We start from the raw sequence: 143527 nt of genomic DNA on the forward strand, positions 1-143527 counted from the left end.
TGACAGTTGAATTAGTTACCTTCAAATACAATTATGTGCCTGGTCACAATTTTCCCCTAAAATTTGAGCTCTCTGAGCATAGAACCCTCAGTAACATAAATATATATGTAGACCACTGTTGCAGAACATAATAGCACTGCTTCATGTGCCCAAACCCTTAAGAACTATGCATGAAAATACGTTTTCTCATCAACAACATGTAATGTTCTAATAGAAGCCTTTGCAAGAGAACTGCACATTAACTCCATGCCTAGGAGTTCTTACTGCTCCTTCAGAGGACCTGCGTTTGGTTCCCAGCTCACAACTGCCTGTAAATCCAACTCCAGGGATCTAATGCCCTCTTTTGGCTTCCTTGGACACCCCATATATATATGTACACACACATATACACACACATGCACACACACACACACACAGAGACAAAAAGAATTTTTTTTTTCAGTAAGAAAGCTGCATGTTAGAAACTATTCCTGGCGATAGGTAGCCACACAGTCTAACTCATGACTATAACTGGCGATAGGTAGGCTACATAGTCTAACTCTCGTCATTTATTTAATCATACGCAGCTACCCATCCAGTAGACTCTTGGATGGCGAAAAGAATGTAATAATAAACCGGGAGGTCTGCCGCTGCGCCCTGATTCGGGCTGTTGTAGCATGGACTAGGCTCAGACTTGCCATCTTCCTGCTTGTTCCCCAGTCAGCATAGGCCACCTCCACAGCCCAAAGAGTAGCTTGCTTTTGATTTTCTTGAGAGTCTTCACTGTAGATAGGGCTAGGCTGCTGGAGTCCAGGCTGGGCTCAAGCTCATGATCTTCCAGCCATGTGGCACCTCACTAAGCCAAGGAGTCCTCTTTGTAAGTACAAACCTACTTTCCAGCATTATTGGAACACCCAGGTTATTTATTCTAAAATAACCCGTTTCCTCCCTTGCGTCTGCAGTTTCTTCATATCCAAAAACTCACCTGCAGTTGCTTTTGAATGCCAGTCTACAATAGCCTTGTTGAAAATATGTAGCTAGGATTTAAAACAAATGTGTTTCTGTTTTGTTTTCAGGCAGAGGAGTATTTTCAATGGAATAAGTTACCCTGTGGGATTACTTCCAAAAACAAAACTGCGCTCCATACCATCAGCATCAAACCATCCACCATGTGGTTTGGAGAGAGAACCAGAAAAACCAACGTGATAGTGAGGTAAGGGATCGATGGCCTGGTCTTCAGAAACCCAGAGGGGAAGTGTTGTGTTTAATGAAGTTTAAACTCAGATCAGCATGAGCCCAGGGAGAGGATGTTACAATTGTAGGAACTATGTTTTTCATTTAAACATTATTTAAAACGAAGGGATGTTTCTTTCAAACTATGGCAGTACATTTGCTGATATATCCAGGGACTTCCTCTGTGAGAGACAAGATGGCTGAACTCTGAAGGCATCTGAGGGCTTTGCAATACAGACAGGTATTGGAAAGAATAGAAGCACCGGTACAGCAGAGGCAGCTCCACAATGATCCCAATTCCTTAGCAACGCCTCCTTGATTTGGGCTATTTAGAATGTCTACAGAAGGTTTCTGTGTCTGAAGAAGTCGCCTCCTGGCCCAAGAAGCAGTTCTTCACATCCACGTGGCTTCACACCCAAACAGCCTAAGTGGGGTTCAACCCTACAGTACCACTTAGTTTTGCTAAGTGTCCTTTTGTGTTCTGCTTTCCCTAGGACAGGAGAGAGCTCATACAGAGCGTGCTTTTCTTTTCACTCCTCCTACAGTGAGGTAAGAGGATCCATCAGCTCCTACTGCTGACTGCAGCCTTTGGGGTTGGTGTGCATGTGTGTGGGAAGGGGTGAGTGTGGATGTGTATCTGGGTGGAGGCCAGAAGGCAGCTTCAGGTGTCGTCCTCAGGAAGGCCGTCACACTCTTCCGCACCAGGTCTCTCATCGGCATGCAGTTCAGCAGTTAGGCTGACTGGCCGTTGGCAGGGGTCCTCCTGTGCTTTCCTGGCACTGGGATTACCAGTGTGCGCCACTATACCGAGCATTGTTACATGGTTCTGGGCATCAAACTCAGATCCTCATACGTGCAAGGTGGGCACTTTAGAGGCAAGTAATGGTTTTTGTGTGCATGCCTCCCTAAAGGTATAAAAAAGTTGTTTGTGCAAAGTTCCTAAAGAATAGGTGTCCTTTAGTTTAGAGTAGCCATTTTCATAGTTACTGGAAATCCCTGGGGCTCTGTGTCCTCATTTGGTCCTTTGAGTTAGAGTTAGATGCTCATTGCTTTGTGCCCTGGCCATCCATTTTGGAAAGAGGGGATCCAAGTCTTTGTATTGTCATTACCAACTCTGGATGTTTCACCGGGTACCTGGTACTGGCCAGCGGGTACTGGCACTAGCATTTCACAGGTGGTATCTTCTTTATACGGTAGAGAAGAATCTGAGCCTTAAACTTACTGAGGTCACAGCTCACCAATATCTAATAAGTGAGGTTTGCCTGGTAGAACTCTCAAGGAGAATTCTTCTGTTTTATATTCTGAAGAGGCAAAAAAAAAAAAAAAAAATCAACATACTTGTGAATGTTTTAAACTGTAATTGCTTCGAATTGGTATGAAAGGACTTTGTATGTGCAGTCTTTTGAGTCATACACACACAAAGGGCCTGGAACACTTCCTCTGAGCTGTGTGTCTCAGAGTACATGCAGCCTGCACTGGCTAGCAGCTTTGCTCAGGACACCTTCTGCTTCGGTCTTGTGTGTGCTCCCTGTCCACATCCACCTGTGTGTGAACAGCGTTCAGACACCTTAACACCCAGTGTTTCAGACTTTGTGGTAAGGCATAACTGGAGGTTTCTGGTCCCGCCTGGTCCCGCAGCTACGTTTACAATAATCACTCAGAGACTTAATATTAGTTACATACTGTTTGGCTTGTTAACTCAGGCTTATTATTAACTAGCTCTTAACACATAAAATAACCCATTTCTATTAGTTTACATTTTACCACAAAGCTTGTGGCTTGTCATCTCATAGCTTGCTTTCCTGGTGGCTGCTGGCGTCTCTCAGACTCTGCCTTCTTCCCCCCCTCTATCTCTGCTTGGATTTCCCGCCTAGCGCTATTCTGCCCTGTCATAGGCCAAAGCAGCTTCTTTATTAACCAATAGTAATAAAACATATTCACAGCATACAGAGGGGCATCCCACATCAGTCAGGGGTCCTCTCTCTGGCACTAGAGAAATGTGCACAGAAGCAAGTTGTCCTAAGTTGTCTGCTAGGAGAGACCTGCAGGCCCTGGGCCACCGGAGATCACTGCTGGACCCAGTCTTACTGGACTCCTTGAGTGCTGTTGCATTCAGGCTTGACTGCATTGCTCACTTTAGTAACTGCAAACTAAGATGTAATGTGCAGAAGAGTTTGGTGTCTTCAAAGGTGGTAGCCACTGCGTGGTATTTGATTCCATAAGAATAGGTATTAGAGCAAATCAAGTGATCTCGAAGATGCAGTTGCCCTGGTAATGACTATTTATACACAGAAAAAGGTACAAGACCTTCTTTTCTTGTATCTATTATGGTCAATATTCAGCTGTATTCTAACTCACATGGAAGAAGGTTTGCCAAATGTGTAGGCATCTGGCCTTGGACAAAAAAATGAATGTTGAATTTTATTTATTTTTTTTAAAGATTTATTTATTTATTATGTATACAACATTCCTTCCATGTGTGCCTGCAGGCCAGAAGAGGACACCTGATCTTATTATAGATGGCTGTGAACCAACATGTGGTTGCTGGGAATTGAACTCAGGATCTCTAGAAGAGCAGCCAGTGCTCTTAACCACTGAGCCATCTCTCCAGCCCCCCGAATGTTGAATTTTAAAAAGACACCATTTTTAGATTCCATTAATTAGGAACTCAAGCTCTTTCTGTGGAGCAGAAACCTGAACAAAGTTCAACTATGCAAGTTCCCAGACTCCCACTTAGCGCAGCACAGGGAGCGTTTAGGGGAATGAGGCCAAGGCATTGCCAGTGCGTGTGTCTTGTTTGGCAGGTCCCTCGGTGGTCCCCACGTGCAGCCAGCACTGAAGCAGGGTCACAAGGAAGCTCTGCTGCCCTTTCCTATACCTCTCTTTTCTGACACCCTCAGTTTTCTTTTTTAAATTAATATTTTAGTTGGCATACAAAATAATGAATTTTATCATAACATTTTCATTCAAATATATCTTCATACTTTGTTCATTTTTGCCCACCATTACCCTCCCTTGTCCCTCCTCTCCCTCTCACTGGTCTCGTTCCTCTCCTGAAACAGTCCCCCATCTGTTTCCATTATGTATTGTTAGACCTAGTTTCCACAAATGAGAGAAAACAGACTAGAGCATCTCTTTCTCTCCTGATAGTCCCTGTCCCATAGTTACTCTCCCGCTTTCCTATCACGTATCTGTACATGTACCATGTATGTGTGTATCCACATGATACAAAATGCGCTATTTGCCTGAGTTGGCTTATTTTGCCTAACACAATGATCTCTGGTTTTTATCCATTTTTCTGCAAATGACATAGTTTGTTCCTTATGGCTGGACACAACTCCATTGTGTCTGTTTGTCCCCTCTTCATTTATTTCCATGGAGAGGCCTCTCAACTGGTCTGTATACTAGGAACTGGGAATAGACTGGCACCTCAATTTCCCATCAGAGATAGCTGATGCATTTTATATTCCTTCTAGATTAAAGATTTTTTGAGCTATATCTGTCCAGTGAATGCATATCCAAACGTCATTCCAGTAGGCCTCACCGTGGATAAGGTCATGGACGTGTGAGTAGCTTCTGTTTGTGGGTCTTGTGTGCTGTTGGTGGCTCTGGCTGGGAAGCATGGGAGTGCTATGCTTGAAAATCTGCCTGAGACTAATGAACACATTCAGCACCGAGCTTCGAGAGACAGGTGGGAAACAGGCTCCAGGCTATGGAGCGGTCTAGGCGGTGAGTCACCACTGCCCAGGGTTTGCAAAGGAACGGGTACCTGGGAGGAGAGGAGTAGAAACTGAGGTGGAGGTCTTTGAAGTGTAGGGATTGAATGTGTCTAGGAGCTTGATATGCCATAGGCACCACGGGTGTATGTTAACGGAAGAGCCAGGGTCCTTATGCCAGAGACAAGGACAATGCTTCCTTTTAGCAGGTACAGGCTACTTTCTTAAGTCCCGGAGAGGATGCTGGGTTTTGTCCAAATGCCAGACTTTGGGAAAAAAAGATTTCTTGGGACTAGACAGGTGGGAGGCTGTCAAGGACAAAAATCACCAAGGAAGCACAAGGAATAAGAGCTAGACTGAGCCAGAGCTCAGTCGTGCAAACGGGAAAGGAAGATACATGTTCTGACGGCAGGAGGAGGGGAAGTGGAAGTTACTGGTGGCCAATTTTGTTTATGCTTTATTAGAAGCCCACATGTAATTAAACATTTTCTTTTGTATTCATTTTCCAACTGTAACATCTTCACTCCAAAGCAATGATTCTTTGATTATTTAATTTCATTTTACATTCCATCCACAGTTCTCCCCCTCCACCCCTCCTCCCAACGAGTATGGGCTCCCATGGGAAGTCAACAAAAAGTCTGGCACTTTAAGTTGGGGCATCCCACCATAGGGAATGGGCTCCAATAGGCTAACTCATACACTAGGGATAGATCCCGATCCTACTGCCAAGTGCCCTACAGATAGTCAAGCTTCACCACTGTCTCCCACATGTGGGGGGCCTAGCTCAGTGCGATGGAGACTCCACAGCTGTCAGTCTACAGTTCCTGAATTTCCACAAACTTGGTTCAGCTGCCTCTATAGATGTCTCCATCATGATCTTGACCTCCCTAGCTCATATATCCTCTTCCCTCTCTCCAATTGGATTCCTGGTGCTTGATTGTGGATCTCTGCATCTGGTTCCATCAGTTGCTGGATGAAGGCTCTATGATGATAGTTGGGGTATTCACCAATCTGATTGCAGGGGAAGGCCAGTTTGGGCTCTGTCTCCACTGTTGCCAGGAGTCTTAGCAGTGGTCATCCTTGTGGATTCTTGGGAATTTCTCTAACCCCATAGTGGTTCCCTCTATCAAGATCTCTCTTTCACTGCTCTCACTACCCACTTTGACCATCATTCCCTCATGTTCTCATTTCCCATCCCCTCCCCTTTACCCTCCTTGTCCCCAGTTTACCCAGGAAATCTCATCTAACTCCCCTTCCCTGGGAGATCCATGTGTTCCTCTTTAGGGTCTTCCTTGTTACCTAGCTTCTGTGGAGCTGTGGATTGTAGTCTGGTTTTCCTTTGCTTTACATATAATATCTACTTATGAGTGGCCAATTCTTTTTTATTGTTTTTATTGAGCTATACATTTTTCTCCACTCCTTTCCCTTCCTCCTCTCTCCCTCTACTCTCCCTGAGTGGCCAATTCTTAAGATGTGAAGTGGTAAGCTGGAGAGATGGCTGAGTGGTTAAGAGCTCTCCAGAGGCCCTGAATGTGGTTCCCAGTGCCCACATCCAAAGCTGCACAACTAGCTCTAATTCCAGCTCCAGCCGACCCAATGCCCTTTCTAACCTCCATGGAACATATTGACCTCAAACGTGATGGACACATGAATACAGAAATAAAAACACAATCTTTTTAGAGTGACCTAGTGCAGGGACTAGATTATCTTGGTATTACGGTTATTTGTGCCAGCTCACACCATTTTTAGTAGACTAAAAATGTTAGTTAGAAGCCAGAAAGCATGGTAGTGTCAAGAAGACAACATGCTGGCTAGTAAGGCAAGAGTTAAGAACTTAATCCGGATCACTGAGATTTAAGATTGTCTTGTAGATTTAAATGGGAATATACTTAGAATCATTTGGAGTGCTTGTTATCCTATCCTGTACTCCTAACTTGCATTTCTATTGGGCAGTCTGTTGTGGGTAGGTGGGTGGAGAGTGACCTTCACTTGGTAAAAGTTACCCAAAGAGAATGCATGAAACGGCTACAGAGAGAAGCAGTAACAGCAGATTCTGGAGGTGCCACATGGGACTGGGCCAGGGAATATCACAGACATGAGAACATAGATGACAAATAGAAGTCTGGCTGTAGTCAGGTTGGGAGCTTCATGGCTGCCACCATCTGCTGTGTTGGCTCTGATCCTCAAGGCTTCCAGCAAGCTGGCAGAAGGAAAGTAGGTAGTGTAGCCCTCAGTGAGGATGGACCCCCTGCAGATCTTATTTCTGTGTCCTGGCTTTCAGCTTGTGGCTCTGGAATCAGATCAACTTTGTGGGATCCTTGCAAGAGGTAAATAAATGCCATTAAACAGAGAAGCACCACCTCTCCTAGACTCTCTGGATGCTGGGTTTCAGTGGGTGACTTCTCCTGTCTTGGGATAGAGCTCATTAAGAGCAAAGATTCAAGTTTGGCTTTACTCTGTTAAGACGGTTCCCGCTGTACATGATTGGTATCTACTAACGTTGTCTATAAGTGCTTCCACAGACCACTTCTTTAAGTTGTAGATCTTTATTAAACATTGCCTTTATCTCCCACAAATGCTCACTGGACCGCCCTATGGCTTTGTTCTAATCTCTCTAAGTGATGTTTATGCTTCAGCAACTTTCCCAAAAGGAAAAGTCAAATATTCTGATTTATATCAGTTTAAAGCCTCTGTGCCGATCTTCCCGAAGTGCTGAACCAAAGTACAAACCACTTGGAAAACTGAAGAGAACCAGAACAATCTATGTAGACTCAGGTAAGAATGGTTCTAGTTTTCCCAAAATGCACCCTGTGACAGGAGGGCTGTGTTGTCACCCCAGAGCATTTTTGCTAGGATGCTGAAGAAACTTAGCTTCCTTTGGTTCTGATCAGACGGAGCAGGGGTGTTACACAAACAGTTCTTCTCCACTCATTCTACCTTCTTATACTGCTATTTCGTTTTGTAAATAAGAACGTAGATAAGTTCTGACTAGAAATGAGAACTTCAGATTCTGAGCAAAGCCTTGTTGGCTTATAGCAGCCACACTTGGTGCTTACGACTTCAGATTTGCATCCTTTGGTGAAGTGCCAGAAGTGAATTCTCACTGGAGGATTCTGTATATTGAACACTTCTACAGGGCAAGTCCTCATCTTCTACACGCTACAGCTGGACATGTAAACAAACTTCCAAGTGGTGTCAGTCTGACTTTGCCAAAGAGAACACTGGGATTTAGACAATTTAGAAAGTCCCCTGAAGTCTAGCAGGAAGTGATAGGGCTAGGATTTGAACTCAGGTCTGTTTTCCATTTTAGCTTCTATATTTCTACTCATTTAGAATCTAATTTTAAATTACTTTTGAGATTTTATGTATATATGAGTTTTGCTCTCAGGTATATCTGTGCACATGTGTAGCTGGTGCCCTCCAAAGTCAGAAGGCATTGGCCTTGGAACTAAAGGATGATTTATTTTATAAGCAATATGCATATTTTAGTCCATGCATGTCACTGGTTTTATTGAGTGGGTTTTAAAATATGATCATCACTTTCCCTCCTTTTTCTTCCTTTTCCCTCCTCCAGCCCTTTCCACATCCCCCTTCAAGTTAACCTTTTTTTTTTTTTTTTTTTTTCAGAATAGGAAAATTTATTACTGTGCTTCCACTGTCAAAATTTAGGATCTTGGTCTTTCCTTCTTGCCTTTGTACAGGGCCAAAAGGGACACGTTGGCTACTTTAACAACCTTAAAGCGGACTTCAAGTTAACCTTTTATTATTATGCATACACACACGTATATGCACAAACAGAGAAACATGTGCTGGTTTTTGTTGTTTGTATATATGGTATCAGGGCTGATAACATTGCTTTGGATGACTCATAAGGGGGCTCATCCCCGGAGAAGCTAATTCTCCCAGCAGTCATTAGTTGCCTGTAGTCACATTGTCTAGGGGTGTAACCCTGGAAAACTGCACCCTTCCACATTAATGTGTCAATTGATATTGTCATTATTCAACTTTCACAGGAGACTTCTTGGTATTTTGACTTATTTCCAGTCTGTCGCCTCTTCCACAATATTCCCTCAGCCATAGAGGCGGGAGCTATGATGTACATTATCCAGATTTCTGCATTGCGTCCAGTTGAGGTTTTCTGTGATGGCCTTCATTTTCTGTAGAGAGGCTTATTTGCTCAGGGGTGGTAGCTACCCTTATCAGGAAAGGTGGCTCACAGACAAAGACAGCTCAAGGGCAGAAGGCATAGAATTAGATTTGGGGGCTTATAGATCATTTTCTGTAAGTTCGCTGACCAAGCCTTCGTATCCCTTAGTTCTTAAAATGTTCCATGGATAGTCCACACACAGAATTAAATTAGCATCCACGTTAGTTGGCTCACAACTGCCTCTAACTCCAGCTTCAGGGATCTAACACTGCTGACGTTTTCAGGCACGTCATTCACATACTCAAACAGATACACATACATATAACTGAAAACAAAATCCTTTAAAAAAAAAGGTCACCCTGTGAGTCAAGTGGTCCCTCAAGTGTAAGAAGTACTGACCTATATTCTCAACAGATGGCAGCCTTTTATTATCTCTTTGCAGACTGGCACCTGTGTTTATACCATTCCAAGATTTGAAACAGGTAAATGGTACAGCTCCAACTCTCACTGAAGAGTCTCATTCCCTTGTTCCCTACATGCCTGTTTTGGTTTTTTCAGAGGAGGAAGATGATCTCTTTGATGACCCTCTACCAATACCGTTAAGGCACAAAGTTCCATACCAGCTAACTCTTCATCCTGAGGTATTTCCAGTGAAGGCATTGCCACAACACCAGCCTGAACTGAAACAAAGCCCTGGGTGCTACAAAGCAGACAGTGTGCAGAAGGTTTCTCTGGCCAACTTCATAGACTGTGAAGAATCTAACAGTGACACTGAAGAAGAGTTAGAAACCCCGCCTTCACTGCAGGGAGGGCTGGGCCCTGCCACAGTCCCCCAGCAAAATGCTGATGCAGACACACCACAGTGGGAAGTGTTCTTCAAAAGAAAAGATGATGTCACAGATGAATGTTTGGAATCTCAGTCACCAAGGCTCCTCACTGACTCTGATGGAGAATCCACTCACATCTCTTCCCAGAATTCATCTCAGTCAACACACATAACAGATCAAGGAAGTCAAGGCTGGGACAGCCAGGGTGATACTGTTCTGTTATCTTCCCAAGAGAGAAGTGCTGGGGATAGCACATCTTTGAACAGAGATGCCTACACACCAAAAAGCAGAGAGAATATTTCCGCGTCTCAAATGGAACAGAATGCACATGGTCCACAGGATTCTTACTGTGATTCGAAAAGCAGAGACGAAGTAAATGGAGGACCTCACATTGGAGAACCCGATACTGTGAGCGGCATGAAATCCCCACCTGAGGAGAAAACATTACCAACCAGCACACATGCGGACTCACAGAGCTCCTCTGATTTTGAAATCCCCTCAACTCCAGAAGCTGAGCTTCCTAAACCAGAGCATTTACAGTATTTATATGGAAAACTGGCAACAGGTGAGAGTATAGTTGTTGAGAAAAGAAAATGCTCACTCTTAGATTTTGATGCTGCAACACAATGTCATACACAAATTTCTGGGCCACACTCATAGCGGTGGATGTATATGGCCCGCAGGTTAGACACACCTGTTAGAGCAACCACTAAAAAACCTACACAAAGCGATACATTGGTATAATAATGGATCAGAATGGAATACTAAAGTATGCTCAAATGACAGGGTCAAAACCAGTGTTGCATGAGATTGTAGAACTAAATCTAAACACATTAATCCTCACAATAAATGCAAATGATGTAAAGAGATTCATAAAAACACAGACTCAGGGAAAAATATAAGTCAACTATGCTGTTTACAGAAAGCGCAATTCAAGTGATGTAAAGTTAAAAGGACAATGTAAGTATGAAGCCAGAGAGACTATAATAAGAGCAGATACTGTCCTAGACAAATGTCTAACTCACCAAGACAGTGGAATAATAGAGCTCTTGCCTAGCATGTATGAAGTCCTAGGTTCAATCACCAGAAAAGAGACCAGATAATACACAAATACAAAAATTTTAACATGCTTCTCTTAGAGAAAATGGTATATATACATTAAATCAGTATACAAAATACAAAAACTGACCACCACCAGATAACTAGATCTGATAAAACTTTTACTTCACAGCAGAATACATCTCTTCAAGTATGTGCAGACCATTCCACCAAGATACACTGTATCCTAAATCATGACAAGCAGTCTAGAAGAAAAGACGGCCCTATTAAAGTAAACTGATAGCACAGAGGCAGGGCTGGAGAGATGGCTCAGCAAAACACTTGCTATTTCCAACACTTACATGGTGGTTCAAAATTGTAACTATCCTGGAGGACCCAGGCACACATGTGGTGTGTGTACATACAGGCAGGCAAAGCACACATAAAATAAAAATCTTACAAATCACCAGTGAGCTAGGCAAGGCTGTATTCTCACTGTTCTGGAGGCTGAGACAGGAGGTCAAGCCTGGGCAACTTATCAAGAACTGTTTTAGTAAATACAAAGGTCACCAATACAATGATGTAACTGAAACTACAACAATTACAATGTAAAGGAAAATGCTTAGAATGGCTAACATATATATGCTCTGTGAATTGTGAAATTTGCCTTAAAGTACAATGCTTTTGTATTGATGTATATGAATTTAATAAATCTTTATAAACATCTTCATAAGCACTTTACTATGCTGACATTTTACAAGTCAAGAAAAAAGAGATATATAGGCATACCACTTAAAATAAGCTTAAATGGAGTCTCACAATGTGCAGATTAAACTGAATGTCACAGATCATCACTGTGCTACATGGCAATTGATCAGGAATTACTAGTCCCAACCTAGTGGGTATATGACTTAGAATATATGTATATATAACTATGCATTTGAATGTATTCACTAATAATTTAACTTTATTTTTGTTTTGTTTAACTGAGCCATAAATCTCAGCCCAAGATTTGGGCTGATCCAAAGTAAGCATTCAAAACATGCCCACATTGTTCTGAATGTATGTCTAATATTTTATAACTGTAATGTTCATGTTTTAGGTCTTAAGCCTGGTACAAACACTGGCTGAAGGAGTTAGAGAGCTAAGAACAAAAGAGTAGATTTAGATCAATCTACATGATCGGTTTTTACAGGTTATGTTTCGAATACAGAATAACAATAGGAAACATTTATATATGGTGTTTATTCTGTGGTAAAACCACTTTATAAAGCTTTAATCTGTGAAGCCACACTTTGAGGTAGACATGAGACTAAGGCACACAGATTAGTTCACAAAGCTAGTAAGCAATAAAGCCAGGACTCAGACACTAGCAACGGGGGCTTCCAGTGTCAGGGCTCTTGAGCACTCTGATGCTGAGACCTCATTACCAACAGCATCAAAACAGAAGTGTGGTGCTGACTTCATTTTCAAAGGTTATATAGTATCGAAGGTTGAAGAGCTTTAAAGTGCCAAGATACATCAAGAAATCTAGTGGCTAGCCACATTGACTTTAGCGAAGAGACAATATCATAGTTTGCTTCAGCTGTCAACTTGAGAAACCTGGGGTCACCTTAGAAGAGGGAACCTCAATTAAGGAACTGTGTCCATCAAATCGGCCTGTGGTATGTGGAGGATTTTCTTAACGGCTGTGGGTAATCGCATCCCTAGGCTGATGTGCGTGGGCTGTGTAAGAAAGCCAGTGAGCAGAGTTCAGTCTCTGCTCCTGCTTAACTTCCTGTCAGGACTATTTCCAAATTCCTGTTGCTGAAGCCACTATACACTCAGGACATGTGATTTGAAGGAACCAAGCTGGAGCTGAACTGATGTCCTTTATCACAGCCACAAGTGTGTCTACATACACACATCTCTTTTTAGATAAACAGCTATCACAAGGTGAAGGTATGAAAGGAAGACAGTGGAGGAATGGTGGGGGCAAGAAGGTAATGGAACAGTGTGAATAGAAGCACAGTACATTACACGTGTGGAACTTAGAATGAAACTTGTGTGTACTTGTTTTGTCTTTTTTTAAAGGTAAAAATCTTAAACTGGGCATGGTGACATATGCCTGTAATCTCAGCAGCAGGAGGTAGAGGAAGGCGAGTAATAGTTCAAGATAATCTCCAGCTACAGAGAAAATTCAGGGCTAGCCTGAGCCACACGCTACCCTACTTCAAGACCTACCCCCAACCCACAAAATCAGGACCCATTAAATTTCTATTAGTAAGGACAAAACAAAGCCACATGTTTATTAAACGTAATCCTTTCCCCTTTGTCCTCTCTTCTTTTAACCTGAATGTAAATAAGACCAAATATCTTGGCAATCAAAACACTGAATTTTTTTTTTAAATCTGGTCTTTAAACCTGAGAATACTTCAAAGTGAGTTTGGTATCCAGGGAGAAGAAAACCACACCTAGAATATGCTTTTAAGATTCTCAAAGAAAAAAAAATAGCAATTTAAAAAATATATATTTTCTTGACACATTCTGAAAATTCTGGGTAGCAAACATAGAATGAGATCTCAAATATGCAAATAGTGTATTCTATGTATTGTGAACAAGTAGCCTTGTGAAGGTAATATTCTGAATAACATTGTAGCTTCTCCCAAAACAGGTTAAGAGGAGATAAAGGAAGTGCTGAGTTCCTGGATTCAGTCCATTCTACTTGAGCTTATCACAGCCTATTAAGGCCCGGAGCAGTGAGCTTAGGTAAATCTTAGTCAGGACACTGAAAGGATTATTTGCTGCCATTTCTTTCTTTTTTTCTTTTTTGGTCTTCACACTGGACACCATGATTAGAATCCCCAGACCCAGAAAGATGAAAGTAAGTTTTTTCTTTATTGTGTTTTATACATGGGAAAATCCCATCTAATCCCCACAGATTAATAAAAGTTCAATAAGACATAACTTTGGCCAAACTCAGTATTATCCATTTAAAAATTCTTGTATAAAACAATATCTGTTCAAATATAGGTTATTTTTCAAGGACATACAGAAAATGCAAAAATAATTAAATTTAGTGGAAAGGAAATATTAAAACTGCCTGGCAGTGGCAGTAATGTGATGTGAATTACACTGCCATTAGGGACAAGTGCTCTCCAAGGCTGTTGCTCTTCTGTTCAGATGAGAGTTACTCAGTGTGACCTCGGTTCACGCTGTGGCTCATTCTGTACTCATTTGCCCTGCCTGGCACTCCCAGCGGATCCTCTTAGCCACACTGCTATGTCCTTGCAAAGAAGCATAATGGCCAGCCACTATGGACTTCTAGAGAAGGTGATTAGAGATTTTTCTTCAGCAGGATTAAAAACCTAAGACTTTCAGGTTCAGACATACAGTCTTTGTAACGGTCTCTATTGCTTTAGAATGAGATCAAGCTAAAAGAGTATCTCTCACATTTCTTTTAATACCTGAAATATATCATTAAGATGTCGATGTTTTAATGTAAAAGTAGAAAATACAGTAAAAAAATTCAGTGCCGCTTACTTGTCTCAAATACAAGATCAGTGAATATTAAGCAGGAACAATATAGTAAAAAAATAAAATAAAATTTGTACATTTGCCTAAACTAATTACCTATTTGAGTCATGATAAAAGGTTTTATATCAATAGCCATTGCCTCATTGCTTTTCAGACACTAAAGGGGATACTTGCCTATTAAGAAGTAGTTCACTTTCCATGTTTAGTATGTAACCACCAAATATATTCTGTTTATGTGGCCAGCCCCTGCAGTCCTCTTCAAAAGCAACAGTAATGTACTTTGCAAATATCTTGAGACACAAGTTGTACATTAACATACATATAATAATAAAAGAAAATACTTTTTCAGTTCTTAGAACAAAACACAATCCTGTGCTCCATTTCCTGAAGTTTCAATTGAGGTAACCTCTGCAAGTCTCAGCCCCACATTTACATTCAGTTCTGACCCTTTTTTTGGCAGGGCTGTGGTCAGAATCTGAAGACAATTCTCCAGAACCTGAAAACACAGAGAGGGAAACATATTTTAGAATAGGGGCTTGAAAATGGCTCAGCAGGTAGAGTAGTCCATGCTCTTCTAGAGGACCAGAGTTTAGTTCCTGGTACCCACATCAGGCAGCTTACTTCTGCCTCAAACTCCAGCTCCAGGGGATCCCATGCCCCCTTCTGGGTACCCATATTCACATGAACACACCACACAAATCTTTATTTTAAAAAAGATATTTTAGGGCTGGAGAGATGGCTCAGTGGTTAAGAGCATTGCCTGCTCTTCCAAAGGTCCTGAGTTCAATTCCCAGCAACCACATGGTGGCTCACAACCATCTGTAATGGGGTCTGGTGCCCTCTTCTGGCCTGTAGGCATACAGACAGAATATTGTATACATAATAAATAAATAAATATTTAAAGAAAAAGATATTTTAGCTGGGCATGGTTGGGTAGGCAGAGGCAGGTGGATCTGAGTTTGAGTCCAGCCTGGTCTACACAGTGAGTTCCAGACTAGCCAGGGCTGTATAGTGAGACCCAGTCCCAACCATAAAAGATACTTTAGAATAGACTTTCAATCTTCTGTTTTGTTTGGTTTTGGTTTTTTGAGACAGGGTTTCTTTGTGTAACCCTGGCTTTCCTGAAGCTAGCAATGGTGATTACTTTCTCAAGGCATTGGTTAACTTTTAAGGAAATAGCTTTGTACTTCTGTGGAATCCTGAGACAATTTGTTCTGAGTTGTCTTGAAACAATGGGATAGGCTAATGTGAATTATCTGCCATGATGACATTCACTGAGAAAGTTCAGTGTAAAAGGTGAAAGATTTATACAATCCGAAGAGAAACCAGAGTGTAAGAGAAAGTCCAATGTACAATTATTCTTTCTTTTTTTTAAAGGTTAACCTGCAGTATCATTTTTTTTTCTTTTTTTTTTAAGTATTTATTTATTTATTATGTATACAATATTCTGTCTATGTGTATGCCTACAGGCCAGAAGAGGGCACCAGACCCCATTACAGATGGCTGTGAGCCACTATGGTTGCTGGGAATTGAACTCAGGACCTTTGGAAGAGCAGGCAATGCTCTTAACCTCTGAGCCATCTCTCCAGCCCCATACAATTATTCTTTTTATACACCATGAAAAGCACAGGCAGTGAGGCCAAGTAGGAATAGCATGTAAAGCACACTGTTCATAGAAGATATTCATAATCACAATATAGGCAATATAATGAAATACTTTAAAAAGCTATACTCAAGAAGGAAGTAATTCATATGTAATTGAAATCATACTTTCAATCTTGTTAATATTTATCTATTAGTAAAAATTCAAAACCTTTTTATTTTTAGTAATATTAATAGTATTGAGAAAAGATGTTGTAAATCAGCTTCCAAAATGGAAGTCCTAAGAAAAATCAGTCTGCAGTGACGTAGAGGACAGACTGAGAGCCAGCTCTAGTTGTCAGATGGGCTTTGGACCTTAAGATGACAGACACACACCAATGACTTTCATTTTTAAAGATTTTTAAATTAGTACAGTGTGATGTGTTCCATCTTCTCCACATATATTTATTTAGTGTGTCCTCCCCCTGCCCGATTTCTTTTACCTTCGACATTAGTTTGGCTTGCCTTCATGGTCATACTGAAACCAATACCAATGAAATTATTCTTGAAAACCATACCTTTCATTTGATAATCAAAAGTCAGCTCCTCTCCAGCTTTTATGGTTCTCGTGGAAAACAGTGCTATCCTGGGAAGCCGAGTATCAAGGTTATCGATGAAGACACTGAACACCTGAAGGTTTGGGTCACACTGAAGAGAAGAAAAGCTGCTGAGGTGAGACTGGCAAAGGTGCCGTCTGCGCTCCACAGCACAGGGTGAGTTAGCCTCCCACATGCCCACTCAACTGCCAACCAAGCGCTCCCAATGGCATGCACATTCAAAACACACTTTTCATATATTAGAAGCTCTCAATCATAGAAAAAGATAAATCAAGTATTCAATATGTCACTTTTGTCATAGCTTTTTTTTTCTGGAGAACTTTAATCCATCTATAACATGAACATTTTACTTGTAACTATATCAATAATATGTGTGTATAGATACTTTAAATAACTATTTTAAAATAAAATCAGCACCATGGAACTCAAATTTTATATTACATAGTTTCATTGCTTAAACTTTTATTTGGACTTGTTCAGTATTTTGGGAACACTAAACTAGAGAATATGTAAGAAGAAAGATCTAGGGAGTCAAACCAAGAAATTTAAATTGGTGTTTAATCTTTCCCAAGTAGGAAGTATATGTTGGTGGTAGAGCTGGCCTTCTGTACTCATAGGTTCCACATCTGTACTCAACCAACTGCAGAGTCAACTAACTATAGATTGTAAAAGAATTTATAGAGAAGAAAAATCATACCATAGTCTTGTATATGTACAGGCTGAGTGATCTTGTCCTCAGCTGTGAATACAACTATTTATATTCTAATAGGCATTAGAAGTAATCTATGGATGATTTAATGGATAAAAGAGGATTATGAGTTATTATATATGTCTCAAATTTAACATAAGGAACTAATAAGGATTTTTGGCACCTGCAGGGTGTCTCATGACTAATCCCCTAAGATATTGAGGATGGCTAAATCTCAAATTTATCATTAAGAAATTATTTTACAAACATTTAAACAAATCAGGCAACCAAAAAGGAAGTCTAGACAGTCTCTTACATTTCACTGAGATTCACATACAATTCTTGGTAAGCAATCCACCACATATTTTAACTTGGCTACATGTCATACTATCTAAGACATACTTCTTTTATTATCTGCCACGTATATATAAAATGCCAAAAATACTAACCTCACTGGGCTTATTGTCTGGCACTTAGAAGGTGCCCAATGATTATTATTGTCCTTAGTTTTGGAAACAAGTTTTATAAGGTAGAAGATTCTGGAATTGTGGTTCTAGGGGTCTGGCCAGATGGCTCAGCAATTAAGAGCACTCACTTGTTGCTCTTGCAGAGGACCTGAGTTCAGTTTTGAGCACCCCCATTAGGCTTACAAACACCTGTAACTCCAGCCCCAGGGGGTCTGATTTCTGCCCCTCTGACCTCCACAGGCACCTATGCACATATACACACACATACGCAAATAAAATCTTAAAAAGAAAAGACTGCAGATCTAACTTTTTAAAACATGAACTAAAAATTAAAGAATACTAATTTATAATTTAGGGAAATAATCCTAAATGCTTTAATGCAGTGTTAACACACTGGCATTCAAAACAAAACAAACAACTGTTACCTTAAACTGTATAGTAGTCCTTCCTTATCCTCAGATGACTGAAACTGGTGATAGTACCAAACCCTGTATTGTAGGGTTTTGTCCTATACATATATACTTATAACTTTCAGACACAGTAAGAGATTAACACATAACAAAAATGGAACAATTTTAAGTTATATGACTGTTGTGTCTCTATGAAAATATCTTATTGTACTTTAGCCTTGTGGCTTAAAGGAAACACTTGGGCAAATCCAAATTGCTAGCATTACTAATCTTGTGCTTCTGGGCAATTTCTGAGTAAAATAAGGTCACCTGAACACAAATAATACTGTAATGGTTGACCTGATAACCTAGAGAGGTACCAGTGACTGGGAGGTAGCATCTACAGTGTATATACCCTCAACAAAAGGATGGGTCAAGTCTCCAGCAGACGACTTCACCTACTTATAAGAATAGCAAACAACTTAAAACTAAGACTGGATTACCTCTAGAATTCCCACTGGGTATTTCTGGACTACAGTTAAGTAGGAAACTGAAAATATGGAGAATAAAATGTGGCTAAGGTAAAGGGTTATTGCACACAGTACAATTTAGTAGTATTAACTTCTATAAGATAATTTTGTTCAGTCTTCAAAACTTTTGCTTAACTCCCTTGCTTATTAATTGCCCTCTTCTGCTATGAAGTTATCTATCTACCCTATAAAGTTATTGGAAAGTTTAAATGAAGTGAGATATAAAGACTAGTAGAACATAGTAATTGGTAAACACCTCAATATGTATGTTCTATTATAGCAATAATGTCCTGACTTATAGAAGCCCTCATATTAAAATACTGTGAATGGCTCTATAAAAAGTTATCTTCCGGTTAAGGAGAAATCACCCAAACAGCACTAAACTGAACTTTCGTCTTACTGCTCCTTACACTATGATTCACAAAATGGGACACATTTCCATATCGCGCTGCATCCACTGTGAATTCATCAGATTCATAGTCCAGATCAAAAAGATAGGTGATTCCTTGGTTGTCATACAACTGTCCACGCTTCTCAGCCTCTTCACTTGTGATCACCTAAGGTGGGGAGAAACAACAGAACTGTAGTTTTATGTTTTTCTTTTTGTGACAGGCTCTCTCAAACTTCTGAACTCCAAAGGTCTTTCTACCTCCATTTCTTGCATAGCTGGGACTACAGGTGACACAGTACTCTGTGAAACCACAGAATATTATACAGCCACTGTGGAGCCAAAGAAGCATTATTAAGCTACTAACATTGATACAAATATTTAAAAAGAAATTCAAGTGTCATCAAAACATTCATATGAACTAAAAACTAGATAGAAAAAGAGTATAGAAATGAGGGAAAGTGATGGTATAAAGGACTACTGAAAATGAAATCCGAGATAAGCTGAGATATGGTTCTCTGTACTACCTGCATTCCTGTGTGCAAAGAGCTGCCCACCTATGCTCGACAGGACAGAGGAACAAGGTTACCTTCACAAGAGTATGCACTCTCAAAAGGCTCTCCAGTGTGGCTCTCAACCTTCCTGGTGCTGCGACCCTTTAATACAGTTCCTCATGCTGAGGTCACCCCAACCATAAAATTATTTTCATTGCTACTTCATAATTGTAATTTTGTTACAGCTAGGAACTATAATGTAAATATCTGCTTTGCGATCCCCAAAGTGTTGTGACCCACAGGTTGAAAACCAATGTCCTATGAGGAATAACACATGGAAACTTGTTATACAACAGGCTTTATGTTACACATGCAATGAGCCATTTGGAAAGCTTTGTTTTTCAGAACAGAAGCTTCAGCTCAAAATCATGGCCTAAGGCTGGGGATGTAATTCAGCTTCGAGCATCAGGCACTGGCTAGGTTCCAAACATCCCTATTACCATGGAATCTGTCACAGCTTGGTCAGTGTTCAGCTGAAGACACCAACACTAGCCAAAGTGATGTATATTCTTAGCTAAAATTCTCTGTGCCTGCTTCTTCATTTGTAATAGTGGAGATAAGTCCTCTTTCAGAAATTTGAAGATTAGGGGGCTAATATACTAAGGTGCTTAGCTGTGGCCCATGATGAGTACTATGTTAACACTTATGTATATGATAGTTATCAAAGGAAATATGCTAGGATTTGGTAATCAGAGAATGCTCTGCAGTTCAGGGTAGTGTTTATTTAGTTATTATTATAATAAATGCTTTTTTTAAAAAAGTTTTTGGAGACAGGGTTTCTCTGTAGCTTTTGAGCCTATCTTGGAACTAGCTCTTGTAGACCAAGCTGGCCTCAAACTCACAGAAATCCACCTGTCTCTGCCTCCCGAGTGCTGGGATTAAAGGCATGCACCACCACTGCCTGGCAATAAATGCTTTTATACATATTTGATAATACTAAAAATATTTTCTGCTCAGTAATGTCCTTCATACTGATATAAAACAGAAAAGAAATTTAATCATACTGGACCAAATAATGATAAATGTAACTTCAAAGTTTCAATGTCAGCATTTATGTAGGTAGGCCTGACTTTCTTCTTAAGACTTCTGTGTAAATATAGTTAATTTTAAAAAATATGGGCGCCATGTGGTGGTGGTGGTGCACATCTTTAATCCCAGCACGCTGCACTCTGGAGGCAGAGGCAGGCGGATCTCTGAGTTCAAGGTAGCCTGGTCTACAGAGTGAGTTCCAGACAGACAGGGCTACACAGAGAAACCCTGTCTTGAAAAACTAAACACACACATATATATATTAAAAAAAATTAAAAAATATGCTTCAGTCAGTGGTTATGAATGAATGCCAACTATTAACTTATTTTATTATCTATTTGCTCATATAAAAAGTTTTACATTTTTAACTATACCAGTGAACCTTTCTCCTAAACCTGAAAATGAATTTCTACATATCTGCAAATGATAACATCAAAACGTATCACATATTTACATTAATAAGGTAGGAAGGTAACTTTTTAAAAGTATAAAGCTCATATCCATAGGAGAAATTTAATGTACCTCTCCAACATATTCCATGACAAAACTCATTCTTTTAATCTTCACAAGGGTTTTTACACCCCAGCCGCAACCATTGCTAGTTCTAAAGATGCACAGTGAATACTGTGTGCCTTTTTGTACAATCCTATTGGGACAGTCAGGTCCACATTGACACCTTGAATTACATTCGTAGATGGGAGTGCCAGGTTTAATTTTAATTTGTTGGTTCTTATTATAAGCCAAAACAACTCCGGCCTCAACAGGACAACACTTTCCCATGAAGCAGTCTGTACATGAACATCCGAAGGTAGCTTCATTGTTTATGGTGATTCCTGGAGCTGGCCTGTATTCGTTAATGTAGTAAAAGTCTAAGGGTGGGCCCTCCAAGTCAACAGTATTTTCAACAAATATCATCCCTTTGTGGTTCTTTCTTCTGTTGAGGTAATCTTGCCATCTCTGCAGAGCTATTCTTTGCTTGGCTTTCTTTACAATGTACTCAGCGACAGCAGGTGGCAAGGATTTCCTCCTACTGTTTTTTGGAGTGATTGCCTTCCCTTTCTTTACCCGAGATAAGAAACTATTCTTGTCACTGGAGAACTGCTGCAGCAGTTGTGGACACCTGAGGTTGCTCAAGGGCTCCCAAGTATTCGTAGACTCTGGCCATCCTTTCCATTTTACAAGGTAATATTCTACATCCTTAAAATAGAAAAGAAAATACAATTCAGATTATGAAAGTCTCTATAGTGGCATTTCTCTTAATAATTTAAAATACATGAAGAGCCAAGTAAAGTGTAAGTCAGATAAACAGAACTTTTGTATGCTATCTGAAACACACTATTTAATGGGAACATCTGACAAGAGACCAAAGCATCCTATCTAGAGAAAGATAAAGGCACTGAAACCTATGACTTTTACTAAATAGTATTAGGTCAAACAAAAAATTATTTACCTTGATCATGGAAACAGATGGTCCCAAAGCAAACATTAGGCTAGTGTCTCACATGGCCAGCATCATACCATGTATTTTCTAAGGGCTATAATATGGGACATGTGGGAATTTATATCCTCAATGTCATGGCCACACATCCCTTAGATGTTCTAAAGATAAGCTGGATAATCACTGTTAGCCACATGTAGCTACTGAGAACCTGAAATGTGGCTATACTCAAATGATGTTCTTTGTGCATAAATACTGCACTGAATTTCAAGAATGGGAGGTGCAAAATGTCTTTACCTTTAAATGCCTGTAACGTTGAAACATTTTACAGATATTGAATTAAATATATTATTCAAACCAATTACTACTTTGTATGTGGTTACCAAGAAATTAAAGTAACACTGCAGTTCACATCGTTGTTTCTACCAGATATTAACATTTTAATAAATGCAGACCTCATTTAGAGAAACCTGTGTAGCTTAAGTAGGAGGCATGAAGGACAGCAAAGATCCACTTCTTATCACCTAGAATGTTATTGGCCACCATGGTTTCTGAAGTCTCTTTTACACACAGTGACTGTTTCTTTCCTTAAGGTCAGCTGACACTGCTAAGGGCCTAATTTAAAGGCAGTTCATGTACAATAATAGTAAATTCTAAAGTGATGTCTTTCAGTAGTTTCTTCGTCTTAGAACAGCTAGCACATATCCACGGACCCTAAGGTAAAGTAAGCTCAGAAATGCTCCTAAAATATCAAAGTGGGTGGAAGGCTGGAGAGATGGCTCACTGGTTAAGAGCACTGGCTCTTCCAGAAGACCTGGGTTCAATTTTCAGCACCCACATGGCAATTCACAATTGCCTATAACTCCAGTTATTTGACATCCTCACACAGACATAGATATAGGCAAAATACCAACACACATAAAATTAAAAAAATAAATAACTATGGTGATTAAACATTTGTTATTTTTAACTTTTTTACATGACATCTTATATGGGATTTCTCTCTGTATGCTGTGAATAAGTTTTATTACACTAGTTAATAAAGAAGCTGCTTTGGCCAATGGCAGGGCAGAATATGGCCAGGTGGGAAATCAGAACAGAGATACAGAGAGTAGGCGGAGTCAAGGAGATGCCATGTAGCTGCAAAAGGAGGACAATGAAACCTTATGGTAAACCATAGCCTAATGGTGATACACAGATTAATATAAGTGGGTTAAATTAAGATATGAGCTAGGTAGGAGTACTCCTAAGATGCTGGGCAAGCAGGGTTGTAATAAATATAGTTTATGTATGATTATTCGGGTCTTGGCAGTCAGGAAACAAAAGTAGTCTTCATTTTGAAAATGGCGCCCAATGTGGGACCTGAATTGTAGTTGTACCAAAGAGTTCCACAATAGCCTGGAATGGAGTATAACAAAGGCTTATTTGGGGATAAACTAACAGTAAGGGTAGCAATCCATAGTCCCCTGTGTGTGCTGGGAACTGGAACTGAATGTAGCAGAAAAAGGGCCGCACATAGACCATGCCCAAAGTGGGCCAGTATCTTAAATGTTATTGGTTAAAGGAGTTCCCACGACAGACATCTATTTGTGTATATGTATATATTTGTATGGTACATACAAATGATGTGTGTGCGGAATGATGACAACATGCAAGAGTAGGTTCTCTACTTCCACCAGGTGGGTCCCAAGGATTAAATTCAGCTTGTCCAGCTTGATTGCAAGTGCCTTTACGCACTAAGCCATCTTGCTGTCCAGTGTTTTCTTAATTTGTGGATATTAAAAAAAATTATTTATTGCAATAAATTTGCCTATGAAAATTTCAGTTAACTTTTACTATTAAGTAGGAATGAATATAATAGTTGTTTTAGTACCTACTAATCATCCCCCTGCCCAAAACACACACTGTACTAGAGCTCAAACTCTGCACTGACACATGCCAGACAAGCATTACACCATGTTATAACCCCATCCCTAGCCCATGACTTCAACACAAATGACTCAGGGTCTTTGGTATACTGCTAAAGTACAAAAACTCAGTTCAAGAACAGCTGCACTCCCACAAGTGAGCTTATCTTATCCTCATTATCAGTACCTTAATTTTTTTATGTCCTATTCATCTATCATAGTTCATATGAATTAAAAGAACTGTTTCATTTTGAAAACTGTTCAAAATATGTTTGGGCTTTTTCTATTAAAATGTATTTAATTATGATCTGATGATATATAGTACACAAATTATATGATCATAATACATGTATGCATGTATGTATGTATGTTATGTATGTATGGTCATTACAGAAAGCCTGGATATACACCAAAGTGTGTCTAATTGGGCCTAAGGCCTAAAGATTTTTTCCTTCAGTCAAGTAATGATAATTTAGTACTGTTGATACCAGATCTACCTACATAAAACTAGTTATGAGATCCAACTAGCATTGTCTGAACTCATCTATTCCCTATAACTCTTAAGTTTTGACTTTGATACCAGAAGAAAGCAACACAACACTTTTACTGCAGAAAATAATAAAAGACAAGTACTGGCTCTAGGCTGCATGATTAAATTACCACTCGAATGAAAAGAAACATCATTGAAGTTCACTTCCCAAATAACTGTAATGGTTAATCTTAGATAAGTCACTTGTATTTAAAATGACTGAAGTTTTTATATACATATATCAACCACATTGGTAACTAATCAATTCCTGTACAGGAAATATACTTTAAAAACAAGATTGATTTTGGCAAAACAGTATGAAAATATTAATATTTTATTTCTGGTTTGTAGTCTTTTATAAGCATATTTCATTTTTAAAATCTAAAAAAAGACTTCATTTTTGAAAAATAAGATTACTTTATAAAAACCACTGACTTATAAGGCAAATTTAATTAATTCAATAACCTATAATTCAAAATTAAAGCCAAAAACCTTTTTGGCTTTTAGCATACCACAGATGTATATGTGAAATAAACAAACAAACAAACAAAAAGACAATATGTGAAATAAATATCAGTGGACGTCAATTCAATTTTAAATGCCAAAATAACATAACCAATACTATTAAAACAGAAAGATGGTAATCAGTAGGGGTCAGACAATTAGAAAAGAGAACAAAGAAAGCAGAAAAGACTACTATCAAAGGCTGACTTTTTGTGTGTATGTATGGAACACAGTAGGCAAGATGAAAGCAAAAGTTGTGGCTTTTAATAATAAAGCATCAAAAAACAAAACCAGTTATAAGATGGATCTGTTCAGTTTGCAGTCGAGAATGTTGAAGGGAGAGGAAAACTGCGATGCTAATGCCAACAAGTAACTGTGGGCAACCCTAAACCCTATTTACTGAACAGTAAACCCTATTTACTGTTGGGCACTCCAGTACTTCTTACAATTCTTAGAAGCCATGGTCTGTGTGAAGCTTAAGTACATATGCATTTAACTCCACTTTACAACCTAACTACCAAGCCAGCTGAGTCTTCTGTTCTCAGCTAATCTGACCTCTCTTCTATAGCAGTAGTCACGACCTTACATTCCTTAGCGCTCAAAGCATGACTTTCTCTATCTTTTCTACTTTCTTTATTGGCATGGCTTCTTGGCCCCTTTTTATATAAATGGGTGTTTATCCTTTTGAGAATCTGAAAAAAGCTATGAATCTATATGTCATATAGGCAACTTTTTGGGTCACTGGAACTTGAGCTCTAATGCTTTCTTAGAGCTTGATCTCCAGGACTCAGATGGTACAAGGAGAGAACCAACTCAAAGTTATTCTCTGACCCCTACATACATGCCAGGGTACATTCCACACTCACAGCATGCTAAATAAATACATGTAAAAAACAATAACACAACCTTCTTAAGATTGGTTCCTGATAGCTCTCACTGTAACATCCCACTATAATCCCATTCATTCACTACTCTCTAACCGCACTGAACTCACCTGAAAGCCAGTTTTCTGCTGCTTGCTCACGAAGTTCTCCATGATTAGAATGCTATAAGACAATTGCCTAGAGAATTTATTTTAATCTCATCTTATGTGTAGAGAAACCTTTTCACTTAAAAGAAAATGAGCATGTGTTTAGTAAGCCTATGTTCATGTATATACACAACGTGTGTAGAGTGCCCTTCCAGGCCAGAAGAAGGCAAGAGATCCCCTGAAACTGGTAATACAGACAGTTTTGAGTCATCATTCGAGTGCAGCAAACCCAATCCACATGCTCTGCAAGAGCAGCTAGTGCTCTAAACCACTGAGCCATCTCTCCAAACCCCCATTCATCTTTTAAAATAGCTCAAAGAACAACTCTTTCGTGACATCCTTCCTGCCTCTCTTGCCCAAGAACTGAGCACTAACTTGCCTATGCTTCCATTTCTAAGTTAAACTATGAGTATTCATGAGAAGGGATGGAATTTTTTTTCCATAGCCTCAAAACATGCACAATACTTCTATCAAAATTTGAATACTTCTATATGTGCAACAAAAATGATTTCTAGAATTAATGCAATATAAAAATAAAAACAATATTATGAACTTTCAAAAAATGAGAACCAGTCATGGTTTTTTGTTTTGTTCATTTGTTTTGGGTTTTTTTTTTTTTCTTTTTTTTGAGACAAGGTTTCTCTGTGTAACAGGCCCTGTTCTGGAACTAGCTCTTGTACACCAGGCTGGCCTTGAACTCACAGAGATCTACCAGCCTCTGCCTCCCAAGTGCTGAGATTAATGGCGTGGGCCACCACCACCCAGCATGTTTATCAATTTTAACTGACTATAGCTAACATATGATAATGAATATCTAAGCTTTTACGTATACATGAAAATAATATTTTCTTTCTTTCTTTCTTTCTTTCTTTCTTTCTTTCTTTCTTTCTTTCTTTCTTTCTTTCTTTTTGGCTTTTCGAGACAGTATTTCTCTGTAGCCTTGGCTCTGTAGAAAAGGCTGACTTTGAACTCATAGAGATCTTTCTGCCTCCTGAGTGCTGAGATTAAAGGTATGTGCCCAGCAGAAAAACATTTTCTACATTTCTATTCCTTATTTCTGCCATTTTTTGTGATAACCATCATAGTCCATATCATACCACAACACCAATGTTATTATATAAATAGTTGAGAACCAGCATTATCAACAGAAGGTCTATAGAAGGGTTTCATGCCAGCAACTAACAGAAAAGGAACTCCAGTGTTGGCTCAGCAATTAACAGCATTGGCTGCTCATCTAGAGTACTCAGGTTCAGTTCCCAGAACCCACACAGCATCTCACAACTGCCTATAACTCCAACTTCAGGGGATACAACATCCTCTTCTGACCTCTGTAGGCACTGTACACACATGGCACACTTACATACATGGGGGCAAAACACTTAACATAAATCAGATGATTGATGGATGGATGGACGGATGGATGGGTGGTTGGTTAAAATGAATCTGACACCTGGGTTAGATCCGAAACTTTAAAAAAAAAAAAATTTATGCAACCATAGGAAAGTTCTTTCTGAAAGCTCTACTTTTATAGTCCTTAAAATTTGGATTATACGGTTGGAGAGTTGGCTCAGTGGTTAAGAGCACTTATTGCTATTGCAAAGGACCTGGATTCAATTCCCAACACCCATATATAGTGGCTCACCACTTCCTCGGGCACCAGGCACATGTGTGGTACAGATATATATGCAGGCAGAACACTCACATATACAAAATAATAATAAAAAAAAAAACTGAGGTTGCTGGGCAGTGCTGGTGCATGCCTTTAGTTTCAGCTCTCAGGAGGCAGAGATCTCTGTGAGTTCAAGGCCAGCCTGGTACACAGTGAGTTCCAGGATGGCCAGAGCTATTACAGAGAAACCCTGTCGTGGGGAGGAAAAATAGTAGTTGCAGTTTAATGATTTCTGCTGTTCTAATTTCTAAAAAATTACTTCAGATGTGCTGTCTTTCAAAAATATTAATCTACTCTTAGATACAGACTATTCTGTTTGAGCCAGGTAGTAAATACACTAGTACTTCTAGATATTCAGAGATACTGATATACCTTAAGAAGTTTTCCAAGGGACAAAGCCTATCATTGGAAGTGGGGCTATTGTTATGATTTTTTTAAAAATGCTGCAAGATTCCCAGTGGTAGTAGGCAGCAGAAATGCTGTAGGTCCCAAATGGTGGTAGCAGGCCATGTGGCGGCACACAGCGGGCACTGGGAGCAGCCAGCACCAGGCAGCAATGGCTGCCGGTCCCCGAGGGTGGCTGGTCCCAGGCAGGGAGACACATGGTGGGCAGGAGACAGAAACATGGATAGACAGGACATGTAGAATGAGGTTAAATATTTATTCAGGGAGCTATGGAGGGGAAGGCAAATGGGGAGGGGGGGGGGGGGGGAGAGAGAGAGAGAGAGAGAGAGACAGAGAGAGAGAGAGAGAGAGAGAGAGAGAGAGAGAGAAAGGAGGGAAATGGAGAAGTGGGGAGAGAGGCAGAAGCGAAGCTGCCTCTCCCAGAGGAAGATGTAAAGAGAGAGTGAGCTCAGGCCGGAAGCTGAAGATCAGCCTGCCTCAGTGGATGGGGGAAGGAGTAGGCATGGCTTGTACAAACAATCATAACAACTACAATCTACATTGAGTTCATCTATACCACTGAGTGACATCAGATAGCATTTTCCCATTTCTCAAGCTGGTTACTTCATATTGCTCTAGGTTCAAGGTCTTCTATCCCACTTCATTTTTAGTAGCATATGGCCCTTGTTCCTAACTGCCAGTATCCTACAGATATTAAACTGTAAGTCAATGTAGCTATAATAGAAGAGATGTACTTTATCAATTATTCTTTAATGTCCAACTCTTTGGTTTCTGCCTCACTACTAGTTCTAAGTAACATTTAAACACCTCTCATTTTTCAAAAGCAACATAAAACCAAGCTTCCTTGGACATATAAATGTTTGCATAGTTAAGGAATCTTTGAGGTCATAGAGTATATTTTAGCATATAGCTCTTTAGAACATTAAAAAGGTTTTAAAGCATACAACTATGACTCAATTTTTAACACAACTTCAAAACTATAAACGCCATTATACCATTTTTTCTCTCCAGGAGTAGGCTACTTTGAGAGTCCATACTACTTGACTGTTTTTATCCCTCCTACTTATTCTTCACATTGTTCTTTTGGCTCTTCTGTTCATGGCAATACAGAAACCACTTGCAGGGCATGAATAGCCCTTTGACTGCTAACTTCAGTATATTCTTCACAGATTTTTCTTTTATCAACTGCTCAGTGCTCTTTAACTAACTATCTCTTCTTTCAGCTCCCTTTAGTCACACCTCCAGATTTCCTATTATCTTTCCTGCCAGTTAATGGCACAAGCCTTTCTCCTCGGGATTCTTCATCCAGTCCTTGTGCTCTTTTTCATCTGTTTTGCTTTGACTGCTCTACCCACTGAAGACTTGACAGTAGAGTAACGTTCTCGTCATGCCATTTCTGTACTCAGTGGTTCTGTGCTTCCCTCAAGATGAATCCTAAAGTCCTTTTGCCTGTAAAGAGTTGCAGTCCTTCTAGCTCATCTTAACTATGTTCTATCCAGATTTTCTATTCCTTGAAGGAGTTGGGCTGTCTTCTGTATCAGGATCCCACCCCCTTATCTTTTCATTTCAAAACATGTTTCCCATAGATAACTGCCCAGTCTCTGCACAATAGGTCCTTCTATTATGCCAACACTCACCTTCACTGTAATTAAGTACTTTGTACAGGAACTTAGTACTCTGCTCTGAGTAGTCATCTCACTAATTATGAGTTAGCATATTCCCAATAAAAAACGCTAAAGAAGGTTACCTAGAGAGCAGCTTCTAAGTGAGAAGAGGACCAAGAAGTAATCTACATTAGAGAAAAAAAGATGAGAAGCAAAGAGAGTATGAAGAACATTGAAAAATAGATTGGGGGGTTGGTGAAAAGAATAACAATGAGGAGCTACAGAGATGGCTCACATATCAAGAGCACTTGCTGCCCTTGCAGATCTGGGTTCAGTTCCCAGAACCCAGATCAAGTGGTTCACAACTACATGGAACTCCACTTCCGAGAGAGCTGGCATCCTCTGCCTCCCATAGGCAACTGCATGATCATGCACATACATACACTTGGGCACACGTACATAGCATAAAAACAAATAGCTCTAACCGTAAACAATGATGTCATTGAATTGTTAAAGGTCAGTATCTATTGTAAAAAAAAATCAATATTAATTATGCACTATAATTAATTGTTGGTGTTGTTGTCACTACCCTTATTTCATAAAGAAACTGGAGGACAGAGATGCTAAGTTGCTAAAGATTACATCTAGGCAGTCTTCCATAGATAAGAGAGTCTCAAAGAAGAAAACCAACCACAGTAAATGTAACAAACTAGTCCAGAAAACTTTAAGGTCTTCAAACTTGACAATAGGTGGTCAGTGATAGGGACACACAAATTGGAATAAAATGGGCTAAAAGTTAAAAAAAAATTAACAGGATAAAATAAATACAAATCATATATCTGACAAGGGATTTGTAGGTATAATATATAACTAAATAACTTAATAGAATATAACTTTAAAAACTGAGTAAGGGATGGGAGACCTGCAGAGACAGCTCAGTAAGTAAGAGCACTTGGTATGCAAAGTATAAGGACTTGAGTTCAAATCCCCAGTACGTCCCCCACCTCCCCAAAAACAAAACCTGAGCACTGCTGCATGGACCTGCAGTTCTAGTGTTGGAAGAACAGAGAGGCAGACTCTGAGAGTTCAATGAGCATTCACCTTAGCCTAAATAAAATGTATCTGGTTCAATAAGAGATTCTGTCTTAAAAAAAATAAGGCTAAGATGGACAGACCTTTTCTGGCTTCCACATGTGCCCACAGAAGCATTCACACCCATGTGCAGACACGACACACCAATGCACATGCGCACACACACACACATAAATAAGTAAATAAATAAGAGTATTTTTAGAATGAGCAAAGGATCTGAATAATTAGTTCACCACAACAGTTACAAATGTCCAGTAAGAGCATGATAAAAAGATGTTGGACATCATTAATCTCTAGAGAAATATAAATATAACCCACAATGAGATGCACTTCTCACAAGGATAGCTACATAGAAACTAAAACTTTTTGTTTTATGTATGTAAAGTACTGATATGTAAGTAAAATGGTGCTGGGTTCTGGAAAAGCTTGGCAGTTCCCAAAAGAGTTAAACAATATCTTATGACCTAGGAATTCCACTGCAAGAGAAAAGAAAACGATGTCCATACAAAAACTAGCATACGAACATACATAACCGTATTGATTATAATAGCCCCAGACAGAAACAACTGGGATGAGATGGATCACAGGTAAGAGCACTTGTTCCACAAGGAGGAGGACGTGAGTTCAAGTACCAGCAGTCATAAAATATCCGCCAAAACCACATGCACCTGTAACCCCAGTGCTACTGAGGTCAGAACAAGATCATCACTGCGGCTTGCTGCCTACCAGCCTAGCCCAAAGTTTAGCTAGCGACCCAGTCTAAAGCAATCCGACAGTGGCAGAGCAGGACATCTGAGGTCCTTCTCTGGTGCACAGACCTTGAGGAGGGAGGAAGAAGGAGGGGGCACACAACTCAACAAAAAAAGAAAATAGATTTGGCAGTTGCTTAGGGCTGGTAGTTGAAATTTAAACAGTAATAAAAAATAAAAATGAAAAAATTTAATGAAAAAGGTTCTAAAACTGACTCAGAGTATACTAAGATTTGAACTGAACACTTTAAATAAGCAAATTTTATCGCAATAAAAGTTTTTTAATGAAATAAGAAAGAATATACAAGAAAATACCTGTTTGAGTAAAGAGGGGAAGCCAAAGGTTAGAGAAGATGTGAATATTACTGACACAAATGAGTGAAAAGAAGAGCTTACTATTTAAAAGACACAAAACTGGGATATGTATTTTATACAGCACTGAAGAGGCCAGAGCATGATGACTGTAGTTCAAGGCCAGCCTGGGACTAAATAGAAAACCTGTCTAAATTAATTAAAAAGAAACCACAAGTTCAGATAAAGTCCTGGGGGAGTCACCAGGAAAACATGGTGACACCTTTGAAAGACCAAAGATAGAGATGACTCATGGTGAACGAAGATTGAATGCTAAAGGCTTAAATTCATAGAGGCAGAAGGCGAGGAGTCTTCAGTTGAATAGGAGAAGCAAGGGGAGGGGAAAAGGTCCAAAACAGTACTAAATATTGGGAAAACCGCTGATACAAGAAAACAAAGCAGCATGTAAAAATCTTGTCAAGTAGAACTAAACAATGAGAATCGCAGGAGTTTGGTTTGTTTGGTATTTCTTCCCAGGGTGGGGGGCTGCTGGAGCTTTAGGAAGGCCAGGCACGTGCTCTGCACTGAGCTTTAGTTCCCTTAACAACTTTTCAGAAATGGACTGTAAGGAGTCTAAGTTGCACAGGATGGGCTTGAATTCGCTGTGAGCCTTCTGTTTCAGCCTCGCTAGCAGCTGGGATTACAGGTCTATGCCACCAGGGACGGCTTAAAAGTATGTTCTAATGGAGCTACTGCATATGATCAGATGATATGCCCAGCTAGGCTGATCAGGCTAGGGCTTCTAAACCAAACTAGGCTAGGCTCTTTCAGTGGTAGGGTGCTGAGGGTGCTGGTAGAGATGGAAGCTTGAGTAAGATCCCTACATGGGGAAGGCAATGCTACCACAGGAAGACAGGCATTCAAAGGAAGAAATGGACTTACCAAGGGGCCCAGCAGAGATGGAAAAATCACATTAAATACATTCTTGATTGTTTATCTGCAAGAACTGAGATTAATGGCCAGCAGAAAGCTACAAGCAAATGAATTCCCAAAAATATAATTACAAAGTTTAGATCAAAGAGCTTCTTGGAATAACACATTTTAAGATGAATAAAGGGAAGCACAAAGCAACTATATTAGTTGCTGAAGTTGAAGATATGAAATAAAGGCCCATGAAAGCCTGCCCATTCTATCACGCCTTAACTTGTAACCCAGTTTGACAGGATGGCAGGAAATGTAAACGGGGATGCTTCTGGAGGACATTCAGTAAATTCTACAGCTGGCTTGAAACCTCAGGTTGCTTCCAGGTGATTATGGGAAATGTGATCCAGGAACAGCATGAATTACAGGAAAAGTCAATCTGACATAAAACATTTGCTCTGGTAATCCATAAGGAGATAATCAAGAGTTGGATGTAAAATGATATAAATACCCTAAATACTCTAATGTAAGAGCACTTATATTTCAAAATCCCTTCAGAGTTACTTGACAAAAATCTATGACTTACAACCTTAAACAGTATGAAGAGCTTTGCTTATTTTTCAGGCTATTTTTATGTCAGAGAAACATGAAATAGTTGAGTATGAACAGGTCTCTGTCAAGGGGCTAGATATTGCCTTACCTTTACTACCTTGTAGTCACACAAGTACTCCACCTCATAATTGTTTAGATTCCTTTTGGTGATTCCAATCGATTTACATGTGAGCTTTTCTTTTCTACATAATTCCTGAAGAGTATCAAGTGAAACTAGGCAAGGCACACACCAGGCTACAATAAGAAAATAGAATTCTTTACTAATAAAATAGCTACTAGGAGGAAACAAAAACATCAAAACCTCTCAACTGACAATTTTAATAGTCTAGAAACGCACACAACAAGAAGCCAATTATGTGTATTTAAGAAAAAGTTACATGACAAGGAGCTATTTTTGGTGAATTGGACTTCTATCCTACTGTTTTACTGACAATGGCTAATTCTTGCTTGACCACTTAAAATATTTCATGTCTAGGCTTTCTTAGGACTACATATAAAGGCAAAAGTAAAATGCAGTAATTTTTTTACTATTATATTATATTCTACACAGAATATAATTGTTCTCTTAATAATAAACAGCCCTCTATGACATATTTTTAGAAAAACATCTAATATATATTCTAAAACAGTTACAATTTAAAAGTAACCTTTTCTTCTTTCAATCTCTTTTAATAGCAAAGTAAGCTTTTAAATTGAAATATAGTTCTGCAATTAAATCCATACCCTACCTTTTCCATTTTGGAATACTGCAAGAGGAATCTGAGCTTCATTTATTTTGCCCATGGTAAAATGTATCATCAATATGCATAGACCAGAAAAATCTACTTGAAAAGGAGAGCACCGTAAGTAATGCTCATTTCCTGCCCTGTTTTCAAACCAGCACACAAAGCAATACTCATAATAATCCATAAACAAGACTTAAAAGTCAGACATACTAATAATAACTTTACAGAGGCCGGCAATGAACTGGGCTCCTTCCGGAAATTAACGTTAGCAAGGGCCCAATCTTTTTGGGTACAGAGCCATTAAAAGTGGTGAAAACAGAGGTGACCAAACAAAATGTATCACTAAGGCATCAATCAAGCCGTCCGCAGTTCTGTACTGAGGTGAAGGTCAAGGAAGGGAGAACACAGCTGCTCTAACTTCCCCACATCCCTTACTCATCCCCTCCTCGCCCCCCCCCTCCCACACATAAGAACTTCATTGCAGAAAACTGTTAAGCATCATTTCCTGGCTCCAGTCACTGCAAAAGACTATTTCTGGCACAAGCAAAAGGCAAAGTCTTTTCCCCAAATTTGCAAGAATACATTGATTGCTTAGGTGTGGTGGTTTGGAGGTAAGACAGCTATAAAAAGTCTTATAAGTCGCCTCCATCTAAAAATCCTAAAGGTGTTTTGTGTAAGGCTAATCCCCTTATGCTAATCATCTGCAAAGGAGCATCCTCTTGGTTACCTGCCCAAGGTGTTTGTTTTCAAATTTTTTATCCCTAGCTGAGAATCCAAAAACACAACCCTAGAATGAATGGAAGGTGGTTTTGAATACGAAAACGTCATAACGAAGACCATTATGTGTAAATATCACAAGGCACCTCTCAATAGAAATGCTACACTTTGAGCATTTTGGAGTATTTTTTTTTAACCTGCAATCAGTTGGTTTACAATATTCCACAGCCTACAACGATGGAGGAAACAAAGTTTCATTGTCCGGATTATTTTATGACATCCCGCTTATAAAATCCTTCCACCACCCCACCCCCGCCACGCTTCAAGGAAGCAGAGTTGCGGGGGATAATAAAGTGTCACCATTTGAGTGAGGCGGAGAAAAGAAAGCTGGAGAACCACCTTTTCATTCCAGGCTGCTTCACAAACCCGGGACTTTCAAAGGGCGCGCGACTCGGGCGCACGCACGCGCACTGAGTGTCCCCGGCTTCAGCATCCACATAAATAACCCGCAAGTTCCAGCCGGGCCCCCCAAAGTTTCCAGGAGCTCAGGGCAGTGTCTGCACACACCCACTTTCTCACGGAGACACTTCACCGCGATGCCAGGCCGGCCGGCCCGGACGCGGGCACCGCACCTCAGCCCCGCTCCCACCGCTGCGGCAGCGCGCGCGCGTCCTTTTCCTGCTCACCCTTGAAAGAGGCGGCGCGTGCACACATGCCACCCAGGACCCGGGCCCGCGGGACTCGGACCCACGCACGCACGGAGCCGCCGTGTCCCGGGTCCGTAGCCGGCCGCGAGGGTACCGCGCTCGGGGTGTCCGCGCGGAGGCGTCCCGCCCACATCACCGTCCGGCTGGGCTTGGGCCTCGGGAGCGGACCTGGCGGCCGGTGACACTGCGCTCCAGCCTCACCTCTCGGGGCCTCGGCTCCGGCCGCCGCCATCTTGCGGAGCTTTCATTCAAACTGGCGCGGTCAGCCTGAGCAGCTCAGCTGGCCGGACGCCCCGCCCCGGCCCGCGAAGGACTCCGGAGCTGGGAGGCTGGAAGAAGCGAGGCGTCCTGACGTCACTGGAGGCCGACCCCAGCCGGCGGAGACACCACGCCTGCGCGGCCCACAGGGGGCGGGGTCTGTTGGCGGGAGCTAGGCGAGGCCCCGCCCCTCGCTGGTTCCACACCTGCTTTGGTGCCAAAGGCTGCAAACCAGGGTACCCTCCCTGGTCGGTGCTTTGAGTCTCTTCACCGAGGCATGGCATGCGCTTTATGAAATGCAAAACGTGCTGTGTGGCTTAGTGTGCACCGATAGCTTCTTTATTACCCCTGTTCCTCAGCACTTCAACCCAAGCAAGCCCTATTTTTTTCTTTCTCTCCGAGTCACTACAGCTCAGGATCTCAAAATTGAATGCACATGGGCTCGCTCGGAGAGACGTGGTCTGTTTGAATCACTCAAAGAGATTCTGGTGAGTTGATATGGCCGTGTAAGCAAGCAATTGAACTCAAAGGCAGGGTCTGACAATTGTCAAAATCCAGCCAACCCTGCCAACAGCTCACTTAGTGAAAGCAAACTTACAAGGTACGCTTACAACAAGGACTTACTTTATTTAACATTTTTGCCAGCCTTAAACTGGGTTCAGTTTTTAGCCATGTACACTGAGGGAAAATTGGATGACTGTCATTTTCACATCACTGTAAATCTGGAAGCTTGTAAGGAGAGCCATTGAGCCCAAAAGTCTTTCTGTAATTCCATTAGCAAGTCATGTCGGTGCTAATAGCAGACGCACACTGCCTGTCCCCTCTCCGTTTCCACCGCCGTGGCCTTTCTCCACATCTTCATTTCTCAGCCAAAGAAGCCTAACTGCTTTGACCTCTTCTTTTGTTACGCTTCCAGCCACTCCCATGGAACTAAAGTGAAACTTGCCCTTCTGCTTTAAATACTTCCCCACACAGCACACCTTCCCGTGCCTGAGATCTCCTGAAAAGTCTGTTTTCCTCGCTTACTTTGGACCATTCTCCCCTTTACCCACTATGTTCTATGGTTTTTCAAATTTTTATGTACGTAGTCAACCACAATACATATACAATTCAAATACAATAGACATACAATTCAAATGTCATAGGCATATTCAAAAATATTTTCATGTGTATCTCCTATGTGCCAGGCATCTGCTAGACAAGAAAGGAAAACAGTGTCTGTCCTCTTGGAGTCTCTTTCCTGGTGGGAAGAACGAACAATAAGCTGGCAACCCTATTGTTGTTTGGGGGACAGGGTCTCCCATAGCTGAGGCTGGACTCAAACTTGCTTTGTATGGGAGAATCGCCTTGACTTCCTGATCCTCTTGCTTCCTCCTTAATGTGCTGGGACCACAGTGAGCCAACACTCACTGCTCTAATAAACCCTCTAAACTGCTCTAATAGGTCACTTTCAGGTTTAAAGGCCCTACTCTACCCCCTTGCATTTGGCTATCTTCTTATTAGTTAGGTTTGGACTCAAATGATACTTCTTCAGAGAGGCATCTTAGGCACTCTGTCTCTATCTTTTCTTTAAAGCATTTATTAAAATTTGTGTCTGTAGAATTTAAAGAATAGTTTTGGTCTTGCTAAGTTTCGATGAAAATTTAGGAAAGGAGGCTGAGGGCAGGACAATAGCTGGGTAGCATAGTTCTTGTCTGATATATCCAAGGCTCTGGGTTTGATCACAGCACTGAGATTGCTTGTTTGTTTGTTGTTTCTTGAGACAGGGTTCTGGCTGTCCTGGAACGCATTCTGTAGACCAGGCTGGCCTCAAACCCACAGAGATCTGCCTGCCTCTGCCTTCTGAGTGCTGGGATTAAAGGCAGGCACCACCACCACCTGGCCTGAGAAAAAAAAATCTTTTTTATAAATTACTATTTTATAAATGAAGTGTTTCCTTTGTTTATCTATCAGGAATCCCATCAGTTCTGAGGCATAGAATAGATCTAGAGTAGGCCCAGCCATTTCAACATTCATCAGTGTCTGTTATCTATTCGAGAATGTCAACTCTCAGAGTGTGGAAGAGTGGACCTGAGACCCTTCAGGAAACCCATGAGCACAAAACTGCAGTCTTAAACTGTGAAGCAAGGCTGTATCCCTGGTGAGATGGTAACCAGCTCCGCAAGTGTTCTGTGATGCATGCACAGTAACCAGCCACAAAATACAATTCTCAGACATGTCTGTCTCACAAATTGGCACTGAGCATCATCGTGAAGATACCAGGAAGGCCTTGTCATTTGCCTTCTTTGTTTTTTTCTCATTGGTGTACTGGAGTTTCCCAGAATTCATAGAACTTATATAGTATACTGACAGAGGAAAGCATATATCAAAATATAGCTGTCTCCTGGTTAAGCCAGATGTTAAGAGACTCGAAAACATATACAATACTACACTTACTAAAAGCTAAAGCTTTTGTTTCAAAAGTTATTTTTCATAAATTGTTATTCCCATGAATAACATGTTCAGTTACTTTTTAACATTTTAAAATTACTTTAAAAATCTATTGAGTAACTTTAAAAAATCTTTCTCAACTGTATACATAGTTATATATTATAAACAAACGCTCTTTGGGTTATCAACTTTATGTACATTTTTCTGAGAGACAGGATCTCACTATATTTCTTAGGCTGTCTCCAAACTCCTAGGTTCAAGTGATCCTCTTCCCTCATTTTCTTTCTTTTTTTTATTTATTTATTAAATATTTCTGTCTCTTCCCCACCTCCGCCTTCCCTTTCCCTCCCCTCCCCCAATCAAGTCCCCCTCCCTCGTCAGCCCAAAGAGCAATCAGGGTTCTCCGTCCCGTGGGAAGTCCAAGGAAAACCCTCCTCCGTCCAGATCTCGTAAGGTGAGCATCCAAACAGCCTAGGCTCCCACAAAGCCACTACATGCAGTAGGATCAAAAACCCATTGCCATTGTTCTTGATGTCTCAGTAGTCCTCATTGTCCGCTATGTTCAGTGAGACCTGTTTTAACCCAGGCTTTTTCAGACCCAGGCCAGCTGGCCTTGGTGAGTTCCCGATAGAACATCCCCATTGTCTCAGTGTATGGGTGCACCCCTCGCAGTCCTGAGTTCCTTGTTCGTGCTCTCTCTCTTCTGCTCCTGATTTGGAGCTTGAGGTTTCAGTCCGGTGCTCCTATGTGGGTCTCTGTCTCTGTCTCCTTTCATCGCCTGATGAAGGTTAATATTCAGGAGGATGCCTATATGTTTTTCTTTGGGTTCTCCTTCTTATTTAGCTTCTCTAAGCACCCGAATTATAGGCTCCATGACCTTTATTTATGGCTAGAAACCAAATATGAGTGAGTACATCCCATGTTCCCTCATTTTCTTAAATACCTGGGACTGCAGGAGAATGCCATACTGCTTGGTGACAAGTTTTTTTTAAGTGGGGAAAGGGTCCTGACATTAAACTGAAGATCTTCATAAACACTGACTAGCGACGGTTTTGGAAGAAGAAAATCAAAACTTGCTAAGGGATAGACACCACATTCTTTGAGGTAGAAAGATCCATCTCTGTAAACACAATCTCCAAGGAACTGTGGAGTTTATCTTTTCCCACTTGAATGTTCTCTAAGGCCAAATCAGCTTCCTTATTAGCCAATGGTAATAAAACATATTCACAGCATACAGAGGGGCATCCCACACCAGACTTCCTTTGGTGATGAACAGTGCTGTGGAAATGAAGCCAAGTAAACCCTTTCCTCCCAAGCTCTTTGATCCTGGCGTTTGGTCACAGCAGTATAAACCCTGACTAAGGCAGGATAAATGTTATCCTGGTTACACTCTGTCAGTTTAGATAACCTGACATTTTTTCAAATGACCTGTTTTGTGAGCATATTTTCTTCCTAACATTTAGAAATTTTCATACATATCAAATCTATCAAAATGTAATGAAATATGGATTAAATGTTTGGATACCCTCATCTCTTAAATCGTATGCTGAAATCCCACTTAGGAGGCAGACCCTTTGGGATATAACTGTATCACAAAAGTAGAGGCCTCAATGGAGTTAGCACCCCTATAAAAAGGACCCTTGATTATAATACTAGGAGTTGTATTTCTCCTATTTCTGTATTTGGTTATATTCTTTTGACAGTGTTATATGCACTGGCAAAATTATAATTTGACAGGCTAGAGACATGGCTTTAGCAAGTAAAGTTCTTGCTATGCAATTATAAGGATCTGAGATCAGATCTTCAGCACCCACTTTTTAAAAAAAGAGTCGTTTGGTGGCTCATACCTGTGTGGTGGGCTCCTTTAGACCCATATATTTGCGTGCTTAGTCACTGAGGAGAAGTGACATTATTTGAAAGGATTAGAAGAATAAGGACGTGTGATTTTGTTGGAGAAAGTATCACTAGGGGTGGGTTTTAATGTTTCAAAAACCTATGTCTCTCTCTCCTTCCCTTCCTCCCTCTCTCTCAACCTTTGCCTATGGGTCAGGATATAGAACTCCCAGTTACTTCTCTAGCACCATGTCTGCCTGCAAAGTTACCATGATCCCCTCAACAATGATAATGGACTAACTTCTGAAATTGTAAGCAAGCCCCCAATTAAATGCTTCCTTTTATAAGAGTTGCCTTAGTCAGGGTGTTGCTTCACAGCAATAGAACAGTGTCTAAGACACACCCAGAATCTCAGCACTGAGAGTCAGTAACAGGAGGACCCTGGGAGCTCACTGGCCAGCCAGTCTAGTCATTCAGTGAGCTCCAGATTCATTGACAGCTTTCACTTCAAAAAATAACAAAAAGAGCAATGCAGGAAGATACCCAATGCCAGCTCAGCCTCTGGTGTCTCACAGAGGGGGTGCACACTCACACAAATCGAATTATAGTTTGACTTAAAAATAAATAAATACGGAAGCAAGGAAATTTCAAATAAGTTCTTGTGATACTTTATTCTAGAAATAATAATTGACTTCAAGCATTTAGAGACTTTTATGGTCTTTATTAATATTTTATATGTGGGTGTGGATGTGCCTGCCATGCTGCAGAGTCAGAAGAAAACTTGAAAGGTTTGGTTCTTTCCTTCCACCATGGGTTCCAGGGATCTAAATCAGATGGCCAATCTTGGCAGCAATCGCTATTCCTCACTAACCCTTCTCATAGGCCTCCAGACATGTTATGTGGAGTGCCAGACAGTAAATATTCTTACTTTGTGGGTCTCACACCCTGTTACGTAGCCACAGACAATACATGACTATGCCTAGGTTCTAATAAAGCTTTACTTATCAAAGCAGGTGTAGGATATATCTGACCTATAGGCTCAAGTTTATCGGCCTCTAATTTGTTTTAAAACACTAAAAGCAATAAACATAAAATCCTAAATCATTTTCCAAACCACAAATTAAATATTTTATATTAGTAATTGAACCAATTCAGCTGCTAGTTCCCTAGTCCTGAGATCAGATAATGTCATATATACATATGTATATACAAATACATACACTCTCATATTCATATATATATATATCATGTAGCTTTACACAAGAAACAACAAAGTACTGAAGAATGTATGTTTGAAGCTGTTTCCTTACTTAAAGATATGCTTTCTATTCAGTTTACCACTAATTTGATAGAAAATTATCATGAAAACATTTACCTTTGCCTCCTGAGTGTTTAGTGTGCCATCTCCACACCAAACATGTTTAATAATAAACCACATCCATAGAGTTTGAATAAGTTGTAGACAATATAGCTTAGAAAATTACCATGGAGTTATGGTATTTGTTAGCATGTTTGAAACAGGGCTTCTCATTATGTTGTCCAGGCAAGTCTCTGGCTCATGGACTAATTTAATCCTGCCCATTTAACATCCCAACAACTGCAGGCAGCTACAGATGTGTGCTTCTGTGTCCTATGGGAAAGGTTGGGAACCAAGGAGACAAATCAATGTAAACTGTTCTTTGAGGGCGGGGGAAAACTCTAGATATACTGCCCATGGCCATGAGGTCAGTAGCCTTTTCTCTATGCTCCTTTCTCTGTTTGGTCTCACCATGAGCCCAGAATCAACATGTAAGTAATCCCTCCCGTAGGCACGGAAACGTTTTGGTTGTAACAATGTGTAGCCAATGCAGGACCTTGTGGTACATCCTTAGAGGACATATCTTACTCTGGCCCCTTGCAGTATTTGCTTTGTTTTCTGCCTGCCATGATGTGAGCTGCCCTTCAGGGTTCCCAACCATGATGAGCTGAAATTTAGAATCATGGGCTAAATAGACCCTCCCTCATTATTCATTTATTCATTGGTTGTTTTCAAGACAGGTTCCTTTGTGTAGCCGCTCTGGCTGTCCTGGAACTGGGAGCCTCCCTCACTTTAAGGTGTTACATTAGGTATTCTGTTACACCAATAAGAAAGCTAACAAAATTGGTACTAAGGTCACTGCTCAATCTTTGCCAAATGATGTTATCAGGAGCCTTTGGAGCTGGTGTATAGAAGGAATTTGGAAACACCAGAAATGCAGGCTAGAGTAGCCCTAGAATGCCGCAAGCAGTTAAATGGGCAAGTCCTATGGGAGTTTGGAAGATCAGAAAAGACTTGAGCGTGGACGGTAAAGTCAGCTCGGAAGATTGCAGACAGTAGTGAAACTTGTTGGGAAGTGGGTAGACTCCACCTTCCGACACAACTTGTCCACGTTCTTACCCATGCCCTATGATTTTGTATGAGGCTGAATTAAAAAGTAATTTGCTAATTTGGTAGAACAAAATTAATGTAGTCAAATATTGTTTGTATAATTAGGTCTCATCACTTTTAGTTAGAATGAGAAGCGAAGTACAGAGTAGAAATGCTTAGAAATAAGATTTTGATTAAAGCAGGAGCTGCATCAAAGAAAGTGGATTTGTTTAAAAGATTAGATTATTAGAAAGAAGCAAAGTACTTTATATCAGTAGGGAAAATGACTCGAGGCCATCTCAGGAATCATTGAGACCCCATTTATTGCAGCCTCATGGGTAAAAATGTGTAAATTTGCAGAAACCCTAAAGCCATCTGAGGCACTCTGCTCACAGAGGGCTCCTACTAAGCTGCTTGCCCACAGTTTATTTCTCTATTGTCAGCTAGTCAGGCACTCAGTGGGCAAAGAGTTCAAGATAGGGGTAGGTACTACTTGAGCTGGTTGCAGACCTTGGGGTCATCCATGTGAAAGTGGTTTTGTAGGTATGCAGGGTCCAGGAGAGTCACAGAGGCTTAAATTTAGACTTCAAAGGAAGAGTTGAGATGCCAGGCAATGTGTGGCAACATAGAGAGGGGATGCATGAAATTGAAGATAAAGCCATAGAATGGAGACCTCACGATGCTGGAGATGACAGGAGTGTAGAACATCTGCCAAGGAAAGCTGCAGGCAGTGGGCAGAGCCAGATCCAGAGATGTAGGTTACAGCCGACAAGACCATAGACAGGACCCAGTCTGTTGGAGCTGGCAGTATGACAGTGTGTCCTTGATGCCAGGCATGGAGCTACAAGATTTAGTATTTGCCTTAGGAGGTTTTGATCTTGTTTTGGTCTGAATGCATGCTTTAGGGATAAAAATATTTATTCAGTACCATCATATGCTAGAATTATGTAGTTTGCTTTTCAAACGTTGGAAGGGCGAACAGCTAAGAGTTTGTCTTGAGTAGTTTTTTGTTTGTTTTTTTGAGGCAGGGTTTCCTCTGTGCAATAGTCCTGGCTATGCTGGAACTTGCTTTGTAGACCAGACTGGCCTTGAACTCACTGAGATCTGCCTGCCTCTGCCTCCCAAGTGCTAGGATTAAAGGCTTGTGCCACCACTACCTGGTTGAGAATCAGTAATTTTTAATTTAGACTTTTGAGGAATATTAAACAATGGGGACTTTTGGAGACGGACTCAATACATTTTTCATTGTGCGAAAGAATAAACATTTGAGATCAGGGGTAGAATGTTACAGATTAAATATAAAGTATTCCTCAAAGGTTCGTGTGTTAAGAGTTAGGTGCTGGGTGGGAAGGGACTGGATCTTGGCAGTTCTGTTCAACTCAATGGATTGGATTCCTGATTTGGTGGATGGAAAGTAAGGGGGGGGGTGAGGACAGGTGAAGGGAGTTTCTTGCTCTGGTTCCTCCCTACACTCCTTCGTCTGCTTCCAGTCTACAGTGCTGTGTGCTGCAGTGCCACGCCCTCCCCATCATAAAGGATGGAAATCTCTGAAACCATGAACAAGATAAGCCTTTTCCCTGTGTAAGCTTTTATCCTGGGTATTCTGTCACAATAATACGGAAGCTAATACACTACATTCTGCAACGGTTCTCAATTATTATGAAAGGCATTTAAATGCTTGCTCTTATCAAGAAATCAACAGAAGTCTTTTAAAATTAGAACATTTAATACATCTAAAATTTCCAGTAAATTTTCTTTCAGTCTTAACAACTTACGTCTTAAATATCTTAATTAACAAGTCCCTATTTTCCATTAATAATGGCTAATCTTTTATAAAAAAAGACTCCAATACTTACTAATGAATTGTATTTTAATAGAAACATAGCTTATACTATTCATTGAAAAAGCATTTTATTATAAACATCACTTATACACAAAACCAAATAATGTTGACACATTGGTTCTAAAAAAATTCTTGGTTTATCTGAAACAGTTATGATGCAACTTCAACAGTGATGGCTTCACATTTTCCAGTCTCTTGGTCTGTGCATGTCACCTGTAAAGATCCATCCCTAAAGAAACAAGAAATAAATTACATTCCATAAGCTCATTTATACAAACACAAAGTCACTGAGAAGACTGAAATTTTCAAAAGAAGTTTATTAAGGTAAAGATTAAACACAGTTTGGTATCCTTAAATTCAGCATGTGTTATTTCAAGGAGGCTCTGAGATTTCCTGCTATATCTCTGAGACCAGCTATAAACTCTGGAAATCCAAGATGATAAAAGCTTAAAACTTTATACAAGCTCAAGTCAGGTCATGGCAAGGTCATCCCAGTGAGTTCAATATCCTTTCTAAGTATGATTTACAGAATATATTGTTTCTAAAGTCAAATGGGAAAGATTTACTTGAAATAAACAGTGGTAAGATGGCCTGGTCATAAGAAAAGGCAACAGCTGAATTTAATTAGTAAATTCCTAGACCAGCTTTTCCATAGCAATAAGGGTCCATAGAAGACCCACAACACTAATTAGCTGGTGTACACGTCTTTCTAAAATAAAAGCTCTCATAGTAGAAATGTCATAGGGAAATTGCTGTAGTGTTGTAACAAATGATTTGCCTACCATGGTTAAGTTAGTCAAACTCTAATGGAACCAAGTTTCAGAAAGTCTTCATAATATTGTAAGGATTTAATGATGTACCTTTTCATAGTAAGAACAGCTAATATATCACGTAATCCGTTTTCTTTTTTATCTAAATCCTGAAGCACAACCTGTTTGTGCAAAAACAAAACAAAAAACAAAGATGATTCAGTACTGCAAAGGATCAAAATTTAGTTTTTAATCATAACAAACCTTTTAAAACGGGGCAGTTTTCAACTATCCCACCATTTAAAGAGCATTCAGAGATAAGGGTATTAAGCCTTGTTAAGTATAGATATATCCTTCAGAGGAAGGAGATATAAGACAATTAATGATTTTGTCCCTCTTTTATGTCATATCCCATTAACATGACTGCTGCTAAGAAGTACTGTCCTCAAAAACAAAGAACACTTGGGGGTGGGGAGAAATTAAGCCACTATCAACAGTAACATAGATTTTGCTCCAAAATACTTTCTGTGTGTACTTGGAATGCTACCCATTTAAAAGAAATATAGAGAATTTGGGGATTATATTCGTCAGAAGAGGTGTTATGAAGTCTATAAAATTTTAGTTTCTGAAAGACTGGTATTCCAAAAAAGCAAACTAGGAGTTTGGCACTGCCTTCACATATGTTGCCAAGATCAAGTTGAATAACCTCACAAGCAAGTCACCATCCTGTGACTCATCTGGAAAAGGAGGCGAGAACAGATGGAAGCACAGAAACATTCTCTTCCCAACTTGGTGCCACATAACTCCTGAAATTTCCTTTTTAAAAAAAAAAAATTATCTTATTTATTTTGCAAGTGCATGTGCGTCCTTGAGACTTGATATGAGTGTGGAGATCAGAGGATCACCTGAGTCGGGGGTTCTGTCTATTTGAACATTACCTCACACAGCACCTGGCCTTTAGCAAACAGAAAGTTTGATCTTCTCTTTCCAGTTATGTAATTACCAAGATTGACCAAGAGCACAGAGAAGTGGCAGAATCACAAAATGATTTCATTCTTATTTTTTTTAACACTTTCAAATGAAGGATCACTCATTTCTTTTCATTTTTTTTTAAAGATTCATTTATTATGTATACAACTTTCTGCCTCCATTTATACCCATATGCCAGAGGAGGGCGCCAGATCTCTTCACAGATGGTTTGGAGCCACCATGTGGTTGCTGGGAATTGAACTCAGAACCTCTGGAAGAGCAGACAGTGCTCTTAACCACTGAGCTATCTCTCCAGCCCCATTTCTTTTCATTTTAAAAAAACGAGTAAGAAGAATATTAGCAGACTATGTACACTTTGTATTAATGGCGATATCACTGAACTGACGTTAAAAGGAAAAGCTAAACATTTGCCTGGGACAAAGTTAGAATGTCCAATTTTGTGTATTTACCTGTGCAAACTTAGTCTCCTCTTTAGCAGAGTTCTTCCCCTCAGACTCATAGAGTTCAAGGCAAACGGAAGATATACTGCCAGGGGCTTGTAGGGTGTGCTGTCTTCGGGCTGGCAGAGGCGTCCCGGATGGAAAGAGTACTGTGAATCTGTTAGCACCGGATTCATCAACCCCCTAGGAAGCAGGAAAGCAAGGTGAACACTGTTTTTTCATCTTTACAACGGAAAATAGCCCGTTATTCCTGCTGTAAAGAAAATATATAGTCCTGTTGACGATCTGGAAAGTAGACAGAAAACACAGGTACAAGACCCAATTCCACCTCCCTTTGTTTAATTACATATGGACACATAGCTCTCTCTACATATGTTAGAAGCTGGTCTTTAAGAACTGTACTTACTTACTGCAGGGCTTATTCCACATTACAATGAAATGTAATAAATGAAAACTTACAGCAGTCAATCTGTAGTAACTTATGGAGATGAATAGAAAACTACGCACACCTTAACTAAGAAGGCCTTGGCTGAACACTGTATCATAAGAGAGTCATCCCCTAGTTACCTTAACTAAAATATCCTTGGCGGAACACTCTATCATGACAGAGTCATCCACTAAAGTGCTCTCTTTCCCAACAAGAATCCCAGCTTCAAGGGCTGCACCAATAGGGATGACCTCATCTGGAGGGATGGAGTTGAGAAGCTCCACAGCTGGGAAGAGATCTTTAATCAGCTGCTGCAGCCTTGGAATTCTTGAAGAGCCGCCACACAGCACAACCTATAACATGAAGAATACGATGAGCCACTGTAACACATGAGACCGTGTTTGACATACTATGTTATCTAACACACAAACGTACTTAACATATCCTTTCCTCTCAACTAATTTAAATTTAGAATCACAGCATATAAAATATGAACAGAAATATACTGAGCTTATACTTAATATGAAATCAACTAAACAGAAAGTAGTTAAAATTCTGTCCTATCGGGGGCTGGAGATATGGCTCAACGGTTAAGAGTATTGCCTGCTCTTCCAAAGGTCCCGAGTTCAGTTCCCAGCAACCACATGGTGGCCTGCAAGCAGACACAATACTGCATACATAATNTGCATACATAATAAATAAATAAATAAATAAATAAATAAATAAATAAATAAATAAATAAATAAATAAATATTTAAAAAAATTCTGTCCTATCCCAATACTTTATAAGAAATGTTTATGTACAGGTATATATTGCTAATCTCTCCATTACTTTATTACAAATTTTTTTTTGCCTCTACCATGAAAAAATAGCAAGGGCCTTCAGAAAAAAGATATTTTATATTTGTACAAAAACTATATTTTAAGCATCCAGAATGCTATCTGACTAAATCTCATCTCTGGAGAGCTTAATATAAAACTACTCTGTAAATCCCTAAGGATTCTCCTTGATTTATCCAATCAGCATCCGAGGCGCTGGTCATGCAGAATGCTGACTAAACACACAGTTGGGGAAAGTTACTCATCCACAACTTTTTATTTAATAATCTTTTTTTTTTTTTAGGGGGGGGATATATTCAAAACAATGTTTCTCTGTGTAACACTCCTGACTCTCCTGGGACTCGCTTTGTAAACCAGGCTGGCCTCGAACTCAAGAGATCACCTACCTCTGCCTCCCAAGTACTGGGATTAAAGGTGTGAGCCACGATCGCCTGGCTATTGAATAATCTTTTAATGGATGCTCTCGAACATGTGGTGTGAGACAAGAGGTGCCAGGCTAACCTTCAGGTGAGCGTATGAGAAATACCAGGGTTTTAAAAAGTGGGTTTACTTTTAAGAAGGAAATACTTTCCTAAAGTTTTATGACCCTCGTGAATACCCACAGAACAAAAATGCAGAATGTTTTAAAAATTCTCATATTCAACAAAAAGCTGTATTAGTAAACTATAAGTTAGCACCACCCTCCTCCTCCCAAAAATCCTGCAAAATTTTGGCTTTTTCATTTTAGGATGAAAAGTACATAGTGTTACTACTAACATGACAGTAAAGAGTAGGTTTTAGACTAAATAAATTATTCAAGTACCAAATCTCAGAAATGATATTTCTTCTGCCAACTTAAATTTGAATAGAAAAGTTTTCATTTATATTGTAATTTGTAATATACCTTCTGTACAGTAACATAGTTAATTGTCTCTTTCAGGGGATGAGGGGAAGGCTGGACTGGGGGGGGGGCAGCTAAGGGGGTAGAGATGGTTTCATATAGCCCGGGCTCACTTTGAGGTCTCTATATGCACTCAAGAATGACCTTGAACTCCTAATTCTCCTGCTTCCACCCTCCTAAGTACTAGAATTAGTGTTCGCCCTACCTTACACACGGTGCTAATTATCTGTTCTTACTACTAGTTTTCGTTGTTTTGTAAAATACCTGAAAATGTAGCTAGTGCCTATCTGTTAGTGCTTCTGTGGATTAACCGCCCATTCTCCTTTGCTATGGGAGAACAGGCCATTGTACTGTCAGGCTTGTCTAGAAGCCTGACAGAGCACAGTCATACCATATCTAAAGAGAAGCATTAGAGGTAGCAGATGTTCTCAGATGTTCCTCCTAATTTACACTCCATGGAGTGGGAACTGCACATGGCTGCTCCTTTAACCCTCGTCCTGTGTGAAGCCAGGGCAACAGCCACGAAAGCAGAGCTCCAGCCACTGCCTGCTACTCACATGCAACCTGGGCAAGACACAGATGTCTGCTCCGGAAAGGCACTGAGTGGAGCAGGACAACAGATGAAAGATAGAGGGTTTTCAGTTCTTAAAAGCTTGTACACCTAAAGCAAGAGTCCAAGGCTTAAGACTATTTTACCTCAATTCAAGCAATTCAGAGTTGAACTGTAGTGGCAATTAAATGACAGAGCCCCATGACAAACGAAGAAGGGAACTGATACTAACTGACCATTAGCAGCTGCTTCGGACCGTTCCCCAGGGGGCAGCCCAGTATCTGTTCCCAAGAACCCTCAGAATTAGCGGTACTACTTACTTCTACGGTAAAATACCGCCACTCTCTCTTACATTGTCTGTAAGGTGCAGATAATGACATTGCTCTTCCCACTAAACTTAAACAGCGCTCCAGAGGGAAGCCGTAAACTTCCCAAGGTCAGAAGGATCCAGACCCACAAGGCCCACCCCTAAATTATAGAGCAACAGTTGCTGGGGACAGCAGGCAGTAGGGTGGGGCTGCCTGCAAGGAGAGGGCCCTTTAGAGAGGCAGAGCTGTCATCCATGCTGGTGGGGGCTTTCCCATGATGCAGCTGTCCAGGAGTTGCTTGTGTTCTGCAAGTCATCCCCCAATTCGAGAACGATACTGGGTTAAATCTGGCTTCTACTCCAACCAACCCCAAGATCTTCAGGAAATCACTTCATTTCCAAACTTGAGTGTCTCAACAAATTGGGGCAGATGACAGTGCCTGCTTCACAGGACACAACACTTGGCCATCTGTCTGTCTCACGTATAGCTAAGCATATACTGACATATGCAGTAAGGGTGTTATCTTTTGTTTTTTGGTGAGGAAACAGAATATACACACCTATGTGAGTTTAGCAGATCATAATTAACAAAAGCTCTGAAACAAATCTTTCTACACCATTATTCCCTGTGCTTTAAATCTGAAATTGCCCCTAACACAGGTTAGGAAAGGAGAGCATTACCTTGTTAATGTCATCTGCTGTGAATCCACTCTGACGTAGGAGTTCTCGGACGGCTTCTATACATTTGTTGAAAAGTGGAGAACAAAGCAGCTCAAACCTTGCTCTGCGTGCACAGATGTGAACATGGGAACAGAGAGAGGGCAGAGCAAAGGCTTAGTACAGCGTGACTTCTCAGCAGGGAACGCCAACTTCTAAGAACGGGTTTGCAGGTCACTAAGTGTGTGTGTGTGTGTGTGTATGTGTGTGTGTGTGTGTGTATCCATCTGTCCATGAGTTATTCACCTACACACATCGGACGGTATTTAATATCCAATTCAAAGGGAGAGCTGTCTTGCTCACAGCTGACCCATAAGTGTCAAAAAAAAAAAAAAAAGGGTAAGAAGATGCACAGACACACGGTATGCCCAACAATAAATCTGCCGACTCCAGGAGAACCTCCATTTGGACCATTTTGCTATGTTTCCTATGTTCAAGCTTTAACAATTATTCCTAGTTACTTCCCTTTACAGCCTGAGATCACTGTACTAAGAAAGCTGTACACTACGTGTAACACCAAAATGGACTCCCTCCATGAAAGCTATACTACCCCATTTCATACTGTCCTTTAAGTGACCACACTTTATTAATGAATGACAACAAGAACTCAGAAATCTCAAATGCATGGCAAGTTCTACAAGTTGCCAAGAGTGGTGGCTCACTTCTTTGATTTCCCTGTAATCAAATTTAATTTCTCTTAGATTTATTTATATGTGTGTGCATGTGCGTATGTAAACATGGAGGAGAACGTAGAGAGTAGATTCTCTTCTTCCATCATGTGGGTTTCAGGGATCAAACTCAGGTCATCAAGCACCTTTATCTGCTGAACCATCTTGCTGACCCACATTCAATTTCTCAAATGCAGATAATTTTAAATTTTGTTACCTATAAAAAATGCCGGGCGATGGTGGCGCATGCCTTTAATCCCAGCACTCGGGAGGCAGAGGCAGGCGGATCTCTGTGAGTTCGAGACCAGCCTGGTTTACAGAGCTAGTGCCAGGACAGGATCCAAAGCCACAGAGAAACCCTGTCTCGAAAAACAAAAAACAAACAAACAAAAAAAAAAAAACCTAAATATTCTTTATGGTTGAAATCTTTTAGATAAATCCTTAATGAAAAACAACAAATTTTATTTCCTTTTCCCGTGGATATGAATAAGCAAGCACACACTGAGTATCTGAGCGAACGGCCTACAGCATTCTGAAAATAGAAACCATGTGAAGCTTCTCCACCTCTCGAGAGACTTCAGTGCACTCGGACACATTTTCTGTCCTTTGGGCTGCGCTAAAGAGCCAGCCACTAACCACAAAGGCTCCCAAACCAGTGTTTTTAATATTTCCCTCTGTCCAACATGACTTTAATTTAAACATCATGGGTAGGATTTTCAGAAAAGCCAACAGAAGGGAAGAGCCTCAATTATGAGACAATTATGAGATGGAGAAGCTACCCAAAACCAATCAAGGGAATCCTAAAAACACAGCTTGGGAAGCTGGGTAATTCTAACTGTGCTTCAAAGTAGTCTGTTGTCAGATTGCTGTTGTGGTAATTGCGACAGGCTAACTAGAGTTATCGCTAGTAAGGGTGCAATATGAGAGGCAGGGTGGCATCCACTCACCTGGGTGAAGATGCAATGTCTTAGATCATATAAAAGACAAGCTATGTTAAAAGCTGTCTTATGCACATTAAATCTTGCTTATGAAATATCATAGAAATGATTAAAGTATAAAATATTGCTTAGGGATGTGGCTCAGTTGGCAGAGGGCTTGCTTAGTATGTATGAGGTCCAGGGCTCTACTACTGCACAAACTGGTATTGTAGCTCATGTCTGCAGTCCCAGGACTGGGGAAGTAGATGCAAGAGGACCAAGAGATCTAGGTCATCCTAAGGTACTGAGGTTGAGGCTAGCCTGTGCTATATAAGACCTTGTCTCAAAAAACAAAGGGTTGGGGAGATGGCTTGGTGAGTAAGAACACTTACTCTACAAGGGTAAAAACCTAGGTTCAAATCCCTAGCACCCATGTAACAAACGCGGCACAGCGACATGTTCCTGTGACCCCAGCATCAGGGACAGTGAGGGGATATCATGGGCAACTTTCTCGAGAGCTCACTGGCCAGCTAGCCTAGCCAAAACAGCAGGCACAAGACGGATGCCAATCTTCAACAAAGAGCAATAATTACAGAGCAAGAACTTTGTAATCCAACTGTAACACCTAGTTAGAGTGATAAAAATAAGCCTCAAATTTATCTCTACAGATAATCAAAGAAAGAAAAGCTGCACATTGGAAAATTATATGCACAACACACTCCCAGAATGTCTGAACTTTCTTTTGTGTATCAGTTTTACCTGGACACATTGCAATCAAAATCTTGACCTTCATACAATGAATCTACGAAACAATTGGCACTTCCCAAGGTTGACAAAGAATGTTTGGCCACTTCAGCACTGTTCATCAGTTTCATCATGGCTCGGGCATTTCCTCTCACGTCATGTTTGAACACCCTAGAAATGTAACAGTGGAAGTTTAAAGGTCCTGGGCTATTTATAATTTAATAATATCATTACAGCAATAATGAACTAATCAAATACTAGTAATGTGGTTTTTAATGCTGCTAAACTTTTCTAAGCATATTGTCTGGGTCCTTTATTTCAGGAAAAATAACCAATTTTTATATTATTTTGAATGGCTGTATTAAATAACCATCAGAGTCTATGGCAGGTACAACAATCATACTAGAGACTACGTGCCTCACCTTTAAATCAGCACATAATCACTGTGTATGGTGTCTGGGACACTGACAGTTCAAGGTGCTGGGACTGAAGAGATGGCTCAGCCATTAACAGTGTGTTATACCTGAGTTCAGATTCTCTACAAGAGGCTGAGTCACCTCTCCAGCCACATAAATAAATCTAAAAAAAAAAAAAAGTAAAACAAAAAAGAAAAGTTTAAATTGGGGAAAACCAAGCCAATCTCTTGAAGAGAAATCTCAATCAGGAACTGGGTACTCACCTCTGAAACTCTGAAGCCAGATACTGCGCCAAGGTTTCTGTGAAATGCGCACCCCCTACGTTATCATTGCTGTTCGTTGAAAGAACGCGATACATCCCGCTGTTAACTTCCATGACGCTGAGGGATAGGGATGTTCCTCCAAGCTTAAATACCAGAACATGGCTTCAAGAAAGGAGAAAAAGAAGGGTGACACACCCAAGACTAAACATTTCAAAGCCAGACTGCACCTCTGGACCTGACAGCAGCTGTCGCTGGCCCTCGCCTGTCTCTAGTCAGTGCTGAAGTCAGCCTTGAACACATTCTTGTGAAACCAAATCACTGCCCCTTCCCATCAGCCACGCTGAAGAAACCTTTTTATGAGGACTAGACTTCAAACACTAACTATGAATCTGAACAGATTCAAGTACAGAAATCCTGTTAATTTTACAGAAGTTACCACAACAGCTTCTGGGTCTAAAGTACAAGGACACTAGAAGCCAACTCCCTTAATTTGTAACATTTTTATATTAATCTAGCTTATCTCAAAATAATTTCCTAGTGATTTATACACTTTAGTTTCTCTAACCATGAGAAATTTGGACAGGGTAAAACAATTTGGAAAAGTCAACACTGTATCTAAATTAATTTCTCTAAGCGTGTGGCCATCAACTCTGCTAAGGTAATGCCGACTGTTTCTAAGCATGTTTAAACACTGGAGTGCGGTAAGATCGGTAGCGCTCGAGTGTCAGCTGCCAACTGGATCAGTCTGTAATTACCCAATTTCTACAACAAAATGAGGGTGACAGGAGGACTCTCAGCTTCCGCTTGCCTGCTTTCCCTACCTCCTTCTCAGCTGTTCCGGACTAGTGAGATGAGTTTCACGCGCCTTTCCTATGCCAAGGTCGGCACCATGCTGATGGGCATAACTGCTGTAATCGCATTGAAAACGACAGATGCGGTATTTACCTCTTCCCAGTGGGGCAGTCTTGTCCAATCCCATAAGCAAGAAGAGCTGCAGATGGCTCATGTATTAGTCGCAACACGTTAAATCCAGCGGCTCCAGCTGCTTCTCTGTAAACAATTTGCTCTCAATGAATCTTAGATCACAACATGCTCAGTCCTATACTTGTAGGGGTGCTCTGCTGAAAGGTTCGTGCACTAGCAAATGATACTCAAAGACAGTGCAAGAAATAGAACATGTGGAAAGGAAAGGACAGGAATCCACTGTTTAAAAATACACTGTTCAGAGCCTGTTTTCTTGACAAAATAGTTTGTGTTTACATTGAACAAGAAAAAAATAAACTGTCAGGGCTAGGGGGTGGCTCAGCTGGTAAACAGGCCTGCTACACAGGCATGAGGGTCTGGGCTTGAATCTCCAGCACCCACATAAAACACAAGTATGATGGTGTGTGTGTGTGTGTGTGTGTGTGTGTGTGTGTGTGTGTGTCTGCACACGTGAGCACGGCAGGGGACAGGACAGGATCAAGGAGCTTGATAACCAGGCCGCCCAGGCATACGGTTGAGGGCCAGGTTCAATGAGAGACCCTGTCTCAAGAGACGGGGTGGAAAGTGACTGAAGAAGACAGCTGATGGGGACCTCTGGCCTCCAAAGGTACCGCAAATACACATGCACACTACACACGTGTGGATACACACAAAAAAGAAATAGGAAAAGATAGCTCTCAAATACATCTACATTTAAAAGAAAAGAAGTTCACTTCTTTTGGGGGAGCCTTTGGGCTCTGAAAGTCTAGAACGGGTACCTTGCCTCCATATAGCTCAGAATATCCCCCTTTGGAGCAACAACCACAGTCATAATTAGAGTTAATTCTGAGGTCAGAGCCACATCTCACTCCTCTCTATGTACTCTACTGGAATATACTGTACCTTAGGAGGTAAAAGAAATCAGTAATTTTTGACTGAATGAAGAAAGCAAATAAATCTCCATGATTGCAAATTTTAGGAAGTGATAAAAATATCTAAAATATTGTGAAATCCCCCAATTTCTTCGCTTTGGACCCACAATTAATTCTCTGCTTGCTACAACACAGGTAAGGAAACTCACTCACACTCTTGACACCTGTGAGAGTCAAACCTAACTTTTTCTGCTTAGATGTTAAGAACTAAGATAAACAATAATTAACTGGTTCCAAGAAATCCCCTTTCTCAAAGTCTGGTATTTGACAAATCAGCATCCCTACCTAAAAGGAAGCATTCTCCTCATCTCTAGAAGGGACTCTGGCTCTCCATTAACACACACCTGTGGTGCCCATTAGCTTATCAAGGTCTATGCGAGCTTCTAAACTTCTTCAGCCCCCACCAGATGTGTACCTGTTACATACTTCAAAGTCCTTGACCCCACCTTACAGATTCCCCACCTCCCAGGGACCCAGTTCCATTAAAACCCTGGAACCCCGCCCCTTCCTCACAACCCCAGCCTCCCTGAGACAGCCTTGGTGGTTTGGAATAAACATATCTCTTTTACCCTTTAGTTTCTTTACTGTGCCCATTTTATTCAATAATCACCCTTTTTATTTTTATTTTTTTACAGCATCCTTATGTATTTCCCACATAAGCTTCAATTACATGAAACAGGCAAAGTGCAGTTCCCAATAAAACAGCTGAGAAGGCACACAGCATTTAATACTAAATTCTCCTGGTGCTTCATAAAAAGAAGTATTAATGACATTACCATGAAATACAAATGCCACTGTACTGCCTAGGCTAGTTCCAAATGTAACTTCACGCTTCATTACCGAGTGCGATTTGTATTTCTTCTAACTAACCAAGTTAAGGCAGTACACTTACCCCAGAGCAGATTTTTGCTTTTCTCCAAAATCAAATGGGACGGTAATAACTACATCATTTGCATCTGAGCCCAAGACAGAATGTGCTGTTTCTGTACATTTACAAGGAGACACAAATACATTATGATAAGACGCGTCAGGTGATGAAACAAACACTCTGTAGTTTCCTAACCGAGGCCAAAGATCTTCTCACGAAACAAAACTCCCAATTTTGCCCACCCTGTCCACTCCCCTCCTATGGCTCTTAAGTCATGAGTGCTTCTTGTGGTTTTCATGATGGCACGTGGGCACAGAACTGGTACTTCCCAAAGAGCCTGGCTCTTCATCCTGGACTGAAATCTAAATTAGATTGGGTCCAGGAACTAGTTCCAAAGACATTAATGTGAAGATTAATGTTCTCAAGCTCAGGACATTAAAAGACTGCCTTGCCTCTCACAAGATTTTCTGTTTGTTTCTCAAGACAGGGTTTCTCTGTGTAGACCAGGCTGCCCTCAAACTCAGGTCCACCTGTCTCTGCCACCTGAGTGCTAGGATGAAAGGTGTGTGTCACCACAGCCAGGCTCTCACCAGATCTTAACAACCGCAAAGCTGAGCCTGGTAAGGAATATACACTAGAATTCCCCACACTGTTCTACAAAGTGCACTGACTCTCCCGGCCTTCTGGAGCGGTGATAAACCAAGGAGCAATCAATCTGTCCACATCACCATGGGGAGGGCACTCCCGACCTTGAAGTTCTCAAACTGTCTAAACAGCTGGAATCTGCACTGCGCCAAAGCAGTGCTCAACACGTCTGTGATTTTGGAAAGTTTGAAGTTAAGAATTTTGGATTAGGGATTCTTAACTGGCAGATTCTAGGGAGATATCCCCAAATTTGAAAATCTCTAAAATTTTAAATACTTCTGGTCCCAAGAGCTACTCAGCCTGTCCTTACAGGGAAGGTTAAGGTCAGAGCCAATTGGTAGCCAAGCAAAATCTAGTTTAGATCTAACTGCGAATTTGTGGACTCACTCACTGTTTGTCCCTTCAAATCTTTTTGTTTGCTTGCGTGTGTGAGCGCATGCACACATGCATGTGCATGTTAGGATGTCTTTAACTTGCCAAGAACTCTTCAAGTAGGCCACGATGGCCAGCCAGCAAGCCCCAGGTGCACATCTATCTCCAGCTTCTCACACTGCAAACCACCGTCCCAAGTCTTTTAAAGTTAAGAGTTAGGGGCTGCAGAGGTGGCTCAGTGGTTAAGAACATGTATTGTTCTTACAGAGATCCAAAGTTCAATTCCCAGCACCCACATGAAGCAGCTTACAAGTGCTTCTAATTCTAGCTCCAGAGGATACCACTACCCTTATGCACATATACTGACATATACACTTGTATGTGTAAATAAATATCACATATATTTACATACACACACACACATATATACATACATGAAGTTGTAAAGTAATTTAACCATCAGTTTTTGTGCAGTACCTTTCATTTTACTGAATATCAGTCTGGCAACATCTTCTGGATTAACAAATTTTGTTTCCTCCCCAGTATCTATTTCGTATCGCAATTTTCCATTTTTCTCAGTGACCTAAAAAAAAAAATTACAATTATGCCAAATGTAGAAAAATTTAAATAAGAACTTTAAATGAATTTCAGTTTAACACTGTATGTCATGAACTTTGGCAATTAATTGCTTTGAGTAAAGAGGAGAGAGTAAAAGAACCATACTCACTGAACATTTACTTTCCGAGATGTATTTCTGAGCTTGTGGATCGGCAGGGCTGTTCATAAAGAGATAGATACCTTAGCATTAAAAAATTAATATTGTAGATACATAAGGCTTAAAGAAGTCTGTACTCTTCACACCACTGAATAGATACAAAAATATATCAACAATTTAACTGATCAATAATAAAAGAGGCTTGAATTTAATGGAGGATTTTATAATAGCTATAATTGTTCTTTGCATTTGAAAGTAATTATTGTTCTGACCTTGCCACACATTTTTGAATGAACTGAACAATGATCTTACACCCTACACTTTAACACCTATGACCTTGCAGACCAAACCAGAGATACAAAGGAGGCTAAGACTGCAAATCCAGGGTAAAGACTTCACCACACATTTGTTGCTGGGTTTCTATACATAAAAAATTAATACCAAAAACCAAAATTTTGAGCAAAAGTATGGATGTTGCATATGGAAAATTGTACTAAAAGACATTATGTTAATACCCATATAAAATACCAAATAATGGCATCTATGAAATGTAAAAATGGGTTATGTCACTAAGATGTTAATGTTTGCAGCTGACACTATTTTCACTCATAATACCGAGGGGGGCAGGCTAGGTATGCATTATTTTAGAGACATGCTCAGAGAGGGGTGGTGGCTTACAGGACAGAGCCAGGACTTGACCCCAGCTACACTTCAGCAGCCTTCCCTAACACTGTGAGCACTCTGTGAATTCTGTTTATCAAAGACAGTAAGAACTCCGATCCTTCACTTAGTTTCATGTAGAAATTGAGACAGACTAAGCTGCCCCTTCCTAGCAGTCTTCCAAAGAGCCGTGGCTATTCTCTGTACGAAGTATTCAGAGCTTAATAGGAGCTGGAAATTAGTAGTGGCCACATGAGAACCTTATCCTCAGCTGTCTGAGGGGACAGAAGGGTTTACAATGGGCTAAACTGGTCTAGAATCCTGGAATCACATGCAAGTTCACCTTCCCTTTCTCCGATCTCCTAAAAATTGAGAATTAATTAGTAGAGGCCAGATGTAAGCTTGCCCCATATGTCACAGCCACATTAATGATATAATTGGCCAGCAACCAGATCTACAGTGTAGAATTTAGGTTTCTTTCTTTCTTTCTTTCTTTCTTTCTTTCTTTCTTTCTTTCTTTCTTTCTTTCTTTCTTTCTTTTTGGTTTTTCGAGACAGGGCTTCTCTGTGGCTTTGGAGCCTGTCCTGGAACTAGCTCTGTAGACCAGGCTGGTCTCGAACTCACAGAGATCCGCTTGCCTCTACCTCCCGAGTGCTGGGATTAAAGGCGTGCGTCACCATCGCCCGGCTTTTCTTTCTTTTTTTAAAGAAACTGCCTGGCCCTCCTGTTTTTCTGAACCATGTGACCCTCATTCCAGATATTTCAAGGGAAGTAGAAGAGAGTGAGATTTTGTACCAGTGTTCTAAGCTCTGCATAATTCTCACATATTCAGAACAGAATTCATGCTGGCCAGAAGCATCTACTATATGGAGTTGAAGTTATTAGCTAATAGCATAGGGTCATTTTCAAGGAAGAGTGTTTACAGAATTGATAGAACTAGAAATTTATTTCTTGACTGTCATGCAGAGAGGGTCCGAGGACAGCGTGCAATACACACAAAATGACACTGGAGACTCACAGTAGACACAGAGAAAGCAGGATAGAGGTGACAAAGGATCAGCTGTCATCAGAAAGCAGTGGACAGACGCACAGTTCCACACAAGTCAAAACTTTATTTGTCCACACCAGGATTAAGGTATGTAACAGAGAAACAGGCGGTGGGTGGCTGGCATAGAGGGCACCCGCGGATCCAGGAGGTTGGTCCTACCATGGCATCACAGCTTCTCACCAGCGACGCCATGTCCACCCTCTCAAGTCTCTCTGACAGTTATCAGGGCCCCGGGGTTTGCTGACACCAGCACTCACGTGCTATGGCCTCCTTCGCACTCCCACTACACTCCATGCCCACATCTACACGGACATTCACCTGTGCACTGGGTCCTCACAACACCCCTGTGAGGGAGGTAGGACAGATGAAGACCCTGAGTTACACAACAGTGAGAGGCTTGTTGGAGGAGGTAAAGGGAAGGTGAAGGTCAGGCCTTCCTTGCATGTGGCCTCTACCACCGAACTGTCTCCTTTAGTATTTTGCAAGTTTTCTTGTTAACTCCTCAGGACCTAGTATTTGATTCCCTTATTTTGGTTACTCTGCCCATTAGGGTTTTCAAAATACCTCAATTTAACTCCACTTCCGTTCCTTAGCATTTCTCCCATATCGAATAGATGCCCACCTACATGTCACCATTTGCTCTCTATGGCCAGGTCTAAGTCTCCTCAAAGTACTTCCCTGTCTCCACCCCCCAGAATACTTATCAGTATTAGCTTTATTTGGTTATGTCCTGGCCTAACCTGGTTAACGTCATGGCCTAAAACATGAAACAGCATACCCTTATATATCCACTTCAATGAAAGAAAGACATCTATCTACGGATGTTCAGTATGATGCTCAGAAATCTCACCAGAGTATCAATAGACATCAATACTATCGAGGTGTCCTTAAATCCAACTGTAAACAGTATTTCAAGCATACATGAGTACTACTGAGCTCCCGTAGCAGACTGAAAATATTATAAAGAGTTCACCTCTACTTTTACCATTCTAGAACTGAAAGGTATTATAAAAATTATCTAGTAGAAATCCCTCAACCTAGAGATTAAAAAAAATGGTGGCACAACTAGGGTAAGTGGTTCAGCCAATGAAAACAACTGTGACAGGATTGGAGTCCAGGAGTCCTAGGCAGACCCCAGTGTATTGCACACACACACACACACACACACACACACACACACACAGAGCTCATGAGTCCTAGGCAGACCCCAGTGTATTGCACACACACACACACACAGCTCATGAGCCCTAGGCAGACCCCAGTGTATTGCACACGCACACTGCTCGTGTGAGTTCTAGGCAGACCCTAGTGTATTGCACACGCACACTGCTCATGTGAGTTCTAGGCAGACCCCAGTGTATTGCACACGCACACACACACAGCTCATGAGTCCTAGGCAGACCCCAGTGTATTGCACACTCACACTGCTCGTGTGAGTTCTAGGCAGACCCCAGTGTATTGCACACACACTGCTCATGTGAGTTCTAGGCAGACCGCAGTGTGTTCCACGCACACTGCTCATGTGAGTTCTAGGCAGACCCCAGTGCGTTCCGCACACACACTGCTCGTGTAGCCTCATCTTCCAGCAGTGCGCTCTTACACCTGTTCATGGCTCCAGGGATCCCACCACTGTTTTGTCCTTTTCTTTACTAATTTACATGTCTAGCTTTCCTGTAAGCACCTGACCGCAATGTACCCCACTCACCCCCTAAAAAACTCTTAAGACATTTTCTCCCAAGCTTCCTAATTGCAGGAGGACTTTTAAACCCCTAAGAGTCTTACCTGTGTTTCTACAGCACTACAAGACCTAATAAGAACCAGTTCAGTGACGGCCAATAGCATGGCAGTGTAGTTTATCACCACTATCTCCTCACAGGGATGTGTGTCTGGGTGAGGGCTTGGGGCTTAGAGAGCTGTCTCTGGGATTGGCCTCCATCACCTCCCAATATTCTCAAAACTAAAGGGCAAACAGAGCTGCTCTCTGACACCACGCCCATTAGTCCTATGATCTCTTGTTTACAACTTAGGGAAAAAAGTTACTCTGGATCTGCAATCAGCCACAAGCAGATTGGAAATGGATATAATCCAGGTTGTTTCCATGTTCAAATGGCAACCACAATGTAAACATATAACAAATGTGTCTAAACGGGCTCAAATAATACGAAAGGCAAAGAATTTACTTACACTCTCCACCTTATAAAACAGTCACTGTTTTACCCTCTCGAAGTCTACCGACACTAACCGCTTACCTCCACAGTACACAGTACCGGGTCCTCATCTCTACAAAGACCAGGAACGAGTGAAATGACGGCGGGAAGCTGGTCTGAGAGAAGTGCTAGCAAGTAGGTATGTCAGAGACACAGCGGTGAAAATGTAAGCGACAAAGACACAAACACAGCTGTGTCCAGACTAGTGACCACAGAGAGGGTTAAGAACGTACGATCACGCCTTTAATCCCAGCACTCGGGAGGCAGAGGCAGGCGGATCTCTGTGAGTTCGAGGCCAGCCTGGTCTACAAGAGCTAGTGCCAGGACAGGAACCAAAAGCTACGGAGAAACCCTGTTTCAAAAAAAAGAAAAAAAAAAAAAAAAAAAGAACGTACGATCTCAATCTAAGAGGCAGACAAATTAAACTGATAAAGATTCAAGCAATGAGGTCAAGGGACACCACCACATCTCTGTATGTTGTAAACGACTGTGCTTACCCCAGCTTCGCCTCAGTCAAGGGCAAGTGCATTCATAACTGACATGTATATAGTGCTTTGAAACCCTTTGACATCTATAAGCCACTCGGCCCTCACAACAACCCTGTGAGGTAGGCAGGGCAGGAATGACTGCTCCCCTCAACAGACGAGGAGACCGCTGGCGAGGGAAAGATAGCCTCATGGGGTGAGCAGCCAGGATAAGCTAGCTATAGATTTGTTCCTTCCGGTTTCTACTAGGCCGCGCTTCCATTCCTAAAAGGCCTTTCCGTCAGGGAGAATCTCAGGAAAAAGGGATCTGGAAGGTAGCTAACAGAAATGGAGTTGTACCAGTCTGGGAAATACATCCATCTGACCAGTTCCTAGCTTTTGGTATTTGAAATCAATCTCTGAAGCAACTTCTCAAGCCCCAGCTGGAAAGCACCAGTTGCTTCTTCTACGGCCGTCGCCAAGCGTCTGACGGCGATGACGGCCTCCCTGCGCAGCTCATTAGCGGTGTCTTGCTGGGCACTGGCCTCCTCCCCAATAGCGATCAGCCTATCCAGCTTCTCTTCCTCTCTCTTGGAGAGTTCTCGTGCCAGCCTCCTGTTTTCTGCCAACTCAGCTGCAATGGTCCTGGCCACTGAGCGCCTTCTTCGCCTCGCCCACCGTGGAGGGGGCTCACTGGTCAGAGGTCTGTTTCCACTAGAGATAAAAGCAACTCTGGAAGAGGCACCTGGAGGCTGTGCTGTGGAGGCTGCTCCAACAGGGTTTCGGCTGGTGCTGGCACAGGGACTGGATTCCCTCGACACACTCAGTCTGGTCATGGGGTTGCTCTGACAGGGAGCAACTGCACCTCTGAAAAGGTGGTGGGAGCTGCTGTAGCTGGGGGTCCCTTGAGAGCACCCTGAAAAACAAAGCCACAGTGTTGCAGAGAGGACATTCCTGCTAAGGGAATGCTTGCAGGCAGCAACAGAGTTGTGACGATTACAAAAGTAGGGTAGTTCTTGGGAAGGTCTCTTTCCACGAGGGAATAAAAGGAAATGATTCTGTAATAAAACTGGCCCCATAAGTTACCCAAGACCCTTTCCATGTGGCTATGCAACCCATTCTTTCCCCTATGTATTCCTAAGCACCCATCACAAATAATGCCAGAGCTGGATATAGCATTCAGTGTTGGACACGTGCCAGGCATGCACAAATCATGACCAAACTAGCATGCTTTCAAAGAGCATGTCTTCACGTGTGAAGAGTTTGACCATATATGTAAGCTCAGAGTTAAAAACTTGGAGTACTTGAAAAAGGGGGTCCAATGAGACAGAAATCAAGAGTTATGCTCAAGACGGTGCTACCCAAACTTTTAACACTACTTGGGACCAAGCGACTCTGAGCCCCAGTCCGGTTCATGCTTGGGAGTTACCTGCACTCGAGGAATCATCCCAGGAGTCCTCAAGGTCACTGGCTTCTGGTATCCGGTCACAGATTCTCAGCTGACAATCCTCATCTGATTCCTTAACTGTTCGCAAAATACGCTGATGACCAGCTTCCTGTGTCCTTTTCGCTTTCCGCAAGCTGGTTCCCTCTTCCCCTGTAGTGACAGAGGTCCCTAAATCCTGATCACAGTGCTTGGCCCAAGCAGCAGCCTCCATGAAGTTGTCTGGGTCTGTCACTCTCTGATTTCGAAGAAGCTGGTCCAACGTATCATAAAACGGACAGTGTGGGGGATCCCCCATACTTGTGGCATGGGCAACATAGGCCTTTAAATATAATGCCTTCAGAACTTTAAACTTGGAGCGGCACTGCCGTTCGGTGCGGCGGAAGCCTTCCTGCTGCATCCGCTTAGACACGGCCTGATAGACATCTGCATTATGATGCATAGTCTGGAGGCGCTGGATGTACTCTGCCTCGCCTAGTATGGAGAGAAGCGTTCGTGTCTCCTGTCTGGACCAACGGATGCCCGCACTGCTATTGGTGGTGGCCATAGTGGACTGGGAAGGAAGGCTACTGCAGCAAGCTCCTGGGCAGCAGGGTACAATTTTGAAGGCGTGGGGAAGTTCTGTGTGCTCTCAGCATTTTTCCAGGAGCCAGCCGGTTCTTTCCTCTCAGGGCTAATGGCTGAGAAGTCAGGTCTGGGGGCCACACTTCTGGCTGGAAGGCCACAGGGGAATGAGAGTTACAGGGAAGGTGTAAGGATCATTCTGGCAGCAAGCTAAGTAGTGCTTCCTGTGTGTAGGTCAGAGGCATATGGCCAAGACTCTGGGAGTTCACCTACTCACAGGAAGTTCCACGGGCTTGGGAACAAAAGGACTGGCTCTTCTACCGAGGGCTAAATACACCCAAGGCTGAGACCTGATATAACCACGTTTTACAAAAATGACTATGGTGTGGTTAAGTGGCTAGGCAAGGAGAAAAATAACCTGAGCACGAAAAAGTACTAGCAGGGCTGTGGTCTAGTGGTATGTCTGAATGGTACTCGACTTTTACTAACTTTGGTTTATTTATTGTGGTGTGTCTATGTGTTACCCATCTGACGCTCCACGGCATTCTTGCTAAGTGGACTTAGCTTTCAAGGCCAGACAAGTGAGCCTGAGCTGGTCTGCTAATACAAAGTACATAATGTGATAAATGACAGTCACGGCAGCCTAAAGGAAACAAATCAAAACATCACCGGCTTCCAGGGGATAGATCTGGAAATGTTCTCTGTCTTGAATGGATCAACATTACTGTCCTGGTGATATTCAACTATACAGACTTGCTGGACGGTGCCACTGGGGAAACGGGTAAATCTAATAATATACTGGTTGCTTTTATTTTCTTTCGCGTGAAACTAGGATTATCTCCAAAGGGTAGGGGTTACTAAAAAAACTGCTAGCTCCTCAATGACTCTGGCTTCAAGATCTATCACAACTCCCCATTTATAATTAAAAAACATTTGATACCAACTTTTTAATATGCTTAACAATACATTTTAATAACACTACTAAAGCTAAAGGCTATGGGCGCATACGCATCACACACACACACACACAAATCTGAATTTGTTCCTAAATATTGTGATATCGAGTTCAGTGTACTAAACAGGCAAGAGCTAGTAAAATAAGTATGTTATGTAAATAAAGTATTACATCTAACAATTTCTAAGTTTTAAAGTCATCACAAGGAAATGTCTAATCTTTACATTGTCATTAAATGAAGTAGACCAGGGTGGAGCTGAGGACTACGATGAGTCCTGACCCGCAGGCTTTCCTAATCCACCTCTTTAATCTGTAGAAGTCACAAATTCCAAGTGCCTTGACTTCCTCGTCTGCCAACAGCAAAGGGCAGTACCCGTCCGACCAACTTTTATGGGGATGCTGAGAGGATTCAATAGAATCACAGATGTGAAAGCACTTAAAATACCACCCAGTACTACCACACCAGAGAAAATGACAAGGCCCTAATTATTATGATAATCTATAATTTGAGGAGACGGAAGTCTGGGGAAGGAAGCTTCTACAATCTTCTAATTAAAGTCACAACAGATGATTGACCTGCTTCTTAAGACGTTAATTAAGCTGTTTCCCCAATGATTACAGATGTGAGTCAATTGGAAAAGCAGTTCCCAGAAAGAGGCAGAAGGCCCCCCTAGGAGGAAAATCAATAGCAGCTACATAAATTATGACCAATTTGAAGAGATTTCACAAAACTCAATCACCATGCAGAGAAATCTTCACATTCCCACAAAATTATTCAAGTTCACTCAGTTAAAAAAACATGTAAAAATGCAAACTGCCCAAAGTACCGCTTGTGACTGACACAAATGGCCAAGAGTAAAGGAACGCCAGCATTCATTAATACCATCAGACCTGTCAACAAGAATCCAATTTCTGAGCAAACGCACTGGGGAACCACCCCAAACGACTATCATCAAATAAACTGGAGTATCTCTAGGTTTGTATTTTGCCTAGACCCTACAAGCGTATGTTTTCGGTTAGCACATCTTAAAAAGGACGTTCCATCATACCTTCTGCCAAGGAGCTGCTTCACTTTCACTACTGTGCTCGAGATATTTCTTACTCTACTTTGCTTTGCTGCCAGACCAACAACCTGAAAGAGAACAGTACATTAACGACAATGCACGCGAGCCTTCATTATTTTCAAGTACAAAGACGGGGGTAAGAGAGAAACCTGTTCATTTTCCGAGTAGGCAACGATGGCTGGCGTGACTCTATCCCCCGCATCGTTCGCAACCACATCGGCCCGGCCATCCTAAAAAGACACAGACAAGGGTTACTTCTTTCGCATTGGACTACACAAGCTCACCGAACATACCTGCAGGGCGTAGGCTTTTAGAAGAGTCTTTAGCCAGTGATGGCCATTTAGGCCTTGAAGTAACCGTTTGTAAACAATCCATGATGGTGACCTGAGATTCAAGTGGTTGTACTTCCTTTGGGATTTCGGAGCCTTTGCACCACCCCAAGTCACAAGACCTTCCTGGCAAACCAGGAATTCTGGCAATGGCTGAGAATTGCTTAGGTTCCTCAGACAACTAACTCCGAGATCAGTAAGAGGTTCTGGCATTTGGAAATTGACTTGCTAAAAGGTCTCTGGTGTAACAATCAATATAAGATCTTCTGCAAGGCTACTCAGGGGTTCAGTCCTCAGAGACTGGTCCAGCCTGCAGCTTGCAAAGCCTTATTACACCCTGCAGTGTCTCTCTCTGTATCATCCTGCTTTACCTTGGCGTTTATGCCAGTGTTACTCTGCCGTCTATTTGCAAAGAAAAAATGGTTTACCAATCTTTTAACTGCCACTATTAGTTTCACAGCTTATACTCCATGATTCCCCCTCCCCCGTTAGCTCTGTACAATAAACCGACTCAAACATTCTATACACAATAACTAGCAAACATTGCTACTAAGACTCTCCCACAAATACACCTTTCCTCCCTCCTTTCCTACAAATGCAGTAGCTAATCCCTTGGGACTTTCCTTCTAAATCACGTAACGCTTAAACTCGGAGTGGGTAAATTCCTTGTCGTTGTTCCTTCTGCCTCGATATTGAGGAGAAAAATGTCACAGCTCCTTGTCAAGTTCTCAGTTCAAGAATCACCAAGTGTGTACAGCAGGTGTCAATTCTTAATCGGCTACTCCTCTCTAGGCTGCAGTTCTACAGCGCTTCTGGTTGTCCAGAAATTCCAAAATCCTCCCTACTCCGGGAATCCCGAGCCCGTGACCTGGGTCAGCTGTCACGGTCACTAAGATCTCTCCGGCATCCAGGGAATTCTGACATTCAGGATTGTTCTAGGTATCTTTACAAGAATGATGACCCCCTTCTGACGTCTTCTGAACCCTCTGGTCATCCTATGACCACGGCCTCCTAAGTGAACCCTGCAGGTTTGAGGTTCCCTGCAGGTTTGAGGTTCCAGAGACTCCTCTGGGTATCCCATGGCCTTCTTGTTCCTGGAAAGCCTCAAAGGAGACATCAGCCCCGACGTCCCAGGAGGGAATCCCGGAGTGCCCGATATCCCTTCCGCATCCACCCTCCACGCAGCGGGCTTGGCTGTGGAGGACGAGCGGAGAACCCGCAATATCGCCACTCGCTCGCACGTAAGGTTCCTGGGTCGGGAACAGGGTAGACATCACAAACCCCAGAACCAGCTATCCAATCTTACCTTGTAGACAGCCACACAGGCCGATGTGCAGCCCAAGTGCACGCCGATCGCCGCCATGAGGCGGCGGAGACCACAGCAGCTCAACGAGGGATCCTTCCTTCAGCAGTCACCGATAGCCTCCTCGGAGCAAGCCCAGCAGGCACTGCGGAGACTTCACGTTCCCGCCCGCCTACTGCATCCGGCCTGCTGCGCCGGCCTCCCGAGCTGTAGCCAATCAGCATAAGGATCCCGCCTTCCTTCACAGCGGTTAGCCAATAATTTTAGCGCATCACTCCGCGCTCCCTTGGAGCCCTCCTGCATGCCGTAATGCGCACGCGCAAACCGGAAAGGACAGGAAGAGGCTCATAAGCTTCTTCGCCCGAGCCCGGTTCACGAGAGCCAATGGGAACTCTTGGCGTAATTGCGTCACTTGTTTCCTGCCTCCTCCCCGCTTCCAGAGCTTGCAACAGTAGTGCAGAGGCATAAGCAGAGACCGGTCCTAGGCTCAGGCTCAGGCTCAGGCTCAGGCTCAGCATGTGGTGCACGCGGTGCACCATTCCGGCTGCCCTAGTGACTTTTTGCGCCGGGCTTTGGATCTTGAATCCGGTGCTGGTGCAGGGCCTGGAGGCCGGTGTGCGGCCGGGGCCTGATTGTGAAGGTGAGCGGTGTGTGACCTGCTTGCATGGCGGCGACACCACGCTCAGCCCAGCAGCTTCTCCCGGGCCAGGCTGTAAATAACATCTCACCCGAGAAATGCAGTTCAGTCAATAATTTACCTCCCCACCCCCGCCTTTCGTAGCCTGAGCAAAAGCTTGACTCGGTGACACTTGAGAACACGTGCTGCTTTTGCTGTCATTAAGTTGGCGTAGGAAAAGGAGTGATTTAGGATTCCTGTTGAGTTTTGTGCAAATGATCTTGCTTCTAACTCAATTCTGTTGCTCCTAACCAGGGAGACTTGTCTCTCTGTGCCTAAGACATGTTTTGAGGTTCAAACTAATTTGTCCCTTTCAGAAGGAAAATAAAACATGACAATATTGTCAGGGTTGTTGAAATCAAAGACACAGTTATCTTTGGTGAGAACTTTCTAGACAGAAGTTGTTTTACAAAGGAGCGCAATAATTCCTTGAGAAGGATAAAATAGACAACCTTTTCCTTCTATGGACTTGGCGATCACAACACCTTTATCTAATCCACCAACCCCCTGACTTTGAGGGTGTTGTACTGCTTAAGTTTTACAAAAACAACATCCTTTTTAAAAGAACTGTTAACAGTAGCCAAGATGAAAGTTTCGATAGTCCCTTCCTTTGGGACCACATTCTTCTTTTATTAAAATAATTCAAATGTGTGTCTTCTGATCTTGAGAGTGGATGCACTAAACAGGAAATGTAGACTCACAAGCTTCACACTGAATAAGTTGAGTGTGTAGTCTTACAATAAATACTCTTAACTGAAGTCCAGCTTTCTATCAGCAGGTCAACAGAATTGGCTGGCTTGTTCTATATTTCTTTTTTTCTTTTTTCTGTCAAACAATGGCTTGTCTGTCAACTCTACCTTCTGCTGGGTTCTCTGCCTTTCTACAGACTTCCACTCTTTTCCTTTTTTTTAAATATATTTTTATTGATATTTATTGAGCTCTACATTTTTCTCTACTCCCCTCCATGCCTCTCCCCTTCCCCCTTCAACCCTCCCCCAAGGTCCCTATGCTCCCAATTTACTCAGGAGATCTTGTCTTTTTCTACTTTCTACTTTCCATGTAGATTAGATCTATGTAAGTCTCTCTTAGTGTCCACATTGTTGTTTAAGTTCTCTGGGATTGTGGTTTGTAGGCTGGCTTTCTTTGCTTTATGTTTAAAAACCACCTACGAGTAAGTACATGTGATAATTGTCTTTCTGTGTCTGGGTTACCTAACTCAAAATAATGTTTTCTAGCTCCATCCATTTTCCTGCAAAATTCAAGCTGTCTACTAACTCGGAGGTCCCAGGCTCGGGTGTGCCCGAACCCGCAGAGGACCTGCTTACTTCCCCAGAGGCCCCAGACTCGCTCTTGGACCCGCACATTGTTCGGGTCACATTGTTTCTTGGTTTAAAAAAGTCTTTCAGTGGTTTCCCAGTTTCCTCCAGGTAGTGGCTCCTGCTTTCTTTTCCCACATATCTAGTATGTTCCTCAGAAGATTCAAAAATTTCATTCTCTGCCATGCGACTGTGTACTTTTTCTGGGTGTCTCTAGATGATGTCTCTCACCCCCTGGTTCTCAGGATCCATTATGCCACACAATAGTCAGATTATTGAACAAAAGGATAGAAATGTGCGGTGATTTCATGCATGTTTTGGTGAGCCAAATGTCCGTCTTTCCCTCATTGGATAAATGATGCTGGTCAGAATGACAGCTGAGGTTGAGAAATCCTATGAGGATAGGCTGGGGTAAAGATAGGAGACTTTGCAAGACTGGATCTCTCTTGTAGGAAGACAAGATGAGAAGTTGCTTAGAGACTTTGATGAATTCCTGCTCACTGACAGCAAGATCACGGCAGCAGCTGTCCTCTTCTTCGCAGACTTAACATGCTTGATAATTAGGTTGATATGTCAGGAGACACTTTTTACTCTGTCAGTGACTCATAATGTCGTTAATCATTTAGATGTGTTTTTATCATTTGCCTCTAGGGAGACCACTGCTCCTTTCTCTTGTGCTGCCTTCCTGGATGTTCCAAAGAGTGCTTTTCTGATTCTGTCTTATATTCTCAACTCCAAAATGTTGGTGTTTCATGAAGATGATACCCAGGCCTATATTTCTCCATCTCCTTTTCCCTGTGATCGCATCTTCTGAATATTGCTTGAATACAAGGGATTACACATTTATGTACCATCCTAGATCACATCCCAGTTCTCAGATTTATAGTGATGTTCTGCACTTCAACATTTTAGCCAACAATGGGTCATGTATGCTAAGGTGGTTCTATGAAATTATGAAAATGTTCTATCACTCAATGATGTTGAATCACCTGTTTTTAATCATTTGTTTGTGTTGATTCGGGGCTTAGTCTAATGCATGTTTTTGCTTCTTAGTTTTTAGTAGACAAGTTTAAAAAGTAAGAAATAAATTAAGAACTTAAAGAATAAAGATTTAAAGAAAGAAGATATAGTGCAATGTTTGTATTTCAAGCTAAGTGTCGTAACAAAACAGTCAAATAGTTTTTTTTTTTAATTAAAGAATTTATATGGTGGAAAACATTGTAAGCTCTGGTTCATCTATCATGAAAGAAAGAAAAGTATTTTTTCCCCAAAAATTTCATGTAGCCTAAGTGTTCAGTGACTGTCGTGTCTAACTCAGTGTGAACTAATACATGTTTAGTGACTAGTTGTGTCGACCTCAGTGTGAACTAATACATGTTCAGTGCCTACAGTGTCGGCCTCAGTGTGAACTAATATACTCTTGACCTTCATAGTCAGTCTCCCCTTTCTGGCTCCTCCAGCACAGGCTTCATTCATAGTAGGAGTCACGTGTAGGCATACCATTTTATTTTAAGGCTGTCTTTTCTGAAGTTTTGTTTTTCCTAATGTATGTGTCTCTGATACATATGATACATGTGTTCATAAGCTTCCAGAGGCCAGAAGAGGGAGTGTGATCTCCTGAAACTAGAGTTTCAGGCTGATGTGAACTACCTGACGTGGGTGCTGGGAATGAACCTGGGTCCTCTGGAGGAGCAACAAGTATTCTCTTAACCACTGAGCCGTTGTTCCAGCTCTGATAATTAATATTCCATCTTCACTGTACCTTTCTTATGTTTATGTATCTAAAATGGAGTGAAACTTGCTTACAGCACTGGGTATGATAGCATGTTCTACACACAGGCTTGATCCTCTTGTGGCTGCTGGCTGCATAGGGTCCAGGATAGCTATGAATATAGCTCAACATAAAATTGTTGAACTGTATAAAATTCAACAAAACATTGTAAGATTTTGTGTGTGTATTTTTTTCTTGTAATTCAACTGCATGGTTCTTAAGCATAAACGTTGTAGATGACAATGTAGTGTGTTGTAATGCTAAAAGACTGGCCATACCTGCCAATCATGTGGCCTGGGAACAATGAGCTGTAGTACACCGTGACCTAGATGTGTAGCAGTCTATAGCATATAGGTTTCTGTAAGTACTCTCTTTGATGTTCCCACAGTAAAGTCACCTAGTCACACATCTCCATCATTGAGAGATTCATCACTGTACCAAAAGGCTTCCCTGCTGTATCTACTTGAATTATGCGTTAGTCAGAATTCTTCAGAGCAACAGAATCAATACAAAATGTGTTTATGCGTGTGTATATGCGTGTATGTACGTGTGTGTTTGCGTGTATGTATGTGTGTGTTCGTGTAAGTCTCTAACTTACAATGAAGTTACATCCCCATCATATATTGGAAATATAAGCCAAGCTGCATTCAGTACACCTAATCTGCCAGGCATCGCAGTTTTGCAGTATGGTACACTGTAGAATGTGGGGTTTAGCCTGATGATTGTGAAGCTGACTGGGTGCTGTGAGTGACTTCCCAATCACATTCTCATTTAGGATGGGGAAGGAAGGTATCATAGGGATCAGAGGTTATGGCCAGTTGAGATCAGAGACAGAAGCAGTCTACTTGAAAAGATTTCAGGTTTGGTTATTATAAATTACTAAATTGATTTATATATTTATTTTATAATATAAATATAGAACAGGACGCTTTTGGAAAAGAGTCAGTTAAACTTCTGCAAATAAAATTGATGAGACCAGGGCTGGAGAGATGGCTCAGAGGTTAAGAGCACTAGCTGTTCTTTTAGAGGTCCTGAGTTCAATTCCCAGCAACCAAATGGTGGCTCACAACCCTCTTGTAATGAGACCTGGTACCCTCTTCTGGCCTACAGGCATACATGCAGACAGAATACTATATACATAATAAATAAACAAATCTTTAAAAAATTGATGAGACCAATGATCAGCAGATTAGATACCAGTGAAAAACAAAGAAATAGTGTATAACAAGATCCAAGAGATGGACTGTGGATATTGCTCAGTTGGTAGAACACTGCCTAGCATGCATGAAATTCTGGGTTTGACCCTCAGGATGGCATAATATGGTAGTATTCACCAATAATCCTAGCTCGTAGGGCATGGAGCAGGAGGATCAAAAGTTTAGTGAAATAGGGAATTTGAGGCCAACCTGGGATACACGAGACATTTAGTAGTAGGGGGAAAACTGGCCAAGAATGTATCACAGAGCAATGAAAGGATAAGATGGGAAAGAGATAATAAAGATAAAGACAACTCCTATAAACATTCATTGGATTTTCAGAAGATCAGCAGAGAGGACATGGGCGTTAGTGACATCAGTCCTTGCTATGAGAAAAGTCCTGAAAAAAAAAAAACAATGCAAAGAAGAAGATTTCTGTTTCCTCCCACAGTTGGGGAGAACACTGGCCAGGGGCCACTGAGGATCAAATAACCCTCTCTACCACTTGCCCAGCAAGTTAGATGATGTCTTTTTGGCCCAGTCTCTCTAATTGTAAAGAGGGTAGTGGAATGTCTATGCCATAGCTTTGTTGTGAAACTTGAAGAGTTAAAATACTTGCAATGCTTGCATCAGAGACAGCAGCTACCAGCCCTGACAAACGTTAACATGGTGGTTACTCATGGCTGCGCCTCTCTGAGTCCCATCTCTCACAACTCAAGATAATTGGGACTGAATAAGGTTCTTCGAGTTAGGACTTAACTACTGTAGTGATATTTCAGTTGTATTTAAATAAATAAAGATTGCCTGAAGATCAGAGAGTGAAACAGCCACACTGGTCAGTCATATAGACCAGGCAGTGGTGCAATATACCTACCTTTAATCCCAGTAGTCACACTAGTTAGCCGTAGAAGCTAGGTGGTCATGGTGCATGCCTTTAATCCTAGCACTAGAGAGGAATATAATAGGGAGTAGACAGCTCTCGGGCTCAGTCTCTCATTCTGAGATTCCTGGAGGCAGGATCGCCATTTCAGTCTGAGATAGAGGTAAAAGCCAGTGGCTGACTGCTTTGCTTTTCTGATCTTCAAGTTGAACCCCAATATCTGTCTCTGAATTTTTTGTTTTGTTTTGGTTTTTCAAGACAGGGTTTCTCTGTAGCTTTGGAGCTTGTCCTGGAACTAGCTCTTGTAGACCAGGCTGGCCTGGAACTCACAGAGATCCACCTTCCTCTGCCTCCCGAGGGCTGGGAATAAAGGCGTGTGCCACCGCTGCCCGGCTTGTCTGGGTTTTTATTATTCGTGCTACAAACTCTTGCTCTACTGAAAGTATGGTTTTCAAACATCAGTTTAGGATTGCACCAATCCCAGATTCATGGTGGTGGGACATAAATACATGTCATGCTAAGTAGCTTCCTTTGAGGTATTATAGTATAGTTATTCAGATTTTTCTCTATGCCTGAAGCAAAGTTATTCCAAGACCACATCTTATACAAAAGTTATCTTTTAGCGTCTTATCTCTCTCATCTTTTAGTGTTTGTAGTGGATTCTGTCTACTGCATTCATGGCTTTAGTAACAGACCCCCAAATAATGTTTAGGGTTTGAATCCATGGTCAAAATACACTGAACCATACCTATATATTTTACAGTTTATCTTATTTTATGCTTATTAATGTTTGCCTAAATGTATGCATTTGTACCAGATGTGTGCCTGGCACCCATGGAGGCCAAAAGAGGGCATCAGATCCTTAGAACTGAAGTTACACATGATTTTACTGTAGGTGCCAGGTCCTGAACCTGGGTCCTCTGTAAGAGCCGCAAGCGCTCTCAATTGCTCAGCCACCTCTCCAGTCCTGGATCATAACTGTATTTTTCTCACTTGGTGGGTGGGTCACGGTCATAGATGTGGTAGAGGTAGAATTGTGTAACAGACCCAAGTCTCTCTTCCTTCTAGTATGTAAAGAATTCTTAAACCGATTCTACAACTCCTTGCTAACCAGAGGAATAGACTTTTCTGTGGACACCATAGAGAAAGAGTTGATCACCTTTTGCTTGGATGCCAAAGGAAAAGAAAACCGCCTGGTATGGTAAATTTCATTTTTCCGGTGTGCTTCAAAAACAAACAAACAAATAAGTAAATAAATAAATAAAAGCCGAACTACCAGTAGTTTCCTTTTGCACTTGGAGTTGGTGTCTTCCTACTTCGGTGCCAGCTTCAAACATACTCATTGTAGACGGCAAGCAGAAAACAGGCGTATGGGAAACACGGTCCTGGGTGTTAGGTCTCAAGCCCTGGGACAAATAGCTGAGGTACCTATTTAACAAGTCAAAGTGGACTTGACCACCAGGTACTCCCAGCATCCCTTAGTCCCTAGCCATTACAGGGTCCTCCTGGCTGGCATACTCCACCCTCTAGCCTAAACTTTCCCAGCCCAGGGGCTGGGCTGCCCTACCCCAGAGGCTCTTCCCTAGATATTCCTGCCATTTTGCTTACCCATTCTCTTTGGGGCCTCCTAGCTGTTCTTTCTCTCTCCCCTCTCTCTTGCCCTCCCCCCTCTCCTCACATGGCTCAGGGTCATGTCCACTTTGAACTCTCCCAGATGTCTCCGTCTCTGACTATGCTCTCTCTTTTACCTACAGTAAACCTTCTTTCTCCTCCAAATACCTAGGAACAGTCATGTCCTTTTCCTTTTATTTCTTTTCTTTTGCATTCCCAATGGATTCTTGTTGAGAGCAATCCAGTTTTCCTTTCTAAGTAAATCACAGGCAGGCAAGCAATTTTACATTTTCTTAAACCAAATTGTAAAATAGTTTCTGATGAGAATTTACTATTATAAGGCTTTTGCATTTGTTACCAAGACACATAGTCAAACCCATAAATCATCTCAGTATTATTCACATGTAATGAATAAGGCTTTTATATTTTCTTTTTTAGACTGTATTTCCTGAATTTAATGTATGGATTATTTCAATATTTCTGTAAAAATAAAGGCAATTTTAGATGAAATCATTTTACCCATCTTGTATGTTTTACCATTGAGCTATACCTCAGCTACCAGACCAGTTCTTTTTTGCCTAAAGTAGCCATGTTAATGTGTACCACTGACAGACACATTGCCAAATTCTTGTCACTTATTCGTGTCACCGGCCTTTACATATGTATAAACACAAGTAAAGATTTTTTATTTTTAATTATGCATATGTGTGTGATTCTGTGTAGGGTTTTGTGCACATGTGAATGCAGGTGCCTGCAGAGGCCAAAAGAGGGTGCTGGATCCCCTTCAGCCAAAGATACAGGATATTGTGAACTGCTGGATGTGGGTAGATGTTGGGAGCCCAACTTAGGTCTTAAGGAAGAGCAGTATGAACTCTTAAATATTGAGCCATGCCTCCAGTCATACATACATACATACATACAATACATACATATGCCTTTTTTTGAGACATGGTTTCTCTATGTAACCCTGGCTGTCCTGGAATTTGCTCTGTAGACCAGGTTGGCCTCGAGCTCAGAGATTCACCTGCTTCTGCCTTTGCCTCCCGCATGCTCGGGTTAAAGTATGCACCACCACTGCCTGAATTTATATTCTTCTATGTAAAATTTTATGTCAGGTAACTGGAAAGGCAGTGCAATGAAAGTTAAGATGTGGTGATGTATGTGACAGCTAAAATGCTGGACTGGCTAATTCTGTCTTTTCTACTTTTGGGCTGGGCGATCTTTGCTGTCTTGGATACAATATGGGGATAATAATAGCACTCACTTCTCAGGATCACTGTGAGAAGTAACAAGTTAGTCTCTCTGGAGGGGTGAGAGCAGCACCTGGCAGAGCAAACCCCAGTCTCTCGCCATCACAGAAATTATCAGGTGAATCTAATTAGCCTGATGACAAGGCTGGAGTCACTGTCTTTGGGTGCCTCAGTTAGCCAGGGTTAAAATTTAGTAGCTGGACTATGAAAACAAGTCTAACCCCTCATTTTCTCTCTCCCCCCCCCCCTTGTTCTACTTTTCTTTCTTTTTTTTTTTTATTTTTTATTTTGCTGTTGCTGTTTTTTGAGACAGAGTAACAACCCTAGCTGTTCTGGAACTCACTTTGTCGACCAGGCTGGCCTCGAACTCACAGAGATCTGCTTGCCTCTGCCTCCTGAGTGCTGAAATAAAAGGTGTGAGCCACCACGGCCCCACCTCGTTCTTCCTTCTTTGTACTGCTTTTCTTGCTTGTGTTCATCACTGGGAACACTAAGTCTTTCAAGTCACATTTCATTTATTTATTTTGTATGCATGTGTGTGGCACGCATACAGAGGTCGGAGGATAACTTGAAGGGGGCAGTTCTCTCTTTTTACCAGGAGGGTTTCAGGGATCAAACTAAGGTTGTCAGTCTTGGCGGCAGGCGCCTTTACCATTCAAATCTTCTCATCAGCCCTGGATGGCCTCTCATTCTCTTTTCAGTGCTATTATCTAGGAGCCACCAAAGACGCAGCCACCAAGATCCTAGGTGAAGTCACACGTCCCATGAGTGTGCACGTGCCCGTAGTGAAGATCTGTGAGAGGCTGAAGAAGATGGACAGCCAGATTTGTGAGCTGAAGTACGGTACGAGAGACGCAACCGTCTTTCCCAATACGTTCCATGTGTCGTCAAGCTTTGAAACACTGGGCCATGCTATGTCAAAGCCAGCATTAGAGGGAAGGGATTCTCCACTCACGGGCAGGTTGATGAGCTGGTGAATGGTGTTTTTGTGTCAGCTGAGCTCCTATTAAAAAAAGGGAAATTAATGAACTAACAATAACCTTATAGCAAATACTGGATACAAAAGGATAATCGGCATTAAGTTGGAACTGCCAGCCCAAAGTTCAAGTTCCTAGTTTACTAAGGTGATGTCAGTCATGTGTGTATGGAAAGTTTCTGAAAATGAAACGAGGAGCCATATATGGTGGACCAGGAAGACATGAGTCCTCCGTTCAGTGGCGGTAGGGCCTTGAAGTTGCAATGGGACGATATTTTCATCCTAGACGTGTTCCTCCTTCCGTCAGCTTTCACTTTTAGGAACTGGGCTACTCCCATCCAATCAGGTTTTGCATGATGACATAGCTCACCAGAGGTGCCTAAAATACACAGCCTGGGAAGGAAGGTGCTGTCCTATTTAAAACTCTATCCTTGGCCTTATAAATTTCACATGGTTAAATCTATTCTTATACTGAAGGATTGTATCTGGGCCAGCCTGTTGCGTAGAGGGAGTCAATGTGATTAAAGCTTTAAAATTTTTTCCCTCAGCTATCCTTAACACCTGAAATCCCACTGAGAGATACACTTTCGTTTTGCATAAGCTGTTGTTTTCTGTCACACACACACTGTATTACTATAAGTGACCTAACTAATTAGCATCCAGATCTCATTTAGTCTCATTTCCCAACACAGCTGGGAATTGTACACACGTCCCATAGCTACACAACAAACATGAAACAGGTTTAAGGTTGAAAGATACCAAAGACAACCTCGTTCTTAGTTTGCCAAGCATAGGCCCCGACTTCCAGGGCAGGTATTATGGGTAAGCATCCCTTCTAATTGACTTTAAAGAAGTAGGGTAGAGGCAGGAAGCCCTAAGTCCATACAAAGCATGTTCATAGAAGGGACAACCTCAGGAGTTCAAGTTCTTAATATAAAATGGCATAGCATTTGCACGGAATTCTGCCACATCATACAATGCAAATGTTATGTAAGTAGTTTTCCTTTTCATATTTTGTGTGTTTGTGTGTGTGTGCAATCCTGTCTGTCTATCTATCTATCTATCTATCTATCTATCTATCTATCTATCTATCTAGAGAGATAAATGCATGTGTGAAATAACATACATGTGAAGGTCAATCTGTGAAGGAACAATCTGTGGAGTCAGTTCCCTCTTTCCACTGTGTAGATACCTGGGGATTGAACTTAGGTCTTTGGGCTTGGTAGCAAGTGCCTTCACCCACTAAGCTATCTTGCCAGCCAGCAAATAGTTGTTATACTGTAATGTTTAGGGGATTATGATGAGAAAAATCTCTGTATATGCTCAACATAGATTCAGTATTTCCATTCCTGAATATCATTGGTCTATGATTGGGAACAGTAGCACCCAAGAGGATTGACTGGTGATTTGCATGTTCACTGGGTCTATCTTGATTCCCACAGAAAGGGAAATTGCCTCTCACTGAAGGAGAATGAAGTCAGCACCATATACCCTTCTAAGAGCTTCATGAGATTTTTGTTTTGTTGTTCAATCGTGCGTCCTTTCTTACATTTAGAGAAGAAACTGGACTTGGCATCGGTGGACCTATGGAAGATGAGAGTTGCGGAACTGAAGCAGATCCTGCACAGCTGGGGGGAGGAGTGCAAGGCCTGCGCAGAAAAAAATGACTACGTGACCCTCATCAAAGAGCTGGCCCCCAAATATGTAAAGCCACAGCCCCAAACAGAGCTCTGACCTCAGTTATCAGTGCTCATGGACAGTAGAGTAAGTCTAAGACATGGATGTGTTGGTTAAGCTAACCAGGGACCACCCTGGTGGCTGCCCGTCTTGCTGTTGTACTGCTTGGGCTTGTGATTAACCTGTGCTTCCTGCTGGCACCCACATTTGCAGAGTACGGAGACCTCCGCATGCATTTCTCAGCCTCCTTTGGAAGGTGCAGTGCTCTCTTTGCATCACTGTGACAATAATGCCTGTCAGGATCCTTAGGGGAGGGGAAGATTTACCTTGGCTCATGGTCTCAGTCCATCATGTCGGAGTAGTTAATGGAGGAGCAGCTCAGAGCATGGGGACAAGGCTGTTGTCGTTGTGGTGGACCGAGAAGCTGAAACTGATGTTCAAATCATGATAAGGCTGTACTCTTCCAAGGTCTAGCCCTACTGATCTACTTCTGCCAGCTAGACTTCACCTCACAGCATCCCCCACACCTCTAACTGGGGGGGGGCACACATTAAAAATGAACTGATGTGTGTGTGGGGGCTGTACTGGCTGGTTTTGTGTGTCAACTTGACACAGGCTGGAGTCATCTGAGAGGAAGGAGCCTCAGTTGAAGAAATGTCCCCATGAGAACCAGTTGTAAGGCATTTTCTCAATTAGTGATCAGTGGGGGAGAGCCTATCCCTGGGCAGGTGGTTCTGCTTTCTACAAGAAAGCAGGCTGAGCAAGCCAGGGGAAGCAAGCCAGTAAGCAGCATCTGCTATGGCCTCTGCCTCTCCCGACTCCAGGGTCCTGCCTGTTTGAGTCTATGTTCGGGCTAATTATAACCACCCTCGAATTGCCAAGGGTTCAAGACTCAAGAAAGACTCTTCTTTCATTGTCCCACACCAGGCAGGACTAGAGCTCACTCAGCCTGTGCAGGTAGCAGAGATACCTATGGTTTCTAGTGCTATTCTATCAGCTTCAAGCAGCAAACAAGAGTTTCAGCTCCGTTTTCCAGCCACAGAAGAATAAGAACCCCATGGTAGAAGTGGTTGCCTTTGTGTCATAGGTCAGGGTGTGGATACCCAAGAAAGCATCCCCTTGAAACTTTCTGGGGCGATGGGAATGTCCCTTATCAGGGCAGGTGATAAGAGAGAGGATCATCATATTGATACAGAAGTATAATTAAGACGTGGGTTTTTATTGTACATCAGTTCTATCTAATAAACAGTTGCAAAAGTTATTTGATAATTACTCAACTTAGTTGATTAAAAACAACCATTCATTTAAATAACCAGATGAAGTTACTGGCAATCTGTTTGTGGAGCAGAGAACTCATTCAGACAATAAATATACATTGACAGAATAATGTCCACTTTTAAGTGATGCAAATGAATGCATTTTCAGCTGAGCAATGGGGTGTGAGTGAACGCATTAGAGAATTGCTGGTTCCCAAGGAGATGTGTAGATTGCCTAACTGGAAAAGGAGAATAAATAAAAGTTTTATTGTAATGGCCCAAGGTGGTTCTTTTTTTTTTAGAGGGGTGTAATGAACTTTATTGATGGCATTCAAGAGAGAGTAGGGCTCCCTAAGCCCTTCCTGCTATCTGGGAGTCCGGGATGGAAACTGTGAGGGAGACGCTTAGTGTCAAGGGTTGAGTTAGGACAGGGACAGCTCAGCAGCCGAGGGCCTCTTTCTTGCTGTGTCCTTGCTGGGATGGGCGGTCCAGGGTGGACTTCTTACTCCTTGGAGGCCATGTAGGCCATGAGGTCCACCACTCTGTTGCTGTAGCCAAATTCATTGTCGTACCAGGAAATGAGCTTTACAAAGTTGTCATTGAGAGCAATGCCAGCCCCAGCATCGAAGGTGGAAGAGTGGGAGTCACTGTGAAAGTCACAGGAGACAACCTGGTCCTCAGTGTAGCCCAGGATGCTCTTTAGTGGGCCCTCGGATGCCTGCTTCACCACCTTCTTGATGTCGTCATATTTGGCAGCTTTCTCCATGGCGGCATGTCAGATCCATGACAGACACATTGAGGGTAGGAACACAGAAGGCCATGCCCACGAGCTTCCCGTTCAGCTCTGGGATGACTTTGCCAACAGCCATCTTGCCACAGCTTCCCAGAGGGGCCACCCACAGTCTTCTGGGTAGTTGTGATGACATGGACTATGGTCACGAGTCCTTCCACAATGCCAAAGTTGTCATGGATGACCTTGGCCGAGGGGGCTAAGCAGTTGGTGGTGCAGGAAGCGTTGCTGACAATCTTGAGGGAATTGTCATACTTGTCATGGTTCACACCCATCACAAACATGGGGGCATCGGCAGAAGGGGCAGAGATGATGACCCTTTTGGCCCCATCCTCCTTCTCCATGGTGATGAAGATACCAGTAGACTCCACAACATACTTGGCGCCGGCATCCTCCCATTTGATGTTGGTGGGATCTCGCTCCTGGAAGATGGTGATGGCCTTCCTGTTGATGACAAGCTTCCCACTCTCAGCCTTAACTGTGCCTTTGAACTTGCTATGGGTGGAATAATACTGGAACATGTAGACCATGTAGTTGAGGTCGATGAAAGGGTCACTGATGGCAACAACATCCACTTTGCCAGAAGTGAAGGCAGCCCTGGTAACCGGGCATCCAATACGGCCAAATCCGCTCTCTCTGACTTTCACCATCGTGTCTCTGGAACGAGGCTGGCACAGCACCAAATGAAGCAGCTGTCTCTAGAACAGGGAGGAGCAGAGAGTTCCTCCCTTGTTTCTGGAGTTTAGCAATTTTTTCACCATGTGGGAATAACCTCCTTCATGTTGAACTGTATTTAAGAAATAACCAAAGTTGAACTGGGGAAATGGTCCAGGGGTTAAGAGCATTAGCTGCTCTCCCAGATGAGCCAGGTTCATGCCCAGAACCCACAAGGCAGCTCACAATCATCTGTGACACCAGTTCCAGAGGCTCCAACACCTTCTGATATCCACAGTCACCAGGAACCCAAGTAGGAGAAAGATGTACTTGTAGGCAAAATGCATATACAGATAAAATAAAAACAAAAATAAAAAAATTAAATATATCTATATATTAGTCAGTGTTCTGTTGTGAAGAGACACCATGACCACAGCAACGCTTAGAAAAGAAAGCATTTAATTGGGGGCTTACCTAACAGTTTCAGAGGTTCAGTTAATTATCATCATATGGTGGGGAGCATGTAGACATGTAAACATGCTGGAGAAATAGCTGAGAATTCTACCGCCAGATCTACAGTCAGAAGAAGATGAGACTCTGGACCTGGCATGGGATTTTGAAACCTCAAAGCCTACCCCTAGTGACACATGTCCTCTAAGAGTCCACACTTCTTAATCCTTCTCGAATAGTGCTACTTTCTGGTGACTAAACAGTCAAATGTGTGAGCCTGGGGGGCATTCTTATCCAGACCACTGCAGTTGGTTTCTATTTTGCACTCAAACTACGAAACTTGTCATTTGGAAATGACCTTAGCTATTTGATTTCAAAATTAGGTCATATTTCTGTGTCATTGTTTTTTTCTTTTTTAGGAATCTGGGTAATAGGAACACTATTTAGTAAGTCATTCAAATGGCTGACGTTGTTTTCTCCTTTTCCCCAGTGCTGGCCACAGTCTGTTTTAACAGGAATCCTTCTCAGACTTCTGAAGTTGCTCCTACAGAGCAGTAGGGTGTTGAGAACCAGCCTCGGCAAAAATACTTCTTACCAGGGTAGGGGTGTGGAAATTGAAGAAATATAAGTAAAGAATATGAAGATGCATAAAAAATAATAAGACCAGAAAATATAGAAAGTATTGGGAAAGCAGTCGAGTGACTGAAATCCTTTATTTTTCCACACTTTTAAACCCAACGTAAATGGGGGGGGGGAGGACAAAAGACTTTATTAACTTGATACAAAGGATAACTCACACAGTCTTTATCATCCTGAAACATCAAATCATTAGCATTCTGTTGTCTAGGTAGCCAAGATGCTCTAGATCACAGTATCTGAAGACTGCCCCTCCCCAGGTGACCTCATAGTTACAAAAGAAGGAGCAGAAGTACATTTGCATACCCTGACCACCTGTCAGGATGGCTTGGACTTACTAGAATGAGCTATCTTAATTTCAAAAGAACCAAGCAATCACCTCCTGAGTTGGGGCTGGCAAAGTATGCTTGTCAATCTCCAAACTCTCTGACCGTCAGACAAGGTAGAAATGGGCCTGCATTTTTCAGCCTTCACCGTAGGGAAGCTTACTAAACTGCAGGTTTATTTCCCTTGAGGCTGGGGCAGGACCTCAGAATCTGCGTGTGTGTGTGTGTGTGTGTGTGTGTGTGTGTGTGTGTGTGTGTTGCAGATGTACACACGCATGCCAGTGCTCATGCATGCAGTGGCGGCTGGAGGAGGCTGTCACATGTCCTGCTCTCTCACTCTCAACCTTACCCCCCTTGAGACAGAATCTCTCACTGAACTTCAAGCTCCTACTTTATAGCGAGGCTGGCTGGCTAGCAAGCCCTGGCGTGTGCTTGCCTCTACTTTCCCGTGCAGGAACTGTAGGCATGCTAGCCATACCTGGCTGTTGTGTGAGTCCTGGGGATTCGAACTCAGGCCCTTAAGACCTTCACGGACTGAGCTATCTACCAATCCCCAATCAGTTAGGTTTCAACTAGAATTTAAATATAACAGTGCCATTAGACATGAAGAAAGTTTATTCTTTTGTGTAAAAGAAGTCCAGTAGAAGGAAATTCCGAGTAAATTTGGTGGCCACAATGATCCCAGAGAGTCAGGTCAAAACTTTTTGCATCGTATTCCAGTGATGGGGGTTAGGTTGGGAGCCTAGACCCCAGTCCTTAGCATCTATTCCAGCTCCCAGGCTTGGTCTGGACTTCAAATCCCAGCAGGTCAGGACCACTCCCCAGGGTACTTAAGTGATCCCCCAAAAGAAAAACACGTGGTCCCCCTTTCTTCTTCCCGGGGGTCACGCAATGGGTTCATTGCTAACCCTGGGTCTAAGTTGGCAGCCAGACTTCCTACCTACAGAAAGTAAGGACCTGCCTCTAACCTGAGCCCAGCCCATCTCCCATCCATGTACTGCTTCTATACCACTGACCAGAATTGAATTGAGCCACTCAGCTGCAAAGGGGCTAGGGCTGTAATATCTTTTTGTTGGGATCCTGGCTATCTGAATCAAATCAGAGTTTTACTAGGAAAGGGAGAAATAGCTTGTGAGCAGAAAGCGCCTCTGAAGAGCAGTATAAAATCCTTCTTGTCACGCCTCTCGGGCTGTCGCTCCTGGTTATTTACTCTAGATAGCCCTTCCTCTGGCTTTTTGAATCATTCAGACACTTAAGAGGTAAGAGTTTCCATTCTTTTATTGGTTTTGTTTGAGAAGAAGTATTCTTTTCTTCTTTATTTTTGTTTTAACTTGCTGCTTCTCTCATCCTATGTGTTTCCCAAGAAAAATCTATAAGCACAGAAGATGTAGAAGTCACACAATCTGAAAAAAAAGTGATAAAACTCTAAACTAAAAAAATGGGTGGAGGTCAGGGATTTGGCTCAGTGGGGTAAGCACTTCCTGTACAAGTGTGAGGTTTTATGTTTGGATCCCCAGAAGCCACATTAAATTCAGACTTGGTGGGGTGCATATCTGTAATCCCAGCTCTTCTATGATGAGATGAATGCTGAAGACAGGAGGATTCTGGGAAACTCCTGGCATAGATAACCTGGAGTACAGAGTGGTGAACAGCAAAGGGAACTTGCCTCAAAATCAAGACAAGACAAGGACAGACACCCAAGTGACTTTTCAAGATGCCCTTCAGAAAGAAAGGACGGTTTGTGGCTGTTATCTCAAAATATATTTGGAAAAAATTTCCACCTAAGAAAAATCTTCTTGGGCATGTGTTCATTCTGAATGTAAAAACTATATTTTGTCTTACTACTTATCATTTTTCCTTTTTGTTACAGTGTGGGCATCTTAAATTTGTAGTATCAACAAGTACTAAAGTTAGGAAATTAGTTGCATTAAGTTATTATCTAATATATGTTTGTGTGTATATATATATTTGAATATAAATTGAATATAAAGGTAAGTAGAAAGGGGAATGCGTAGATATGCTGGTATGTATTTTGTATTTTGTTTGTCAATTTGACATAAGCTAGGGTCATCTGAGAAGAGGGAACCTCAACTGAGAAAATGCCTACGTACATTGTAGACAAGACTATGGAGCATTTTCTTGGTTAATAAGAGAGCGTCCAGTCCAATGTAGCTGGTGCCACCCTTGAGCAGGTGTTCCTGGAGTGTATAAGAAAGCAGGCTGAGCAAGCCAGAGGGACTAAGCCAGTAAGTGGCACTCCTCCGTGTCTCTGTTTCAGTTCCTACTTTGAGTTCCTGCCTTGACTTCTCTCAACGATAATGTAATCTGCAAGTCAAAATAAACCCTTTCCAGCTGGGTGGTGGTGACTACGCCTTTAATCCCAGCACTTGGGAGGCAGAGGCAGGAGGATCTCTGTGAGTTCGAGGGCAGCCTGGTCTACAAGAACTAGTTCCAGGACAGGCCCCAAAGCTACAGAGAAACCCTGTCTCAAAAAAAAAAAAAACAAACAAACAAAAAAAACCCAAAACAAAACAGCAAACAAACAAAAAAACAAAAACAAAAAAATAGACCCTTTCCTCCCCACATTTTTCCTGGTCAGCACTTTTTTTCCACAGCAATAGAAACCCAATTAAGACAGTAGATGTTGTTAAAAGGTGTTTGCTGTTCTTTCCGGCGATAAAAATATGGGGAATTGTGATTGGGCAGGCCTGAATTTGTCACTCTCTCCATGGATTGCGGGACTAATAAAATAGCAGCCTAAATATGGTAGCTGGGTCAGAGGAGATGGCTGCCTGGCTAAAGTGTTTATAGTGCAAGCAGTGGAGTTCAGATCTCCAGAACTGAGACCTGAAATGTGGGGTGTGAGTGTAGGCCCTCCTGTACGTCCATCCATAGAAAGCAGATACAGCAATCTCTAGAGCAAACTGGGCAGCCAGACTAGACTCTAGCTCAATTCATAAGGCAGAAGAAAGATGAAATGGCTCTTGACGCTAACCTAGATCTCCATATGTGTGCTCACACACATGCACATGTGCACACACGTGTGCACACCACACAGATATGAAAATGGAAACAAATAAACATAGTAGTTGACAATGGCAGATCATTAATTGTTAGTTAAGGTATCTACTTAAGGTACATGCCCTAAATGTGGATTTTTAAAAATCGTCTGCTATATATTAGAGACGCCTGGAGATAATTTAATAATCCCCGAGGCCAGAATGCACCCTAGAGAAGTTCCTTTCAGTCTTTGGATGAATAGAGAAAGAATCTTTTTTTCTTTTTCTTTTTAAAGATTTGATTATTTATTACGTGTGTATACAGTGTTCTGCCTGTATGTGCCCCTGCAGGCCAGAAGGTGGCAGCAGATCTCATTACAGGTGACTGTGAGCGATTATGTGGTTGCTGAACTCAGGACCTCTAGGAAGAGCAGTCAGTGCTCTCAAGGGCTGAGCCATCTCTCCAGCCCCAAGAAAAAGAACCTTAAGTGTCAAGATTTGGTAAAGCCTCCCAGATGCTTCCAATGTGAAGCTAAGCTTGGGGAATTGTTGCCCTACGTGCTCTGCCTAGAACTGTGGCAGCTGCTTCCTAGGGAGGAGGAGACCTGGTGTGTGAAACTCCTACGGGTGACTTGGCTCTCCCAAAGTTGATGGTTGACCTTGAAGGCTGACAAACACAGGATACTGTGTGGTGCGTGTTCTATGGGGCAGATACCCACTCATTCAGATGCTTGGTTTAGTTGTCTACACTGAGTGCATCAGTTTCTCGTCTCATAGCTGTGACAAGATACCTGGCAAAAGGCACCTGAAGGGAAGATTTGTTTGGGCTGCAGTTTAACCATCATGGTGGGGAGACATGGCAGGAGTGTGAAGTGACTGGTCCCATTGCATCCGCTGTCTGGAAGCAGAGAGAGAGGGAAGCTGATGCTCTGCTCACCTGTCCTTCTTCCATCTGAGACTCCAGTCCGTAGGAAGGTTCTACTCAATTCAAGGGGTGTCTTCTCTGTTCTGTAAGCCTCTCTGGAAACTCCCTCATAGACACGGCCAGAGGTTAAGGTGACAATGAAAGATTAACAATTGGAAAATAGATTAACCCCCACTGAGACCCAAGAGGAAAAAGCACAAATAGACAACACACAGTCCCACAGTATGTTACCAAAATCTTTGCAGAAACATATTTTAGGAACTCAAAAATATTTTTTTGAGTTTAGAAAGGATATGTTTCTCAATAAGAGTTGATAATATTTCCCATTTCTAGAGATGGAACTCAGAGGCTAGGTAAACACTGTAACCTTGGCACATATACTAATATTGATGATTTCCTCACCCTTAGGGGCTTGAAGCAGCACCCTGTGACACCTTCCTTAAATCTAGGCCAGATGGCGTCACTAGAAGAATTCGGATCATCTCAGGCTTACTGTCACATGAGATCCACAAAGAACCTTAAAATTATCAGAACTTTTTGGAATAGGGGACTTGGATAAAAGATAGTAGGTGACAGTAATTTTATCTGGCCTGTGTGGGTCTCAATCATTAAGTATCATCTCGGGCACTCTTCTCTAAAACCTCCACTTCCCATTTCCCCAAGGCTTCTAGAAGTTGAAAAGTACTTGGGATCACAGACAATCAGGGATCGGGGCAGCTGGCCTGCTCTCTTGTCTACTGATTTTCATGGCACTCTGAGAAGTTTAAGCATCAGATGGCTGTACAGGAAGCATACTTCACGGGGTCACTTTCTCTCCCTCAACGTCTCTATCAGCTATGGGGTGCGTGCGTGCGTGCATGAGTGCGTGTGTGTGTGTGTGTCTCTGTGTGTGTGTAGCTCATGAGAGCCAAAAAGCACGAGGGAGCAACCACTCCCGCTCCTTGCAGCCCCCACCCTTAGAACAGCACTCTCGTTACAAGCAGGTGTCGCTGGTCCGGCAGATATTCTTTCAGGCTGAGCTGTGTACAACCAGCTGCAGGAGATGTTGTTCACTGGGCTCCTGCTCTTTTTCCTTTTGAATTTTTAAAAGCCCATTTTGGAAAGAACAGATCAAATGTTGGCTTCTTAGTCATGCGGCGGCTATAAATACATCGCAAAGGATCGCGGGCTGTGCAATTTCTACTAGGGAAGAATCTTCCCCGCTGCTGGATAATATCTCAGAATTGTGTGTACATCGTGTTCCCCTCACTTCTTAAAGTCTTCCCCTATTCAGTCGTGTGTGTGTGTACGTGTATGACGTATGTGCATGTGTGTGTGTTTGGATATGTGATCTCTTCACTCTCACTGAACCTGGAGCTAGGCTGGCAGCCAGCAAGCCCAAGGCACCCTCCTGTTTCCTCCACCACAGTCATGTTTGGCTTTTATGTGGTTGTTCAGGATTTGAATTCAGGTCCTCATGCTTGCTCAGCAAATGCTCCTATCCAGGGAGCCATCTCCCCAGCCTGGAGCCATCTCCCCAGCCCTAAAACCATCTCCCCAGTCCTGGGGCCCACTCCCCAGCCCTGGAGCCATCTCCCCAGCCTGGAGCCAACTCTCCAACCATGGAAAACATCTCCTCAGTTCTTCTAGTCTTCTTTGATCTTGAGTTAATAGGAGGTTCTTTGCTTCTTTCACAAAGAAATCCAGGTTATATCTGCCTCCCCAGAAAGTTGGCCTTGGGCAGGAAGCACTCCACGCCTAGCTCAGACACAGACAGCTGGTTTTCTGATTGTTAGTGATCCCTAGACTTTGCATTATGTGGTGGAAATCTTACAATGATGACAGCCTTCTGAATATAAAGATGTAAATAAAAGCACGAAGTTGAAAAGAAAGGTGAATTAAAATTTAAGTTCTAGATTTGCCTGTGTGTGGTTGCACCGGCTGAAGAGAAAAGTTCACCAACTTTTCTGGTCCTTGGTGTTGCATCTTAAGAATGCATCTAGTAATTATGCATAATATGGGGTTATTATGAAGATGAAATGAAAGATCTACGCAAAATACAAAAGTGAGTACACAGCATCAAGCAGATATCTCAGTAGACACCATCTGATGTCTTCTCTCCCTCCCACCTTTTCTCCCTTCTTTCCTTCCTTGTGGTTTCACTATGCAGTTCAGGCTGGGCTCCGACTCCTGACCCTCCCATCCCAGCCTCCCAGATGCCGAGATTACAAGTGTGCACCTCCACACCTGAGTCTGCAAGTATTTTTTTAGAAGATTTTACTTATCCTTAGAGGACTCTATTGGGAAGTATGGTGAGTTCTGGCCTGTTTATTTTATAGATGAGGAAGATGGGCAGAGAGACATTCAGAGATTTGCCATTTGACGTCCAACAATAAATTCAGTTCATCTGATGTCTGTACTGGACCTAATCTTTAGACTGAAAAATTTAAGGTTGATAGTTTGGTGGCTTTGAAATTAACTTTAAAAAGTGGTCCTTGAGAAGCAAGTATGCTCATAGCTCATGCCTTTGGATTTTTAATCACACTGCAATGGCCAAAAAATCAAATAAGTATGACCTAATGAGGCTGAAATTCAAAAAATAGTCAGGACAATGTGTTCAGGATGGCAGCTATGAACTGTGATGGAAGCTCTCTCTCTCTCTTTTTGAAGGGGTGACTCAATGTTTCTGGAACATTCTTTAGTTTTACTCAACACAGCTCTGTGATACTATTGCATCAGGTTAGCTGCGAAATAATTTAGGTCAACTGTTGGCTCAACAACAGTTGAGATGATGGTGATATGTATTTATGGACATCTTTATTGCAGCCACACAGACCAGTTCTCTGGCAACACCTGAGAACTGGGCTCATTGGCACATGTCTCCTTTAACACTCTGGGGAGCAAGGGATAATTTCAGATTTTACTGTGACTATCATGAATGGCTTAAGTGGAACCAGGGCTGTGGCTGTGACATTTATAAAGGTCTATCAATGATCCTGACTCTTTGATGATGGCGTCACTTTCTTGGAAATGGAATGTATGGGAACGACCCTAGGGCACCACTTCATGTAGAAGACTCATAAAAACACACACGCTTATTTTCTGTTTGCATCTGTAAATTGTACCTTGTATTCTGGTGATTCTCAGATGAGGTCAGTTTTGCAGGAGAGGTGACCAGGCTTTCTTTGGGTGCTTGCTTCCGCATTGCTGTGGTTCAGGTTTACTTGGGCTGTGAGCAGGGTGGCAGAGCCCCTTCCAACACCGTCTTAGTCCCTCTTTGTTTGGAATGTTTAGATTCTTCGATGGATGACCTCTGCAGTCCCAGAAGAATTGGTAAATAATGTGGAACATTGCTATTCCCAATAAGTCAACCATGCTGTATTACATACTTGAATATCCTGTCCTGTGGAGATGCCAAAGGACAACTGATCTTTAGCAACAAACACAGCAATCTTGTTTCTCCAGATTCTAGTTCTGCTGATTATGAATATGGTTGAATAATTTTGCACATGTTTGCCTTCTGTAAAAGATGTACAAACTGACCCAGGTTTATAAAGGGTCATACGTACCAATGCCCGTTCCAAACAAAAGCTTCCCAGTCTGAGTAAGAGTCTTGATAGGGCTGAAGAGACAGCTAATGAGTTAAGAACACATACTGATTGCTCTTATGCACCCAAAGTCAGTTTCCTTTAGCAACACCAGGCAGCTCACAACACCCTAGAATTCCAGCTCCTCGGGATCCTGTGCCTCTGGACTACACAGGCACTTGAACTTACATGCAAATATCCACTCAGCCCCTTAATTCAAAAGCAAAAGCAGAACTTTTAAAAAGTAGAATCTTGAACTTGAGTAGATTTCTAGGGGGAAAAAGGTGAAATTTGAAACACTTGGAAATTGCCAGTTTCAGGGGGTTGGGAGAGGATGCATGGGACTGTGCGCTCTCCTGAAAGGTCCTTACGATCTAGTCCATTGGCGCAGGCTTCCCTTGGGTTTCTCATTACTTTTGAATACACCAGTAATTCATGTGGAGAACTTTCCTTCTCTGACATGTGGTAGTTTCCATCCTGATTTTGAGTCCATCTTTATAATATAACAGCACAGATTGTAAAAGATAACAAGTGTTCTAGAGAGTATTGGATAGCAGGGAGGGGCATGGGGACCTGAGTTTGGGTCCCTGATGCCCATGTCAGAGCCAGGCACAGAGACACATGGTAACTTCAACTCTGGGGATCTGATGGAATTGGGAAGTAGAGACTGGAGGATTCCTGGGGTTCATTGCCCAATCAAATTGATGATCTTCAGGTTCACACACACACACACACACACACACACACACAGAATATTAAATAGTAACTTAAGTACCTTCTTATGGGCAGTTGGTTTAAGCATGATAGAATGTCCGTTGATGACAATTCTATGCAGCAATTACATTGATGTACATTTATCTATACCACGGTGGGAAAAGATCCTTATAATATATTTATAATTAAAAAAGAAAGCCACATTGACTGAGTGTGGTGGTAAATGTCTTATGCCCCACACTGGCTGAGTAGAAGCAGGAGAAGGTGCATCTCTGTGGAGTCTGAGGACAGCCTGGTTTATACAGTGAGTTCCATGCCAGCCAGGGCTACATCGTGAGACTCGTCTTTAAAACAAAATGAAGAAAAACAAAAACAAACAAAGAGAAAAGCCAGAAAGAAAAGAAAAAATAAGACATACAGAAAAGTTTGGTTAATTTTTCACTTTTATTTAAGTTTTCTTTGTGTGTATCTGTGTGTGTCTGTTATATGTGTGTCATGTATATGTAGGTGCCCATAGAGGCCAGAAGAGGGTGTTGGAAACTCTGGGCTTGGAGTTATCTATGTAAGTTAATTATTTCAGCTGTCTTGTTATAGGAGTGAAAAGCTGACTAATGGCATTGCTTTTTGCAGTATCAAGGTCCAATTTAGGAGCACACACTGCACTTCATTAGAAAATCTCTTTAGTCATTTTGATTTGGAACAGGGATTTAGTCTTTGTTATCTTCCATGGTTTTGCTGTTCTTGAAGTTCAGGCTAGTTAGCTGGAAGAATATGCCTCAGTTCGAGGTAGTCTGATGTTTTGTCATGAGTTCGTGTGTGTTCCATGTATGTTAAAGGATGGTGTGTTCGTCTCAGTGCATAGTATCAAAGGCACATGATGTTGATTTAACCCATTTCTGGTCATATAAACTTTTCTCAAGTGGTTAAGATGACCATACAGAAGCTTATTAAATACTCTGACAGCATTTTAATAAGCATTTAATAAGCATTGATAAACGCTGATAACTGCCCACTAGGATGTTATTAGTGTTTCGTGGGAAGAATGGGAGGAAGTATAGACATCTGCTCTATCAGTGAATCATCACCCATTCATTTTGCATTTCCTTAAGCCAATTATTAATATTATTGGCAAATAATTATATAATGCAACCCATTCCTTCTAAAATTATGACTGAGCAATCTACTCTAAGGTGTAGTCTTTCTTTATTTAAGCCAGTGTTGATTGATAGGTTCTTATTTTGTTGAATGGACTATATCTGTTTTGAACATTATTTCCTTTACTTCTGAAACTGGCTCAGATTTGGCCAACAAAAGCCCCTTGAAGGACCCCATCAGAAAAAAAAAAAAAACAGGAGAAAGTGCTAGCTTCCTGTTACCAGAAATTCTAGACTCACCCGTTACGTTTCCTGCCTTGGCCACTAGAATCAGTTGTTTCTCCACAAAGTTATAGTAATTTTTTTCTTTTAGAGAGAGAGTTTCATGTAGCCCAGGCTGACCTCAAATTTACTACAGAGCCGAGACTAGTCTTGAACTCCTTGATTCTCCCGCCTCCATCTTTCAAATGCTGGGATCAGAGAAATATGCCATTGTGTCTGACTTTGGGTGGTACTGGAGGTTGAACGCAGGACTCCTTGAATGACAGGCTACTGAGCTACATCTTCAGGTGTGCTTAGTAAGTTTTTGCTGAACATCATATCGGGAGACCAAGATTTAGAGATTAACAATGCTGTGTCTAGGGTGTCATTGATCCTGGCCCCTCTCAGGAGATAGTACATCTCCTGATAGATGATTTATCTACGTATACGAGCGTACTTCACCAGTTTCTGTATCCAAATCGTTTGATATCACTGCACCCATGCTAATGCCCGTAACTGCATAAATGATTAAAGACCATTGTGCTTTTCTTCATCAGCAGAGAAAGCTGGCTCCCATTGTCAATGCTTTTGATTAATTCTTTTGCACATAGTCAATTTTAGATTCATTGCAGCTCCTTCTCAATGCCAGTGTCTCTAACGCACATTAGCCAGTGTAGCCCAGTACAAAGAGACTCAGCCTCGTTCTGAGGGCGCTGAGCTGAGAGTTCCACATTCAAACCATCTCCAGTGAATCCGGACTATTTAGACAAGGTGGCTTTTAGTTGTGGTTAAGTGTGAGGATTCTACAATCACAAGGTCTGGCTTATCTAAACAGCTCGGTCACTTACTGGTTATGTAGTTTCAAGCAAATCATTTAATGTCTTTCAGTATCTAATTTTTTTCTGTTCCAAGCACAGGTTATCTGCCATGTTTTCCTGATTTGAATATGGCTCTTGGTCTCAGAAGGAAAGATTCTGCCTTCTCCGGTGAAATAGCTATTGATTGAGCCCTGAGTGGAGGCTGAGAGAACTTCAGGGCAGACGAATCCTCAAGTTGGAGAGAAACACCCAGCAGAAGAATACAACCCTCCAGAGTCATGTGAATCTGGGGCCCCTCTCTCTTTACTTTCAACCCGATGGTCACATGGGCTTGCCTATTGCAGAGAACCAAAGTGAGGACCAGATGAGCTAATGGTCCCCAGTGCGTGGAGCAGGAGCTAATTTAATGAACATTTCCACTCTGCTTTCACACGCCTCTTCAAATGGCAGCACTTACTCACTGAAGAAAGTGTATGAAACCCAGTTAAGCAAAACTAACACCCATTACTGGCAGCCCAATTAGGCGAAAAACACTGCTGTTTACATTTTGAAACAGCTCTTTCCAGACTGATCTCTGCACATCAAGCATAAACATTACGTGATGTAGGTTTCCACTCCTTCCTCTCCCTTCTCTTTGAGGAGAGAGCCAGATTCCCTGTGGGGCATCTTCCCAGCCTCTCCCGGGCCTTTGTCTGGCTGCCTCACTACTGCAATAGCCCCTGAAAACATTTGGGGACAGCCGGGCTCGTGTGGGCACTCTGCGGTGGCTTCCTCTGTCTGTGGCACCTTCTTCCCCTAAGACCTGTCATCCAGGTGGAGAAAGCCAGGGAGCTTGGCTTCCTCACTCAGTGGGGTTTCCTGAGGAAGTTGGCTGGAGTCCAGATCCCGGAGGAAATGTAACACAAACTTTTTCTGTTCAAGGGCGTCATTCACTGAAGTTTATTTCGTCAAACATGGCTCCTAAATAAACTGAGAGAGTGTGTACATGTTCGTGCATCTCTCTGTCTTTCTGTCTGTCTGTCTCTCTCTCTCTCTCTCTGTCTCTCTCTCTGTGTCTCTCTCTCTGTGTGTCTCTCTCTGTCTCTGTCTCTGTCTCTCTCTCTGTATGTGTGCGTGCTCTAGGCAGGAAACCACTGCACTAGGAGCCATAGACATACCAATGCATGGACTTCCCAAGTCTCCTGTCTTTCCTTTGTTTCCCTTGACACTGGACCATGGGCCGGTTGGTGATTAGGGGAAGAATATGTAAAGTAGCTGCCTTGTCTCAGAATTTTCACTACAGCATCTATGAATAAATACTAGTTTAAGGTCAAGTTTACTTAGAATCTCCTCGAAGATTTACTCTAAAGCTCTGTATATGTTCCCATTATGTGTATCTATCAAAACTCATTGGATCACATGATTACAGTGGCAGCACTTGGGAGCAGGAGGTAGGGCAATCATGAATTTGAGATCATTTCGGGCTGTATAGTAAGACACAGTCTCAAAGAGGGACATAAATATCACTTCACCAGGAGCAGGACTCTGTTTGGGCACTGTCTAAATTTTCAACTATTCAGAAATCATATTAATGTGTGGTAAATATGCTGCTCACAAATTTTGTTATTTGCTGTTTGCTAATGGTGCAAAATTTCACCTTGAAACATTCGAGACCCCTGTTCAGAGAGTTTGACTCACCAAAATGCAAGCCTCTAATCACCCCCCCCCCCAACTCTTGGGAAACATCTTAGAGAAAGGGGCAGAGAGGAAACAGGGACTGGAGTGAGTTGGGGTGTGGTTTGAATTGCCAACATCCAGGACCAAGAGGCCACTTCACACTTCAATAAGGTGTCCAGTATAAACACAGCCCCTGGGACTGTCCTGGGACTGTGTTGCTGTGGCTCAGGGGAGATGGTGAAAATGACCCAGGAAACAACACCAAGCCTTAACTCAGCAGCTCTGTGGAGCGTGTTGACCTCATAATTTAGCATTTGGAGATGGGTAACGAGTATTTTTTTTTGTCCTTTGAATTTTTTTCTTTTTTATTTTATTTTTTTTAATTAATTAATTTATTTATTAAAAATTTCTGTCTCTTCCCCACCGCCGCCTCCCCTTTCCCTCCCCCTCCCCCAATCAATTCTCCCTCCCTCGTCAGCCCAAAAAGCAATCAGGGTTCTCTGCCCTGTGGGAAGTTCAAGGACCACCCACCTCCATCCAGGTCTAGTAAGGTGAGCATCCACGAAACTGCCTAGGCTCCCACGAAACCAATAGGTCCAGTAGAATCAAAAACCCATTGCCATTGTTCTTGAGGTCTCAGTAGTCCTCCTTGTCCGCTATGTTCAGTGAGACCAGTTTTGACCCAGGCTTTTTCAGACCCAGGCCAGCTGGCCTTGGTGAGTTCCTGATAGAACATCCCCATTGTCTCAGTGTATGGGTGCACCCCTCGCGGTCCTGAGTTCCTTGCTTGTGCTCTCTCTCCTTCTGCTCCTGATTTGGACCTTGAGATTTCAGTCCGGTGCTCCAATGTGGGTCTCTGTCTCTGTCTCCTTTCATCGCCTGATGAAGGAAGGTTAATATTCAAGAGGTTGCCTATATGATTTTCTTTGGGTTCTCCTTCTTATTTAGCTTCTCTAAGAACCCGAATTATAGGTTCAATGTCCTTTATTTATGGCTAGAAACCAAATATGAGTGAGAACATCCCATGTTCCTCTTTTTGGGTCTGGCTTACCTCACTCAGGATGGTGTTTTCTATTTCCATCCATTTGCCTGCAAACTTCAAGAAGTCCTTGTTTTTTACTGCTGAGTAGTACTCTAATATGTATATATTCCATACTTTCTTCATCCATTCTTCAATTGAAGGGCATCTAGGTTGTTTCCAGGTTCTGGCTATTACAAACAATGCTGCTATAAACATAGTAGAGCATATACTTTTGTTGTGTGATAAGGCCTCTCTTGGGTATATTCCCAAGAGTGGTATTGCTGGGTCCATGGGTAGGTTGATCCCGAATTTCCTGAGAAACCTCCACACTGCTTTCCAGAGTGGTTGCACAGGGTAACGAGTATTTTAATAACCCAACCAACCCATCCATTCCAGGTCCTTACATCCATCCTCACAACTGTTAGCAATATTAAAGTCAATGCAACCCCCTCCCCAGGCTTTGGCCTTGTACTCCCTTACCATGTTATTGTAGAATCTACCTTTGCTCTACACTTCACTGATGTCTGAGCAGCTGACGTGACTAGAGAAAAGCTCACAACCATGAGAACTGCCCCATACTATCCTGTGCCTGGCAACTCAGGGAGCCTTCAGTGTGTCTGGTAGTCCTTCTGTGTTTTCTGAGTAAATTAGCTCTTTTTTTTTTCTTCTGGTTTTTAGAGACAGGGTTTCTCTGTAGCTTTGGAGCCTGTCCTAGAACTAGTTTTTGTAGACCAGGCTGGCCTCGAACTCACAGAGATCTGCCTACCTCTGCCTCCTGAGTGCTGGGATTAAAGGCGTGCGCCACCACTGCCCGGCTTAAATTAGCTCTTCTATACTCAGAGAAAACTATACCCCATCTTCTGCTCTTTCCTCAATAGCTTCTAATATGTCCTTCTCATTGATGAGGGCTATCTAATTATATTGACTCCAATTAAAAATAAAAAACCAGAAGTCATCACAAGAAGACACCCTTGACTCCCCACTCCTAAACCTGCCAATGTTGGACAAGTGTGCTCTCCTTCCCTCCTAGTACAAAAGATGATCAGGCTGTGATCTTTGCTTTTCATTTTCTCTAAAAACCAGTGTCAATCCTTCCCTCGCCTGCTACCTGGGTTTCCTTCATTCTTTTGAATTCTTCTTCTTCTTTTTTTTAAAATATTTATTTATTTATTTATTTATTATGTATACAATATTCTGTCTGTATGCCTGCAGGCCAGAAGAGGGCGCCAGACCTCTCTACAGATGGTTGTGAGCCACCATGTGGTCGCTGGGAACTGAACTCAGGACCCTTGGAAGAGCAGGCAATGCTCTTAACCACTGAGCCATCTCTCCAGCCCCCTTGAATTCTTCTTATAAACATTTGAATATACCGTATTTCTCCTTACAATATATATATACACATACATACATANTAAAACTTCAGGTTGATTCCCACTTGTTGGTTGACAATTCTTACTTGACACAGACAGAGGTTTTTTAGATTACTATCATGCTAATTATAGAAATTTTAGAGTGTTCTACTTGTTGAAGTCTGAGATTTGGTGAATCCTATATAAAGACTGGAGAGTATCTGGAGAACCCAGTACCTCAGAGAGAAGCACTCGGGCATTTGCCCAATTCTAAGCTGCCGTGTCCACTGGACCCAGATATTTGAACTGGCCACTCTTTATTCACAGTGTTAGGCGTGGCCTTCACTATAACTCTAGTCTTTAGGTTCCTTTATTCCATCAGCGCTTCCCAAGAGCCTTCAGGATGAAGCTCACCTTTTTAGCATGCCAGAGAAGGGCCGCTTTCACCCTCCCCATGGCTTACTTCCAGGAGAGTTACCTTTTACCTCTCTACTTTTTGACCATATGAAGGAACTGGTCTCTCCCAAGGGGACTTTGCCTTCTTTGTCTTCTAGATCTCACCGTGTACTTCCACTTCTACCCAGAATATTCCTTTCCCCATCCTCTTGTGTCCCTCTGTTTCTGTATAATTCATTCCTACTTACATTTTAGGACTCAGTATAGATGTCACCTACTTCAGGGGCCATAAAACAGGTTTCTCCCGTGCGCTCAGTGACACTGTTCACGCTCCTAAAATATACAGACATCCTGTCCCCATGAATTACCTAGCCTAAAGCATGGCCGCATTCCCTTAGGTCATCTAAAAGATTCCTTATTTGGCTGAAACAATTTTTCTTGCATTGACTCCTGTGCTACCATAACCTACATAAATGATGTTATTAGGTTGGTACAATAAACTTTCCAATGCACAGAGGGAATACCTACTTTTAGGAAGAGGGTGGAGAATGGGTTTAGAAGACAGTGAACCAAGAGGAACATAGTAGGTACACACAGCATCCTCTCATGGCCTATTAACTTCTGGCTACGTAAGTCCTGAAGATCCCAGAGTATGCTCTAGTTATAACTAATTTCGATAAAAGAAGGGAAACACACACAGAAAACAGACAGAGGGAAAGAGACAGACAGAGGCAAAGAGATCAACACACTCACACACACACAAATAGAGGTCTCTGTCACTGTTCTTCGCTCAATTATTGAAGGTGATAAGAATGTTGTTTTAGTGAAACTGATTGGTTGCAATGTCTTCCAAGGGGTATTGGGAATTCCCCAAAGTCTTCACAGAGAGCAAGCTCACAGGACCACTAAGAACTGTCCCTTCTGAGTCATTCTTCATTGATCTGGCACACAGAGCATGACTGTTGGCCATTCTGAATCATTTGTTAAACAACTGATAATTGATATATATATATATATATATATATATATATACACATATACATTGACATTCCACAACTTACACCAACCCCATGCACCAACAATTGAGGAATGTGATCAAAATGAAATCATTTCATTAAGGGTTAATAAAAGATTATAACTCTCTGATACAAGAGAAGCTTTTAGACCTGTCTGACAGTAGATACAGCTGTATATTTTTGCTTTCCTTCTGAAGAAATAGAAGCCAAGAGAGCAACACGGTTCACTCAAGGACATTTTGCCTTTTGGTGAGAGAACTGTCACTAGAACAGGAGATCTCTGACTTTCTCCCACTGCATGTTTGAGCACATCGCCATAGTGCCGAACACAAGAAACAGCGCCCATGTGCATTTCCAGCCAGCAGATGGCGATCTGCCGAGCAGTCTGTCTGCTCGCCTAGTTTCTTACTCTAAGTAGCAGGTGAAGTCTCCAGTTGGGTTGGCTGTTTCTACAAGTTGTCTCATCTCACCAGATAAAGGGTAGGCAGAGCTGATGTAATAAAGAAATATTTTAATATTTACATTTTATGATTTACTGTGAATAAACATAAAACATTTTCTATCTTAGTTGTGGAAAATTTTTTTGCTTAGTTTTTTTCCCCTAGTGTCACAGCTGGGAACTACCCCAAGGACTTCCTGCATTCTGGACAGGCATTCTATCACTGAGCCACATGCCAAGGTGTCGTTGCTGAATATCTTTAATACCTCACCAGCCAGTGTCTTGAATAAGTGAGTGAAATGCATGAAGTCTCACTTGCTCTTAGAAGTAAGGGTCACGTCAATACCCATTCTCTCTGTACATGTGGCACATGCAAAAACCAAACCTGAGAGATGATGTGGTTTCAAATTCTTAAAATTGCATAGTTTTAAAATGCTGCTGTCTAAAGTGAAGTATAATGACCTTCAAAACTATTATTAGTTTCATGATTTCATTTTTTTTCTATGTGACAGAAATGAAAATTTGTCATTTTTGCCATAATTCCGATAGTCATATCTGCTGTTTGCCCCTCTGGAGCAGTTCTCTATGCTTCTCAGGAAGCTGACCTCTGTGGGCTGGACCTTCTGGACGCCCTCTATCTGGTTTCTGTTTGACTTGAGCAGTGAGGGGCAGCAGCACAGCAGTCAGCAGCCTGTTCCTAGAGTTCTAGATTCCTCTGTCTGTCTGTCTGTCTGTCTGTCTCCCTCTCACCCTCCGCCCTTCCATCTCTCTATGTGTATCTGTGTGTGTGTGTGTGTGTGTGTGTGTGTGTGTATAGGTATGTGCCACGACATATGCCTGGAGGTCAGGAGACCACTTCCAGTGTCAACTTCACCTTGTTTGAGACAGGGTATCTTCTTTGCTTCTGGCACACCAGGTTAGGTGGCCCTAGAGCTTCTGGGGCATCTGTTTCTACCTCTCATCTTGCCGTAGGAACTTTAGGCTTACAGATGCACACCCCTGCATCTAGACCTTCCTGGGTTCTGGAGGTCTAAGCTCAGGTCTTCACACTTGTACAGTGAGTGCTTTACATACTGAGCCATCTCCCTCACCCTGGTTGGGTTCAAGTTGCCTTCCCTGCCCTCTTTCAGACCCATGGATAGGAAGGCTTTGCCTACTGGTTTTGGTTCCCTTATTTTGTCTATATTTCTGTAGTTAATCCTTCACTGTGCTTTACTTTAAATTATATACATGCATATGTGTCTTATATGGGTATATGTGTGTGTATGTATGTATGTATGTATGTATGTATGTATGTATGTACAGGCACGTGCAGAGGTCAGAAGTGCATATTAGATCCCTGAAGCTGAATTTAGAACCTAGCATGAGATGTGGGCATGGGGATCCGAGTGCAGTTTGAATGCAAAAGCAATAATACTTGTAACCACCAAGTTATATCTCCAGTCCTATTATGTTATCTTTAATACAAACTTGTAGTGTGTCATCTATTGCCTGATGCCAAAATACATGGCTTTGGAAAATATCAGTGCTATAGTGGATGATCTATCCCTCAGGAGAATTAAAACCCATTATTTTGAAGCAATTCCTTTTGACAGAAGTTTCTATCCCACCAGGTCCTGCAGCCATTCGGCCCCAAAGAAACACACAGAGGTCTACATTAATTATAAACAGGTTCACCTATTATCTCTTATAACTTGTATTAGCCCACAATTCTTGTCTGTTTTCTGGGGGACAATGGTCTCTATTCTGTCAATTATATTTTAAATAAGCGTTGATTGACCAGTGGCCAGGCAGGAAGTATAGGTGGGACAACCAGACAGGAAGTAGAGGTGGGGCGACAAGAATAGTAGAATTCTGGGAAGAGGAAAGCTTATTCAGTAGTTCTGACCCTACCACAGAAGAAGCAAGATGTGACTGCTTTGCTGAATAAGGTACCGAGCCACATGGCTAACACAGATAAGAATAATGGGCTAATATAAGTTGTAAAAGTTAATAATTGGCCTGAGATACTGGGCCAATCAGTTTATAACTAATGTAGACCTCTGGGTGATTTCTTTGGGACTTAATGACTGCGGGAACTAAGCAGGTCAAAAAACCTCAGACAACATATGTTAGCCTTGTGGCTTGGTACCTTTTATCAAGGAGTTATTCTCATCTTGCTTTCTTTGTGTCTGGGTAATGATTACAGACTGAATCTTTCTTCTTCTCAGAATTCTCCTGTTCTCAACACCCACCTCTACTTCCTGCCTGGCTACTGGCCAATCAGCATTTTATTAAAATAATAAAGTGACAGGATAAAAGGCCAGTGCCCCACAGCAAATTCTCAGATCACATGAGCATCTATTACTGATAATTTTCATATAAACCTCAATTTTTCCACAAAGAATATTTGTTTCTCTCCCCTGTGTATATATTTATATTATATGTATGGTCTATTACTATTGTCTGGATGGCAAATCAATTTTATTCTTACCATTATTATTCTATTTTCTTATTTTTTTCTGGAATGGCCACGGTAGCCCTTTCACACTGGCTCTTAGCCACGACTCCTGTGTTCACACTCTCCTGTGCTTCTTCATTTTCTGTCATTCTAAAATCATTCTATGTTCACCTTGAAACTTTTTTGTCCTGAAGAAATTGTTTTCATGTTATTAGAGGAAAGGGTTTAGAAGCCACAATATGAAAGCTACGTGTGCTTATTGTTGCCAGACGTTACTGCTTCTAGGTTCTCACAGTGGTGCAATTAAGAAGTACATGGATGGGGCTGGAAAGATGGCTCAGTGGTTAAGAGCACTGGCTGTTCTTCCAGAGCCAGATTCAACTCCCAGCACCCACAAGGTAGCTCACAAGTGTCTGTAATCCAACTCAAAATGATTTGACATCTTCATACAGACATAAGGGCAGGCAAAACACCAATGCACACAAAATAAAAATAAATACTTTTTATGGATATATATGGACTTATGCATACATCCATACTCATATACACATATGTTTATGTATATGTGTATATATGTATACACGTAAATTAAATATGTGTGTGCTTGTGCATATTTGAAAGTATCCAAAGACATCAAACTTTTGGAAACAATGTTAATATCCATTAAAATATTAAAGGTAAAAGTATCAAGGAACAAATAAGATTGTTATATACAGATAAATGGAGCAAATGCAGAAAGAAAATATAATCAAGAACATAAATGTACAAACAACATACACTACAAGTATACAAAGAGAGTATAAATAGATAAGTATATGTCAAAAGTAAAATTGGAGGGTTAAATATGATTATTTTAGCAATAGATACACAGATTAAAAGTAAACAAAAGTATAAACCAGGATTGTGTTTTAAATTTGAGTTTTAGGAAACTCAAACTTTTCGATGCTACAGTAATTTTTTTCTTCTTCCTATAACAACTTGCTACGAATCTGGTGATTGAAATCAATATAGCTTTATTTCCTCACAGTTCAAAGGAATTTTATGAAAGTATAGCCAGGCATTAAGAAAATGATTTATTTAAAAAAAATTATGAGGGTTTTTCTACTTGGGTATATATTCACCATGTCCATGCCTGATGTCTCTCCAGAGGCCAGGAGAGCATCAGATCCCTTAGAGCTGGAGGTACAGATGGCTGTAAGCTGCCATGTAGATGCTGGGTACTGAACCCAAGTCCTCTACAAGAGTAACAAATCTCTTAACTGCTGAGTCATCTTCCCAGCCCCTGGAGCCAAGCTCTTGATTTTGACTTTGTTCCTTTTGGGAGCTTGAGGGGAGGATTGTCTTCTTCACTGGCAAGAGGTTGTGAATCTCCCCAGCTTGCTGCAGTCCTGCTCAACCTTCCCATTGCCAGCAACGTTCCTGTGCTTGCTTTTTCTTGCTTGCTTCCCCTGAGAAAGGATGCTGATGGTTTCCTCTAGGATGACCCCTCCCCTTTAAGATTCTTGATAATGTCTATGAGAGCTTTTTGTCGTGTATATAAAGCATTCATAGATTGTAGTATTAGAGCAAGGACATCTTTGGGGAGGACCATTTAAGCTATTGAGATACTTATTTGTTTGATTGTTTGTTTGTTTGTTTGGTTTTTCAAGGCAGGGTTTCTTTAGTAACAGCTCTGTCTGTCCTGAAACTCGCTCTGTAGACCTGGCCTTGAACTCACAGAGATCTTCCTGTCTCTGCCTCTTGAGTGTTGGGATTGAAGGCATTTGCAATGACTGTCCATCAATTTTTTTTGGGGGGGTGCCAAAGATATTACTTTTAAGCCACAACCTTACACCTCTTGACCCATAGGTTCATGGCATCTTATAATGCAGAACGCATTCATTTATTTTCAAAAGTTCTCAAATTGTAAATCTTTTATATCAAAGAAACAAAAATCAGACTCAATTAACTAAAGAAAAATGATAAAAAAGATGAATATAATCATAAGTGAGTGATTTGACTAGAGTAATAAACTGGAAAAAAAGATTGATGAAACCAAGAGCAAACAGGATGAGGGACAAGGAAGAACTCTGGGTTTGACTGAGAGAGCCTGCCTCAATGAAGAAGGTAGAGAAATTAAGGAGGATTTGGAACACTACATGCATGCTGTGGACAAATGCATGCTCACCCCCCATCCCATGTATGTACCCACACATATAAAAAATGCACATACATATGCACTAAAAATAAACAGCATACAGAACTATGGCGATAATGGGCCATGGGAAGCTGTGGTCAGGAGAGGCTGGATGCTTGTTAATGCTGTGAGATAATGGCTTGTTCCTCAGGATGGCAATGGTAGAGTCTCCATGGTGAGCTGATGACATTCTAAAGTTATTTCTAACAGCACAATCTGGAAATCTGATTTTCTGGCTTTGTTAGAGACTCCAAGAGCTATGAACATCTTTTTTTATTTTAAGTCAGGTTTATGAAAGTAGAACTTATATACATGAAACGTAACATATATTTATTTAAATATATGTATTTCTATGTTTTTTTTTGCAAATGAATATATAGCATTTGCATCAGTCCTAAAATTTCCTTGTGCCTTTCTGTAAACTTCTTGAGTCTTCTACATCCCTTCCTTAGTTCTGGGCAACAACATATATTAAATTTGGTTCTTAAGGACCCAGCACTAAAAGTTTTACAATTTTTAGCAAACTCACTTTGTTTCTTATGGTATAGTCAATGTTATATGTCCCAGTCCATTTTATTTTCTGGGGTGCACAGGCAGGCATTTCCCCAGACTCCTCTGGAGTGATTTTGGAATATGTGTGTGCCTGAAGGCCAGAAGAGGGCACTAGACCTTATTACAGATGGTTGTGAGCCACCATGTGGTTGCTGGGAATTGAACTTAGGACCTTTGGAAGAGCAACCAATGCTCTTAACCACTGAGCCATCTCTCCAGCCCTCTACCTTATTTTTTTGATACAGTTTCTCACTGCTTGGAGCTTGTTCACTAACTGGATTGGATGTCCAGTAAGCCCCAGGGAACCTTCTGGCTCTGCCTGCCTGTGCTCTGGGATTATAGGCTATTCCACTGTCTCCAGCCTTTTACGTGGGTCCTGGGAATCCAAACTCAAATCCTTATGTTTGCAAGGCTTTATGGATTAAGCCCTGGAAAAGAGAATTTTAGCATGTAAAGGCAGAGCTGTTTTATTTGAGAAAAAAAAATGTGAGCTCCTTAAATCCAATTTTAAAACAAATGAAAATGTTCTCAAATCTTCTCACAAATGTTTGAGACATTATTGTGAAATCATTTTTAATAAAAAATATAATCCCATTTTTAATTCCCTTTGATTTATAATCATATACAAGAAAAAGAGAGGAGATATAAAATCAAACAGTGACACAGCTTTACTTATGTTTGTGATTCTGGTTCTTGAGTCCCCAGTTCCTTGAGGCCATGCTCCTGTCCTGGGTGATCTTACTTCCACATTTAGAAGGAAATGGGCTATCCTGCCACTCTCAGTGGCCTATGTTGGGCTCCAAAATACAACTGTGCATGTTGTCTTATGGAACGAGGTCTAAGACCTATGGTGAAGAGGAGTCCTCGTTACGGCAGAGGCTATCCCTGCATTCTTCACCCTGGAGCAGGAAATAACAAGAAATGGGAAAGAGGGAGAGTAAGAGTCTCGTCTCTGGGCTCTCCATGACCAGGAGTCCAAACGGGCCCGAGAAGGCAGATGGTCAGTTCTTCTTGTGGATGGCACAGGAAGTAGGCAGGGAAGAGGAGGAAGCACCATTCCCCTTTCTAGTCAATGATGTCTGCTCAAACACCATAGATTATTCACCATCAGCTGAAGTGTGGAGGAGAAGGAAGAGTTACACAAGTATTTGGGCAGGGCTCATGAAGTATAGGGTAGTGCAGCCAAAGGCCGTTGTGGCTAGACATTGATTAGCAGGGTACCCAAGGAGAGAGTGAGCCTAGGTGTGCCGGATGTGAAGCCAGCCAGCTTTCACTTCCGGAATTCACCGGGGGTTTCCCTTGCGCCACTGGCTGAGGCATTGCGGGAGCCTGCTTGACCTATCGCGGATTCTCAGTAAGTTGTTTGCAGGAATGAGTCGAATGTTAGGTGCTCCAATTCTCAGTGCTCTATAGAATATGATTAATTTTAAGACATTCTGATGACGGCGTGGAGTGACGTCCCTCATCTTAGGTTGCTGTGGCCATCCCTAGTAAGTGTTTTAGTGGGCTTGGGTTGATTAGGACTCTTAGTAAGAAGTCTCAAAAACCGCTCCTGTAAGCTCATGGAGAAGTAGAGGAAAAGGGCTTGCTTTCCTGGAAAATAGGGAAGGGCAACTGTGGATGCAGTTGCAGGCAATGCTTGATCCGGAAGTGTCAGGGCCCTTCTCTATAGCTCTTAAGTTCTGCTCTGTGTTACCCCAGCTGGGTGAGCTCTCCCCTCGAGGCAAGATGCGAGCAGCTATTCCACCCTTAAAAATTTAAACCTGAGATTTTAAATGTACTGGTTTAAGCCAGTAAAATCCAGTTTATTTATTCATTACAACTGGAGGTGTATGTTGTCTTTAGGTAGACTAATCTAGGCAACTTTTGACTTTCATACCAGAACTTCCGTAAGTCTTTTCTTAGCCCTGCTCCTAAGTTCTGCTACTTAGGTACAAGAGCTCCCAAGGGGTCCTGAAAGGCTTCTTTTTCATTCATTAGTAATGTTACGTATGGTTTTGTTTTGTGGGAAGTGTTGAGCTTTCTGGTATTAATGATCATCTTCTCATGCTTTTTAGTGTTGCACATTGAAGCCTGTGAGAGAATTCCATTACCGTTGTTGTACTGATTTCATGCAGAGTTTGTGTATACACAATTAGCGCACTACATTATACTTGAAATTTCTCCAGCCTCCTTTTTGGTGACTGTGTGATTTTTTTTTTTGTACAGATGTCTTCTTATATATTAACTTGTCTTCTGCTGATTAATGGATTCTATGATTTTTAAACTGTTAGCAGCACTTCCCTTTGCACACAGATATCTGTGAAATAAAGTCTTAGAGGTAGGTTGAAGAGCATCAGAAAGTGCCCCTTTGACGTGTGTGTGTGTGTGTTTCTGTAGGTAGCATTGCACACTGGTTAGAAGTGTGAACTCTGGCAGTAGGCTCCCTGGGTTAATGATTTGGCTTTCTTCCTTATCAGTTTGGTGGTCTTGGGCTAGTTACTTAAATTTCTATTTCTTGTTTTGCTAATGGGTAAGATGGGAATAATATCATCTTTCTGCTAGGGTTGTAAGGATTAAATGAACCAATTTGCTGAGATTCCTCAATATCCGTTATCTGTTCTAGTTCAGACCTGGCAGCTACCCTAGAGAAATGTTCATATGTTGCATGGGCCAAGAACTGGGATGCTGGTTTATTTGGATACGCTGCTGATCAGACACTCAGCATTCTGGAGGTGGCAGCAGAACGATCAGGAGTTTGATATCAGACTGGCATACCTGAAAGACCCTTTCCCAGAATGAAAGAGAGAAAATAGCATTGTTAGCCCCGAATCTGCTACTTTAGACAATGTTTCTGCTTGTACGTGAATGAGCAGATGAATAAAGCTACATTTAAGAACTGCCTCTCATTTCTTCCTGCTGTTTCCAAGCATCCAAAAAGCCTTGTTAAGCACCATAGCCACCCTTACCTGTAAGGACTTTTGAAGGGAGTATGTAATGATCGTGCCTAAACCTACTATAACAGAGAGATGGGTAAGAGATGAAACCGTTCCCATGCCCTCAGAAATGAGGGGGCCTGCTGAGAGCATGAACTTCCTGCCCCCTCCTGGGAGGAAGGGTTAGATTGTGTACTTCTATTTTAAAAGGAGAATGACCTTTTGACCCTGGTAAGTCTGATACAGGGCTTGTCCTGTGATGACCTTTAACCAAATGATATCTTTCCATGTTCTGATATAGATATGAATAATTTGCATTGGTATGGATTTTACGGTCAATTTTGTTATGTGTATATGTATTTCTGATCTTGATTAAGGTATTGTGATTGTGTAGTTCATTTAAAAATGTACTGTATAATTAGGAAATATAGGTTAATGGATAATAGTCAAGCTTGTAGTCAAGTTAGTTAGATTTTCTTTTTTTTTTTTTTTATTTTTCTTTAACGTTTATTCCAAACAACAGTCTTCAAGCTCACTGTGGTGGCTGACCACGTCCACGACCAAAGCCTCCTCTAAACTGGAACTCGGTGGCTGAGCCAGCCCCGGCCTCGGTAGGTGTCTCTGTCCGCCTCCCCTCTTGTGAATCTTGCGGGGCGCTCACCCTCTGGCCCTTTGGGCCGAGGCCTGCCAGTTTCGGGACGGCTGCAGCGCAGGGTGGCAGGCACGATCTCCGGAGGTAGGTGGAGATAATCGCGGAGATACTGGATGCCCTCATTCGTAAGGTACCAATAGAAGTGTCTCCAGGAAAACTGCTCCTTCACATAGCCTCGAGACTTCAGAGACTGCATGGCCTTCATGACATGAAGGTTGGGCACGTTCTTGTCTGCCAGCTCGGGGTGTTTGGGCATATGGACATCCTTCTTGGCAACCATCACCCCTTCCTTAAAAAGGAGCTCATAGATGGCAATCCGGTTCTTCTTGGGCATCAACATCGCGGTGGCTGCAGGGTCCGGGACGGAGGCTGGAAAAAGCTAGATTTTCTAGATATATAGAAATATACTTCAGTTAGATAGGCATTCTTCATATTTTTCAAAGACTGCAGAATATGGCATTTAAAATATTTTAATAACTTAGGACTTTTCATGACAAGGAGACACGTCTGCTCCTGGCAGCACCAGCTACTTCAAGAGGAAGATGGGCATCGAAGAGGATCCTTATGGAATTTGATAGCCATTTGGGCAAGAAACTGTTCTTGCCTGGACTGTTGCATAAACTGGACACAGAGAACCCGCAGAGAGAGGACTGCTGAACTTGCCTAAAGGTGGTCTTTCAGGGTTCCTGATTCATGAAAGAGTCTGCGAGACATTCTGCAGGACACAGCAGAAAATGACTGAACTCTCTTTGGAATTTCCTGCTTCTTGGAAATGTCTGATGGATATTATGGGCCTGTAGGCCGAAGATGGATGCCCCAACAGTACAGAGGAACTTTGGGTGACTGTCCAGGCAGCGAGATGTCTCTGTCATTTCTAGAGTTTTCTTATTTCTTGTTTACTTAGGTAGTATTATATCCTTCTGGAGTCTTTGATAGAGTTGAAGAATGAATAGATAATTATAGTTTTCCTTAGTTATGATAAAAGATAGTATATATATATATATATTGTAACTGTGATTCTTACTTGATAACTGTTTTGTTATATGTAATTTTGCTATGTTAAAGTTAAAGCCTTTCTTTTTTGTTTAAACAGAAAAAGGGGAAATGATATGGGAGTGATTTCTTATTAATAAAGAAACTGCCTAGGCCCCTTGATAGGCCAACCCTTAGGTGGGTGGAGTAAACAGAAGAGAATGCTGGGAGAAAGAAGCTTAGTCAAGGAGTCGCCATGATTCTCCCACTCCAGACAGACGCAGGTTAAGATCCTCCCTGGTAAGCCACCTCGTGGGCTACACAGAATATTAGAAATGGGTTAGAACAATATGTAAGAGCTAGCCAATAAGAGGCTGGAACTAGCCGGGCCAGGCAGTGTTTAAAAAAATACAGTTTCCGTGTAATTATTTCGGGACATAAGCTAGCCATGTGGGCGGCTGGGTGCCGGGGACGCAGCCTCGCCGCTCCTAATGCAACAATGTTCCATTTCAATTTTTTGGGGTGGGGGGTCTTTTCAAGATAGGGGTTCTCTGTGTAGCCCTGTAAACCAGGCTGGCCTTGAACTCAGAAATTTACCTGCCTCTGCCTCCTGAGTACTGGGATTAAAGGTGTGCACCACTGCTGTATTCAAACTTTTGTTAGACACCAAAATAAAGTCTGTATTTGATGCTGTGTCCAGTAGGTACTTTGAGCTTTTATCCTGACCTTCCTGGTGGCATGATTTTCCTGTTTTCAGTTGAAGTTTCAAAGACCTAGCTGCTGAGTCTGTAAATTGGGCATTGTTATTATTATTAATGTAATGACTTCCTGTCTCAGATGAGGAATATAGCTGGACATTAAAAAAAAAGAGCAAACAAATAAATTAGAGTAGGTAATATGTCCCGAAACCTTGATCTGAAAGTCACTCTTCATGGCAAAATCATGACGGTACTACTTTTCTAGGACATCCCTAGCAGGTGTTCGGTGAGGGGAAAATCCTGGTTTTTGAATTGTCTTACAATGTGGTTAGAATTGACTATTATTATTACCATCTATTTATTTTTGAGATAGGCTCTCATTGTGTGTCCCCAGTTGGCCTAAGACTTGCTGTGTTGTGCAGTTTGACCTTGAACTTGGGGTAATCCTCCTGCCTTTGTCTGCTGGGGTTAGAGGTATGTGCCATCAGACTCAGCTCCACTAACATTTAATGGTTTGGAAAGTGGAAGGGTCTACATGAACTGAAATTTATTTACTTTTTAAATTAGGCAACACATATACCCAATTGACTGTCACTCAAAACATGCACAGTGCCTTCAGAAGTGTGGCATACTACATAATTCTAATTCTTAGCCTGGTCTTTTTTTATATTGTTTAAAAAACAACCAGGAACCAGATGCTCAGAAAACAGATTCATGAGCACTGATAGTTACCAGATCCAGAATGGACTCTGAAGCCAGGACGCTGTTATCAGGGGGAAGATTCAGGAAAGATCCAGAAAAGTCTTCATGACATTAGGTACAAACATGGATCTCTCTGGATGAACGATCCAATGCACCTTCTATTTTAATAATGAAGCAGGTGCCAGGGTTGTGGCCTCTCACGGGGGTCTTCATTTGCCATAGACAACTGGGTGGTTTCTGTTTTGTTTGGGTGAATAAATATTTGAAGGCAGAAACTGTAGAAGGTTTTGCGGCTGTTATGATGTTATTGATACACGGCTGACACTCTTATGGTGGATGCTAATAGGCTACATTATCTTTATGCCTCCCAGGTAACCCGAAGCAGCTGTCTATTGCCTTGGCACTACCTTACCCTGGAGCGTCTGCCCTGCCGGGGACTGTAACCCGAGCCAACTGCCTGCCTCACAGAGGCTTCTTTAGCTACTGACAGCAGGAAAGGAAGAGCGTGAAATCCCCCAGGATGAATGCTTCCTTGCAGGGATACATAGAGAGACCATCTTGGTGAGGATGGGCCGGCCATCTCCTCTTCAGGCACGGAAATGGTGACTCGAAGGCAACCCGGAAGAAGACTTCCTTTTCTCCTTTGAACTCTGCCATGTATTGCTACAGGTCATGTCGGTGTGGAAAGCGAGGCTCACCAAAAGCCTGACGTTCTCACCTGGAAGGATGCACCCCTTTCCATGCTCGGCTCTGCTGGCTTGTTTTGGTAACACCAGGGAGAATGCTGCCTTTGATCAGTCCAGCTCAGCTGATACTCACTCCACCATCAATGTCCAGCCCATGGCCAAAGCAGGCAAGCATCCAAGTCACCCCAAGGTAGAAGAAGAAAGCACTCCGGAGAAAAGGCGAGATTCTGATATGCACTCAGAACGAAATGGTGGTGCCAATGGCAACAACAGCAAACACAACGTTGTCCAGCCCGCAGAGACCCTTGAGAATGTGCCCCGGTGCCTCAGTGATGAACCAGACCGTGAGGCAGTTACTTTCCAGACATCCATCCCTAGACCATCAATTATTGACACGCCGAAGGTGAGTGAGTTTTCCCAGTGCCGTTACAGATGGGGAGGTATGGGGAGCATTCTGTCATTTTGGGAACTCTCTGGCAAACATCCTTGTTTAAATTCATTACTGTGTAAGACACAGGGAATTCTCACTCGTGAGAGGAAGTGTGTGGAAAGGCTTTTAAATTCTCAGCCTGTTTTCTGAAGACTTAGGGAGAGAAATGATAATGAGTTCAGAAGCTGCGGCAGTGGCGAACTCAACTTTAATGAAGTGGTGTCTAAAGATGTCTCAGAACAAACAGTGTCTCCAGAGGGTATATGATGTATGCATATATATATATATCCACACACATGTAACACACACATACATATGCTTTTTAAAAAACTGATCTATGCTGGGCAGTGGTGGTGCACGCCTTTAGTATCAGCACTAGGGAGGCAGAGGCAGGCAGATCTCTGTCTATTTGAGACCATTCTGGTCTACAGAGCGAGTTCCAAGACAGCCAGGACTACATACAGAAAAACCCTGTCTTCGGAAAGCAAAAACCAAATCAAATCAAACCAAATAAACAAAAAACTGATCTATAACTTTATAGGTATCAAAACCCACAGTACAACTCTGGGATTTCAGAAATTGTCTTTAGTGCTTCAAATGTATTGTGTATAGAAAATTGGGAATGATGGGGAAAGTTGGAAATGTAAGCAGCCCTGTGTACACAGTAGACAGGAAGTGATAAAAATGATATTCATAAATTGCCAGGTAGTAGTTGGCACACACCTTTAATCCTAGTACTCAGGAGGCTGAGACAGGGAGATCTCTGTGAATTTGAGGCCAGCTGGTCTACAGAGTGAGTTCCAGGACAGCCAAGGCTACACAGAGAAATTCTGTCTCAAAAATAAAAACAAAACAACGAAAAAAATCATAAATGGATGTGTCTGTACTTTGAAGATTTAAGAACAGGAAGCGGAAAGGGCTTTGGGTTCTGGCCACACTACTCCCTAAGGCCCAGTCTTGAGTCGCTGTCTTTCCTTTTTTTGTCGTCCTTGAATTTTGATTTTTGCATGTTCTGATTTGGTTGTACACATGATATCACATTTCTTGGCAATCCCAGTTAAGAGGGGTAACTGAGAAAGAGTTTCCTAAAGAGTGTATTCCCAAAGATGTTATTTAAGTATATTGTTGTTATTGCCCTATTAATCTCTTGCCCTATTAATTTAGGACCCAGGCTTTTAAGAGCTGCAAAAGTTTCGAGTATTCATTAGTTAGATGTTCTGATTTAAAACTGTTTTTTTTTTCTCAGCCAGTTTAACAAATAATAGTTTTTTTTTTTTTTTTTTGGTCTGATTTTCTGACTTGTTCTAGAGTCTTTTTAGAAATAAACTGTAACTTGTCTAACAGCAAAGATAAAGTTAAAACATAAAATATGGTTCTAATTGACAATCTATAGCAGTGTTTCTCAACCTTCCTAACGCTGAGACCCTTTAATCCAGTTCCTCATGTTGTGGTGACCCCAACCACAAAATTATTTTTATTGCCCCTTCATAAATCTAATTTTGCTACTTTATGAATTGTGAATGTAAGTATCTGTTTTCTGGTGGTCTTAGGTGACCCCTGTGAAACAGTCAGTGGACTCCGCAAAGGGGTCACTATCCCAGAGGTTAGGGCCACTGTCTATAGCTTTGTATTAAGGGAGTGAACAGAGATCTGAGGGTGTGGCTTGGTAGTAGAGCCTTATTTAATGTGCTCCAGGTCATGAGCTCCATCTCCAGAACTGCTAGGGAACAAAACAAATGATTAAGTTGAACTTCATTGTTTGGATTCTTCTGTTCTGAAATTGGGCAAAAGGTTTCACCAAACTCTGCCTAACAGCACTGATTTTCTTTTTGTTAACATCACTAAGTCAACCCCCTAAAAAAATCAACATACTTGTTTAGCTTTCTGTGCATACCCAATGTATAGATTAAGATATCTGTAGTGGATCTGGGTACACATCAGGGCCAAGTTCACATCAGCTACCTGTTCCAGGGATGAATGCAGCTCTGCCTGGCCGAGCTAGAAGCCTACATTCTGTTTGGGAAGGGGGTGCAGCGACCCAGCATCCACCCTCTGTTGCTGAGCTAGTAGCAAAGACAAAGGGTTGACCTGATTGGTTTCTGTGACCCAGGGGGCTGACCTGCATTTCACAAGAGGCAATGGAGCACAGTGGGAGTCAGTTCTCTACTTCTTCACGTGGGTCCCAGAGATCAAACTCAGGTCATCAGGCTTGATGGCAAGTGTCTTTACTCACTGAACCATGTTGCCTGCATGCGCCTTAGAATTTTCAAAGGCACAATAAGGGAAGGGACGTTGTGATAAAGGAGTCAGGTGAGCAAGACTACTTATTTATAGGAATTGAATGCAGCATGGGAGTAGGTCTATCAGAGTGAACAAAAATGAGGCTGCACGTCGTAGAAATGCCTGGAAAGGTACACGAGGCCCAAAGCGGGGTACCTGGGATGCTAAGGTGAGAGAAGTAAGTGGCAGTGGGAGCTTTGGGAATCTTGTGAAGAGCTAAGTCATGTCCGGGATTTCATCAGCTGTGAGACAGAAAAGTGATGGAAGGAAAACGCCATAAAATTGAGGGCCAAAGCATGTGATAAGAGGGCATTCCATGGGCAAGGTGATTGGACATCTGTGGTGGAATATTAGTTAAAGATGTGTTACATTCACAGCTATGCTGTGGAACATTTGTTTAATGGTGCAGATGTGGTGCATTCTTTTATGTTGCATTTGCTGAACTCTGTGAAGCTGTGTTATTTTGTCTAAAACATCTGATTGGTCTAATAAAGTGCTGAATGGCCAATAGCTAGGCAGGAGAGAGAGATAGGTGGGGCTGGCAGGTCGAGAGAATAAATAGGAGAAAAGGAGGAGAGCTAGGAGCGAGCAAAGGGGAAAGAGAGGAGGACACCACGGGCCAGCTACCCAGCCATACAACCAGCCACAGAGTAAGAAGGGAAGAAAGGCAGATAAAGAAAGGTAACAAGCCCACATGTAGAAGAGGAGCAATGGGTTAATTTAAGGTAGAAAAGCTGGCTAGGAACAAGGCAAGCTAAGGCTGGACATGTATAAGTAAGACTAAGTCTCCATGCATTTATTTGGGAGCTGGGTGGTGGGCCCTCAGAGGGGTAAAAACAAACAAACAAATAAAAATCAGCTGCCAAGGACAGGTATCTATTGTAGTTCCAAATTCGAGAGCTCACTGATACAGAGCACCTGCAGCCTGCCTGCCTTTCTTCTCCGCACATTACACGGAGGCCCTCAACTAACCCTAGTGAGGTGTTACAGTCTCATCTGGCTCAGTTTTCAGAGGAAGACATTGGCGTTTGCCCAAGGCCACAGAGGGAGGAAGTGGCAGGCTCAGGATTAGAGTCGAGTTCTCTCTCACTCCGAAGTCCTCCCTTTGAAATAGCACGTGCCTCTATTACTAATTACACAGTGCTTGAAGACTTAGAACCAAACAGTCCCATATAAGCCCACTTCCTTTTCAATTAAATTTAAAGTCCACCTACATGCATATGGTGTGTATTTATGGAAACATACAGTATATAAACATCTATCAGCTGGGCTATGGCCTTGGGTTCAATCCCTAGCACTGTAATATGTATCTATAAATGCATGCATGTGTATGATTATAATTATTAGATTTAAAAATTTATTTGCATAGCATTTTCTGCCATGGTCGCAGGTGTGTAACACTATGGAAAGGGATATTTTTCATTTTCTGTCAGTGACACAGCTTTGCTGGTGGCTATGGGGAGCTTCTGATTAAAAGTGCCAGGGGCTTCTTTGTTGTTATCTGAAGAGTCTTCAGTGACTTGATTCCCCTAGGTGGATGATGAATGGGCTAGCTTTATTACAATCTTGCCTGGTGGCAGATGTCTTTCCCCTTCAGGTGAACTGATCCTCCTCATGGAAGTTGCTTTGGTAGCTTCAGAATATAACAATATCAAATAAGGACCCTGCCCTCAGCCATTTTGTGATCAGAGGTGAAAGAGGGTCATTTAAATCCGAAGCAGTATCTATTCTAAGAGGAAAAGCTAGGAGTAATGAAATAACAAACTAAGAAGAAATGCAAGGGTTTTCTTTGGGGTAAAGAAAGACATATGTATCTATCCTGAAAAAGTGATGTCGGGCCAGAGAGGCAGCTGAGCGGTAAAGACACTTGTTGCACAGGGCTGACAACCCGAGTTTGTCCCCTGCATCACGTGCATAAACAGACAAAAATCTAGGTTTTTTAATTTAAAAAGGTATCTTCAACTTTTTTCCTTCTTTCTTACTTTTATTTTTGATAGAGTCTTACTATTTAGCTCTGATTGGCCCAGAACTCGATATGTAGACCAGAATGACTCTGAACTCATAGACATCTACCTGCCTCTGCCTCTCGAGTGCCGGAGTTAAAGGCATGCAGCCACATGCTTGATTTCAGCATTTGTGTGTGTGTGTGTGTGTGTGTGTGTGTTTGTGTGCATGTGTCCTTTCCTGTTTCATGCTTTAAATCAAGGTAAAAAGCTTAGACTTGGAATGTGTCTTACAGTGTTGGGTACCTTTGAATTGCCATTTTTCCCTTGGTAGTGGTCTGACTTCCAGGAGAAGGATCTCGTAACTGGTAGAACCATGCAGATCACAGAGTACAGAAAGGCTTCTGTTTATTGCTTTAGCTGGGAGTTGCTGCAGTATTCCTCTGTGTGAAGACAGCACTGGCCTGGGAGCTGTGTGTGAATGGATAGCCCCGTAATTCGTTTGCATTCCAGGGGGAGAGACCGACATAGAGGCAGGCAGTATCAGTAGAGTGTGAGAAAGCCTAAGCTGTAGATGTCTTACAAGCTCAGGAGGGGGCTCCTTGAAGACAGGCCTTGGGAAAACGGGGACAGTTGGTAGATGATTGAGAGAAGGGCTTCCATTGTGTACCGTGCCCTTCCTGGGTGGCTGGAGCCGCTTCATTCTGCTGTAGCTCCGTACTATAGTTAGAAATAAAGAGTAAGCAAAGCAACACACCAGTGATAGCTTATGCTGGAGAGGTACACTCCTCCGTTGCTGGTGGGAGTGCAAACTCGTACAGCCACTTTGGAAATCAGTGTGGCGGTTTCCCAGATATCTTTATCTAATTCTTGCTCCATGTGGGGGTAACCAGTCTGACATAGGAAGAGAGAATAATTGTGCCTAGGGAAATCATGCTTGGGTGTATTATAACTAAAAACATCTATTATGTGAAAATGAAGGGAAACACTTTAGAAGGACAGTTGCATTTTGGAACAAGCTGGCTTTGCAGTCAGATGCAGCACAGCTGCAAGCCATCCCTGCGGCCTCAGTGGCCTGGCTAAAGATGCAGACTCAGGCAGGAACCGTTTTTTCAGGGTATAGACCTTGGCTTTGCTGTCTCTGAGACCGCTATCTTCTTTCTTTATCATCTTTTTCTAAAACACAGTCTTACAGTCTTGATGCAATTTTTTAAAAAAAATATTTATTTATTTATTATGTATACAATATTCTGTCTGTGTGTATCCTGCAGGCCAGAAGAGGGCACCAGACCCCATTACAGTTGTGAGTCACCATGTGGTTGCTGGGAATTGAACTCAGGACCTTTGGAAGAGCAGACAATGCTCTTAACCTCTGAGCCATCTCTCCAGCCCCTTGATACAAAATTTTAAGAACCAAACATATAAATTAGAATGCCTGTTTAGTCATGGATTTTGAGAATTAACTCTCAGGGTAGGAGAGACCATACCATATGTTCTCTCCATTAAAAAATTCCAAGCAGGAACTGGGAAGATCCCTTAGTTGGTAAAGTTGCGTAAGCATGAGCAACTGAGTTTATTCCCCAGGACCTACATAAAGAAGCCAGGCATGATGATGCACACTTATAAACCGGGTGATGGGGAGGGAGAGACAGGTGGGTTCCTGGGACTCATTGGTCAGCCAGCTGATGGAATACTCAAGCTCCAGGATAGTGAGAGACCCTGTCATAAAAAGAACTGTAGATGTCTCGGAATGATGCCTGGTTGGAATGACCTCTGTCTCCCACATACATTCTCACATACACATACACCTCTGCATGCACACATGCAACCACACGTGCAGAAACACACAAACTTATAAGTAAAGATCAAATTGGCATGTAGGCATGCCTATAGACTATTTTCTTTTTGTTAATTGAAGTAGGAGGGTTCAGCCCGCTATGGGCAGTGCAGTCCCTGATCAGGTAACTGGGGCTGGAGAGATGGCTCAGCAGTTAAGTGCACTGACTGTTCTTCCAGCGTACCCAGAGTCAATTCCCAGCACCCACATGGCAGCTCACAGCCGTCTCTAACCCAAGTTCCAGGGGATCTGACACCCTCACACCATGCACATAAAATAAATAAATAGTTTTAAAAAAGAGGAGAGAGGTAGAAAGGTAGCTGAGTGTGAGCCAGGAAGAAAAACAGGAAGTGGTGTTTTTCATGGTCTCCATTTCAGTTCTGCCTTGAGTTCTTGCCCTGACTTTCCTCACTGGTGGACTGTTACAGGAAGCACAAGTTGAAATACATCCTTTTCTCCCCAGGTTGCTTGGGTTAGAGTCTTTTATCCCAGCAATAAAACGTAACAAAAGCAACATCACTGGCAGAAATTCTGTAAGCTACATACTCATCTTTTTGGTACAAATTAAATTTCACGAATTTTTTTCAGAATGAGAGCACTGTCGTCCCCCCCCCCCCCCCCCCCCCCCCGCCCCAATAGACCTGACGTTTGAATACAGCAGAACTCTAGCTGGCTGTAAAACAGAGAGACGTTTCCAATCAGAGACGTTTCCTGCTGAACAGACGACATAACCTTTAGAAGTGTTTGAGTTTGCATACTGAGTCATAGGCTTCATGTGGCATTTTTAGTGCACATATGTGTCACTATGCTTTCTTCTTACTCGCTCTTCTTCCCAGCCTCTCTATATCACTCTTGTTGGCTCCTTTCTTCTCCCGAATCATGCCGTCTTCTGCTTTCATGGTGCATATATTTCATTGCTTTATTTTTATTTTTCCCTTCTCCTTCCTTCTTATTTTACTTAAATAAATATTTTATTGATTCTTTTAGAATTTCATATAATGTACTTTGATCATATTAATCCCCAATCCTCCCCAACTCCAACCGAGATCCACTCCCATTTCCAAATCCCAACTTCATGTAAACAAATTTAAACACTTCAGTTTGTGTCGTCCATGTTCTTCTGGACGAGGGGCATGGGGCATAGTGGACCTCCCAGGAGCCACCCTTACAAAAACCCGACTCACCTTTCTTCACAAACTGTGAATTGTCCATGGCTCAGTTAGGGGTGAGGCTTACAAACCCCTTCCATCTCCATCCTAGGCTTCCGAACTCCATCCTAGAATGTTGACTGGCTTGATCTTGTGCAAGTCTTGTGCAGGCAACCACAGCTGCTGTAAGTTCGTGAGTGCAGTGGTCTTTCCTTCTTCTTTTTCTTCTCTTCATCTTCCTTTAAGACCTCTCCTCTCACATTCACCTTTCTACTTTCATATTACACACTCACACACACACACACACACAGAGAGAGAGAGAGAGAGAGAGAGAGAGAGAGAGAGAGAGAGAGGCACACTTAAATCTGAAGTCTGCCTATGAAAACAAACATGTGATACTCGTCTTGTGGATCTTACGTAGTTTGCTTAATATAAAATGATCTTCAGTTCTACCCACTTTGCTGCACATGTCAGATTTTGTTCTTCATCACTAATAAAAGTCACTGTGTATACATACACCATGCTTTCTTATCCACCCACTTGTTGCTGGACATTTAATCTGGTTCCTGTTATTAGCTGTTGTAGATATGCAGTCAGCAATAAACATGGATATGGAAATGTCTGTGTGCTCTGTTGGCTTTTAGACAGCCTACCCAGGACTATTATAGCTGGATCATATGGTAGTCTTGTTTATAATTTTCTGAGGAACCTGCACAGTGATTTCATAGTGGCTGCATAAGTTACATTCCCACCGACAGCCTATCAGGCTTCCCCTTTCTTCTCCATTCTTGCCAGTACTGTCCCTTGTCGTGGTGATAGCCATTCTGACTGTGGTGAGATGGAAGCTCAAAGCAATTCTAATATGCATTCCTTGGTGGCTAAGGATATCGAACACTGTTCCAAGCACTTAGTTTTCATTGTATTTTTCTTTTAAAAACTGTCTCCTCAGCTCATTAGGCAATTTATTGATTGGATGATTTGGATTTGGGGGCTTAATTTTTATGATTATTTATATGTTCTATATATTAATCCTCTTGGCATAATTTTTAACTCAAAAGCAAATGACAGTTTCATGCAATTACTGCGAGTTGTCTGGTTCCATTTTATGCTCCTGAGCAAAACAACCGTCTTTACTTCCTCAAGCGAAGAGGATGTCTGAAGGATGAGGAGCAAATTCCATCCCTTTCCAGTTAGGCACTGGTAATGTTTCAGGACAGATTTGTACCATCAAAAGATGTCAAGCACAGTGCAGGATTCTGCATGATATACCTGTTCACTCAGTTAGGAATTTCCCAAGACAGATATTCAGCTGCATTCGAACTGGAAAAAGAGAGAAGCAGCTTCTTGGCTACTCTGAGATGGAAAACGAATGGTCCTCGTAAAATCATGGAGTTTACAGTGTGCAGCTTGGCTCCTGGAACTCGTCTATAAAAGACTCTAGAGGACGGCAAGTATGTAGAACTCTCAGACACTTTAGAGCTGGAGGGAATACAAATTCCAAACTAAGGAACAAGAGACAAGTGTGTAATTTAATAAAAATTGGAATTCCTGCTTTCAAGTGAGGTGGCCATTCCTTTAAAATCCAGTTGAAAATGACGCCCAATTAAGCAGATTGTTATGCCAGAGTAAGAGGTCCCCTGTCTGAGCAGTACCTAATCCGGTTAGAGAGGGAAGAATCTAATGACCCCTTTGTGACTCATTTATGCTCTTATTTTTCTTTTCTTAAGCCAGGGTCTTGTGCAGCCTCATGCTGCTCCTGAACTCATTAAGTAGCCAAGAACGACCTTACACTCCTGGTTCTGCTGCCTCCACCTGTAGAGTACTGAGATTCCAGTTCTGTGCTGCCATACCAGGTTTGTGAGGCACGATGACTGAACACAGGCCTTTATGTATGCTGGGCAAGGGCTCTGCCAACTGAGCCACAACCTTGGCATCCCCAGCCCCAAGTTTTACAGAGTGCAACACTGTGCTTTTTTTTTTAAATAGATAATACTCTTGACCATCTGACCCAAAAGCTACTAAGGAGATTCTGATTTACAAGACCCATTTCCCCAAGAATATCTGCATCTGTTTAGTAGGAATTTCTGTCTTTTAGATTATATAACCTGGAGTCATGTGTTAGCCAAAACAGTTTTCATTCCACTGTTACACTTGCTGAATATGCTGGAAAGTTGAACACGTCTTATGCTCCAGGAACCACAGGGCCTAGCTGAATGAATGTGCTGTATCAATCATGGGAAACTGGAGAGGATTTTTTTCCAGCTAAGGACTCTGTTAACCTGATCTGAACTGTTGTTCATTTTCCACTGGTCTTCTTCCTTTCCAAAGAAAACATAATTCATTGACTTAACACTTTTCCCACCATGTGCTTGACACACTTGGTTTTGTGATTCTGCACTGGGGGAAGTGAAAGGTTGGAGAGCGAAGGCAATTAGAGGAAGGGGAAGCCTCCACTGGAGCCATTGAGCTGGAGAGAGGGGGTGTGGACAGACTCATTCTGGAAAGCCAGTGTTTGTCTGTCGTGCTTCGTTAAATGGAAAAGGACAGCTTGGTTGGAACCCAAGTCCTAGGTGTGATTTGATTGTCCGTTAGCCAGGCACTGAGCTGTTTGAAGGACATGAGAGCAAAAGGCAGGAGTGCTTTTACAAGTTTCTCTCATAATTCTGGACTTTTGACATTTTGATATTTTTCCTGATTCTTAGAGAACTTAATGTCCATAAAATATTTTTAGCTAATATTATTGAAGTATGAAATATATAATCTTGTACTTTTATGGGCTACCTTCTAACACTGAAGGGCTAGTCAAGGGCTTCTGATTCATGGCTAAGCTTAAGGGGTATTGGCAGTCAACATTCAGAACCCACAATTTCCGCAACTATTATTTTAGCCCTGAAAGGTTTCTGTACCCCGATATTAAGTCTCTCCGCCGATGCAATAAATCAGATCAGGTAAAGTTAAAAGTCCAGTTTTAGTGAGTAAAACACTCTTGGCGGGTCTTCCGGCCCCCAGAGAGGAGATGGGGAGAAGAAACTGGAAAACCACATGGCAGATCTAGAAGCTTACCAAGGATCGTTCAGTGTATAGGGAGGGCCGTGATGTTTGCATCTGCCCTGAACATCTACAAAGGTTTGTTCTTGTCAGTATCCCCTAGAGAGGAAAATATAAAATGTGTGTATGTATGAAAAAGAAATATCTATCATCTATCTATCTATCTATCTATCTATCTATCTATCTATCTATCTTTGTTTTTTTCTTTATTCCTTGCTTATTTTTTCTCTTTCCATCTTCTCTTTCCCTCCTTTCTTTCTGTTTTCATTTTCTTCTTCTGTCCTTTCTATCTCCCCTCCCCAAATTTCATCTCTCTTTTTTTTTCAGAGTCTGGCTATGTAACCCAGGCTGGCTTCAAACTTGCGATCCTTCTGACTCAACCTCCAAAGTGCTAAGATTACAGGTATGTGCCATCTTACTGGGCTTGCATAGCAGTTTACAGTGTGTTCAGCAATAATTAACCAAAGATGATTTGAAATTATCTTTATGGGTCAATTGGGTAGATTATGTGCATTATATAAAGTACTTGAGCATGTTTGGATCTTGGTGTCTATAGGTCATTTTAGAATTCATTCTCCGTGAATACTGAATGATATCTGTAATAAGAAAAAAGTAGCTTGATTTAGCAAAAGCCAAATAATTTCAAATAAAAGAATCAACATGCTATTTCTTCTGTGCTCTTAGTAATTGGTGTCAAGTGTAACTGTGAGGTTTTCGAAGTCTGTGTTTGTTCCCAGGTCCATAGACTGAGGGGGGCAGCACTTGCTCTTAGGCGTTAGCGTGCCATGAAGAACAAAGTGCTGCTTTTACCTTTGTTTGATTTTGTTAGGACAGCAGCCGGGCAAACAGCAGCCGCAATAAGAACGTAAGCAATCAAATGGCACTGAGCGCTTGTCTCTGCAGCTTGGGGTGAAAGGCCTTTATATGGTTGTAGGCACTTGTTTTTCCTTCCCACCCAGTGAATTTTCCATGAACTTGAGTTTGATTATATATCACTGTCTTATTACAACAATAAACCTCAGATTTATGATCCTTCTCTTTTTTTCCTTCTTGTTTTGGTTAGTATCAAAATTCATGTTTTCTTGAAATATTCAGAAGCCAGTTGCTACAACCAATTCTCTACTCTAGAAAGGCTTTCTGCCTTAATCCATATTCAATTGCTACACATGACCATGTAGGTTGAGGAACTTATTTTAAACTATTTATTTCTTACGGTTCTGGAGACTGGAAAGTCAATGGATGAGGGAACACATAGGTGACATTCTGCTCGCTGGTGGGGACTTCTAGTTCTGAGTTGTGTGTCACATGGTAAGCAGAGCACACACAAGTGTCAAGTTGGCTTTTTAAACAGCTCAGCTCTGACAATAATCCATGACTATACCCACCCACAGATGTGTGGTTAGCAGAACCCTGATGGCTTGATCACTTCTCAGAGGTCTTACCTGGTTCCATCTCTCTTTCTGTTGTGCATGTGTAGTATGAATGCATGTGTGTATGTATTATGTATGTTCACGTGTGTGGAAATGTGTGACATCAGGCATCCTTTTCAATCACTTTCCACCTTATCTGTTGGTACAGGGTTTCTCCCATGAATCCAGATCACTGATTCAGCTAGTCTAGCTAGTCACCTTGCTCCAGGTATCCCCTGCATTTAACTCCCGAGTGCTGGAGACGCAAACGTTCGTCCTCATGCATGTGGACAAGTACTTCGTCCATCGAGCCGTTTCCCTGGGCCCTGACCTCTTCATACCTCAATTTCAGTATGAGTTTTGGTGGCAACAGTCAAATCATAGCAGATCCTTTTGTTCTTCACTTTTGCATGGTCTGAACAGCCCTGCTTGTACATGTCCCGCCATCGGTCCCCAGCAAACCCCCTTTGGCGAGTTTTAAAGACTCTCTGTTGAATGACCCACTAAGAGGGCTTTGAACTCCTGGCTCATTTGCAGGAACAACATGACTGACAAGTCTCTGGCCTTTTCTCTCCAGCATTTTTATTAGCATCGATACCAGCTGTGGGGATCTTCATGAGTGTCAGGGATATGTTCCTAGGAGCCATCTCTTTGTAAATAATTGCTGAGTGAGTTCACAGTTAAAGTGGCATTACTTGGGTAGGACTCAAATCAGAAAAACAGTTTCCAGCCGGTCATTAATTTATCCAGCCAGTACTTAATAAGAATATATGACATGCTCTCTTGAATGACCACTGGCTTCTTTAATAGTTTATCATTTGTAACTCTGGATTTTTCCAAGAAACAGAACCAACAGGATATATGTGGGGTAGGGGTGTGTGTGTGTGTGTGTGTGTGTGTGTGTGTATCACAAAGAGAAGGAGGTAGAGGTGTTTCAAAAGCTTGACTCACACACACGATGAGAGTGAAAAGGTCAAAATCTCCAGTGTGGTTCTGTTTGCTAGAACTGCCCAGCCCCTGCTGTCTGCACACAGAGTGCTTTCTTCTCTTTTCAGAACCTCACTGATTGCTCTGAAGGCCTTTAATTGATTGGACGACATCCACTTTATTGATTTCAATTCTTCTCCAGTCAACTGATGGTAGGCGTTACCCTCTTCTACAAATTACCTCCCTAACAACCCTAGATTACTGTGTGATTAAATACCTTGGTAGTCTAGCCAGGCTAAGTTGACACCCAAGACTGCTATTATAAAGCACTTGATAAAGAGAAAAGGCTCTTGGATTTTGGATCCAGAAAACCTGGGCTCTAGTCTCAAATTGCCAAGTGGTTCTCAAGACCATTTATTAAATATTCAGAGCCTAGTTTTACTCTTTGGAAAGTTTTACTCTTGGGGGAAGGGGCAATAGACAGGAAATTTCCATTTGGTTCTACAGTTCCGAATCTTTCAAGATAATTCAGTATCTTCAGTGCTTTTCCTCCCATCTTAAAAAATACCTACCTCCTGTTGCAGACATGGTGCTAGGCAACCATGTGAACAAGTGCTCACTGGAGAGGAGCAGATGAGAAATGAGCGTGTAGGTGGCTCCCAGAGGCAGCAGTCTTGAGGGAACTGATGCAGACGGTTGAAGTTGAGGATGGGGATGTGGCGTTGCTGTCAACGAGCATCGGCTTGGAGGATCTGCCAGTTGCTCCTGGCTATGCTACTGACAGCTCTTCTCTCTGAGCCCCAAGCCTGAGCTGTCGCTGCTGTAACGAGTGACTTTCTTCTCTAGGGTTTCTCCAGAACCCCTGAATCGTGTTAAGCTTAGCTTAGAGGTAAGTTGGTGTTAAACACAACTTAGAGAAGGTCAAGCCACAATGTCTGTATATTTGCTGACTTATTTCAGATGATTGATTTCCTTTGAAGTAGGCATTTTCCTTCCCTTGGCAGTGAGAATATTATCAGATATATTAAACTGTCACCAAACTGGCTTTGAATCCGTGCCTGGCCTCAGAGCAGACGCTATCTGAAATCTGTAGCTAGGGATCAAATCCAAGCCTTTGTGTTAAGAAACATTTCTCATGCTCCCCAGGTCTGTGTATTATCTTTGACTGAGGAATTTTGAACGAGAGGAAGCTGGTGAATTTTCAGGATATGATGGGTTGCTGTAAGAGAAATGAATTACCCGTCTGGTTACAGACACACGGCAGTTATGATGTCAGGCAAAACTCACTTGTGTCTCAGATGAAGTATGATTGTTATTGCATGATAAGAAATTAAATTATACAACTATGACTTGGTTGTTAAAATGCCCAGTGTTAGGGTGGCCTTTTCAGTGGCTTCTCACAGTGGCCCCAAGATGGCATCCAAGGATCTTGCTGTTCTGTTACAGGTTCATCTGCTTTTAGAGGCTGGCCCTCTTCAATATGTGTGTGCATGCAGAGCTCAGCCTGTGCATATGCACATGTGTGTGCTCATATAGTTGAGTATGCAGTGCTGTCTCTATGTATATAAACTGGGATCTGTTACCTTTTTTTTAAACCATCTTTATGATAATGTTATACCTAGCTATTGAATTAGATGCTTTACAGTGTGATTAACTTTGTGTTTCTGGGGTACTTAGTCTCTTAAAATTGTAAAAGTTTCCCATCCATAACATTTTTGGTATATAATATTCTGTTTGCATGGATAAGTTTTTTCTCATATGTGAAATCCATATATGCATATGTGTATGTGTGTGTGTGTGTGTGTAGAACATTGAAGTAGAAAGAGGACTCTGAGAAGGGATAGAGTTCTAAAGAGGATGAGAGAGTGAGGAGAAAGAAAAAGAGTAATGAAATATATATGTTCTGAAAACAGACAGGGCAGCTACTTGGAGGAAAGGGACCAGCAAGAGGTGTGTGTGTGTGTGAAGTGCATGGGGGAGGGCAAATAAGAACAAATACATAAACTTATATGTATGGAACTGTCACAATTAAATCTTTTGTTTTTATGCTAATCAAAAAATTAACATAATGAGACTGGAAAAACCACTCAGTGGATGAAGTGCTTGTTGCAAAAAGCATGAGGACCTGAGTTCGAATCCCCAGAACCCACATAAAAGCTGGGCATGGCAATGTGTGCCTGTAGCCTCAGTTCTGGGGGAGGGGTTAGAGATAGGCGAATTCCTGGAGCTTGATGGCCGGCTGTTCGTGCAGGTAAGCTCCATATTCATAGAGAAACCTTGTCTGAGAAGATGAGACAGAGAAGAACTGAGGAAGACACCTGATGTCAACTTCTGACCTTTATTCATATGCCCCTATATGCGAGCTACCTGTGTACACATATGCATATAGCACATACCCATGTGCACATAAAAATACACACCAGATATTACCAAGCATTTTAGTCAGATCTTACATGATAATGTAGATCATAGCACAAATTTCCTTCCATTGGTATTGATTGTTTGTATCTTATACCCAAACTCTTCTTATTGGCAGGCAATAGTTACAAAAACAATATGGTTTTATTTGTTCAAAGTCTTTGAGAAACACTAACACTTTTATCTGCATTTGCTTTTAGTTATTTTGCTTTTTTTTTTGATAGGGTCTTGCTCTATAGCCCACACTGGCATGAAACTCACAATCCTCCTGCCTCAGCCTTCTACATGGTGGAATTACAGGTATGTATCAGCACTCTAGGCCTTGGTTTATACTTTCTGGCAGATAAGAGCACTGTAGAAAGTTTTGAGCATAAAGGATACAAAGCTGGGTCCTCCCAGGAACTCCTTTCTTTCTTCTCTCAGCTGAATAAATGTGAGAGCTGCCTTTGAACAGCTGAGTGAGGAACACAGCGGATAAGGCTCTGAAGCCAGGTGGATGAGACAGGAAGGAGGTCATAACCTTTTGTTGGTTTTTTATTAGGTTGTCACAAAAACAGGAAAGATGGATGTCCAGCTGTTCAGAGCCAAGCAGTGGTCAGTCTCTCTGCAAAAGCCCCATGCCCGTGTAATGGGATGGCAGGAAGCTACAGGCTAGGAGTCATAGCAATCTGTCCTCAATTAGCAAGGCTTGCAGAAGGAACTAGTCCCAAAACCATTGGGAATCCAGAGTGAGAGACTGTGGCCAATCTTCTGTCTGATGGCCTTCATGATTTCTGCAAGTTCTTTGTCCTTCCAGCAGCTGGGGAAGCTCTCCAGCTCTGCTAACCACCTTTGACTTTGACTCTCTCTGAAAGCAGATGTGGGGTTCAGGGTAGGCTTAGAATTTCAGTCTGGGTGATTTATAGCCCTCTCCCAAGAATGCCTCATCTTTGTCCTCGTGTCCCTCCAGCTCTAAGAGCCCTAGGCCAGGGCATAAGATAGCCAGGACTAAATCTGTAGGCACTTGGTCATGATCTAGAGGACTGGGGATACCCTAGGATTTCTTACTCCCCCAAAGATCCTCACATACGAGTTCACTTCCTCACCCTGCTCTCTGGAGCTCCGTCCAATGTTGGGCATTCCTCACGGATCGCACTTCCCAGCCTTGGCTGCTCACCTCCTAAAGGTGTGGAGGGGACCAGCTGTGATGTCTGAGTGTGCTCAGTCGGTCAATGCAGCACTAGAGTCCTGTGCAGGAGAAATTATCCAAACACTGAAGGGTTTCCCCGATATGTCTCCTAGCCTTCCGAGCTGAAGGAAGTCCTTTAGAAGTCACATCTCAGGCTTTGTTTTGGAGCATCCTCTTGTTTGGGAAGGCCGGGTGGGTTCTTTGTGTTTGGATTCCCTCTCTCTCCAGGGACATTAGTGCAGAAGGGAGGGAGGGAGCAGATGTTGCAAGGCCCTTCCGTACAGCTGGTGCCAGTATCCTCTTCCTCCCTCTCATTACCTAGTGGATGCCAGCAGCATGCGGGACCTTCCCAGATGTGCTGGTATAGAGATGATGCTGGAGGCAAACCTGCAGGGACTATCTACAGAACTCGAGTAGGAATGACAATGCTGAGTCTAAGCCTCCTACCCGTGCTATCCGGATGGCACATTGCACCCTGTGGGTCTTCTAGTGCACATTCAGGCACTCCTCCACCGGCAGGTCCTACTTCTGCCTATCACCCTCCTCTCCAGAGAGCCATTCTTAGGCCGCCCTCCCTGACAAGTGAACATACCGTCGTGTGTGGTCTGTCAGAAGCACAGTGCTGAGGACTAAAGCACAAATCTGGCGATTTGGGCCATGGAACTTCTGGGTCCCAAGTTACTGCTGCCCGGAGGAGCAGCCTCCAGTAGCACAGGGCTTTGACAGGAATCCACGGAATCGGCCAGGCTAAACTTTTCTATCAGAGGGGTTAGGGAAAAAGGCACTCACAAACTCTCTTAATGGTTTCCCTCTTTATTCTCTCTTCCCCATCTCATGATGTTTTACAGCTTTTATATCTCAACAGAATCTTCCAGGCAGTACAGGAGTCAAAGTAGTTGCGTTCCATTTTTCAAGTGAATGATTACAGCGAAAAACATGTTTTTCGTCTCCCTCACATAATTGAACATTTTATGTGTTACAGGTGCAAAACAAATTATCCCAAGAACCCACATACATTCATACCAGCACAACTTGTTATAGATTGTGTGGCTAGCAAGGTGTTTTTGTCAGATCTTTTACTGGCAGGCTGCATTTTCCAGTTACAAAGAAAGGGCCGATTACTTTATTACTTATATGAAAGGTGATCTTATAAGGAATCTTAGAGAAATCACAAACATAAACTTTTACATATGAGAAAGAATCAGTCTGTTCTACTTTTAATCTTTAGGGTACATATCCATTCATTAATAGTTTTTTATATCAGGAGATTGAAGACATAAATAGATATAAGGCATTAATCATCACCTTTGGTCATCAGCCTGTCCTAGCAAGAAGAGAGTACATCAGTCAGTAATAACTGGGCTACTTTGTTCTTGTTCCCTGACCTTAAAGAGTTCTAAAACTTTAGATTGTCTTCTTGGGTTTTTCACCTCAAAGTTATCTAACAACAACACTCTTAGTCTAACTTTGTTGTTTTCAAAGCTTTGTTTCAGCTGCGATGCATTATGAGACCTGCAAACACATCTCCCAACATTAAGGTTCAAAGAATTTAAACTGGCTGGGTTATTGGGACTCGATAGTTAGTCATTAACTTGAGCTACAAGCCATGCAGCTCCTTAGGTGAGACCTGCAGACCCTGGCTGTGAAACATAGCCTTGTATTTATTTTTATTCATCAAAACTCTGTATGACTTATTGTTATTAATGTTATCAAATTAGACAGTACAGCTTAGGGAGGGGTCATCTTCTTGACAATCCACAGATAAAAATGCCCAGTAGTAGAACAGGATGTTTCCAGGAGATAAACACAGTCAGTATGTTACAGGCAGCGGAGATCTCCCCACATCCACTCACGCCATGCTAGATACCAGAGAAAGAGAGCCATGGTAAACATGTAAAGTCACAGCAAGCAAAAGACATTCTGGGGTCTGCAGTCCCATGGCCTTGCTAAACAAGACTGGCCCATTAGAGGATTCCCTTCTGCTGGGCTGACACCAGGAACTTCAACTGTAACTCGGGGCTCCTCTGGCATGGCCCCTGGCACCCAGTACTAGGATTGTGATCTGGCAGGGGTCAGGGATGTTGAGTGGGCACTGCCATGAGGACTCCTGGAGTGGATTTCTCTCCAACACAGTGTTGCAGAGACCCTGATGGCCTGGCTCCTAGGGCTAGATTCCAGACCCTGCAGTCGCACGGTCTCCCTGGTGCAGTGTGGGCAAGAGTGGCGTGCTCCTTTGTATGCTTGTGTTTGCACAGATCCAGATGTCCTTGTGTTTGAACTCCTCCAAGATGGGTTTTGGGGAAATTCTATTTTCATGTCTTTCCATTCCGTTGAAGCGCTCGATTTCCACAGATTTCCCAAGTCTTGAGAACTGGCTTTTGTCTACAGCGAGGCCTTCCCTGGGGAGGAAGTATTTAGAAGGCTCCCAAGAAGGCCAGCAATTCCACTTGGACAAGGAAGGCCTTAGGAATCCTACCAGTGGCATTTCTTCCAGTTTGGTCCCTCTGTAGCTTTTTCTCCACTGTCTCTTTTTCAGGGCAGTGGTTAGTCTGTGCACGATGTCCCATGCATTGACTGGTCAGGTGGTCAGGTGTGAGTCTTGTCTGTGACTGATCCTCTCCCCAACACATTCGCAGTGTCACCAAGGGAGCTTTGGAATCATGTCCTATCTCAAGAAGAGTGACTAGGTCTGGAGAGGTAGCCGAGTCTGTGAAGTGCTGGCCTTGGCAGCATGAGGATTTGAGTTCAGTTCCTCAGAACCCACATTAGAAAGCTGGGCATTGTGGCATGTGCTTGTGATCCTAGCACTGGAAAGGCAGAAATAGGCGGCTCCTGGGGCTTGTTGGGCAGCCAACTTGGAACATTCTAGACCAGTAAGAAACCTGTATCTCCTGTCCTGCTGACTTGAACATCCATGGCGCATACTACTAGGCGTAGGAGGTGGACTTGCATTGCGCCTTAGTTTTCAGAAAGCCGTTCTGCCACTCACTGGAGCAGGGAAACAAGTTCGTGCTGAGCACGTGGCTTTGCTAAACAGATGATTCTGCAGTCTAGCCTTCAGCCCAGAGTTGCACCAGCTCGAGGGGCGAGGCAGCAGGAACTCAGATGTCAGGTAGTGTGAGAAGAGGGTGGGGACGACAGGGAAATGCCGGAATATGGGGCTGTCGGGGGTTCTGAGCAAACAGTGCATTTGGTCACATGGGTGGGGAGAGAACTTCACGGCAGCCACAGTCCTTTACTGTCTGTCACTCACCTTCAGCCTCTTCTGATAAGCTAGCTTTCAAGAGACTGGCAGACAGCAAGGTCCGGGTTTTGTTTCTTCCTAGTGGCATTGTTCCCTGGCTTACAAACCCAGCCATTTCAGCTCAGTGATTCCTCCTTGTCAGAGGACTAGCTGGACCCAAGCTCTCTCTATTTGTCTCGTCTAGTGCTAAACTCAGAGTGTACCAGATAACACATGGGCCTTAACTATGACACACATTTGGGATCCTTTTCTTATTTTAAGAAAGTCCCAGGGGATCCCCACGGCACAGTCAGATCTATTCTTACATCCTGGTTTGAGAAAGGACGGGGGGGGGGGCACAGGGGCTAAAATCCAGGCCAGATGGCACTTGAACAAGCAGGCCACATGATCTCACTTGGGATTATTCAGGTTTTGAGGGCCCTGGAAATTTACCTAGTTTGCTTTGTGCTATATCTTGGTTAAAAGCTACTCATTTGGCATTTTGAGTATCAGTCAGGTGTTGTAGTCACAAGAGACAGGGACAGAATCATCAGGATGCTGAGGAATTAGATTTTGGGCTAATATCTGGGAACACCACTTCAAAGCGTGCTGCAGAGCCAGCCTGGGAAAATAGCTGCATTGACACCCGAATTCTTGGGCTCTGTTGCCTGTTATACAAGTATCTCTGTCATTGCTAGCATAGGAATGCAAATTTGCTTAATGGGCAAAGTTCCCAATTCTACCTACCTTAAACTGCAGGCTTCTCATTCATTCGTAGGGATGGACAAAGCGTCTTAGATAGGAGGTCTAATGATGTAGAAATGGGAAAGAATGCGATGTTGAGCTGTTTCTTCAGCATCCTTGATCTGAGTAGGCTCTGTTGCCCCACGAAACTCCAAAGGGAAGCCCTCTAGACATAGGAGAAAGTTAGAAATAATGGATGGTTCAGAAGAATGGCGGATACCTACCATGCTCCAATAGATGTATTCTTGATCTCCATGTACTGATTCCAAGCTTAAGGACTTCCATTCATTCACTGTGTACTCATTGAGCACTTCAGATTGCTTCTGAGAATGACCTGTTTCTCATGAACCCAATTATTTAGTTGGGAAGTTGTTCAGAATGAAATGGGATAGTGAGTTTATGGCAGGACTCTACCCTGAGATATGGCGTCAGAGGATGTGATACATAAATGGAATGTAGATGATAAATGGGAAATAATTGTCACGGTATTAGAGGGGGTAGGGGCTTAAGAGGAAGAACGGTGTCTAAATACGGTTACAAAATGGGACCTGGTAGAGTTTGAGGTGAAAGGACAGGCAGAGACAACATCATGAGAGCTTTTCATGCCATACTGGGGAGTTCGGATTTTGTGTCTAAGATTATGGAAAAATCATTGGTAGAAATTTTAAGGCAAATCATTTTATAGATAATGCTTTGTCATGGAAAATAAACCTCATGGGACTGAGCACCCTACTGATGAGCAGATGCGTCAGTAGATAATTGGAGAGACTTAGGGAAGGAAGATTGAAGAACGATATGATGTCACATGGTGACTGGCTGATTGTGGGGTGGAAGCAAGGGAAAAGCACAGATGACAGCTAACTCATGGCGTGGGAACCTATGTGGAGAGTGACATTAAACTTAGGGAAGAGCAGATAGATTTAATTTTGGAAATAGCGGTTTTGAGAGCCCGTGAGGCACTGGCAGAGGGAGCCATGAACCAGAGCTTCAGGGAGTAGGCTAAGTTGGGAATAGAGGCTGGAGTTTGTGAGACTGACCTTAAAAGTTAACTTGAATGGATTGAGAAGATTAGTAAGGCGCATCTCTGGATGCGTCTGCGCAGGCATTTCCAGAATTGACATGGAGCTTATAGGAAAGACCCACTCTGAATGTGGGTAGCATTGTCCAATAGTGTGACGGTCTGGATGGAACAGACAAAGAAGAAGGAAGCGTTAGAACAGATGTTAGCTCTCTCTGCTTCCTGGCTGATGTGGGGCAAGCAGCTGTGATCCACCAAACCCCTCCACCATCACAGTCTACTTCACTGTAGGCTAAGAAACTGTGTGACTAGGCAGCTATGGGTTCTAGGGTCTGACACTATGAGCCAAAAAGAGTCTTTCTTTTAAATCCCTTTAAATTCTATCTCTCTGGTACTTGCTACAGCCACGAAGAGTCGCTAACAGAGAAGATTCACATCTGGCTGCTGGTAAAGTCATGTGCATGGACAGTGTCGTAGAACGACACAGAATGAGAAGACGGGGGAGAAAAGTTCAGTGTGCTTCATGATAATGAGTAATTAGTATGACAGAGCAGAGGCAGCCTGATAGGGAACTTGGAAGGTCTTACTCGGAGGAAAGAAGGAAAATTAAAGAGAAAATTGGAAGGAGCGAGTATAAAGCCCAAGAAACATGAGTGCTAAAAAGCATATCTGGTGTTCTTGGATGTGCGGCCTTCCACTGGAGAGTGGCTGACACCCAGGGACTCTGGTGGCTTTCTGTTTACATGGCAGATGCCAGCCTTTTAATGCTTAGAATCTGACCTACTGCCTTTTCCATCCTGCCTCAGCCCCACTACCCTGGCCAATGAGGGAAAGAGAAACAATTCATCCAACGTTTAGCAAATATTTAGTGAGCAGCTTCCATATCCTAGTTATTGTATTTTTGAGTCCATCCGTGAGTGAACTAGACAATGATGACTGAGCTCCTGAAACCCAGATTCTCTGGGTGAGCACAATAGCTAGATGGACAGCAAAGAGATAATAAATTTATAAAATGTCCAGAAAAAAATAAGACAAGATAAGAGAAATTCCTATTGCATGGGAATTCCTATTATATGGCATGAGATTGATATGTTAAATGGTGTGTGTGTATGTGTGTGTGTGTGTATGTGTGTGTGTATATGTGTGTGTATGTGTGTGTATGTATGTGTGTGTGTCTGTGTGTGTATATGTGTGTGTCTGTGTGTGTATATGTGTGTGTGTGTGCGTGTGTGTGTATGTGTGTGTCTGTGTGTGTGTGTGTGTGTAGGGAGGCTTCACAACTAGCTCTCCAAATGTTATCACCAGCTTAATGAACCAAAGTCACTAATGAGAAAGAAAAGGGACGTGTTATGTTGCTTAGAAAGAGTGTTAACAACCAGCAGGGTCAGTGATGCTGTTACGCTGTTACGCTGTTACACTGTTACGCTGTCTGACGTCAGAATAAGCACAGTACCTGACACCGATGCCCAGCCTGTGCGTCCATCTCTATAGGAACAGTTAGTACTGTTGGGTTCATGGTGGTCGCGCAAAGATGGGGACAGACCACCAAAGTCTAGTAAACCAGAAGCAAACTTTATTCCAGGAAAAAAAAACAAAAGAAAATTAAAAATATAAATCTCCATGGGGGCACAAAAAGCTTGTCAGCTAGCTGAGACCTCAGCTACAGGTGGACTTGTAAGGCTGTGCAAATGCCGGTTCTGAACTCCTCCTTTTCATAGCAAGAAACGACAAGCATTGGGCAAAACAAAGAATTTTTACAATCTCAAGGTAAAACTCAGATACAAATTGCAATTTTCTTTAACAGAGTTTTTAGCCAGACTGCTGTTTGTGTTTTAGGTTTTTGTTTTTGCCTGGCACTCTCTGATGGTGTTTGCCAAAGCTCTGCACTCCCCATAATGCTGTCAGTTTCACAAAGCAGGGACACAGCATAACAGGAAAGTCACATACATCCCACCCTCTAAAGGTTAACTCAGCTCGTATCTGTTGTTGATCATGGGTGGCCAAGGTGTTATCTTAGGGCTAATTCTCAGTTTGCAGAGCTGACCCTGAGTTTGCAGAGGGTTTTGTAGACAGATGGGTTGTAAAGCGAAGTAACCCTCTGTTAATAGTTAATCCTTAAGCTTCCGAGAAAGCTGCCGACAGCCTGCTCTCATTCTCCTAGGCTTACAACTTTGTTGTATTTATTTATACATTCTTATTTCTGGAATCTACATTTCTATATTCTTATTCTTGGACTCTTCACCAACATTCCTTTTGAATGGTTCTGCAGCACTTAATCCCTGGGCAATATTTATTTAGACAGGTGAGGAATTACGTGGGGAAGGAAAAAAAGGTAAACACTGTCTTGCTAAGTGCAACCTCCAAACTAAGCAAAATGCTGGACGTGGGTGCAGGCCAGTAATCCTAGCTTCTCAGGAGGCTGAGACAAATTCCAGATCTCTTGGTCAACTTAATGAGATCCTAGCTCCACAAACAAACAACAAACAAACAAAAACCCAGGGTTGTATCTCAGTGGTGGAGTGCTAGCCTGACATGCAAAAAGCCCTAGGTACAATTCTTAGTATCATGAATAGACAAAAATCAGTTCTGGGACCAGGGGCTGATAGGTTTATAGAGATTGTATTTAAAGTGGTTTTCCTAGGATCCCAGACCTAGAATTTGTATTTTAAGTGGAAAAGTTATCCTTGGACCCTCCTGGAGACACTGAAACTTGGAAACTTGGACCATTTTCCACTTGGTGTTTGTTTTCCTCAGATTTCCTTGAGATCTTTCTGATAGATGCTGTCTAACTTAAAATATGGGTTCGTACATGTCCCATTTCTTGCTCCCTGCTGTGACAGACAATATTCTCCCTCTCCTCTCCTCTCCTCTCCTCTCCTCTCCTCTCCTCTCCTCTCCTCTCCTCTCCTCCTCTCTTCTTTGAGATGATAGCCTTCAGTTAATTACTGCTAGTTCATGACAACAGGACACACCCATTTCTTGGTGTCTTGCTTTTGCTTTGTCCCTGAGCCACGCTACACCAGTGATGTGCTCAGTGCCTCAGTTCCTGCCCTGGTCTTCTCTTCCCTTTTCCCCTACCCCAGTGTTACATGCTCGAGCCATCACTGAGTACTTCCTTTTGCCTACCACATTGCCTACCACATCTCTGATTGCCACTGCCATGGACATCCCCTTGCTTGTGCTGTTGGCTTGTTGAGAAGCTGTGGTGAACCCACAAGTGTTATACAGTAAATGTACAGCTGACAGATCTATTGGACTATCCACAGTAAGTGTATCTGCCCACTCCACCTGGAGACCCTGTTATGTAGAGCTGCAGGGGACACTTATCCTTTGGATAAGTCATTGTCCATTCTGTAGAAATCTTGTGAAATCATGGCCTTTTTCCTTTCTATCTTATCTCAGCTGTATATAAACTGACTTTTCCTGTAGGGCAACTGGATACATCCCCTACACCATGAAGCCATGGTGTAAAAAGGATTCAGTCAAGTCCTTGTTCTCACAGCCAAAATCTACATAAAATTAGTCTCCCACAAACTTTCTTTATTGACAGGAGTCACTGATAAGAAAGGAACATCATACAGGAGGCAGTATCTCTGCTCTAACAGCAGATTCAGGACGATGTAATCTATGGTCTTCTGTTCTGACTTCATAGGCTACTAATATTCTGTCTTTACCCTTTACCTTGGTTTCAACTAGCATAAGATCATAGCCCAGGAAATTAACTGTTTATAGAGAAAAGGGCCTGAGTCACTGAAACTAGCTTCAGAGAGAAAAATTCTCACCTGGGCACCCTGCTAGAGTAAAAATCAGGGTCCCCAGAAGAGATTCCTTTTAACTCAACCAGCTAGATGCTAATGTAAATCAAGCCCACAGGTTAGTATAGCTACCAATGCCGTGCTCCCAACCACAGGGGAACTTCCAGCCACACCCCTTCTGAGACTTAAGGTACCTCCTGTTTCTTGTGACTGTGAAAATACATGCTTGATACCATTGTTACCGCATTTTCTGTATGCCTATATAAACTGAAAACTTTGTAGAGGTCACCCCCTTTTTATGCCTTATACCCTTGTGCCTTACATAACCTTATGTGTGTGTGATGCTTTGCCCTTATACTTTATAAAAGCATAGGCTTATAAGGGCATAAGAAGCATAGACTTCTTCTTCTTTTCCCTTCTTTCTTCTTCCCCAAAGAAATAAAGATACATGTAGGAAAAACCTGCCTTAGTGATCAGTTTGTTCTTCCCATCAGATCCCATTCCCAAGCCAGGTTTTGCTTGTCATAGAAGTTCTGTTCTAAACCCCGAGAGAGTGCTGAGTCTGGTACTCAGTACTTCCAGATAGGAAGCCAAGTCCTAATATCCCTGGTTTGATTATTCTCAGGACTCAGTTGGGTGCTCTCAAGAGTTTCATGTATCATTTCTCAGCCACTGTGGTGGTTTGAATGAAAATGGCCCCCTTAGGCTCACAGGGGTGTACTATTTGGTGTGACCTTGTTGGAGTGCGTGTGTCACTAGGGAAGACCTTAGAGGTTTCAGATGCTCAAGCCTGGCCCAGTGTCACTCTCTTCTCTTCCTTCTGCCTTTGGATCCAGATGTAGAACTCTCAGCTACTCCTCCAGTTCCATGTCTGCCTGCATTCCACCATACTTCCTGTTATGATGACGGTGGATTAAACCTCTGAACTGTAAGCCAGCCCCCGTTAAATGTTTGTTTTTATAAGACTTGCTGTGGTCATGTTGTCTCTTCACAGCAATAGAAATCATAAAACAGCCACCATACTAGATTTTCTCTCAATACCTTTAGACTTTTTCCTCTCTTAAAAAAGAAGGAACCTAAACTTGCTTTAGCTAAAATAATAAACTTTATGAAATTGTCCTGAGTTATTATCGAATCGTCCTGGAGACAGACTAACTCTGACATGTGAGGAATAGTATCATCAGGGTACCATTAGTTGTTTTAAAGTAGAGGTTATAATTTATAGTAATGTTAGGTTTATAGAAGTATTGATTGAAAACTATAGCAAGTTTTTATTTTTCCATAATATCAGTTCTCTCCCCTCCTTTAGTTTCCCCTATTATTGGTGTTTTGCATTGGCAGGTATGTTTATTATAGTTAAACTAATCACATTATTATTGACTGAAGTCTATAGTTTTTATCAGGGTTAAGGTTCTATGCTGTGTGATTCTACCGGTTTGGGCAAATGTATAAGTGTTATTTAATCTACTCTTAACAGAATTGCATACAACACTTAACACTGCCCTAAAAGTCTGCTGTGTTCCTCACCTTCTTCCCTGACCTCTGGAGCTTCTGCTATTTTGTTTCTGTAGCTCAGTGTTTTCCAGAATGTCATATAGTGGTAACTGTGCGGTATGAATCTTTTACTTAGCCTGCTTCTTTTACTTTATTTTCTTCCTCTCTCTCTCCTCCTTCTTTTCCTTTCCCTCCCGCCTTCCCTCCTCCTCTTCTTCCTAGTAATTGCACCCACTAGGCAATTACTCTAGCACTGCACTGTAATCCAGCCCTGTTTTTTTCTTCTTCACTGTTTAACAAGGCTGGCCTTGAACTCTCTATGATGATTCTATTCAGCTCCTATGTGCTAGGATTGCAGGTAGGCGTCATCACACCTGGCAGCCATTTTTCTAAATACCTGAATAATAGTCTATTGATTCTCTCAGCAATTGGACAGTATCTTGATTGCTTCCAAATTTTGCAAAGTTCTGAACAAAGCTGCCATCAGGATCCAAATGTAGGTTTTTGTGTGGATCAAGGTTTATGGTCCATTTGGGTAAATATCAGGAGACCCTGTTGCTGGATTGAATGGAAAGCCTATACTGAGCTCTGTAAGAGATGGCTGAGCTGTGCTGCCGAACAAGTCTGCCTCTTTGCGTTCCTGACAGTAATGAACGAGATTTCACTTGCTCCACGTCCCACCCGCATTTGTTGTCACTGGTGTTCCAGATCTTGGCCATGTGGCTGAGTTCTTTCCAGGCTAGACTTGCTTTTGGCCAGTTGGATGCCTAATGAGTGATATTACCAGGTCACCCCCCCCACACACACACACACTCGTTTGTCTCTCTGTTGTCCTTTTCTTCCTGGGTTAGCTGCAGGATTATGTTATGGATATTTACCTTAGTGTATCTCTAAGTGGCTTTAGGAGTCTTTCCAAATTCCTGACGCATGAGACTGTGAACAAAGTAGTTGTTTTGAGCCATAGTTTGGGGCTGCTTGTTAGGTTGCGACTAGTGTAATAATATCACTGGTGGGAATTCAGCACACAGACCTAATGGGCATAATGTGTCTGCTCACTTCATCATGCGGACTCCTTGAAACTGGTAGTTCATCTGTCCGTGTGTGTGTGTGTGTGTGTGTGTGTGTGTGTGTGTGTGTCGTGTCCTACAGGTGCTGTTGGCCCAGTTATGTATTTACTCATCTAATCTCACTCTTCAGGTGATGTGTGTCATGCTTCAGGTTATCAGAAGTAGGCTACTGCTGAGAATCCTTGGGGACTCTTTTGGAGCTGAAAAGGCCCCGAGAGACCATCTCCTAGTACAGCTAAGATTTAAAGAGACCTAAAGAGGTCGGGGGACTTTTCTGTGCTCAGCAGGAAAAATCCAATGGTAACCTGAGATGGCTATCTTTCTAGCCAACAGTGACCTCTCCTATAAATGGCGCACACACACTGGTGACATGGATAATTTCAAGTGTTTTGGTTTTCTGAACTACATCTTTCTCTGTAGCTCTCATCTACAACCGATTTACTATTCCTGTTTCTTCATCTCATCTAATTTAGGGCTATCTGAAGACAGCCTTGCTCTGTAGTTCAATGTGTTTTTAGGTGTAAATCCTGGCACTTTGACTACTTCTGTGCCTTAGGGCAAGTTATTCAAATTTGCTGAATTGATGTTTTCTTAGCTGTAGACTTGGGGAACCCTTCTCCCTGGTTGCTGCACATCTGAATGTATAAATACTGTTAAATTCAAGGATCTCACACATGTGAACTGTGCTCACGGAGATAGTACATACTGAGTGTTCCATGGGGGTGGCATTTCTAATGTCAGACATCCAAATACGTAAGGACAGAGCGTTGTCTATGATAAATATTTGTTCCAAGATGCTCAGCCCGTTTGATAATATTGCCACTAGTTGGGGGTAAATTTATATTTTTTAAGCAGAGGAAGAAAAAAAAATAAAATGAGCCACCATTGATACTTGGGCTGAGATTAGCCTATAAAGGGTAGAATTTTATTCAGCTGTAAAGAAAATTGAAATCAGGAAATGAGAAGGAAAACAGTTGGATTTGGAAAGTATAAGCAAGTATAATTAAGTAAGGTACATGTGCCCCCCAAGCCCACTGTATGTATAAGTATGGGTAAAACCTGGAAAAGTAGAAAGGATACCAGGAGAGGGTAATAGGAGGGGAAGCGAAAAGGTGGAGAGTGGGGCAGAAGGCAAATGGGAGGGAGGAGAAAAGGGGAAAGACTTAGAGGAGGGGAACCACTGTCTGACAATGTCATAGGCATCTAACGTCTTATATACAAATTTAAAAACTAGGGGCCTGGAGAGATGGCTTAGTGATTTAGATGGCTTGTTGTTCTTGCAGAAGACCAGAGTGTGGTTCCTTGCACTCAGGGTTACAATGCCCGTAACCAGGGGATCTGCTGGAACCTACACTCATGTGTGCAGACACATACAGACACACACAGACAGAGAAGTAATTAGTAAATAGAAATATCTTTTAAGTAGGGGGGACCTTAGGGCATTTCCTGTGGGCAGGGAATGCTTTTGTTGTTGGCAGGCTATTCCTCTCCCTCCTCTCCTCATTCTCCTTTCCCTGCCCACTCTCCCTCTAGAATTCCGTGATATACCAATAACAGAAACCATATGAGCGAGACAAAAGGGCCCACTGTGTGGCGGCATGAGTGGAGGCTCTTTGGTTCTTCCCATAGCCCTCACCGGATCTCCAGCTCCTTTCTGCTCCAGGAATTCCTCTTGGCTCACTTACAGCCATGCCTCCTTCATGTCTCCTTCCTTCTCCCTCTGTGGTTTCATAAACTTCCCCTTTCCTCAGGCAGTGAGGTCTGGTGTGTGGCCATGAATAAGCAGGCCACCTGGTCTTGGCTTCGAGCTTGAGTGCCTTGAACAACATCATCAATGTCTGGTCTATTCTATTGTAACTTTTTTTTTATAAGTTGACTTCTTTTTTTTTTTATTGTTTTTATTGAGCTGTATATTTTTCTATTGTAATTCTTAGCCCCAACCTTGTGATCTGTTGACAGTATTTATCACTGTACTGTTTAGATTCTGTTTTTAAAATGACCTTTTCAAAATTCTAACACTGACTCTTCAGGAATAATATTGCAGGCTTGGGAGTGAAAATAAATCCTAGTAACATTTACCCCTGGCCAGAGTTAAGATAAACTTTTGGAAGTGACCAGTTAATGATTCATGCTGTTTGTACTTATTAAAGGGTTTTAGTGTATCTGGGACGGAGAAAATAGCATTGATTGATAGAGACAGGGAGGCGATTGAGTTATAATATACATTTTTAGGTGTTATTAAGAGAGCAGATCTTCCAAGCTTTCCAAACCTATGATTCACTCCAGTGTGATAAGAAGAGTTTAGAAATGGCCGGTGCCTGGAGGGGTAGTCATTAGTCCACAGGAAGGCTGGCCAAAGGTCTTGGCTTGTTCCTTAGCTTGGGGCAAGCTTTCCAAGCATTCCAAACTCCACCTGTGTTTTTCCTCAGCTTGACCTCAATCTCTCTCTCTCTCTCTCTCTCTCTCTCTCTCTCTCTCTCTCTCTCTCCCTCTCTCTCCCTCCCTCCATGCTGCCTTCACGCACTCTGTACAGTTATATTGCTGAGGATGACCTTGAATTTCTGATCCTCCCACCTGGAGAGCAGATTTACAGAGACATAATACCACACCCTATTTGGGCTGAACTCAGGGCCTAGTACAAGCACTCTGCTAACTGAGCTGCATTCTTCAGCCCTCAATCTCTCTCTTGTGTGTGAACTTGACCTCCTCACTTCCATCAGTGGGCTGCATTTCTTTCCCCGGGGACTGTTGTGGGAAGCTTTAGACCTCATTGAGTATGCTCAGTTTGAGGCTGCTCATGGAGCATTCTAGAAGCACATACTATTGTAGAGGCTTTGCCTTATAGAGAAACTTTCTTTGAGGACACCTGTCCTGCTCCGTAAACAAACCTCTCATATAATTCAATGCCAAGAGCCTATAGTCATGTTCCACCTTCCTCACAGATTTCTTTTTTTTTAAAAAAATATTTATTTATTTATTTATTTATTATGTATACAATATTCTGTGTGTATGCTTGCAGGCCAGAAGAGGGCACCAGACCTCAATACAGATGGTTGTGAGCCACCATGTGGTTGCTGGGAATTGAACTCAGGACCTTTGGAGGAGCAGGCAATGCTCTTAACCACTGAGCCATCTCTCCATCCCCCCACTCACAGATTTCTTATAATACTGAAATAGGTTTTGTAATATCTAGAGTATGTGTAAATTAATATATACTGTGGTGAATTGACATTCTAGGAAATTTTAGAGCAATCCTCAAATATTAGGGTTTAGCATGCCTACAGTTCCTAAAGAGGAATTCTGAATCCACTTGGAAAAGTGGGAGCAAGCTCCCACCTGCAGAAGTGGGCTAGGAAGGCCCTTGAATCCGCACCCCACAACCCCTGTCCTTTAGATGCGTTCCTGAATCACCAGTGAACACTCCAGTGCCTTGTCCCACAGCTGCGGAGCTCTCCCCAGGACCATTTTAAAGCAATCTGTCTCGTTGCCCTAAATTGTCCTGCTGATGATTTAATGATGTACCAAAACAAAATGGTTTTGAATTTAGGCCCTTTTTATCCTAGGAAGACAGACATTCTGAATGCCTAACATCCACCCTGCTTCCAGCCAATACTACCCTGAAATGCCCCCAACTGATGAGTGTCTGACCTGTTACAAAGGACCACCACCCCTTGGGGGACTGGGTCTACTTATTTTACTGCTGGGATGCTTAGGGCTCAGAGTGATGGGACACTGACACACAATCTGATTTTGCAGTAGAAGCCTCCCTCCAGGGAGCAGGTGGGTGACATCTCGCCGGACACCAGCAGGTGTGGGAGCTGCCAAGGGCTGGCTCGAGACTCTGCTAACTTGGCAGATTAATCTGGAACAGATGGGCTTCTGTGTGCTGCCGGGGAAGATTACGTGCATTAATTTGTTTTCTTCAACAGATTTATAAAACTGTTCTCTCCTCATTCTACTGCCAAGGTCCTTGACAAAAGGACTGTTCAAAAGCACAGAGCTATAAGGAAATGCTAGCCATGCTGAGTTTATAGACCTGACTTGTCATGCACCTTGAGCTATGGGGGCTTGTCCTAAGCTTTGAGCACAGATCCTGCTTCTTTCTAATGATCACACTTCCAGCAATCCTGTAGATACTCTGAAGTTCCCTAGGTCTGATGGGCCCGTAGAAAGACAGTGTTACAGGGGCATAGCTTGCGTGGAAGAACATTGGTATTGGTGAGCATGCTATTCATCCCACAGAGACTTCGGCCTGCTCTGTGCCTCAGCTTGACCTGATCTCTGATGCTTGTGTGAAAGGACATTTAGTCTCTTTG

General features: G+C 42.2%; 7 protein-coding genes and 1 pseudogene across 17 annotated transcripts in view; 3 read left to right on the top strand and 5 right to left on the bottom strand.

The window, feature by feature from the left end:
• The window catches only part of Dclre1c (DNA cross-link repair 1C), a 31312-nt gene extending 16197 nt beyond the window's left edge, over positions 1-15115 (top strand). For 4 of the 5 annotated variants that reach the window (XM_050150532.1, XM_050150534.1, XM_050150533.1 and 1 more), the window contains 5 exons: positions 1056-1192; positions 1707-1761; positions 4689-4777; positions 7609-7703; positions 9634-11666. In XM_050150532.1, the coding sequence (XP_050006489.1) occupies positions 1056-1192; positions 1707-1761; positions 4689-4777; positions 7609-7703; positions 9634-10562 (1305 nt within the window). In that variant the 3' untranslated portion in view covers positions 10563-11666. Of the gene's footprint in view, positions 1-1055; positions 1193-1706; positions 1762-4688; positions 4778-7608; positions 7704-9633; positions 11667-13762; positions 13804-14916 lie in introns of those variants that run through there. The other variant, XM_050150536.1, reaches the window with a different exon arrangement.
• Suv39h2 (SUV39H2 histone lysine methyltransferase) overlaps positions 1-35900 on the bottom strand; it is a 38423-nt gene extending 2523 nt beyond the window's left edge. Inside the window, exons 1-6 of one of the 6 annotated variants that reach the window (XM_050150545.1) lie at positions 35801-35900; positions 33539-33684; positions 21222-21896; positions 19139-19285; positions 16616-16745; positions 11797-14952 (exon numbers count right to left, since the gene is read on the bottom strand). In XM_050150545.1, coding sequence (XP_050006502.1) covers positions 14849-14952; positions 16616-16745; positions 19139-19285; positions 21222-21896; positions 33539-33684; positions 35801-35831 — 1233 coding nt within the window. In that variant the 5' untranslated portion in view covers positions 35832-35900 and the 3' untranslated portion in view covers positions 11797-14848. Of the gene's footprint in view, positions 1-11796; positions 14953-15241; positions 16746-19138; positions 19286-21221; positions 21897-33538; positions 33685-35578 lie in introns of those variants that run through there. The other 5 variants (XM_050150543.1, XM_050150544.1, XM_050150541.1 and 2 more) reach the window with 5 other exon arrangements.
• Positions 35901-44400: 8500 nt separating this feature from the next.
• Positions 44401-67951, bottom strand: Hspa14 (heat shock protein family A (Hsp70) member 14). 2 transcript variants are annotated; one of them, XM_050150547.1, is made up of 14 exons: positions 67794-67951; positions 66308-66388; positions 66144-66226; positions 57765-57813; positions 57515-57620; positions 56045-56135; positions 54203-54307; positions 53258-53419; positions 52594-52749; positions 50214-50316; positions 47096-47308; positions 46538-46711; positions 45210-45280; positions 44401-44578 (listed from the first exon to the last, which is right to left on the bottom strand). In XM_050150547.1, the coding sequence occupies exons 1-14, from the start codon at positions 67848-67850 to the stop codon at positions 44500-44502; spliced, it is 1530 nt and encodes a 509-aa protein (XP_050006504.1). In that variant the 5' UTR covers positions 67851-67951; the 3' UTR covers positions 44401-44499. The 2 variants fall into 2 exon arrangements, with proteins under 2 accessions (XP_050006504.1, XP_050006505.1); XM_050150548.1 differs by lacking the exons at positions 66144-66226; positions 67794-67951 and having other exon boundaries at positions 66308-66387.
• On the bottom strand, positions 57820-66361 carry Msantd7 (Myb/SANT DNA binding domain containing 7). Its single transcript, XM_050150555.1, has 4 exons — positions 66308-66361; positions 66144-66226; positions 63561-64288; positions 57820-63047 (listed from the first exon to the last, which is right to left on the bottom strand). Exons 3-4 carry the CDS (start codon positions 64120-64122, stop codon positions 62524-62526), a joined length of 1086 nt encoding a protein of 361 aa, XP_050006512.1. The 5' UTR covers positions 64123-64288; positions 66144-66226; positions 66308-66361; the 3' UTR covers positions 57820-62523.
• A 355-nt stretch (positions 67952-68306) lies between the features above and the next one.
• On the top strand, positions 68307-79265 carry Cdnf (cerebral dopamine neurotrophic factor). Its single transcript, XM_050150504.1, has 4 exons — positions 68307-68430; positions 74698-74825; positions 77192-77333; positions 79022-79265. The coding sequence occupies exons 1-4, from the start codon at positions 68307-68309 to the stop codon at positions 79198-79200; spliced, it is 573 nt and encodes a 190-aa protein (XP_050006461.1). The 3' UTR covers positions 79201-79265.
• Positions 79266-80901: 1636 nt separating this feature from the next.
• Positions 80902-81839, bottom strand: LOC126506764 (glyceraldehyde-3-phosphate dehydrogenase-like; annotated as a pseudogene).
• A 26310-nt stretch (positions 81840-108149) lies between these two features.
• On the bottom strand, positions 108150-108614 carry LOC126506770 (40S ribosomal protein S10-like). The gene has a single exon (XM_050150563.1). The coding sequence runs from the start codon at positions 108582-108584 to the stop codon at positions 108165-108167; it is 420 nt and encodes a 139-aa protein (XP_050006520.1). The 5' UTR covers positions 108585-108614; the 3' UTR covers positions 108150-108164.
• A 2674-nt stretch (positions 108615-111288) lies between these two features.
• Positions 111289-143527, top strand: part of Fam107b (family with sequence similarity 107 member B) — a 222596-nt gene continuing 190357 nt past the window's right edge. Inside the window, exon 1 of the mRNA XM_050150556.1 lies at positions 111289-111705. Coding sequence (XP_050006513.1) covers positions 111289-111705 — 417 coding nt within the window. The remainder of the gene's footprint in view (positions 111706-143527) is intronic.

Source organism: Alexandromys fortis, unplaced genomic scaffold, assembly GCF_014885135.2.
Source record: "Alexandromys fortis isolate MF-2015 unplaced genomic scaffold, M_Fortis_MF-2015_v1.1 scaffold_69, whole genome shotgun sequence".
NCBI lineage: Eukaryota > Metazoa > Chordata > Mammalia > Rodentia > Cricetidae > Alexandromys > Alexandromys fortis.

What these genes read in the sequence shown, in the direction of transcription:
- Cdnf (XM_050150504.1), top strand. Translation starts at nt 68,307, where the DNA reads ATGTGGTGCACGCGGTGCACCATTCCGGCTGCCCTAGTGACTTTTTGC. An exon ending in AAGGAAAAGAAAACCGCCTG is followed by an intron (nt 74,826 to 77,191) that starts GTATGGTAAATT and finishes TTCTCTTTTCAG; the next exon opens with TGCTATTATCTAGGAGCCAC. An exon ending in GATTTGTGAGCTGAAGTACG is followed by an intron (nt 77,334 to 79,021) that starts GTACGAGAGACG and finishes TCTTACATTTAG; the next exon opens with AGAAGAAACTGGACTTGGCA.
- Hspa14 (XM_050150547.1), bottom strand. Translation starts at nt 67,850, where the DNA reads ATGGCGGCGATCGGCGTGCACTTGGGCTGCACATCGGCCTGTGTGGCT. An exon ending in CTGGCTTCAGAGTTTCAGAG is followed by an intron (nt 52,750 to 53,257) that starts GTGAGTACCCAG and finishes TTACATTTCTAG; the next exon opens with GGTGTTCAAACATGACGTGA. An exon ending in CAGCAGATGACATTAACAAG is followed by an intron (nt 47,309 to 50,213) that starts GTAATGCTCTCC and finishes TTCATGTTATAG; the next exon opens with GTTGTGCTGTGTGGCGGCTC.
- Msantd7 (XM_050150555.1), bottom strand. Translation starts at nt 64,122, where the DNA reads ATGGCCACCACCAATAGCAGTGCGGGCATCCGTTGGTCCAGACAGGAG. An exon ending in GGATGATTCCTCGAGTGCAG is followed by an intron (nt 63,048 to 63,560) that starts GTAACTCCCAAG and finishes TTTGTTTTTCAG; the next exon opens with GGTGCTCTCAAGGGACCCCC.
- LOC126506770 (XM_050150563.1), bottom strand. Translation starts at nt 108,584, where the DNA reads ATGTTGATGCCCAAGAAGAACCGGATTGCCATCTATGAGCTCCTTTTT.